The sequence below is a fragment of the Coregonus clupeaformis genome, chromosome 21 (genome assembly GCF_020615455.1).
Source record: "Coregonus clupeaformis isolate EN_2021a chromosome 21, ASM2061545v1, whole genome shotgun sequence".
Classification (NCBI taxonomy): Eukaryota; Metazoa; Chordata; class Actinopteri; order Salmoniformes; family Salmonidae; genus Coregonus; species Coregonus clupeaformis.
Window position 1 is genome coordinate 31732368 of NC_059212.1, and position 139544 is coordinate 31871911.

General features: G+C 43.2%; 2 protein-coding genes across 5 annotated transcripts; one reads left to right on the forward strand and one right to left on the reverse strand.

The window, feature by feature from the left end:
- Positions 1 to 12788: 12788 nt before the first annotated feature.
- LOC121535217 (protein patched homolog 1-like) lies at positions 12789 to 43185 on the forward strand. Of its 2 annotated transcripts, none has more exons than XM_041842058.2 (20): positions 12789 to 13328; positions 14977 to 15169; positions 24598 to 24787; positions 24889 to 24958; positions 25094 to 25185; positions 29554 to 29749; positions 29890 to 30011; positions 30951 to 31098; positions 32065 to 32196; positions 32333 to 32581; positions 32860 to 32985; positions 33722 to 34589; positions 35532 to 35674; positions 35877 to 36057; positions 36266 to 36546; positions 37740 to 37877; positions 38140 to 38282; positions 41777 to 42158; positions 42292 to 42817; positions 43004 to 43185. In XM_041842058.2, the coding sequence occupies exons 1-20, from the start codon at positions 13182 to 13184 to the stop codon at positions 43036 to 43038; spliced, it is 4362 nt and encodes a 1453-aa protein (XP_041697992.1). In that variant the 5' UTR covers positions 12789 to 13181; the 3' UTR covers positions 43039 to 43185. The 2 variants fall into 2 exon arrangements, with proteins under 2 accessions (XP_041697992.1, XP_045061806.1); XM_045205871.1 differs by having other exon boundaries at positions 24601 to 24787.
- A 12229-nt stretch (positions 43186 to 55414) lies between these two features.
- Positions 55415 to 80435, reverse strand: LOC121535218 (kinesin-like protein KIF2C). 3 transcript variants are annotated; one of them, XM_041842059.1, is made up of 22 exons: positions 80249 to 80435; positions 76839 to 76933; positions 76371 to 76454; positions 76206 to 76254; positions 76083 to 76115; positions 74077 to 74208; positions 73723 to 73836; positions 73412 to 73512; positions 72848 to 72943; positions 72708 to 72762; positions 72440 to 72602; positions 72148 to 72238; positions 71970 to 72033; positions 71438 to 71529; positions 71145 to 71287; positions 62370 to 62574; positions 59170 to 59280; positions 58813 to 58880; positions 58628 to 58721; positions 57706 to 57810; positions 55940 to 56033; positions 55415 to 55780 (listed from the first exon to the last, which is right to left on the reverse strand). In XM_041842059.1, the coding sequence occupies exons 1-22, from the start codon at positions 80307 to 80309 to the stop codon at positions 55704 to 55706; spliced, it is 2127 nt and encodes a 708-aa protein (XP_041697993.1). In that variant the 5' UTR covers positions 80310 to 80435; the 3' UTR covers positions 55415 to 55703. The 3 variants fall into 3 exon arrangements, with proteins under 3 accessions (XP_041697993.1, XP_041697995.1, XP_041697994.1); XM_041842061.1 differs by lacking the exon at positions 80249 to 80435 and adding an exon at positions 79066 to 79084; XM_041842060.1 differs by lacking the exon at positions 76083 to 76115.
- Positions 80436 to 139544: the final 59109 nt, after the last annotated feature.

Below are 139544 nucleotides of genomic sequence, written 5' to 3' on the forward strand. Positions count from 1 at the left end.
CCACCTCCAACCCCATGCCTCCCTCCAATGCCTCCCTCCAACCCCCACGCCTCCCTCCAACCCCACGCCTCCCTCCAACCCCACGCCTCCCTCCAACCCCATGCCTCCCTCCAACCCCACGACTCCCTCCAACCCCACGCCTCCCTCCAAACCTACGCCTCCCTCCAACCCCACACCCACCTCCAACCCCATGCCTCCCTCCAACTCCAAGCCTCCCTCCAGCCCCACGCCCACGTCCAACCCCATGCCTCCCACCTCCAACCCCATGCCTCCCACCAACCCCATGCCTCCCTCCAACTCCATGCCTCCCTCCAACTCCATGCCTCCCTCCAACTCTACGCCTCCCTCCAACCCCACGCCTCCCTCCAACTCTACGCCTCCCTCCAACTCCATGCCTCCCGAGAACCCCATGCCTCCCTCCAACCCTACGCCTCCCTCCAACCCCCACACCCACCTCCAACCCCACACCCACCTCCAACCCCATGCCTCCCTCCAACCCCATGCCTCCCTCCAACCCCATGCCTCCCTCCAACCCCATGCCTCCCTCCAACCCCATGCCTCCCTCCAACCCCATGCCTCCCTCCAACCCCATGCCTTCCTCCAACCCTACGCCTCCCTCCAACCCCACGCCTCCCTCCAACCCCACGCCCACCTCCAACCCCATGCCTCCCTCCAACCCCATGCCTCCCTCCAACCATACGCCTCCCTCCAACCCCATGCCTCCCTCCAACCCCATGCCTCCCTCCAACCCTACGCCTCCCTCCAACCCCATGCCTCCCTCCAACCCCATGCCTCCCTCCAACCCCATGCCTCCCTCCTACCCCATGCCTCCCTCCAGCCTCACGCCCACCTCCAACCCCATGCCTCCCTCCAACCCCATGCCTCCCTCCAACCCCTACGCCTCCCTCCCACACCCCACCTCCAACCCCATGTCTCCCTCCAACTCCATGCCTCCCTCCAGCCCCACGCCCACCTCCAACCCCATGCCTCCCTCCAACCCCATGCCTCCCTTCAATCCCATGCCTCCCTCCAACCCCATGCCTCCCTCCAACCCCATGCCTCCCTCCAACCCCATGCCTCCCTCCAACCCTATGCCTCCCTCCAACCCCACGCCTCCCTCCAACCCCACGCCCACCTCCAACCCCATGCCTCCCTCCAACCCCATGCCTCCCTCCAACCATACGCCTCCCTCCAACCCCATGCCTCCCTCCAACCCTACGCCTCCCTCCAACCCCATGCCTCCCTCCAACCCCATGCCTCCCTCCAGCCCCAAGCCCACCTCCAACCCTACGCCTCCCTCTAACCCCATGCCTCCCTCTAACCCCATGCCTCCCTCCAACCCCACGCCTCCCACCAACCCCACACCCACCTCCAACCCCATGCCTCCCTCCAACCACATGCCCACCTCCAACCCTACGCCTCCCTCCAACCCCATGCCTCCCTCCAACCCTACGCCTCCCTCCAACCCCATGCCTCCCTCCAACCCCATGCCTCCCTCCAAACCCATGCCTCCCTCCAAACCCATGCCTCCCTCCAACCCTACGCCTCCCTCCAACCCCACACCCACCTCCAACCCCATGCCTCCCTCCAACTCCATGCCTCCCTCCAGCCCCACGCCCACCTCCAACCCCATGCCTCCCTCCAACCCCATGCCTCCCTTCAATCCCATGCCTCCCTCCAACCCCCATGCCTCCCTCCAACCCCATGCCTCCCTCCAACCCCATGCCTCCCTCCAACCCTACGCCTCCCTCCAACCCCACGCCTCCCTCCAACCCCATGCCTCCCTCCAACCCCATGCCTCCCTCCAACCCCATGCCTCCCTCCAACCATACGCCTCCCTCCAACCCCATGCCTCCCTCCAACCCCTACGCCTCCTCCAACCCCCATGCCTCCCTCCAACCCCATGCCTCCTCCAACCCCATGCCTCCCTCCTACCCCATGCCTCCCTCCAGCCTCACGCCCACCTCCAACCCCATGCCTCCTCCAACCCCATGCCTCCCTCCAACCCTACGCCTCCCTCCAACCCCACACCCACCTCCAACCCCATGCCTCCCTCCAACTCCATGCCTCCCTCCAGCCCCACGCCCACCTCCAACCCCATGCCTCCCTCCAACCCCATGCCTCCCTTCAATCCCATGCCTCCCTCCAACCCCATGCCTCCCTCCAACCCCATGCCTCCCTCCAACCCCATGCCTCCCTCCAACCCTACGCCTCCCTCCAACCCCACGCCTCCCTCCAACCCCACGCCCACCTCCAACCCCATGCCTCCCTCCAACCCCATGCCTCCCTCCAACCATACGCCTCCCTCCAACCCCCATGCCTCCCTCCAACCCCCATGCCTCCTCCTCCAACCCCATGCCTCCCTCCAACCCCATGCCTCCCTCCAGCCCCACGCCCACCTCCAACCCTACGCCTCCCTCTAACCCCATGCCTCCCTCTAACCCCATGCCTCCCTCCAAGCCCATGCCTCCCTCCAACCCCACGCCTCCCACCAACCCCACACCCACCTCCAACCCCATGCCTCCCTCCAACCCCATGCCTCCCTCCAACCATATGCCTCCCTCCAACCCTACGCCTCCCTCCAACCCTACGCCTCCCTCCAACCCCATGCCTCCCTCCAACCCCATGCCTCCCTCCAACCCCATGCCTCCCTCCAGCCCCACGCCCACCTCCAGCCCCACGCCCACCTCCAACCCTACGCCCACCTCCAACCCTACGCCTCCCTCCAACCCTCGCCTCCCTCCAACCCCATGCCTCCCTCCAACCCCACGCCTCCCTCCAACCCCACGCCTCCCTCCAACCCCATGCCTCCTCCAACCCCATGCCTCCCTCCAACCCCCATGCCTCCCTCCAACCCCATGCCTCCCTCCAACCCCATGCCTCCCTCCAACCCCCATGCCTCCCTCCAACCCCATGCCTCCCTCTAACCCCATGCCTCCCTCCAACCCCATGCCTCCCTCCAACCCCACGCCTCCCTCCAACCCCCACGCCTCCCTCCAACCCCATGCCTCCCTCCAACCCCATGCCTCCCTCCAACCCCATGCCTCCCTCCAACCCCACGCCTCCCTCCAACCCCATGCCTCCCTCCAACCCCATGCCTCCCTCCAACCCCATGCCTCCCTCCAACCCCATGCCTCCCTCCAACCCCATGCCTCCCTCCAACCCCATGCCTCCCTCTAACCCCATGCCTCCCTCTAACCCCACGCCTCCCTCCAACCCCATGCCTCCCTCCAACCCCATGCCTCCCTCCAACCCCATGCCTCCCTCCAACCCCATGCCTCCCTCCAACCCCATGCCTCCCTCCAACCCCACGTCTCCCTCCAACCATACGCCTCCCTCCAACCCCATGCCTCCATCCAACCCCATGCCTCCCTCCAACCCCATGCCTCCCTCCAACCCCATGCCTCCCTCCAACCCTATGCCTCCCTCCAACCCTATGCCTCCCTCCAACCCCATTCCTCCCTCCAACTCCACGCCTCCCTCCAGCCCCACGCCACCTCCAACCCTACGCCTCCCTCCAACCCCATGCCTCCCTCCAACCCCATGCCTCCCTCCAACCTCATGCCTCCCTCCAGCCCTATGCCTCCCTCCAACCCCATGCCTCCCTCTAACCATACGCTTCCCTCCAACCCCATGCTTCCCTCCAACCCCATGCCTCCCTCCAACCCCACACCCACCTCCAACCCCATGCCTCCCTCCAACCCCATGCCTCCCTCCAACCATACGCCTCCCTCCAACCCCATGCCTCCCTCAAACACCATGCCTCCCTCCAACCCCATGCCTCCCTCCAACCCCATGCCTCCCTCCAACCATACGCCTCCCTCCAACCCTATGCCTCCCTCAAACACCATGCCTCCCTCCAACCCCATGCCCACCTACAAAACTATAGAAACATGTGAGGCACATTTACTCAGATATCGCACTAGTACACCACTGTGGCTTTCAGCTAGCTGCTAAACAAGACAGTAGGTTTGAGGTTTGATCATTATCAGCACCACAGTGCACAGCGTTTGTCACAAGTTAATGTGTTTAATTGAGTCAGACAGACAGCTAGTCTGGGGCGTTCTCTGTTTTTGTAAATTACTATTTTTATTTAGTTCTGCCAGATCAAATGCATTCCCCAATGTTTTATGTTGTTTTCTTTTATGGATGCAAAGCTCTTCTGAGTTATTTAACTGTTACTGTCTGATATATGATATATGCTCTTTGCTTAAATGTACCAGCCCTGAACTTTAGTCATTGTTACTAGCCAGCTACCACCTGGTACTCAACCCTGCAACTTAGAGACTGCTGCCCTATGTACAGAGTCATTGAACACTGGTCACTTTAATGTTTACATACTGTTTTACCCACGTCATACACTGAGTGTACAAAACATTAAGAACACCTTCCTAATATTGAGTTGCCCTCAGAACAGCCTCAATTCGTCAGGGCATGGAATCTACAAGTTGTCGAAAGCGTTCCAAAGGGATTCTTGTCCATGTTGACTCCAATGCTTTCCTCTGTTGTGTCAAGTTGGCTGGATGTCCTTTGGGTGGTGGAACATTCTTGATACACAGGAAACTTTTGAGTGTGAAAAACCCAGCAGCGTTGCAGTTCTTGTCACAAACTGGTGCACCTGGCACCTACTACCATACCCCATACAAAGGCACTCAAATATTTTGTCTTGCCCATTCACCCTCTGAATGGCACACATACACACTCCATGTCTCAATTGTCTCAAGGCTTAAAAATCCTTATTTAACCTGTCTCCTCCCCTTCATCTACACTGATTGAAGTGGATTTAACAAGTGACATCAATAAGGTATCATAGCTTTCACCTCGATTCACCTGTCATGGAAAAGAGCAGGTGTTCTTAATATTTTATACACTCAGTGTATACTGTATTCTAGTCAAGGCTCATCCTATATAACTACTGCTGTACAAACCTTTTCTATTCATATGCTGTCCATAATGTCTATACACACCATCATATACAGTGGGGAGAACAAGTATTTGATACACTGCCGATTTTGCAGGTTTTCCTACTTACAAAGCATGTAGAGGTCTGTAATTTGTATCATAGGTACACTTCAACTGTGAGAGACAGAATCAAAAAAATCCAGAAAAAAATCCAGAAAATCACATTGTATGATTTTTAAGTAATTAATTTGCATTTTATTGCATGACATAAGTATTTGATCACCTACCAACCAGTAAGAATTCCGGCTCTCACAGACCTGTTAGTTTTTCTTTAAGAAGCCCTCCTGTTCTCCACTCATTACCTGTATTAACTGCACCTGTTTGAACTCGTTACCTGTATAAAAGACACCTGTCCACACACTCAATCAAACAGACTCCAACCTCTCCACAATGGCCAAGACCAGAGAGCTGTGTAAGGACATCAGGGATAAAATTGTAGACCTGCACAAGGCTGTGATGGGCTACAGGACAATAGGCAAGCAGCTTGGTGAGAAGGCAACAACTGTTGACGCAATTATTAGAAAATGGAAGAAGTTCAAGATGATGGTCAATCACCCTCGGTCTGGGGCTCCATGCAAGATCTCACCTCGTGGGGCATCAATGTTCATGAGGAAGGTGAGGGATCAGCCCAGAACTACACGGCAGGACCTGGTCAATGACCTGAAGAGAGCTGGGACCACAGTCTCAAAGAAAACCATTAGTAACGCACTACGCCGTCATGGATTAAAATCCTGCAACGCACGCAAGGTCCCCCTGCTCAAGCCAGCGCATGTCCAGGCCCGTCTGAAGTTTGCCAATGACCATCTGGATGATCCAGAGGAGGAATGGGAGAAGGTCATGTGGTCTGATGAGACAAAAATAGAGTTTTTTGGTCTAAACTCCACTCGCCGTGTTTGGAGGAAGAAGAAGGATGAGTACAACCCCAAGAACACCATCCCAACCGTGAAGCATGGAGGTGGAAACATCATTCTTTGGGGATGCTTTTCTGCAAAGGGGACAGGACGACTGCACCGTATTGAGGGGAGGATGGATGGGGCCATGTATCGCGAGATCTTGGCCAACAACCTCCTTCCCTCAGTAAGATTATTGAAGATGGGTCGTGGCTGGGTCTTCCAGTATGACAACGACCCGAAACACACAGCCAGGGCAACTAAGGAGTGGCTCCGTAAGCAGCATCTCAAGGTCCTGGAGTGGCCTAGCCAGTCTCCAGACCTGAACCCAATAGAAAATCTTTGGAGAGAGCTGAAAGTCTGTATTGCCCAGCGACAGCCCCGAAACCTGAAGGATCTGGAGAAGGTCTGTATGGAGGAGTGGGCCAAAATCCCTGCTGCAGTGTGTGCAAACCTGGTCAAGACCTACAGGAAACGTATGATCTCTGTAATTGCAAACAAAGGTTTCTGTACTAAATATTAAGTTCTGCTTTTCTGATGTATCAAATACTTATGTCATGCAATAAAATGCAAATTAATTACTTAAAAATCATACAATGTGATTTTCTGGATTTTTGTTTTAGATTCCGCCTCTCACAGTTGAAGTGTACCTATGATAAAAATTACAGACCTCTCCATGCTTTGTAAGTAGGAAAACCTGCAAAATCGGCAGTGTATCAAATACTTGTTCTCCCCACTGTACATATATATTTATATTCCGGACTCTTGACATTGCTCGTCCTGATATTTCTTAATTATTTTCTTTGAATTTGGGGGATTTGTGTGTATTGTTGGGTATTACTGCACTGTAGGAGCTAGAAACACAAGCATTTCGCCTCTGATAACATCTGCAAAATATGCACGCGACCAATAAAAGTTGATTTGATTTATGTTTCAATTGATCATGATAGAAAGATATGTCACAGTGCACTGACAACACATGTCTAAGCATTAGATCTACATTGGCTTGCGAAAGTATTCACCCCCTTGGCATTTTTCCTATTTTGTTGCCTTACAACCTGGAATTAAAATGGATTTTTTTGGGGGTTATATCATTTGATTTACACAACATGCCTACCACTTTGAAGATGCAAAATATTTTTTTTTCTGAAACAAACTAGAAATAAGACAAAAAATCACAACACTTGAGCGTGCATAACTCTTCACCCCCCCTCCCCCAAAGTCAATACTTTGTAGAGCCACCTTTTGCAGCAATTACAGCTGCAAGTCTCTTGGGGTATGTCTCTATAAGCTTTGCACATCTAGCCACTGGGATTTTTGCCCATTCTTGAAGGCAAAACATCTCCAGCTCCTTCAAGTTGGATGGGTTCCGCTGGTGTACAGCAATCTTTAAGTCATACCACAGATTCTCAATTGGATTGAGGTCTGGGCTTTGACTAAGCCATTCCAAGACATTTAAATGTTTCCCCTTAAACCACTCAAGTGTTGCTTTAGCAGTATGCTTAGGGTCATTGTCCTGCTGGAAGGTGAACCTCCGTCCCAGTCTCAAATCTCTGGAAGACTGATACAGGTTTCCCTCAAGAATGTCCCTGTATTTAGAGCCATCCATCATTCCTTCAATTCTGACCATTTCCCAGTTCCTCCGATGAAAAACATCCCCACAGCATGATGCTGCCACCACCATGCTTCACTGTGGGGATGGTGTTCTCGGGGTGATGAGAGGTGTTGGGTTTGCGCCAGACATAGCGTTTTCCTTGATGGGCAAAAAGCTCAATTTTAGTCTCATCTGACCAGAGTACCTTCTTCCATATGTTTGGGGAGTCTCCCACATGGCCTTTGGCGAACACCAAACGTGTTTGCTTATTTTTTGACTGTTTTGTGTATGTCCATTACATGAAATCCAAATAAAAATCAATTTAAATTACAGGTTGTAATTCAACAAAATAGGAAATACGCCAAGGGGGATGAATACTTTAGCAAGGCACTGTATAGTCTGTTCTCCTTGCTTTCTCTCAGTTCAACCCACCTCACAATATAGTCACGTAATGGTTCTCAGATTCATAAGTTGATGAGACCCCCATAAACAAGCAGTCTGATTCTGCCTTAGCTGCCACCTGCCAAAGTCTGACAATACCTTTGTTAGAGAAACACAAACAAAGATGGAAAGAAAAGTGTTTGTTTTTTTCTTTAAGGAAACCATTCACTACGATTACAAAGGGAGAAAGAAATACATTATCATAATTTATCTTATCTCTGGCTGTGTGGCAGGTATCTTCTTTTATAGACTGACAGAGCCCTTACAATGCTTACATGTACACGTCATTCTGTTACAATGCAACTTTTTGCTTACGAATATTTAAGAAAGCCCTTTGTAAACATTAATTAAACATGCACTACTGAATATTGGTTTAGTTCGTCTTTTAATTTTTTTTACTTTGTCTTTTTACTTTGTCTTTTAGTTTGTCTTTTTGTTGCTCCAAACAGTAGGCCAACAGTAGAACAATGACTTAAGAGTAAATGGTAGAAGTAAACATTACTTAAGAAAATAAGATGATTTAAGAGTAAATAGGTCCCTCCATGGATTATACACATGTATATTTGTATTGTGTGCTTATTACTGTGTGTAAATATACTACTGTATATACTACTGTTATTACTGTTATACTCTTATTACTTGTTGATTCAAATACATGATTGTCATATGTTTTTGGTTCTTGATTTATTCCATCCTGAAATCAATTTAGTTAATAGTGATTATAATAGATTATGGGTTCTGTTTAGACAAGGATTGTTTGAAAATGGACAATTTGTATAATGTATCTGGTGCATAAAGGAAAATAAGTTGCCCTTATACCACGTGGAACATTGTAATTACTTTGGTTACCAAAGTGCTGTATTCACACAAACAGTCGTGGTCAAAAGTTTTGAGAATGACACAAATACAAATTTTCACAAAGTCTGCTGCCTCAGTTTTGATGATGGCAATTTGCAAATACTCCAGAATGTCATGAAGAGTGATCAGATGAATTGCAATTAATTGCAAAGTCCCTCTTTGCCATGAAAATGAAAAAACATTTCCACTGCATTTCAGCACTGCCACAAAAGGACCAGCTGCCATCATGTCAGTGATTCTCTCGTTAACACAGGTGAGAGTGTTGACGAGGACAAGGATGGAGATCACTCTGTCATGCTGATTGAGTTAGAATAACAGACTGGAAGCTTTAAAAGGAGGGTGGTGCTTGAAATCATTGTTCTTCCTCTGTTAACCATGGTTACTTGCAAGGAAACACGTGCCGTCATCATTGCTTTGCACAAAAAGGGCTTCACAGGCAAGGATATTGCTGCTAGTAAGATTGCACCTAAATCAACCATTTAGAAGACAAGGTGAGCGCTACCATCAGTCCTGTGTCATGCCAACAGCAAAGCATCCTGAGACCATTCATGTGTGGGGTTGCTTCTCAGCCAAGGGAGTGGGCTCACTCACAATTTTGCCTAAGAACACAGCCATTAATAAATAATGGGACCAACACATCCTCCGAGAGCAACTTCTCCCAAACATCCAAGAACGGTTTGGTGACGACCATTGCCTTTTCCAGCATGATGGAGCACCTTGCCATAAGGTAAAAGTGATAACTAAGTGGCTCGGGGAACAAAACATCGACATTTTGGGTCAATGGCCAGGAAACTCCCCAGACCGTAATCCCATTGAGAACTTGTGGTCGATCCTCAAGAGGCGAGTGGACAAACAAATTCTGACAAACTCCAAGCATTGATTATGCAAGAATGGGCTGCCATCAGTCATGTGGCCCAGAAGTTCATTGACAGCATGCCAGGGCGGATTGCAGAGGTCTTTAAAAATAAGGGTCAACACTGCAAATATTGACTCTTTGCATAAACTTAATGTAATTGTAAATAAAAGCCTTTGACACTTATGGAATGCTTGTAATTATACTTCAGTATACCATAGTAACATCTGACAAAAATATCTCATAACACTGAAGCAGCGAACTTTGTGAAGACCACTACTTGTGTCATTCTCAAAACTTTTGACCACGACTGTACAGTAACAGCAATGGATTTACACATAGCCCATCAGCCAACGGAAGTTACAATTAGTTGCACTATTGTTAAGAAAATGGAAAATAATCTATCTACAGAGCTTTATATTTACTTATTTTGTTGACTTTCAAATTATATACCAAAATGGCACAACATGTCAATTTGTACTCTTATGGGGTGGTTTCACGGACACAGATTAAGCCTAGTCCTGGACTACAAAGCAAGATCAATGGAGATTCTTCATTGAGGGCCAGTTTCCTATACACAGATTAAAGAGATTCTCCAGTACTTTTGTATACTTTTTAGCCAGTAGTTCTGAAAGTAGTGCTCACGAGCCAAAAGTGTTCCCCGAAAATTGCGTAGTACGTCACATATGTGCACAATGTCATTGCTCTCTCTCTCTCGCTCTGTTGTTTGTGCATCTTGCTATCTGTCACTCAAAAGGGCGAGGGGCTGTAGCTCATTGGCTAGAACTGAAATTGCTAGTGGGCTGGCCCACTTGGGGGAAAATGTAGGGAAAATGCTTTCAAACTAGGGATTTCGTGTCTAATTAAGGTAAAACAGTAATTCTGCTCATAGATTATGCATGTATGAACTACACATTGACACATCCAGCCCAAAGCGGTAGGTTTAAAAAATACTTAGTCGCCAAAGTTCCGGAGCATGTCTTTAAGCCTAGTCCTGGAATTAAAAACCTATTTGAAGGGAACATTTCCATTGAGCTTTCTTTTTAGTACAGTACTAGGCTTAATCTGTGTCCAGAAAATCAACTATTCTTAGGGTTTAAAACTTGAACTTCTCTGCATGTACTATTTCACAAATAACAACTAAAAACCCAAGAAACTGAATTGGATCCCACTTTGTATGTGATAACTTCAACTGCAAATGATTTAACCCTGTTAGTTCATGTGAACTCTAACCTAGTAGAATGTGTGCCCGTCTCCACTGGACCATATGAAAAAGAAATGCAAGCACGCCTAGGTTTACGATAAATAAACACACGGTCGACTGCAGCACAGCTCAGCTGTCATGTGATGCGTGAGTGCGAGAGTGGTTCTGTACTTTGCAATTGCACATACAGAACCGGGGCTAGGCAGGCATGGCCAGGGCCAGAGAAAGAGCGGTTTATGTTGGGAGGCCTTGTGATGGCAGATATCTGGACAGCGCATGGTCATCTCTGAAGTTTATTTATCCAAGGCCTCTAGACCTCGGACCAGACCTCCCTCAGTTTGTTAGGCTTCAAGGGGCCACACAGGGCAATTCCTCACATTCCACATTAGCTCCAATTTCCAGATGCCTTTTCCCCTCATCCAATTCAACAAATTGAGAAACTAGCTGATCATTAGTACCACCCCTGCCTGCCACCATGATATGAAATGAATATTGGGCGGAGTGGGATCCTTTCCCACTCATCTCTGTCCACGCTCACACACAGTATTCTAGGCTAGGCCTAGAGTCTGAGGTTTACATTTTATGAAAACAAAAAGCGGAGCACTTATATAAATGATATAGTTGCTATTGCACATTTGAAAAAAAGTGAATCTAAATAAAATTCACAATCAAATTGTCATCTTGAAGGGCTGGGTTGAAAGTGTTCTAGCTACATGTTATCCACAAACTTAAAGTTTGTATAAGTTGGGCAAATGATGGGTGGACTAAAAGTCAGAGTATAGGTGTGTCATGTCATGTAGGTGTGTGCTAATCTATTTCAATGTGAAGTCATTGTCTTCACAGTTTTTGAACAATGTACAAAATGAAAGTATTATAGAGCTGTGGGAAAATCCCCTTAATGGTTTCATAAAGTGGCAACTATTGCTGTTACACATCCAAAATGCAAGTAGCAAGTTTATTTCATTTATCAGCAGTTTGTTGTCTAAGCTTGATACCATATTCATTTGTCGTCATTTAACTTTCTGTAATAAAGTGTTTATAAAGACAAGTGAATAGATTTTTTCACTCCTGACTGAATTTTATTAAACCAATACAGTAGAGCACAAATATGTATTTAATGCACAAAGCTATACTGTTTATTGTTTTTGTGTAGGCCTACACCAAGCTGGTGTATAAATGTCTAATGTTCACTCTATAATAAACTATATTGCATTGAGACTCAGGTAAACAAGGTTAGAATAAAGTACTTGACAATAGGCTGTGACAGAGAGGAAACAAATAACTACCTGGTTTAATGCCTTATACCAGGCTAGTAGGCCTACAGCTGTCAATGTTAAAGACCAACCCCACACACACTCATCACAGCTGTTTGGCAAACTGCTCAGCACAGTGGAATTAAATATGTGTCAGTAAGTCCTTAGCAATTAAGTATAAATAGACAAGACAACTGCACACATAATACAGTAACAAAGGATTACATTGTTTAATGAACTAGTGAGATTGGGATAAATTAGTCCAATCAATGAGCAAAGTAAAGCAAATGAATTAACTTTCAGTGTGAAAGATTGTCAGAGAGCTAGAATTTGTTAGCTACTTTAAAAGTAGCCTTGACTGTAGTACAGTTAATAATACTGAGTTTTTTTTATGAAGTTCTTGCCAATGAATAAAGCTAGTTTATTACACAATTTAGACTATTCAGTCTTTTTTTCCTTTCATTTGTGTGAGAAACCACTCTGGATTAACTTCTAATTTTGTTTATGTCAGACTGGATTAAAAATAATATTGTGTCTGTTGTATCAATGTGTGATTGCTGCAATTGTGAATTTGCAGAGCAGGGCCGGCAGCAGTGTGCTGAGTTTATTGAAAGAGTTCCTCTCTCTGACGCCCCTTCGTTCTCCCCCCTCCCCTCGATTTGAAGGGCTGCCTGGGTGGTCTCCCTCTCTCTCCACTTTGGTGAGCTGTTGCTTAGCAGCTAATAATAGGAGATGTTTGCAAAGTAATTTGCCTCTTCCTTGGCCAATGAGAACCAGATCACTTTTCCACCAAACCACCCTTTTCACGATTTGCAGAGGGGCTAGCTTCTCCAAATGTCACTGCTACGGGATCAGAGGCAGACTTAGATATCTGCTCGATACTTTACTTCGAAACGTTGTTTTATAAGCTATCAGGACGGATGAAGACTGAAGGATCTATACGGATTTGGGCACATAATGTTGGGATGGAGTTGGAAGACTTTGGCTCAAGGAAAGACTAGAATATATTCTCCAAACTTTTACCCGGTGGATGCGCTAGTATTCTATCTTGGATTATTGTCGCTTTTGCTGAACTCGCACAGTTTCTCTCTTGCTTCGCTCTGTGCTTTGTTTTCTTGTTTGGACTATGGCCTCGGATCCCAGAGTCCCAGGGGCCGGTGTTTTTGGAGATTTACCCCCAAGTTATACGCGTTCTCCGCCGCAAGTAAACTCAGATCTTCTCCGGAGACCCAGTTACTGCCACGCTGCTTTCGCATTAAAACAGATTTCTAAGGTGACAAAATGCTTTCAATGGAATATACTTTGCTGTTTCATTCATCGTCTGTGAATGAGTGCTATGTTTTGGTACTTTTGAGGAAACTGGTGTTACTAACACTCGAAACGAGGAATATCTTAGGGAGTTTTATGTCAAAATGTGGTACAATGTGATATGCTGACGTTTTGACATAATATTTCGGTGTTACATTGTAACATTTACGAATTACTGGCACGCACTGATTTTAACCTTCCAGCCCGGATCCCGCTATGAATAAGAATAACTTTATCCATTAATTTTAGAAGCAATAGAACTCACAATAGTTATTTCTGCGTGTGTGGGATCTGTTCAACTCTATTTGTAAGCAGTTACACTCAGGGTCCCCGTTGTAGGCTAGTTTGTTTGAAAATGCGGTGGGTCTTAGAGGAATTCATTGATTAAGTTTTATCTGACAAAGCATCACTGGACCGCATGAACGCTTGGATATGTGTCAAAACTCCTAAGTGAAACCAAAACATCTGTCAAGTGTCTCTGTACTAGACCGGTGACATTATTTGTTAAGTTTGAATGGGTATAGTAGACAGTCTTCAGCCAGTGTTTGAATTTTAATTTATAGGAGTGGGGCTTTTTGATATAGGAACTACTTATTGTCAAATCATTGCATAGCCTTTTAGAAGCTATGTAGCTTGTTAAAGAAAGTATGGTAGGCTACATCACTCCTGACTCAAATGTGTGCAATCTTGTAATCTTTCAAATTCCACTTAAAACTAGGGGTTGCATTACTGCCCAACAGCATTAGGTTTCATCGTTTTTACCAGGAGGTTGTTAGGGCAGCTGGCTTAGCATTTAAACATTAAATATAGGAGAAATGTTAGTCCTAGTTCAAATGCACAGAAGTGTTGTCAAATATATAGCCCCTAGTACACCATATATACTTATTTAATCCTAGTTGTTATTGGTGTATTATATATGTGTAATAGGTTACACCAGAACAGTGTAGATTACTTGATACCCCATTTGACAACTATGCAGTTTATTTTTGTTAAATCTGAACCCATGTAACCATAGCTGTGAAGTCTTGGGTTTCGATTCCATAGCAAATCCCTATGCCTCTGGTGATGAGTGGTAGGCTGACCTGGCTTGTGCCAACTGTGAGGGCCCATTCCAATCCAAAGACTGGTCATTGCTTTACCCTCTTTGGTGTTGGGCCCTCAATTACCTACTATCAATTAGGGTATCTTCTGGCTGGTTATATTCTGATATTCACATGGTCTCTATATCTGACATCGGTTCAGGTGATCCAGTTCACATAGATATGATTTGCTTACAGGACAACTGACATGAAGACATATCACTGAAGTATCTATCTAATACAGTAGATACTGTAATGTTGAACATGCCCTTAAGTATGCCACACTATCACAATGAAAGTCATACTTAAGTTAGCTATTTTATTAGCGTTCTCTGACCTAGTAGGTAATTCTTAGTAATACTTGAAAGACCACTGTATTGATAGTTTATCTTATAGTTAGATACAATTTAGTCTTCCATTAGTGAATACTTGTACTTGTCTATGCCATATCCATACAGTCGATGTATAGCAATATGTTGTTATTAATGTGTAATAACATTTTATTCTCTATCCATGTTTCTCCTGTCTCTTTAGGGGAAGGCTGTGGGTCAGAAAGCCCCGTTGTGGATTCGGGCGCGGTTCCAGGCTCTTCTCTTTTCTTTGGGCTGTCACATCCAGCGACATTGTGGAAAAGTCCTTTTCATTGGACTGCTTGTGTTCGGTGCCTTGTCTGTGGGTTTGCGGGTCGCTGCCATTGAGACGGACATTGAGCAACTATGGGTGGAAGGTGAGTCAGGCGTTCAGTTTCGGGGTATGGTTTGAGGTGTTGTCTGGGAAGGGGAGAGAGAGGGGTATTATTTTGTCCAAATTAACTTGTTGTACACATTTTGCCATCTAGGCTACTGGAGGGGGCATAGGAAACTGTATGGGTGCTGTTTGACTGACTTGTCGCATCAGTATTTTGGGGGGAGGTCCTGCTCTTTAGTTGTTTTGGAGGTGCTGCTCTCTAGTTGTTATTCATGGTTGGGTGATGTTGGTTTTTCTTGAATTTGACCATAACTTAGTCATTTTTGTAATGAAAGTTATTTTAATATATTGTAAGCTCTGAACTTTTGTGTGTGTGTTGTTTGCTGATGGCAAAATTGCTTTTCATTGGGAATGGAGAGTAGTTCAATAAATTCCAACTTTATTGCACACAAGGAGCTAGTATTCTTGTTCCTTGCACATGCAAGCCTCTCTTGTTCATCTCATCAGCCTTGTATTGTTTGCCATGGTGCGTCCATGTTCCATTTTTTATTTGACATCCTTTCTGTGTGCAGGCTGGGTTATCTGTGCATATTCGGGCAGCTTTATTTGGTTTTCACACTGCCAAATTCCTTTTAAGCCCTCTAGGCTTTTGCCGCACTCCTGATCCCAAGAGCAGATGGGCTGTGTGAATCGTTAGCCATCTTTGAGGCGCTGACCCTCCCCCTAGCTCCCTGTGTGGTCCTTAACTATTCTTGGATTCCATTCAACAATAAAGGCACCCCCTTTCCTACAAAAAATAAGTGAATACAGCTGAAGTTTACCCACCTGTTTTGCACACTCTAAAAGAGTCCCAGCAGTTGTAGTACACTCTTAGAAAAAAAGTGTTCTGCGGCTGTCCCAATAGGATAACCCCTTTTGGTTCCATGTAGAACCCTTTTTGGTTCCAGGTAGAACTCTTTTGGGTTCCATGGAACCAAAAAGGGTTCTACCTAGAACCAAACGGGTTCTACCTGGAACCAAAAGGGGTTCTTCAAAGGTTTGTCCTATGGGGACAGCCGAAGAACCCTTTTTGGTTCTAGATAGCACCTTTTTTTCTAAGAGTGTATAAACACTCCCTTTATTCCTTCCCAAAACTGTGGCTGGGAAGGGCTCAGATGTTGTCAATGAAATGGCTGTGGCTGTGTTTGAGTTTTGGTCAAATTGGTGAAACCAAAGATTTTCAGATTTGACTCATTCACTTGTCAGATTGTAGTTGAGTGGTCTGAGTCTGACTCACAAACAAGATGTGAAATTATCGCAGTGTAATTTGTCATAATCATAGTATTTTGGTCATGTATTGGTGTGTATTTCATACACATTAAAGAAGCTAACCGTTGGTCTTCTGAAAGGAGGTTGTTAGATAGGGTTTGTTGTGCCTAATCATGGAGTCATTCTGAGAGTGAAATACCCAAATGCTGAAAAGGAATGCTGTTCCTTTAAGAGGCAGTGCCCATGTTTCTAAAGTTTCTGCCTGCGTTGTTTCCCCCAATAGCCCATTGACAAAGCTGCTCAGAGCTCAATGGAGAGTAAGTGGTTTGGTAACAAGGAGAGGTTAGTTCTCACACACACACAGACACACACACAGAAAGAGAGAGAGAAACACATGCACACATCGCTCTCTCCCTCTCACACACACTCGCACACAAACACATGCACACATAAACTCTTTCACAAAAGGGAGGAGATATATTTCCTAATAAGACAGAGAAGTTTATTACTCTCTAAGAAAATATGAGATGAGTGTCTTGAGAACATACTTTTTTTATTAGTAGCAGTCAGATCAGTATATTTTTAGTTTGAAGACAGGCAAGTTTACAGCTACTTTATTCATCAACAGCTTACAGTTGGGACTCAAACGTTCAAAATAGCAGGTGTAGCAGGCTTAGTATTTTCTCAATACAGAATGTAAGTCTATATGGTCTTCTTGTCAACACATGCAGAGGTGTATTCTGACCACATATGAAGGATGAGGGTGCTAATATAAGGCCTCATGGGCTCACACTTGGCCAGCTGTGAATGCCTGGGAGCATATGCTCCCCATCATATATTCTCAGGCCATATCTGTCCCCCACCCCCACCCAAATGTAATGTTTGCCACCTAGCTAGTGTAGATGTCCTGCTGTGTGTGACGTCAGACCACCAGGCTCTTTTTAATTGTTTCCTCTCACTTACCCTAGCCTACCCTAAACCCTACTCCACCTAGCCTACCCCATCCCACCCTAGCCTAGTTTGCCCTATCCTAGCCCAGGATAATGTTTTGGAGAGTATTTGTTTTCTCAACCTATTGCAAAGCCTCCTGTACACTGTGTCACTACAGCCATAGCTGGGACTAGCTTGTCTGTTCTGAATGTTGCTAGGATATTGGTGGTAGTTAAACCAGTAGTTGGTGCTAGTCAGAAAAATATGGGAGAAGGTGTAGTAGTTAAACACAAGGCACCTGTTGTGAAAGATGTACATACTGTATGTGGTTGTGACAGATACTAGTTAAACTGTTCTGTCTCTATGTGGACAAACTCATTCCACTGGTTGGCTAATACAGACAGTGCAGAGTGATAAAACACACTCAATTCAGCTAAATACATTTTTTTTAGTCATATGTTGTTTTCTTTTGGACATTTATTTTATGAAGTGTTGCTACTGCAGAAGCAATACAGAGCAAGAAACAACACAGGAAAAGGGCCTAGCAGTCATGGTGGGACCAGGGGAGAATGTGACCTAGAGTGTATTGTCTAGAGGAAGAAAGGGAGAATAACAAAGTGGCGAAGTGTAGGGAGATGAGGATGGGGGTGGGGGAGCATTAGGGGTGAAGGTTTTAAGGGTATACACTTCAACATTTTCCCATTCCCTAAAAACAACAGTGTGGCCTCTTTCTCAGGACACATTTCTTTCATCAGTTCAAGCAGGACTTAGACGAAAACGTCTATTTGCTGGGTAGGGAGTTGTTTTTTCTGGAAGTAATATAAGTTTAGCTTGCGTTATTACTATTGCAACAGTCATGTAGATTTCCCAAAGGGTTCTATATTTTTGTGTGGGTAAAATTATTACCACCAAAGAGCAGCACAAAGTTTTGAATAGCACATTTAGAAGGGAAAATAGAGGTTTACATGTACTGTACAAGTATGTACTTGTAGGCTAGCCCACATTAACTAAACCCATCCTTCTTGACACAGTTTTGGTGATCTTGACAGACATGTACACACAGACAAGCTGTGCAAATATTGCAAAGTGCCAGGCCGCCATATGTTTTAGAAAGAGACTGTGTAGAATGGGGGAAAAGAACATATACACAGCATGAATGACCTACTCCACATGGCGCGCAGTAGGTACCTTCGCGAGCCCTAGCAGCACAAGCCAGGCCGTTCGGGGGGCACACATGTGGACGTTTCAGTGTTTGGAACAGTTATCTAAACAAAAATGCAAGGTAAATGCTATAATTCATCAGAAAATACAGTCTTCCAGTTCAGGGCCTGCTAAAAGAGAAAGAAAGCTCTATGAGGCATTATTGGAGGTAAATGGAAAGCCACAGTGCCCCAGCTAGATAAATAAACTCCAACTGCTGAGCATCAGACCTCACCAGTAGAGAGAACAAACAAGGCCAGAGTCAACCTGGGTCAGTTGAAAATGTTTATTTCAACCCCCCCAATCCTCTCCCTCCCTCCCTCCCTTCACCCCCCAATCCTCTCCCTCCCTCCCTTCACCCCCCAACCCTCTCCCACCACTCTGCAGTCCTCCAGCCTTAGCCCTCTCCTCAAGGAGCAGACACATGAGCTGAATACTAAACTTCACCAGATCCCTCCATTACTGAAGTCGCCATTAACCGTCCACTGTGGACTGAATTAATACACTGTGCTAATATCCTTTTTGGATATTTACGGTATTAAAGCAGTGACTCATATAGTGGTGTACGTTTTCACGTTATGTAGTGTTTAGTATTCCAAGGTATATAATAGAGACAAGATTTTATGGGACATGGCTTTTTTACATTTACAGTAGTGCATTACATTTCAGCATTGTATGTAACCGTAGACCTGTTTAGCATCCTGTATTGGATGTTGCTTGAAAGTCACTGTAGACACTGGGCCACTTTTTGGGAGTGCTGAAGGACTATCTCTGTTAAAGGAAGCACTGTCTCACACATCTCCTTTACAGTCTCTGTGTTTCATGCACTTTGACAGTTTTTATATCATGCCAAAAGAGATTGTCCTCCTTGGTCCACTTTAAATACAGTGACACCAGTCACCATTTTGGGTAGAGTTTGCCTATTTTCCTCTCTTACACCATTTGCCCCCTCTGGAAAAAATAAAAATTTCTTAGTACTTGGGGGAAAATAAATGGTTCTTGGGCTCAATAAATTCATTTCTAGGCTGAATGAGACCAGCAATGTGGAAATTTTTTGCCTTTCACCGTTGGATGAATGTATGTTTCAACCACACATTAAGCTGCATTAGCAGCCAGTGGAGTGCCTAATGCATTAGCAGCCAGTGGAGTGCCTAATGTGACTATTTTTCACAGCAGCCAACACTAGGGATGATTAGCATAATTAGTACAGGCAAGGCTATACATATGGAAATTGCAAGTGCCTAACTGCCAACACCAGTGGAAATGTATGTCAATGCTGACAGAAGTATCAAGATCTGAATAGATTGTAACTGAAGCTGATTATTTTTGCCTTTTACTTTTGATGGCATTTTTACAGTTTTCCCTCTCAAATTGAACTTCATTTGACATCCTCTCACTTTTTTTTGAAGGAATACCTCAAAATGTCCTTTTCCCACCCTGTCCAATTCACACACTCTCCCCCCCAAACCCGGACACACAGACAGACAGTATTTCTATAGGTAAGGTAGAAAGCCAAGCCCCTTACTCCTGCATTGTTTTATTTGCTGGGAAAAAGTCTTGGTCCATTTGCTTTTGTTGTGAAATTTCTCTCTTTATTTTTTCCTGTTTGCTGGGAAACATCTGAAAGAAATTCAGGAGGGGAATGACAAAAGCCTGTATTCAATTTCTTCTGCCCAGCCTGGATTTTCTCTGTATAAGGACCTTCTCCATCTGCTAAGTAACACATTGGACTGGGATGGGGAGGTGCTGGTGCTGGTGCACTTGGTAAAGGATGGCCTATTGAAAATGGCAGTAGAACTGAAGCTTGATTTCAATAATGACTTGTTTCGCTATGCCAGCCAGGGCCAAATCTATCCCTCTGGTTTTATAGTGCATGCTTTTAAAAAAACATTTAAATGGATAACAAAGTGTGGGGAATGGGCAAGATGAGGGACTGACAGTCCAGTCCAGCAAAGTCTATTTTCTATGTGAGTGTATAAGTGAGGGAGTGGGTGAGTGGCGAGGCTATGGGTGCATTTGAGTTTGTGCATTTGTGAATTTGTATACTATAATCTGTGCTACAGTACAGGTAAAGCATGGTAAAGCATGTCTCTTTCAGCATGTCTCTTCCTTGTGGGACTTCCTCCAAAGCAGCATGGGTCCTTTCAGTGGCTACATAATCCAGCTAATCTGGCCCACAACACTTTGAAGGTGGTCTCTGCTAATGGAGACTGGATTTGGACCTAGAGCTAACATGTGAATGGTGCTGCTGCTGGCTCAATCCTATTAGTTAATTGTTTCAACAGTTGTGTTTTAGTGATGGCGCCTAACAGCCTCTGAGCCAAGCTGGAGATGTAGCTAGGCTACTTGTGTGGGACTTCTTCCACATTTGATTGGATACATTGTGCTGTCTGTGACCAACACTTTTGGAAGATACTGTTTGAGTTTGATGGCAACCGTTTACAATCACTAAACCTGTGCAGTAGTATAGGCAGACAACACAGCATACAGGCAGATATGGAGAGGAAATTCATTGATATAGTACAGTATGTACAGTAAGCCCCGTGTAGCTCAGTTGGTAGAGCATGGCGCTTGCAACGCCAGGGTTGTGGGTTCGATTCCCACGGGGGGCCAGTATGAAAATGTATGCACTCACTAACTGTAAGTCGCTCTGGATAAGAGCGTCTGCTAAATGACTAACATTTTTAAAAAATGTATGGCAGCGGATCCCAAACTTTTCCTTTCCGGAAATCGCAGATTTTCTTTTAATATAAAATATTTTGGTGGTAAAATTTAGTCAATTTTAGCAGTGAATGTAACAAATTAAAGGCCTATTATTATTATTATTATAAACATTTAGCGTTGTGAAAAGTTATGTTAAATTGCTTATAATACCATTAATACTCCCACCTGTTATTCATTTAGGATGTATTTTTTGGTTTTTTATGTGCGGACCACCTGCAGTACCCCCGCGGACCACCAATGGTCCTCGGACCACAGGTTGGGAACCACTGCAGTATGGTACTGGTGTCTCCTGTGGTCTCCTGAGGTCTGTGGGGCTGGGCTAGGCTGGGTGGTGGTGTGCTGGACATGAGGGAGATTAGAGCTGACAGGGTCCAACAGTGGTCTGACACCAAGGAGGAGGGGCCTCCATCTCCTTGGTTAATTACATGCCACTTTCTATACTGCCCACTGAGATGGGAGCTAGTACTCGCACATACACACACATGCACGCACGCATGTGCACACACACCCACACCAGCCTGATAGGCCTGCCTGGCCCTGTGTCCGGGCTCTGGGTGGGAGGCCTTCCTCCTGATACCTGCTACCATTGTCTGTCTGTCTCTCTGGCCTGCCCCAGCCTAGTCCCACTGAGAAGAGGTGAGAACCCCATCTGGATGGAGATTAGCTTCATCTTTACATAGGAATGGCTATGGTAGGCAGTCCTCACTCCAAAATGTCTATGCTATAAAAAGGGTTGATTGATGGATCGTATCCCTGCATATGCTTAGAAGATGAGATGGACCATAATTGTGGATAATTGGGCTGTATGGGGATGTCACCTCCGGGGGTTGATGTGAAAAATGGAAGAGAGGGAAAACAAATGGAGGTGCTTTGTTTGGAACGCAGCATCTTGAGTGGCTTTGTGAAGAAGTATGAGCTCCCTGATCTCTTCCACCATGTTACGTTGATATGATTTACTGTTATCTTATTTCCCCATCCAATATGGGATTGTTGAAGGACACTGATAACTACGTCTTAAGTTTTGACATTCTCTTCATGAAAAATGATTTGGACCTAATGCTTCACATGACCCTTCACATGTGATTTCACTCCACTTTTAATGTCAATACATCAGAGGTTCACAGGCCCCAAAATCCATACACTTCTTTCTAACTTTTCTGACTGCCTGGTGAGAAGTATTTGGGCGCTTGTCTCTTTAAGGGCTGTTGGTTGCAGGCAGAGCGGATAGGAGCAGAGCGGAGTGCCTCCATCTGGTGAGTGGCGGAGCTCTCTCTCTCGGAGCAGAACATTGACTGAGTGGCGAGGCCGGGGCCCAGCCGGGGCTCTAGTTGGGTGGTCCAGATGGGCGGAACGAGACACAAATAGCTATAATTTAGTTCAGGAGCCCTGTAATTACAGGCCCAAAGATTGAAACTCAGTTCCTGTAGATGCCCCAATGCATTGAATATGAGCACAATGTCTCAAGTGAAACAAGAGTGTCTGTTCTTAAGCGTGTTTTGATTTTAATCAGTGTTCGAGAACAAGTTAGCAGGTACTGGTGTGTATGTAACCTGGGTGTTTTCGGTTGTTGTTCATTGGATAGAATGGTTTGTTAATGAGTGGAACAAAGGCTGAATTCAAAAGTGATTGGCTTCACGAACATAAAGCACTTATGATTATGTGGTGCATAGGCACATTCTGTATTATCACAAATAACATTAGCCTACCTTCGTTTATGAATTCACAAAGTCAAAGTAGTCTATGAAGGCTAGAAGAAAGCCCTGAAAGATTTTCCAACCCAGTTAAAACCTGATCTTACACTTCGAGAGTCGGGGAGAGGATAGTTTTTTCTTCTCCCTCAATTAGAGGAGCTGGGTCTGGATTGGGTAAGGTGGTGCCAGGAAGACAGAGAGAGGAATAGAGGGAGAGGGGAGAGAGAGGGAAAGAGTGGAAGAGGGAGCCAGGGAGAGAAGCAGAGAGGGAGAGAGCGAGAGCAATGTGAGTGAGAGAGAGGGAGAGAAGCAGAGAACGAGAGCAATGTGAGTGAGAGAGAGGGAGAGAAGCAGAGAGGCGAGGTGGCTACAGCGAGAGCCAGCCTCTGCAGGATTGTCTTGTAGTGGAACACGGAGGGGCAGACGGGCCCACTCTGACCCAGAGCGGTGTGTTTCATGTGCCCTTGGCATGGCCACAGATACCCTGCTCACTCTTTTCAGGGCAGCCTCTGGTAATTAGGGGGCTGGACTCCAGAGTTTCCTCTCAGGGCTTTGATTCTTTCATCCCGGCTCTGCATACCACATCAACAGCATTTCTGCCTCGTTGTTCGCTCCCATCCAACCCTGGCACCACCTTTCTCTCTCTCTCTCTCTCTACTAGTGTCTCCCTCTCCTTCTCTGATGGGTTAGTTCTGGTATGGTGAAAGTCTGTTGTAAAAAATCGATGGTATGTTGTGCCTTCGTTTTGTACTGAAACAGTCTGTCTAGGCTAAAGGCTGTGTTTTTGACTGTTGTCAGTTTCTTACATGATCAGGCCCCAGGTGAAACAGACTGTGAAACTGGGGATGGTGGTGCTGCCATTCCATGTCGTGTTGTTAGTGATGGGGTTTTGGTTTTGGGCACCAGGGCACAGTGAGGAGGATTTCCCAACAGGACACATCTGTTTCACAGAGGGAGCCAATGAGAAGCTTTGACTAATTTCTCTTGGCTAGACGTTTTGTGTCTGAAGTGCCTTCAAAACCAACACTGGCAAGGGCGTTGGCCGATCTGTGTTCATGTGTATGTGCAGTGCATATGTTTGTACTATACTCACACCACACTCGTTTCAATACAGGGATCCGACTCGGAACCTGTGTGTGTTTGTGTGTCCGCAATGGTTGTTGCACTAGTGTGATTATAATATGAGCTTTGCATAGTCATATTCAGCAGATTTCTGTCCCTATATATCTCGGTCCCCCCCCCCCCAACCCTCTCTCTTTCTGCTGTGGGTCTCTGTATCCTTTGGACCTGTGCCAAGGACTCTGGTTTGAACTACACAGCTATTTAGAATCTAAGTCTTGGGGAGTCGGAGGAGAGGTGGATAGAAATGTGAAAATTAGAAAAGCAGTTACTTTTTTTCCAATACCCTGGTTGCTATTAAATTAAAGCTTCATTTCTATCCCCAAAGCCCCCAGAACTGTACAATCTGTGGACCTTTCTGTGCTTCATTCACTCTGTTGATTGACGTTTCAACTTGTGTCATGCTTCCTCTGCAGTGGTAATGAGGGTCAGTTGTCTTGACAAATCGCAGCACAACTAACATAAATAACCCGATAGCTCTTATAAATGTGGGAGATGAGATGAGTCTTTAACCCAATCCCCCCCTCTCCATCTCTCTTCTTCTTCTCTCTTGTAGCAGGTAGCCGAGTGAGTCGGGAGCTGCGCTACACCAAGGAGAAGCAGGGAGAGGAGTCTGTGTTCACGTCGCAGATGCTCATACAAACCCCCAAACAGGAAGGAACTAACATTCTGACCCAGGATGCTTTGCTGCTTCACCTGGAGGCAGCGCTCTCGGCCAGCAAGGTCCAGGTGTCTCTGTTTGGAAAGTAAGTAGACCCATGGGTCACTGGGGATTCCGTTACAGCTAAAGAAAAGAGGTTGTCTGTGGTCACATATATCTAACATTCTGTATGTCTTCTCTCCTCAGATCATGGGACCTTAATAAAATCTGCTACAAATCTGGAGTCCCTATCATAGAAAATGTAATGATTGAAAGGGTAAATTGAAAACATTTAATAATCCTCCCTGTTATTTTGGTCCATTGCTATCACCATGCATGTTTTTGGTTATGGATCTGTATTATGTACTTTTGATAGTGGATAATAACTGATGAATGTATCCATGTTTTGCAGATGATTGACAAGCTGTTCCCCTGTATGATTGTTACCCCACTGGACTGTTTCTGGGAAGGTGCAAAGCTCCAGGGGGGGTCAGCATACTTACCGTAAGTTCCATAATATTTGTTCTTCAAATGGTGGAAATTATTTTCTTCCATATTACTTGGAAATACAGAATGTGTTTTAGTGTTTACACGAGTCAGCTATCTTGAATCCCAGTATTAGAGTTACATTAGGACCCATGCCCAGCTAGCTTGGCCCCTTTCACCTTATTCATACCTTGGGTTTGGCAGGGGCCAGGGAATGTGGCTTGGCTACAAAATATCAATTGACCTCCTGGTTCTCACACACTCTTCTTAACAAGAGGCTTTAGTTTGGATCCAATACAGTGGCAGCAGTAATAACCTACAATGGTGGCAGTAATAACCTAACATCAAGCTGTGACTAAAGAGCCGGTTAGCCCTGTTGTTAGGAAGAGGCCTACTTCAGTTGTCACCTATGCTTCTCCTGTCGTCGTAGCTGTGAGGGGGCTAACACACACACACAGTCCCCCAGCCAAGCAGGGGAAGGCCCTCATGGAAAGGGGACAGGGAGAGGGAGGGAGAGATGGAGGGAGGAGATGGCTGCTACTGGGTGGGTTGGTAAAGGGGGGCAGAGGAGCCTTTGGGTCAGACAATGGTAAGCATTCTTTCAGTTTACGAGTGAGTGTCCATCAGTGAGGGGGCCCTGGAGGGGGGCTCAGCTTTGTCAGCAACGGGTAACACTGTGCATTCTCATGGTAATCGCCTGGGCTCCGAGCTGTAAGTTGTCCAACAAATAAAATGGGCATTATGCAAGTCTTGGTCCCCAAAGAGTGTACAAGAAATGAACAGTGGAGTTTGGTTATTTTAAGATGCTTTTTACCATATTACTTGCTATTTTTTTCCTAAAAGTAAAGTATCACACTCTAAATTTATATTTATTTATACTTATTTTTTTCACTTTCCGCATATCAAACATATTGATTATAAATTCAAGTAAAATCAATAGTTCAATTTCAGTTTTTGCAGCCACAGGCGAACAACAAACAGTGTTTTCTTCTTTCACCCGGCAGGGAGCTCTCTCTCTCTCTCTCTCTCTCTCTCTCTCACTCTCTGTCTCTCTCTCTCTGTCTCTGTCTCTCTCTCTCTCTCAATTCAATTCTAAGGGCTTTATTGGCATGGGAAACATATGTTTACATTGCCAAAGCAAGTGAAATAGATAATAAACATAAGTGAAATAGAAATTAACTAAACAAAAGAATAGAGACATACAGTACATTATGGCTATGTACAGTATTGTAACAATATGCACATAGTTGAAGTACAAAAGGGAAATTAAATAAACGTAAATATGGGTTGTAGTTACTTCTCCTCATGTAGTGTGAGAGCAGAGGGGGGAAGGGCCTTTGAAGATCACAGATCCACAAGTATTCCCCTAAATCACAGTGTTGAAATATTTTCTTTAAAAATGTCTGTGTTGTTATTTATTTGCCGTTTCTTTTTGCTGCGCTGAAGAGAGCTGGGGGTGGCCTGGCCACTGAGGCTAATGTCCCCTCTAGCTTCCGCTTCAGTTCAGCCGAGTTTTTTAATGCAAAAAGAGGGAGAGAGAGAAAAACTTGCGAGAACAAAGAGCAGCAATCTATGGAAAAACAAAAGGCCTAGGCCGGTTCACTCAAGCAAAAAATAGCAGATAAAGGAGCCTCTCTTTGCAAGCAGGAGCAAAGGCGCTTGGTATGTGGGAATGGGAGAGTAGCAGCTTTATTTGAAGCCACTCTCTTCATGAATCATTGGAGTGAGGTTGGGCCCAGAGTTAGGACACTTTGGGGATTCTTTTTTCTCTCTCTCTACTAACTAAAGTAAATGGCCTCAAAGTTTCTAGAATCGTTTAACTTTTTTTTTTTTTTACAGCATTTACTTTTTATATGATTGGTACAGCATTATGTTATGACTTGTAATGGTCTGAGTTCTTGTTTTTTGTAGATTTTTTTAATTTGTTGTTAGTTTGATTATTGGATTTTTTGGAGGTGTGAGAATGTAAAATAAGAATAAAATAATACAATCGACCAAGTGTGTTATATATATATATATATATATGGTACAATTTTAACACAGGAAGGAGGGAAAAGTAAAAAAGGTTTTGTGATTGTCAAAAACACCTGGCTGCTCCAGGAAACTGAGACATTACGACCTTCCAGAACCAAGGCCATTTCTGGTTGTGTGGTGCATTATGGGTAAGGTTGTAGAATACAGATGTCACAAGGACAATCCTGTAAAGCAGAGGCTGCTTCCTCTTGACAAGTACTCTCTTTGGAAGCCACTGAGTTAGCGCACTGTACAAAGTTGACTTGGTACAGCCAAAGCTGTCAACTGACACCAAAGCATTATCCCTCAGGCCACATAATTGCCTGCTCTTTGAAGAAAATTATAAATGTAGCATGGAGGAGGACCCAGAGGCAGCAGCAGCAGTGAAAAGCCTCAGGATTAGGCATTTTGAAAGAACATCACACCACTAAACAGCGTGAGAGGCAGGCAGGCAATCAGCCCAACAGAGAGAGCACACAGACAGACTCCCTGCTCGCCTCCCTGCTCAGCTCACCCACCAGCCAGCCAGCCCTCTCACTGCTCCACCGCAGCCTTATCAAGAGGTTTAGAAGCAGAGGTAATTGTTATGACTCGATGCACAAAGTTAAGAAATAGGCGCGAGCAGCCTGCCGGCGTGTTTTTCCCTCTGCATTGTGGCCCCGTGTAACAGGATAATAAACGCTACTTTATAAACGCAGTATCTGCAGCTCCTCACCACCAGAGAGAGCCCAGCAGAGGCAGGGCAAGACAAGAACCAGTCAATAGCATACAGGAAGGGAGATGGGGAGGTGTAGGAATGGTGGCATGGGAGGAGGAAAGGACAGGAAAAGGGAGGAGCAGAAGGTACTGCAGGTACCGCCCTAACAGATCCACAGATGATGCAATCTCTATTGCACTCCACACTGCCCTTTCCCACCTGGACAAGAGGAACACCTACGTGAGAATGCTATTCATTGACTACAGCTCAGCATTCAACACCATAGTGCCCTCAAAGCTCATCACTAAGCTAAGGATCCTGGGACTAAACACCTCCCTCTGCAACTGGATCCTGGACTTCCTGACGGGCCACCCCCAGGTGGTAAGGGTAGGTAACAACACATCTACCACACTGATCCTCAACACGGGGGCCCCTCAGGGGTGCGTGCTCAGTCCCCTCCTGTACTCCCTGTTCACCCATGACTGCATGGCCAGGCACGACTCCAACACCATCATTAAGTTTGCCGACGAAACAACAGTGGTAGGCCTGATCACCGACAATGATGAGACAGCCTATAGGGAGGAGGTCAGAGACCTGGCCGTGTGGTGCCAGGATAACAACCTCTCCCTCAACGTGACCAAGACAAAGGAGATGATTGTGGACTACAGGAAAAAAAAGAGGACTGAGCACGCCCCCATTCTCATCGACGGGGCTGTAGTGGAACAGGTTGAGAGCTTCAAGTTCCTTGGTGTTCACATGACCAACAAACTATCATGGTCCAAACACACCAAGACAGTTGTGAAGAGGGCACGACAAAGCCTATTCCCCCTCAGGAGACTGAAAAGATTTGGCATGGGTCCTCAGATCCTCAAAAAATTCTACAGCTGCACCATCGAGAGCATCCTGACTGGTTGCATCACCCCCTGGTATGGCAACTGCTTGGCCTCCGACCGCAAGGCACTACAGAGGGTAGTGCGTACGGCCCAGTACAACTCTGGGGCCAAGCTTCCTGCCATCCAGGACCTCTATACCAGGCGGTGTCAGAGGAAGGCCCTCAAAATTGTCAAAGACTCCAGCCACCCTAGTCATAGACTGTTCTCTCTGCTACCGCACGGCAAGCGGTACCGGAGTGCCAAGTCTAGGTCCAAAAGACCTCAACAACTTCTACCCCCAAGCCATAAGACTCCTGAACAGCTAATCATGGCTACCCAAACTATTTGCACTGCCCCCCCACCCCATCTTTTTAATTATTTATGCATAGTCACTTTAACTCTACCCACATGTACATATTACCTCAACTACCTCAACTAGCCGGTGCCCCCGCACATTGACTCTGCACCGGTAACCCCCTGTATATATAGCCTCCCTACTGTTATTTTATTTTACTTCTGCTCTTTTTCTCAACACTTTTTTGTTGTTTTATTTTACTTTTTTTATTTAAAAATAAATGCATTGTTGGTTAAGGGCTGTAAGTAAGCATTTCACTGTAAGTCTACACCTGTTGTATTCAGCGCATGTGGCCAATACAATTTGATTTGATTTGATTTGAAAGAGCACAGCTGAACTGGACTTAATAGGATTGTATATAAAGTGACGTAGTTTGCTATGGCCACGGCATCGCTCTACTGTGCCCTGCGACTCCCTCTGAGCCTGTATGTTGTTCTGTTCCTCTACAGGGGGATGCCTGACATCCAGTGGATGAACCTGGACCCTCTGAAGCTGATGGAGGAGCTCAGCCAGTTCACCAGTCTGGAGGGCTTCAGGGAGATGCTGGACAAGGCCCAGGTGGGCCACGCCTACATGAACCGCCCCTGCCTGGACCCCAACGACTCCGACTGCCCCCTCAGCGCCCCCAACAAGGACTTGAGAGAGGTAGGCTGGTTCCACATTCCCCCCCCCCTCTCTCTCTCTCTCTGTCTCTCCTTTTAAAGGGTATTTTTCTGAGCCCGATGTGCCTGGTTGTTAAATAAGCTAACTGTTAGATCTGCCTGTCTGTGTCCCTCCCTCCACAGAGTCCTGACATTGCTGGGCGTCTCCAAGGCGGTTGCCACGGCTTCTCCAAAAAGTTCATGCACTGGCAGGAGGAGCTGATCCTGGGCGGTCGGGTCAAGGACACCCAGAATGCTTTGCAGAGGTGAGAGCGGTAGGGGGTGTACACCGGGGCCAGGGGGAGATTGAGGGCGAGTGAAGGGAGTGAAGCGAGGGTAGTGAGGGCCTAGCTAGCAGTGAGGAATCCCTCTGACTCCTAATAACCTCACACATCTGAGGAATGCCTCACATGAAGCAGGATCAGTTTCCTCCTCTGACCCCTGCGTAGGATAGACCAATTAAACATGATGGACAGCCACATAAAATAAGGACAGATTTGTTGTGGAGAAGAGTGGGATTAAGGTAGCCTGTCCCTTTAAGTCAGAGAAAGGAAAGGGGGACACCAACAATAATTCACAACACGGGTGTACTAGGACACATTTCCAATGCTAAGGATTTGTAAAACATCTTGATATACTGCCGTATGTGTGTGATACACGATTCTTGGGCTCTTTTAAGTATTCTGAATCATTTCTTTCATTTCAATTTAATTTAAAACCACAGCACAAATATGAATGGAGTGACAGTGTGGGGCCACAACCCTGGCAAATCTGGAGGGAAGGGATACAGTCCTTTAAAGCCACAGACTTTATTCCATGATATGATTTACGATAATCTCATTCACATTTTTACCCCACATTGGTGCCAAGTCGCCTTCAGGGCCATCTGTGCTCACTGTGGGAAGGCAGCAGGACACCTGCTTTCACCCGTTCAGGCGTTAGAGCCTGAGAACACTAGCCAACAGCTGACTTCTCCACCCTTTTCTCCACTTACACTGTATACAACCACCTTTTGGTTTGTATGCCACAGATCAGAGAATGTAATATCTATGACAGCCAAGACAGGAGTCTCTTGACAAGAGAACGCCTAAGGTTCCTCTGTAGTATTTGGGGGGTCTTGAATGGGGGGAACATGACTCCTGTGTGTGGCCTGAGCTCACATGGCCGCAGACGTCTGACTGTGTCTCTCTCTCTGTCTCCTGCAGTGCGGAGGCACTCCAGACCATGTTTCTCCTGATGAGCCCCAAGCAGCTCTACGAGCACTTTAAGGATGACTATGAGATCCATGACATCAACTGGAACGAGGACAAGGCCACCGCCATCCTGGAGTCCTGGCAGAGGAAGTTTGTGGAGGTATGTATGGGTCAAAAGTAGTGCACTAAGTAAGAGCACTATACCTGGTCAATAGTAGTGGACTGAATAGGGCATAGGGTGCCATTTGGGACGGAGCCTATGTTTCTGGCCCCTAGCTCCCCCACCTCTGCCACCTGCACCTTTCACCAACCTGTCTCGACCCATTTGAGTAATATGCCGGCAAACAAGAAATCATAGAGCGTACTTTAGGTTGGCCTCAGGTTGGCTTGTTTTTCCCTTACCCTTTTAAGTATGAGTCATCCAGTTTACCTGCCACATGCGTAGAGGAGGGGCTTTGGCCCAGGGACTGCAACGTCTGCCTGAATTCCATCAATCCTCAGCTGCCTAGTAAACGGAGTCCTCCAAGGAGGCCACTGACAGACTCCCAGTTATAGGAACAAGCTGTTTTTGTGATAGCTGACACCCAGCATGCTGACTGAATGGCTGGGGGGTCATGCCTCCAGCAATACCCGCTCGCAGGAGAGGGAGAAAGAGGGAGAGGAGAGAGGGAGAGGAGAGAGAGAGGGATTGGGAGACGAGGAGAGGGGGATGGTCACTGTAAAAACAAAGTGCAGGGTGTTGGGTTCCCCTAAGGTTGTCGGCCATTCATGGTGCTGATGGAGTAGCTTGAGAGATCATGTGATCTCATTTGATCCCCCTGACCCTTGCTCTCTGGCATCTGTGGTCATTATTTCTCAGTTGTCAAGCTTCGTAGGGGCTCACCCATATATTGTTTGTGTGTTGTTGGTTCAAAATATGAAGTCATCTTTGAAGAATACACTGTTTGTATGGGAGAAGAATGTCAGGAGAGGAATTTAAGTGTTAACTGACATGACCTCAGGAGCCGCAACACAAACTAGGTCACTACTACTGGCTTATATAATATATGTTTTTTAAATAAACTGTAAATTCTCTTATTGACCCCTTACCTGTATTTTAAATAAAGTTATTTGATTTTCCCCCCAGGTGGCTCATGGCAGTATCCCCCAGAACTCCACTTCAGAGATCCACGCCTTCTCCACCACCACCCTCAACGACATCATGAAGTCCTTCTCTGATGTCAGTGTCATCCGGGTGGCTGGAGGCTACCTGCTCATGGTAAGTAGTAGTAACCTACTCTCGCTACTGTAGATTCATCATAGAATAGCGGTGGTTCTATACTGATGCCTTTTCACCTGTGCTGAGTTCAAAGTTCAAACTCTCACCCTCTCTCTTCTCTCCCGTCCTAATCTAGCTGGCCTACGCCTGTGTGACCATGCTCCGTTGGGACTGTGCCAAGTCTCAGGGGGCTGTGGGGCTGGCTGGTGTGCTCCTGGTAGCTCTGTCTGTGGCAGCTGGCCTGGGGCTGTGCTCTCTGCTGGGCCTGTCCTTTAACGCTGCCACCACACAGGTACTCCCCTTCCTGGCTCTGGGGATCGGTGTGGATGACATGTTCCTTCTGGCCCACTCCTTCACTGAGACTGGCATCAACATCCCCTTTAAGGTAAGCTAGCTACCTCCCCTCCCCAAGCCCCCTAGTTCAATCACCTGTAGATCCACTGTAACCTTGTACTTAGTCTCTGTCCCAAAAGAGAGACACCCTATTCCCTATATAGTGTACTACTTTTGACCAGCCAGGGCTCTGGTCAAAAGTAGTGCAGTGTACAGGGAATAGGGTGCCATCTGGGATGCATGCTTAGTTATATTAGTTAGAACGACAACAGTTACTTATATTCTCTTGCTTGTCTGGTATTAACTGTTGGCTGTGTTTTGTCCCTGCAGGAGAGGACAGGGGACTGCCTGAGGAGGACTGGCACCAGCGTGGCACTCACCTCCATCAACAACATGATTGCCTTCTTCATGGCAGCCCTGGTCCCCATCCCAGCACTGCGCGCCTTCTCTCTGCAGGTACCAGACTGTGCTGTATGCCCCACTGTGTTTACACTGCCTAGCTCTGCCATGGAACCAGGAGTGCCAGGCACACACACCGAGGGAAACACACACACACCAAGAAAAGTGGGCCGCAGGCCTCTGCCACAAAGAGAAAGAAAAACTTTCTCTTCCTCTTTTTATTGCTCACTGCACCTACAGTTCTCTCTCTTCTCTCTCTCTCTCTCTCTCTCTCTCTCTCTCTCGCTCTCTCTCTCTCAGGTGGGGAGGGCAGGGGGGAAATAATCAGAGGAGAAGTGGATCAGTATATCACTGGGCCGTCAGCCTCTGGCTCTGTGATCTGCCCGCCTCCCCCTGGGTGGTCCGTGGTTCCTTGAAACCATACCGACTATAATGTCAGCCCCAGGGCGGTAGAGTAGGGAGGTAGGAGGGGTCCTGCACAGACTAGCAGAGAGCAGCAGCAGCCTTGCGAGTCCCCCTTTCCTTTCCCTCAGTTCCCTGGCTTGTTGACTATTTTCGCTGGTGATTTAGGGAGCACTTTTATTTTCTTTCTGGGACTGAATCCGAGGCACTAAAACAGCAAGGGAGCTTGAATGTAGAGCCCTTTTTTGTTGAGCTCAAGGCGGCAGCTGTGGAGTCTGGTGGCGGCGTGGAGCGATGTCATGAACAGGGTTGGCCCCTCTCCTAAACAGTATTTCTCTCTCTCCTTCCTTTCTCCCCCTCCTTCCCCCTCTCTTTCTATCTCTCTCCCTAGGCGGCCATTATTGTGGTGTTCAACTTCGCCATGGTGCTTCTCATCTTCCCGGCCATCCTGAGTTTGGACCTGCACCGTCGGGAGGATAAGCGTCTGGACATCCTGTGTTGTTTCTACAGCCCCTGCTCCTCCCGGGTCATCCAAATCCAACCCCAGGAGTTCTCCGATGCCAACGACAACACCACCCACAGTCATGCGCCTGGCGCCCAGACTACTACGAGCTACACCGGCTCCACCATCACCACCAGTACCCAGATCACTACCACCGTCCAGGCCTTCACCCAGTGTGACGCGGCGGGCCAGCACATAGTCACCATCCTGCCCCCCACCTCCCAGATCTCCACCAGCCCTCCCTCTGTGGTGGTGGCCTCCTCCCCCACCGACCCCTACGGCTCCCAGCTTTTCACCCCCTCCAGCTCCACCCGGGATCTCCTGGCCCAGATGGACGAGTCCAAGGAGGCCAGGGAGTGTGTTCCTCTCCCCTTCTTCCGCTGGAACCTGTCAAGCTTCGCCCGGGACAAGTACGCTCCTCTCCTCCTAAAGCCAGAGAGCAAGGTGGTGGTTGTGGTCCTCTTCGTGACTCTGCTGGGGCTCAGCCTCTACGGAACCACCATGGTCCACGACGGACTCTACCTGACAGACATTGTGCCCCGCGACACCAAGGAGTACGACTTCATCAATGCCCAGTTCAAATACTTCTCTTTCTACAACATGTACCTGGTGACCATGGATGGCTTTGACTACCCCCGATCCCAGCATCTCCTCATCCAGCTGCACAACTCCTTCACCTCGGTCAAGTACGTGGTGAGGGACAGCGACCAGCAGCTGCCCCGGATGTGGCTGCACTATTTTCAGGACTGGCTAAGAGGTAAATGCAGGTTACCTAAAGGAGACCTTGTTTTATTTCATTCCAGAAGCCCCATAGTGATTCTGCTATTAGGCCTAATCATTTATGTATTTGAAAAGGAACTCTGTTTGTGGGTTCTTGCCCTGGGGGTATAGATTTTTAGTGATGTCAGGGTCTTTAGAGTGACAGGTTGGTTTACCTTCAGTGGAAGGACGAGGATGGGAGGTAAATAGGAGGTGAGCGAAAGCCTGTGGCGGTCAAAGTTCACCCCCATCCAGCAAGGCTGGAGGCTAGATGATGTAGTAGAAAGGCCAGAGGTTATCGCCATCACCTTTTGGCCTCTTCCCTCCGGCTAAAAGGTATTGGAGGTCCTAGACTAGTCATGAGGAAGTATTAAGCTATGAGGCGAATCGAGGGTGGGCCGTGGGTAACCAGTCCAAAACATGAGGAACTGAACTCTTCAATCGATTGAGAACTGGAGTGACATAAAAGCTCTCTCTCTCTCTCCACTCCTCCAAGGCTGTCCCTCCATGCTATTTCCTTTCTAGTCAGGTTCTCCCTGTAATTAGAGAAAGGCTGTGGAAACTGGTTTTTAACTGCTGCCAGACTTTGTCATTTAGAAAACACGAAAGGCTTTGCTGGTTAGTTTATTCAGCCCACACACATATGAGGAACAGAGATGCGTGTTTTTGGATGTGTTTTTGGATGTGTTTGTGTGTGGTTTTGTAGGAGGTTAATGTTCAGAACACTCTGTAAAACGTCTTATTTTAGTTTGATGAGTCATTCTAAACGTACCATCATGTTTTCACTACTCTAAAGTATAACTCCTAGTATAGTGCTCAAAACATCTCGGCTTATGTTGTGGCCCTGTCAATGTGGGAGCTGTATAATATAATAACTGTGAGAAAGTAGTGGTGGATCAGATCGGTCTAACCCTGTGCTCTCCTGTTCTCTCTCCTCTAGGACTGCAGGCTGCCTTCGATTCAGACTGGGAGGCAGGCAGGATCACCTGGGATAACTACCGTAACGGCACCGAGGATGGTGTTCTGGCCTACAAGCTGCTCATCCAGACCGGCTCCAAGAAGGACCCCTTCAACTACAACCAGGTGTGTATAGTCACAGTACCATGCTCCTACTGCGTTCGATAGAACTCTGTTTCCCAGGTCGCCCTTGGGAAAAAGGTATTCTGACCTCAATGGGACTTCCTGGTTAAATAAAGGTTAAATGTAGCTTCAATATATTAGATGGTATAGTCCCAGTCCTGCTACTGCGAATGCTAACCACAGTCCTTCTCTATATGTCTACTAGCTGACTTCTCGTCGTCTGGTGGATGAGGACGGTCTAATTCACCCGGAGGTCTTCTATATCTACCTGACTGTGTGGGTGAGCAACGACCCTCTGGGCTACGCTGCCTCTCAGGGTAACTTCTACCCTCACCCCCGTGAGTGGATCCACGACAAGTACGATACCACCGGAGAGAACCTGCGCAGTAAGTTTCCAACTAGGCCTCTCTTTAAATTCACATTAAAATGTACCTTTTTAATCAAGTTTCTACCATGATCCAAGGTCATATGGTCTGTCTTTTGGCTCTTTCCTCCAATGTAAAGGGAGAGTCAACACTAATTGTTTGTAAATAACAATACTGGTACTTGACTCTGTTAGGATGTGAATGTCTAACCTCTCGTGGTGTATTGCAGTCCCTGCTGCAGAGCCCCTGGAGTTTGCCCAGTTCCCCTTCTACCTGAACGGCCTGAGGCAGGCGTCCGACTTCATCGAGGGTATTGAGAGCGTGCGCGCCATCTGCGAGGAGTTCACCCGTAAAGGCGTGCGCAACTACCCCAACGGGTACCCCTTCCTGTTCTGGGAGCAGTACATCGGCCTGCGACACTGGTTCCTCCTGGCGGTCAGCGTGGTGCTAGCCTGCACCTTCCTCGTCTGTGCCATCCTCCTGCTCAACCCCTGGACCGCTGGCATCATTGTAAGTCCCATCAGCTCATCCCCCCTCTCCTCCTCCTCCTCCTCCTCCTCCTCCTCCTCCTCCTCCTCCTCCTCCTCCTCCTCCTCCTCCTCCTCCCAGGCCTCCCTCCCTCAGCACAGCTCAATAACCCTGCCACAGAGGGAGTGGAGGCCCCATCTCTGGGGAGGGCCCTTGGTGTGTTGACCAGAGGGTGCTGCTCACACCCCCCAGGCCTTTGTCATTCTAATCTGTTCTGGCCGGGTTTAGAAAAGGAAATGCAAAGGATCTCTCCTGAAGACTTTACCTCCAGCTCCCTTTGTCAAAAATTGGGGACAGGACGGATCTGCCCAGTCGCGACCTTGGCCTGCTAAACCCATCAATCAGGCCTGGGGGGAGACGGCCTGTCAACTCAGCGGCTGGGAAACATTTCACAAAGCCTGGTGGTGAGGGGAGGGTCCCTGGGCCGCCCGCCTGGTCAGACCGCACTGAAGGGTGACTCTCGTGACCGACCATTGGGGCTTTAGTGGCACAATTCAGTCAGTGTGGCACAAGTTTCAGTTGGAATTGGAATGTATTTAACTTCTCTATTAAAGTAGTCAGTCCTACTGAAAGACAGACGGCACAATCTTCCCAAACACACAGAGAGAGAGTGAGAGAGAGAGAGAGGGGGGAGAGGTCCTTTCAGGCCTACATGTGCACAGTCACATTGTCTCACTTTAAGCCGGAGCCTCTATAGTTTCACTGCCTATATGTGTCCGTGCAATAAAACAGGGTTTTATCATTTCCAATTTAACCGTGACCAAATTGGGACCCCTGCCAACATCAAAGGTTCACGAGGCTAAGGATTTTCAAAGTCCTCTCTCTCTATCTTGTTAAAAAATAGGGGAATATAACCCTGAGAGAGGGAGCAGCCCGGGAGGGTGAGAAAGAGGGCTAGGGAGAGTGGGAGTAGAGCCTGAGTGTAATTTGATGTCATGCAGTTGACAGTGAGATCCTCCCAAATGTAGGGTCAAATATTCTGTGGGGTAAAACATAACTCTTACCTAATAGAATCATGGACATAGGCACTGAAGGTTGTGTGTGCAAGACATGCTGTGAAAATGATAACTTTCTCTCTATCTCTCTAAGACTTTTACCTACTCTTCAATGGTTGTGTTTCATTGTGACTCCAGAGTTTTAGGCAGTGTCTTACCAACCCGTGTTCCTCTCCTCAGGTCTTCATCCTGGCTATGATGACGGTGGAGCTCTTCGGTATTATGGGCCTGATAGGCATCAAGCTCAGTGCCATCCCAGTGGTCATCCTCATCGCCTCTGTAGGCATCGGTGTCGAATTCACCGTCCATATCGCACTGGTAAGCATTTCGCTGCACCTGCGATAACATCTGCAAATGTGTGTACGTGACCAATAAACATTGATTTGATTTTGGTAAGGAACCTTCCTCCCTCACTCTATGGACAAACTAGGAGAAAGTCAATGAAGAAAGAAGTAGAGATACACTACTATCATGGATGGAATGATGATGTCGCCACTAGCCACCACTTTTTTCCCATGAGTCTGTTCTACTGAACAGCCTGACCCTAACCCTCTGTCTCTATACTCTCTCTTGTCCCCAGGCCTTTCTGACGGCCGTAGGGAATAGGAACAGGCGTTCTGCGGTGGCCCTGGAGCACATGTTTGCCCCTGTGATTGACGGGGCCATCTCTACTTTGCTGGGCGTCCTCATGCTGGCTGGCTCCGAGTTTGACTTCATCCTGAGGTGAGTGTGAGAGACTCCACTTCTGCCTGGGTAGATTCCCCCATTCCCCCCAATAGCCCATATGTTGCCTTACGGAGGAAGTGCTAGTGTTGTGTTTATGCTGCTGAGGGGTAGGCTGAGGGGGCGGATGCATGGAGACAGTTGTCTGTTTCCCCATGGGTGAGGGAGCCAGGGTGGGTGGGGGACCACAGGGGTGCATGCAGGTGGGAATGTGGTCCCTCCCACCTGGTCTTGTCTGTCATTCCTTCGTGCTGCTGCCTGCCTCCCCCACCGCCCAGCGGCCTAGTGGCCCCACCCTCACAGCACAACAAATGGAGAAAACATCAAGGGTGTGGAACAGCTGGTCATAAACATGGACATTATCTACTACCCACTGGGTGGTGGTAACTCGCACACACCACACATATGAGCACACACACATACATACATGCAAACATGTGCGCAAACATACACACACACCATTCTCATATGGAATCTGTCAACTTTCCAGTCATCCGGCAGAAAGGCACCACAATTTAAAAAAAGGCCTGGGTTTGAACTGGTCAGTTGTACCCCTACCAGTAGTCACCACCACCACCTCCAACCACCCCCCACCACCACCCTCACCCCCAACCAAGGCCTCTGGCTTCTGTTGGAGGGTTATTTTTTTGCTGCTAAAATGCTTCAGTGGAAAAAAGCAAATAGCAATGTTTTTCAGCTGAATCTGGCCTCAGCTGGAACCAAACCACAGCCTTGAGAGCAGACTCAAACAGGCCTTAAACAGGCCCATGACATAAAAATTGCTTACTGAGAAAGCAGGGCAGCACATTGAAAATATAAATACGTTCATGGTGGCTTTTTGGCAGAAACGCTCCAAGCATTCTCATTCTGTTTGAGTCAAGCGACATGGAGGAACTGGAAAGGATAGTTTTTCCACCAAAAAGGGAGAGAAGGAAAAAGAGAGGAGAGGAGGAAGGAACAACAGGGTGGGAAAGAAAGAGGAGTTGGGAATAGAGAGTTGTTAGGAGGAGGAGGAGGAGGAGGGGGGTAGGTGGTTCTAGGAGAGTGGTGGAGCTTGGGAGGTTGGTTGGAGAGCTGACTGTGTGTGTTGTGGTGGTGGGCTAGCAGGCAGCATGAGGAGGGCATTCACACTAGGAGGTCCTGTTTAGATGTAGCACAGCAGAGCAGAGCCGTCCCTCTCGCTGGGGAGTAGCATAAATACGTTGCTGTAAACATCTACTGGCAGTGGTACGCTGAATAAATAGCCCAGCAAGCTCAGCTGCCCCTATCCAAAGAAGCCACCCCTTCAAACCTCCGACTCCAAATGGAAAAGATTACAGTTTATATAAACAACAGAATTCCTAACACTATGTCTTCTCTGGAGGTCTAACCCAACCGGGAACTTGGATAGTTAAGGTTCTCTCTTTTTTTACCCCTTAAATAAATCATGCTCCACTTTCGGAATGTTAACTTAGTCAAATAAACAAGTAACTTTTTTTCTTGACTTTTCACGGACGCAGGATAGTTATAGTGAGTGGCTGTATCTAATGAGTTGAGTTGAACGGTAACTAGAGGTGAACACTGATGGTTGTTTCTGTTTCATCTGGTTTTCTACTCTTCCTTAGGGCATGTGTGTTTTCATTTGAAACTACTTTCAAGGGCATAAGAAGTGACCAGTCACATTTGTGTGTCTTTTTGAAGTGAGGCATGGTCATGGTTGAGAAGACTGAACTGAAATGTTTGGTGAAGTATTTTGTCATAACAAGTTAAGTCGACTTCCCAGAGTAAAACAGAGCGGCCTCCATTGGCCTTGTTAAAGAGACAGAGTACATGAGAAGGAACAAGGGGAGTATGAGGAGCAGAGAAAATAAAGGTGTGCTCCAAACCTTAAGAGTGACCTTACCTTCTGAGGTGTGACACCAACAAAGCCGGAGTGGTAGAGTCAGGCGGGGATGAAGGAAAGTTCTAGAATGCTATTATCCTTGTTCTTGTTTTTCATAATTCTCTCTATTTTTCATACCTCTTTAAGTCTGGACCGCAGTTAAAAGAACTGAGCTCTCTGTTTTCTGTTAGTGTTTAAGTGGAGTCCTCTCTAATTTTCTCATACACTCTTTCTTGTGGCAACCTCAGCCCATCCTCAGAGCACAGAGAGGCTCACAGAGACCCAGGCAACCTCACAGCTCTGTGGCCCATTACAGAGTACCCTTCACCACGCAATCATTTAGGGCAGAGCTAGGAACCACAACAGCTCCATACAACTCCAAGAAAGACAAAGAGAAGGCTCTTAACAGCACTGCGAGCATCGAAGGATGTTTTAGTTGGAGCATGTTGAGAATCTGATTTACCCCCTGCCCTTAACACACAAACACAAAACATTTTCCAGAGCAGCTTCCCATTCACTCTGGTTCCCTTCAGATACTAGACAGAGTATACAGTTTCCTCTCTGTTCTCATCACAAAGGGACACTGACTGTATATACACTACATGTATCTCTTACTACCAATTGTGGCCCACTCCACACACTGACCAACAGTAGTAACGTTCAATACAAAACAAGATAGTAGTAGAAGTAGTAGCGCTGAGTGAGACACATCCACCCAACAGGCCTTTGTGTATCTCTCTCATATAGTGTCTGTGAGGTGTGATGTGATGTGGCTGACATAGGCAGACAGGAAGAGAAGGCAGGAAGAGAAGACAGGAAGAGAAGGCAGGAAGAGAAGGCAGGAAGAGAAGACAGGAAGAGAAGACAGGAAGAGAAGGCAGGAAGAGAAGGCAGGGAGAGCAGACAGGAAGAGAAGGCAGGAAGAAAAGACAGGAAGAGAAGACAGGAAGAGAAGGCAGGAAGATAAGAAAGGAAGAGCAGGCAGGAAGAGAGGCAGGAAGAGAAGACAGGAAGAGAAGGCAGGAAGAGAAGGCAGGCTCCACTGGCCAGCCCAGTATAAACACAGAGGTGCCTTGCCCTCGCCACTATGAAATTGGAGCTCAATGACTTCGGATATTAAGTTGTTGAAGGGAAAATTACATTAGCAGCAGCAGCAGCTCGGAGGCCAGAAGGGGGACACTTCTTCTCCCCTAGCCTGCAGTGAGACAAGGAGGGGAGGGAAGGCCCTGGTGTTTCTGAAGTGTAGGATCTGCTGGCTAATGTAAACACATATTTTCAGGAAGTGGCAGTGCTGTGGTGATAGATGAGGGCTCCCAGACGGAGAAGATGAAGCCCAGGAATTTTCTTCCAACTTGTCAAGTTGCCAGTAGTAGAGAGGGACGGACAGAGGGAGAGAGGAGATGCAGGGGAAGGGGGGAAATAGAATGAAAAAGAAGGGGGAAATGGGGCCCAACATAGGGCTTGAGAGAGGGTGGTCTGATTCTACCCCCCCCCAGCTCTGCAGTGTCCTCCCTTCCAGTGTGTCCTCGTGTCGCCTGTTTACTAATGTGGCTGAGTGCTGGTGGCCCCGCTTATTCCCATTCAGAAGGAGCCTTGGTGACTGAATGTTCTCTCTGTGTTGGTTGTGTTCCAGGTACTTCTTTGCGGTGCTGGCTATCCTGACTGTGCTGGGGATCCTGAATGGACTGGTGCTGCTACCCGTGCTGCTCTCCCTCATGGGCCCACCCCCGGAGGTCACCCCGTCCGACAACGGCAGCTGCCTGCCCACCCTGTCGCCAGAGTCCCTCCCCCCTCCCATGACCCACCACGGCTACTACGCGGGACACGGCCCACTCGGCCCCCGACAACAGGCCTTCTCAGAGTCCTCCGAGTCAGAGTACTACTCTGAGACGACTACCACGTCAGGGATAGGAGAGGAGGAGTACAAGTACTGTGACCGCAGTCCTTACATCACACCTCCTACTTCCCATATACTACTGGAGGCCAGCAAGAACCCCAGCTTCCCCAAGCTCACGGTATGAAAGCGCCGCTGTATTAGTTGCTACTTCATACATAATACAGCCCAAATACAGTATGATGTGCAATACATTGTTATTAACAATGACTATCATGATTCTAATCATGCCTGTAATTGTTGTACTCTTCCAGGTGGTGAAACCGTTCAAAGGGAACCAATCTGTAACTGCTCAGAAAGAACTTTTAAATGAATCTTCTCCGAATGCGGTGAACTCCGTCAGCTCTCAACTCATGCAGTGGGATAACAAACATGATTACAATTCTGACCAGGGACCCAGGAGGCAACATTTACCCAGTGACAGGACCCACGGTCCTGGGAGGACTAATCACTGTGGTCCCAGGTCTCAGACACACAAAGGGCCTCATCAGAACAGGACTAAGATGCCGGCCTGTAATGTCGGTATCATGCCCAGTAGTGCTGTTACTACCATGGTTACGGCCACGGCCTCGGTGACTGTGGCGGTGCACCCCAGCTTGCCGGGGGCCTACCAGGGTTACATGCATGAGGGCTACGAGGACAGTGAATCAGACTGTTTTGAGGACACTAAGAGGACTTCACAATCTTGTGGGAAAGCTCCCCAATCTTCCAAGCGTGAATCCTTAGAGCTTCAAGACCTGGAATCTGTACAGAACCACTATCAGGCGAACCAGGCACAAGGTGAGTCTAACGCTGGAACTTAAACACACTTTTACATACTAGATCAACATTAGGCTATATTAGCATATTTTCACATTAACATTCGGTACATAGGCTGTCTGTGAATATGTCTCTGTGTGTGCAGTTATGACTGCTGTTCAACAATGGTTCTCACTGTTTTCTTTCTTCCTTGCTCTTGTGTTCCAGGTGGCCCATGGATCCAGGCAGCCAAAGATTGCTAGACACCCTGCTACCCCACGCTTCCCCTATGTCTGGAATCCTTCTCTGGCTGCCCCCGATACCCAGCCCTTTCTCTTTGATCTGTACATAGACCTCACACAGACAAGAGGATTTATTTGTAAAGATATTAAAAAAAGGTATTGTTTTAAGAATATATAAATGTATGAGTATATATTTTAATACTAAAAAGAGGGAAACAACTATTTAAAAGAGTACTGTATAACTTGGGTATTCTCTTGTGTAGAGTCAGATCTATAAGATGATTGGGGGGTTCCTCCCTTTTGTATAGGTTAAGAAGATGCTATATGTAAATCAGTTCAGAGTGAGGCGTTATTAAGATATTAGGTTATTGAAAATACAAGGTCAGTGTTTGTTTTTTTGCTGCTACACTTCAAAAAAATTTAATGTTTTGCCTTGGAAATATGCAGTACCCCCCTCCCCCGATCTAAGTTGATAAATAACTTTAGATGTTCTAGATGTTCTTACACTGAGGGTGGAGGGTGTCTTATTGATTAAGCTCCGTAACATACACATACACAAACACACACTATGATCTATTCAGATTATCCATTGTTGGCCATTGATTGCACTGTACAAATACAAACAAGCTCAGTAAATCTTTTTTTCTTCTAACAATAACAACCATTGTGCTTTCACAACACCTTCCCTCTTGAAATTCACAAGCACAGTATATATATTCAAAGTTGGATGTAAATATGATATCTGTCCTGTTTGTTTGAGAGCATCATTTCACAGTTTTTATTTTGCGTTTAGAATCCCCTGAAATGTACAAGACGTCTTAATTTACTGATGTGATATGATGCAAAGACTATTAGCAAAACAATAGAATATCCCCGTTTTGGTTTCTTCCATAATACACAGGCTGTTCATCCAGAATAATGCCCGTGTTCAGACAGTAAATTAATATATTATTATGTATTTGTCCATTTCAATCACCTGTAGCTCTGTAATGCTCTGTATGTCTGTATGCAGTCAGCAACTTGACTTGGTGTCACTTTGGGTTGAAGTTTCTTGAGCGTCATTCATTGTGTCCCACTGGCATGTTGCATTATGTTCGTCTCGTTGTTATTTTGCAGTCTACATGTTTTATTACTTGAAGGAGCTATGATAAGAGTTGTATTTCTTTCCTGAGATTATCTAAGCTGTACATTGGGTAAGGCCAACTTTGTCATCCCCCCTTGTCCTCCAACTCAACTGGGGCCTAGGGGGTAATATTTGACTAATGCTGGTTGTTTACCCAATTTTATTCTGAAAGGGAATTTATATCAAATGCAAAGGGAGGTATTTGTTTTCTTTTAAATGTTTTGGCTGCTTTAGGTTTGTGGTAGACATTATTTCAACCCTGTGCAATTGTTGACTAGGTAGTGCATTTTGAGCAGACAACTACTCCAAGACCCACTTACTGTGTCATGGAGGAAGTCTGTGCTTTAGTGCAGTCTCTCTCTCTCTCTCTCTCTCTCTCTCTCTCTCTCTCTCTCTCTCTCTCTCTCTCTCTCTCTCTCTCTCTCTCTCTCTCTCTCTCTCTCTCTCTCTCTCTCTCTCTCTCTCTCTCTCTCTCTCTCTCTCTCCTCTCTCTCTCTCTCTCTCTCTCTCTCTCTCTCTCTCTCTCTCTCTCTCTCTCTCTCTCTCTCTCTCTCTCTCTCTCTCTCTCTCTCTCTCTCTCTCTCTCTCTCGTCAGTGTAGCTCACATGCAAGCCAGCATTTCTGTGATTTTGTTTGTATTATGGACAAAGTTCAGTTGTTCAGTATTGGTCACATCACTGCCAATTTAAATGCAGGGAAATGTAATAGATTTAAGTGGCAGCTTGCATTTCTTTTGTACATAGAGTTATGAAAGAAAAATAAAGTAGCTACTGTGCATTCTGGAAGTAAACAAAAAAAGAATAAGAGAACAACCTACATTCATTCACTGCTTCAATACAGAAATACATGAGTGTGTAAGTTATAGGAGTGCCAGGGTGGGGGTTCTGCAAAGGGTTGTAGTTTTGTTTCAAATGTATGTCATGCCATATAAATTATTTATCTAAAAAATTTATTTTTGTAGTTTGTACAGATGTTAGTCACTAGACTGAAGTTCTATTTTTAAAGAGTAAATATATATTATATATAATTATATCTATTGTTGCGGAGTTATTTTTTGTTGTTTTCGTTTGTTTGGTTGCTATTATTTTTGTGAGGGATGGGGGGGGGTCCACAATGAGTAGAGGGGGTTTCAGACAGACCCTGTTTTGTTTTTGTTTTTTGGAGAAAAGGGTACACTTGGAAAATGAAGGAGAGGTGTGGCAGACACTGTCCACCATGTTAAGTTTCCTTACCTTTCCTTCTTCATGTAATGATTTGAAGTTGTACTCTTTTTGTCGATGTCTAAAACACTGTGACTTCCGAAAACTATGCTCAAGAAAACCCTTGTGTGACCATTGTTTTCCCTCACCTTCTATAGGAATTTAACTAACAAAATAAATTTAAAAAAAAAGAAAATCCTATCTGTTTCCATTGGTCTTTTCTCAATCAACTCTGGTGTGTTTTTTCTGTTAGCTTCTATTAGCAAAGTCAACAGCTTTATCGCCTCCCTAGGTCATCTTACAACTTGTTAGTGACAGATCTGTTTACTGGATAAATACATAGCCCTGTTTAATAGCCCTGCTGACACGACAAGTTCTCCAGGGCCTAAAGTTTGGAACCCTCATTGGTTTGAATGGTGTCACCAATTTTTATCTTGTATTCTTTTGAACTTAACAACATGAATTGGGATATTTAGAGTACTATATAGGTAGAGAACAAGGCTATGTCAATAACTCAATTTTGACAAAAATGCAGATAGAACCTTATAGTCCCAAGATCACTAAATGTCTAAGATTGTGTCTAAGAAACGCATTCCATCAACCTTATTGTGAAGCAGTGGACACAATCCTGACCTGCTGTCTTATCTTTAGTCAATCATTCTCTTTCCAGAACTACTTAACAGTCCACTCAAGGACTCTCTCCTAGATCAAGCCAATATAACACATTTTACATACAAATCATGATTTGGTCATGGAGTAACACTATTTCCCCCTTCTGTAGGGCTAACAAATGTTGAAACTTCAACTAGTTACCATCTTTGCTGCTAGCTAGCTATTGTTTGGAGGAAAAAATAACAATGTTCAGTTACTAGTACTAGAGTAGAGAAGACTAGAAGCCTCTCTGACTTCCTGCTTCATTGTTACGACTCCAACACCACTGTCCTCCACACAACAGGCCCACCTGTGTAGATGAAAGCTGTATGCTGTAAATTCCTGTGCTTCCCACAACAACATCTCAGTTGTCAGCTACCTTGGGCCTGTCTGAATCTGATATGTCTGGGACTTTTGAAGTTACTGTCGTGCCCCTAGAGCCTTGGGAGAGGGAAGGTGGGTGAGGGGATGGCTCCTTAAGTATTAGCACACCGTGCATTACCTTCCTCAACATATTATACTGTAAAAGGAAAATAGAGCTTCAAAATGCTAGGATTCAGTCAAAATGAAGGAAATAATAAGTACTATTTTATTCCAGAGAAAAGTCCAAAATTCTTACAACTGCTACTTAAAAGCATGTATTACCAATACATTATAGTAATCATTTCAAATAACAGAATCGATGTGAAAGTGGTTATTCAAAGAGAGTGTATTGTCTACTTTCTATTTCCCATAATACTTTACATAAAAAAGTAGTAGAAAAAGTAGCAGTCACTATTTACAGCTGCACAGAAGGGCTGGTGACCAGGAAGTGGCAGAAGATGTTGCTTTCTGACCTCTATTGGTCAGTGTTGTGCTTGCTGAACTCTATGGAGTGCTTAGGACTGTGTGACTGCGCCGCACCATCTGGTTTACCTCAAATCTTGGTTTACAATTCTCCTCCAAACAGTGTCCAGGCAGCCTGTAACCTACAGGGCTCTTCTGTCTCCAACCCAGGATTCACTCTCTCTCACCCTCACAAATGTAGTTTACACCTAAATGGTTGATGGGGGAACCTGGAGTTTCCCACAGGAATGATTACATTGTAACTGTGTTTGTGACGACAGTTTTAAACACGGTAGTTGAAAATTATGTTTTTGTCTTATGGGTAAATAAAGCATGAGAAGTTAATTGAGACAATGCTTACAATATGCATGGCTGGATGCATTTAGAATGAAGTGGTAACACTCCATACTAGGGGATAAAAGCAAAACATTTTCCGGTTTGGTTCAATGAAGTTAATTTAGATAAATTTTTCAAAACAACTTGAAAGCCAAGTTTTATTTATTTTTTTTGGGGGGCGACACTGGAGGTCTAGGGGACGTGTTTCACAGCTTCCGTTGGGAAGCCCAGAGAGTTTGGTCCTGACATAGCTTTAACTGCTTCTTCCTGTGGACCTCCGTGACGTAATGTATGGTTTCAACAGAAAGCATCAGGCTGATGGTGGGAGTTGATATGGCACTGCTCATTCATGCCTGCTCCCTGCCTGGCACAGCTCTGACTGCATGGGCACTGAAGCCAAGAATCAGACTGAGTGGCACTTTGGGCAGCAGCAAAATCATGGGGGAGTTCTATTCTGTGAACTGTTCTCTCTATCACACCCGCTTCTATGAACTTTATCAAGACAGATTTGTGTTGAAGTTTGAAAAGGGGGTGGAAGGGAAGGATAGCGTGGGGGAGAAGCATGTGTGTGTGTGGGGAGAGGGGAGGCGTGGGGGAGTGAGGCTGTGCGTGTGTGTGTCCATGGGGTGGGGATGTGAGGAGGCAGGGGACAGCAGCTGGCACTAGCTGAAAGACCTTATCCCCCTTAAATAGCCAGCAATATGTGGGTGAGATAACAGCTGACATCTTTAACAACAGATAACTAGATCATGAAGGCAAAAATCAGGACCAACCAGTCTCTGTAAAGAATTGGCTGAGGAGAAAAAACACATGGGGAACAAAAGAGCTAACATGATCTGCTGTGCATCTTGGGTGGTCTGAGGATGAGTGTCCATTGTTGTTAGAATTCAATAGGGCTGATTAGTAAGAAGTGTGTGTGTGTGCGTGTGTGTGTCTACATGCACTGGAATGCTCGTTTGAGTGTGTGTGAGGGGGGGTGCTGTGTTTGCAGCAACAGTGGAAAAAAGTAGGATGAATAGAATGACCAAATGTACTAGTTGAAACATATCTCCTAAATCCTATTCCTTCTGGGATGTCTTCAATTGGATTAAGACCCCTAAAGCATTGTGAAACATTTTTAACAGAGTGAATAACTTCACTTTAAAGAGGTACAACACAAATTACTAATGCTATAGTTTTCACTGGCAATCACTATCTTAAATAATGTATAATATGCTACATATTTTATTACTAACTTAGTAGTAGTAGTAAATTAGCACAATGTAAAAGTTGATGCAATGTGCATTGTGTTTGTGCAGGCAGGCACCTATGGAATGTTGCTCCTAAAGAATGTTCCTCCATTTTGTTTCTTCTAATCAGTCGTCTGACTACACTCCATCACGCAGAGATCAATATTTACAAAATGTACGTCAAGCTTACAAATGTGTTTGCAATTTATACATTCTCTCTGACTGGATGAACAATATGAATTTCCAGGCCGGCCCCTGCAGTGTAAACATGTTTTAAATAAACAGGAACCAACGTAATGCCCTTTTAATTGATTCATTCTGGCCCGCCATGTTTACAGAAGGGCCTAAATATGAGCTCGTAATGCAAACCTAATGTTTAGAAGTGGTTTGTTTGGTTAAAACAATAACAATTTGAATGCCAGCCACATTGGGGTTGGTTGCATTGTGCTGGGGCTCCGTTTGGGGATGACAGACTAGTGAATACATGCTGGCTGCACTTTTACAAATTACACACTACATCTCAGTGTGACTGTGAAATAACATAAGACTGGGTTCTAAATTCTAAATTGGAATGGAGAATAATCACAAGGTGGCATGGCATTGTAGAGCAATCTGGAGAGGGAGAGAAGCAGAGGATTATAATTAAACACATGCAAGTGGCAGTAAAAGCTAATGAATAGTGCAGACTGGCAGGCATTTAATGTGGCCAGCTCAACATGGCATATAGCTGTGGGAGCTGCACCATATGTCCCTCGCTCTGCGCAAACATCCCAGCTCTGTCCATAAAAAAGATGCTTGAAACCAATGCTAACAGCACACTGACATGTTTCTGCACTAGGCTATTTATGTTCCTTTCTATGTTCTCCCTAGGCTAACATACCTCTCTCTCTCTGTTCTGAATCCCAAATGAATAGAATAGGATACGTTATAAGCCATAAAAGCATATGTTATATCTTTATCCTAACCATGATTTCTATAGCCTAAAAACTGCCTTGACTAATAATGTTCAGGATTGAGTCCCACACTTTTGACCAGACCCCTATGGGCACGGGTCGCAAGTAGTGCACTAAATAGGGAATCGGGTGCCATTTGGGTTTCAGTCCAGGGCTTTGGCCTGCTGTTCTGTTCTGTTCCAAAACAGAAGCCTGTCTTCTCTCTGCTCTACACTGAAGTCCTTCTTCACAGGGTGGAGTATCAAATCAAAGTTTATTGGTCGCGTACACAGATTTGCAGATATCGCACGTGGAGCGAAATGCTTGTGTTTCCAGCTCCAACAGTGCAGTAATAATACCTAGCAATACAAAACAATAGCACATAATCCAAAAAGCAAAAATAAATAAATTAATAAATATCAGAATCCGGAGTATATATGTACTGTCTACTGTGTACTGTATATAATGGTGTGTATAGACAGTATGGTCAGTATATGAATAGAAAAGGTGTGTACAGCAGTAGTTACAGTATATAGTTTGAGCTTTGACTAGAAAACAGTATGTAAACATTATTGAAGTGACCAGTGTTCAATGACTCTATGTACATAGAGCAAAGCAGTCTCTGAGGTGCAGGGTAGAGTACTGGGTGGTAGCTGGCTAGAACAATGATTAATGTTCAGGGCAGGGTACTGGGCGGCTAGTGGTGACTGTTTAACAATCTGATGGCCTGGAGATAGAAGCTGTTTATCAGGTCTCTCGGTCCCAGCTTTGATGCACCTGTACTGTCTCCTCCTTCTAGATGGTAGCGGGGTGAACAGGCCGTGGCTCAGGTGGCTGAGGTCCTTGATGATCTTCTTCACCTTCCTGTGATACCGGTTGCTGTAGATGTCCTGGAGGGCAGGCAGTGTACCCCCGATGATGCGTTGGGCTGATCGCACCACCCTCTGCAATGAGACTGAGCAACAATAGGGAAATTGTAAAAGACAGAGTGGCTCTACGGACTACTTACCACATGTAGAAAGGAGGGAAACTCTGCTCAATCATAACAGCAGCTCCAAGAAAGGCCTCTGGAGAAAGACCTTTCACATGGGGACCTACACTACTAACTCTAATACTGAGTGGATCACTGATGGTCATCAAAGTCTAACGACCGTAGTTATTAGATTAGGTCATGTTATATGTCTGTTATACTTAACTCTACACTACAGTGCATAGGAAATCATAAACATAATTTCCAAAGACTGACATTGTTTTAGGTGTTAAGGCGCTAAGCACTATGAACTGTTTTCAGCTACAGCGTAATGGTTTGACTCCAAGGTGGTTGAGTATGCTAGGCTAGAAGAGGCTACAAATCCCTAACCAAATGGTTTCATCACCTAAATCCATCAGTGGTGGGGAGTAGGTCGAGCTCTTCTAGGAGCCCAGCTTATCTAGCCCCAACCCCAGTCCAATCCCACCCCAGATTGCATGCTGCCCCTGTGGGCCTTACCACATGAAACATGGGGTCTGGGCCAAAGGCCTGTTCACAAAGATACATATGTATTTGCTATTAGCCATATTTATTAAGATTCATGAAGGGAATGCCCTTTCAAATGGGGCAAGACACATTTGTTTCCCTTTTGAGCATGACAACTAACAACCCAACCTAGAAACCTTATGTAAACCCAAAGATATAGCAGAGGGAAAGGGAATCCCTAGCCAGTTGCACAGCTGAACGCATTCAACCTAAATGTGTCTTCCGCATTTAACCTCATCGTCGCCCGGGCAGTAGGAGGTCAACGGCCATGCTCTACCTTGCCGGCTCGGGGATTAGAACCAGCAACCTTTCGATTACTGGCCCAACACTCTTAACCGCTAGGCTATCTGCCGCCCCATAAAGGACTCGAGACTTCACATATCACTCCCATGCTGTAAATAGGATCTTCAGTAAACGTGTTGCTATAATTTGTGGTGTGTAGGGAAGACATATCTCCTGAATTAAGTAGTGTAGGCCTAATTCAATGTACAGTGGGGAAAAAAAGTATTTAGTCAGCCACCAATTGTGCAAGTTCTCCCACTTAAAAAGATGAGAGAGGCCTGTAATTTTCATCATAGGTACACGTCAACTATGACAGACAAAATGAGAAAAAAAAATCCAGAAAATCACATTGTAGGATTTTTAATGAATTTATTTGCAAATTATGGTGGAAAATAAGTATTTGGTCAATAACAAAAGTTTCTCAATACTTTGTTTTATACCCTTTGTTGGCAATGACACAGGTCAAACGTTTTCTGTAAGTCTTCACAAGGTTTTCACACACTGTTGCTGGTATTTTGGCCCATTCCTCCATGCAGATCTCCTCTAGAGCAGTGATGTTTTGGGGCTGTCGCTGGGCAACACAGACTTTCAACTCCCCTCCAAAGATGTTCTATGGGGTTGAGATCTGGAGACTGGCTAGGCCACTCCAGGACCTTGAAATGCTTCTTACGAAGCCACTCCTTCGTTGCCCGGGCGGTGTGTTTGGGATCATTGTCATGCTGAAAGACCCAGCCACGTTTCATCTTCAATGCCCTTGCTGATGGAAGGAGGTTTTCACTCAAAATCTCACGATACATGGCCCCATTCATTCTTTCCTTTACACGGATCAGTCGTCCTGGTCCCTTTGCAGAAAAACAGCCCCAAAGCATGATGTTTCCACCCCCATGCTTCACAGTAGGTATGGTGTTCTTTGGATGCAACACAGCATTCTTTGTCCTCCAAACACGACGAGTTGAGTTTTTACCAAAAAGTTATATTTTGGTTTCATCTGACCATATGACATTCTCCCAATCCTCTTCTGGATCATCCAAATGCACTCTAGCAAACTTCAGACGGGCCTGGACATGTACTGGCTTAAGCAGGGGGACACGTCTGGCACTGCAGGATTTGAGTCCCTGGCGGCGTAGTGTGTTACTGATGGTAGGCTTTGTTACTTTGGTCCCAGCTCTCTGCAGGTCATTCACTAGGTCCCCCCGTGTGGTTCTGGGATTTTTGCTCACCGTTCTTGTGATCATTTTGACCCCACGGGGTGAGATCTTGCGTGGAGCCCCAGATCGAGGGAGATTATCAGTGGTCTTGTATGTCTTCCATTTCCTAATAATTGCTCCCAGTTGATTTCTTCAAACCAAGCTGCTTACCTATTGCAGATTCAGTCTTCCCAGCCTGGTGCAGGTCTACAATTTTGTTTCTGGTGTCCTTTGACAGCTCTTTGGTCTTGGCCATAGTGGAGTTTGGAGTGTGACTGTTTGAGGTTGTGGACAGGTGTCTTTTATACTGATAACAAGTTCAAACAGGTGCCATTAATACAGGTAACGAGTGGAGGACAGAGGAGCCTCTTAAAGAAGAAGTTACAGGTCTGTGAGAGCCAGAAATCTTGCTTGTTTGTAGGTGACCAAATACTTATTTTCCACCATAATTTGCAAATAAATTCATTAAAAATCCTACAATGTGATTTTCTTGATTTTCTTTTCTCAATTTGTCTGTCATAGTTGACGTGTACCTATGATGAACATTACAGGCCTCTCTCATCTTTTTAAGTGGGAGAACTTGCACAATTGGTGGCTGACTAAATATTTTTTTCCCCCACTGTATGTATGACATGTGAAATCTCTATCATTGCTTTTTGTAACTACTGGTCAAACAAATAGTATGTGGTTGCACCTGTGTGTACCATGCTGACAATTTTTTTTTTTTTATAAACATAGCCACCTGGGCAAACCTACACTAAAATGGGATGTGGTTGAGCAAATGTGGATGGATGGTGGCAGTCAATTCAATAAGATGTGCATACAGTGCATCATTCTTGAGAACTGACGTATAAATAAATGAAAATAACATCTTAGCATTCATGTTTCAGGCAAAATTATACAAATGGACTTCATTGTGTAAAGAAACAGGTAATTTCAGGGTAGGCTACAAATTCCGAGTATACACAGATTTTCTGGCATGCAGTTTTCACAGATTGTCAGAAGAAACAGTCCACTCATTTTCTTTATTTAATCCCACTGAAAGATTGTATGAGTGGCCAACGTCATAACAGCCCTTGTATGGCTCCCCTGGTTGCAGTTAGACTGACCTCTACTGGTTAAACAGTAGAATACATTATGAAACTCAGCACCCATTATTTACCAAAAACAGAGCCAATATTATTTCCAGCCAGGCAATTGCAATAACAGAACAAAAAGCTCTAGAGATTTGTTTTACTAAAAGTGTTAAGAGAATGTGACTAAGGTAAACAATCTTGTGTTAATCAACCAAATAAAACATGGTTTAATTTCATTGTAGGTTAAGACAATACACATATAGGAATCAAAATGATGCTTTCAGTCCCATTTTCGGCTTATGTATCCATAACTGGGTCCATTAAAGGATCAGCTTGGTGTATAGTGCTGCAGACAGACAGGACTAATGTTGATAGACACATACAGGCTCTTGTTCAGATAACAAACACCATAGAGACAGACAGAGCAGTCCTGAGAGGATGACAAAAGGAGATAGTCAGAGGGAACAAGGGAAGGAGGCAGGAAGAAAATAAAAACAAGGGCTGGCCGGCGCTCCGCTCTCCTCCGATGGACTAACTCGCTGGGTGGTTTGTCTGTTTATTTAGTCTGTAGAGGTGATGGGAACTGAGCAGCAGCCACTGCCAATTTTCTTTGCACAGAGAAAATATTCATGTGGACAGCTGGAATCCAGGGAGCAGTCCAAATGTGCATCCCAAATGGCACCAATGGGGCACTGGTCAAAGGTAGTGCACTATAAAGTGAATGGGGTTCTATTTGGGATGCATCCAAACAGTCTCAGGGCCAAGAGATACAAGCCCCAGCTCACATGAAACACAGCTCCACATTCAAATCTCAGCATCTTTCAGAGGCAGTTGGCTTTTTTACACCCTCAAAAATTCAGGAAAATCAGGAATTTGAAAGGACACACAAGGGGATTTGGCAAAGTAATTAACAATTCAGAAGCAGAAATTATCAGTGTTGTGAAATAGTAGATAAGGGTGAATTAAGGTCTGAAACATGAGCCTATTATCACCTTTTAAAAATGACAAAGATTAAAAGATGTACTGCAACTGCTAGTCTCATATCTGATTGTGTGAAGTAAATGCAGTAGGTTGAGGTTCTCTGTTAATCCACTATACAAATGAATAAACGTGCCTTTATAAAAACTACATTGAACATCACTATAGAGAACATCAGGGCTGTTCCTGATATCGCTGTATTTTACATAACAAAAGTGAACAATATGCTATCAAATGACTGAAGCACACAGCTGAGGGGGAGCAAAAAATTCAATTAAATTCTGAAACCCTGTTCAGCACTAGATGGACATCAAGAATGAGCTATATAACTTTCAACAAGTTGATGTGGCTACGTGCGGTCTGTGTAACAAATTGTTTTCTAGCCGATAAAAAAAAATTAACTCAAAAAGGCAGAGCTGCATGTCATCACAAACAAGGAAATAATAAAAACTGTGCTCGTTAACCATTATTGAGAGTTCAAAGAAAAGTTTGCATTTGCGGTATATACAAGGCCATTGCAAAGTGTTTCACATAGCACTTGCCTGTGAGAATGGGCAGACAAGACTGCTGGTTGGGGGAGGGTTGGTTTGGGAGAAGGGAGGGGAGTACCACCCAGTGAGATGGGGGTGGGGGTTGTGCTCATAGGAAACAGTTGTGCTGCATGCAAGGCCTCACACCATGCTGTGGGGCCACCCAGTTGCCAGCAGAATGCTTATTTTTATCCTTTGGGGAAAATTGTTCAGTGTGATATGTTTATTAGGGCTTTGATATGTCATGTGTCAGCTTTTGCTTGCAGGGTATGTGTATACACAAGTTGGGCTTGTGTATAGTAGAGGTTTGGGGTCAAGGAGGAGGAAGAAAGGGAGGTAAAAAAAAGCCCCCACAGAGTGCTAGGCAGATGTGCACGGGTCATCCTCCAGTGGTCTCTCTGTTGATGTCATGGGGCTAGAATGCAGCTCCATGGTAGGGCATGTATACAAACACAGGAAACACATTTAAACTTCTTGAAGGAAATTAAACAGCATCAGGCAAATGGTTGGTTGATAAATGCAACAAAATAACATACCGGTAAAGACCTTTATTATATTCATAAATCATTTAAATGTTGGACAAATCTCCAGTTTGAATACAAATCAATTTAAAACATGAATTGTTAACATACTTTCATGGACATTTATGGTATGTAGTGAGAGGCTGTTTTCTTTCATTTACCATTAATTAAAGTTAGCGGAAGGGAATTTATGCCCAATTGAACCCTTGCACAATGGTTAATAGTTATTGCATGAGAAAACAACTCCATGAAACTTATTAGAAAAATATGTCCAAGTGAACAAGTTGAGTGGCTGTCCCTCTCAGCAATAACCTGATTTGGGTGACATCCTTGCCAGTCGCTCTCCATCAATGGCAGACTGCAATGCCAGGACTGTGTCTGTAAAAAATAAAAAATAATAATCAGCCAAGGCCAGAGTTAGAAAAGCTAGAGGATGCACTTGGGATCAACCTTGACTTCAGACCTCAGGTTAGGCTGAGAATTTTTGTTGTTGATGGAATTACAAAATGTAGCTGGTTTCTTAACACATCCACACACCCAGTAATTTTCTTGCATAGTCCACAATATCTGTCACCCCAGCCTCAATGTCATATGATGGCATCTCCATTGGCTTGAGAATATTACTGGCTCCCTGTACAACAGAAAACAAGAAAACAAAGACAGTGAACTTAGTCATTCAAAAAAAGTGTCATTACACAGTATCATTTTAACACTACGGTTATTTGTTATTTCCAGTCCAGTTGCAGTGCTTGACATGAACTTATCAGCAACTTGTTCTTTGGACAAGTAGGATAGATTTTTTACTTGTCCGAAAGCTCAAGTCACTTGCCCCCAACCAAAAAGTTGACTGAAAATTGTGTTGTATGATGCAAGGAACCACTACACAGAACAACCTTCATTATTGTCACTGGTGTTGACAATGGAAAGCTGCTGCTCTCTGATCCCATGTATTATATCTCCTGCCGTTGAGGCCTTGAGGAAGGCACTTAACCCCCCCAAAGTAAAACACTGCACTGACAGGCTACTGTATAAAACACGTGGTCCATCAACCCTCCATCTGGAGAGCTACTGGTTGTGCAGGCTTTTTATCCAACCCTGCTTAAACACAGACTCAGCTCATCTGTTGAGCAGCTGATTTGTTTTTTTAGTGGTGTGTTCAAGCAGGGCTGGAGCAAAAGCCTGCACACCCAGTAGCTCTCCTGGATTCTCCAGGAGGAGGGTTGGCCACCCTGCAACATTATTTTACAACGAAGTACTTTTTGTCTTTATAAAAGTACTTAATAAAAGTACTTTGTCTTTATAAAATAATTCCCTCATTCAATGAACTAGTGATCAAATGGCTAATGTGGACGAGGTAGCTAACAAAGACGTTTATCTATTGGTAAGGTTAAAATATTCAGTGTTCATGGGAGATCTTGACAGCATAGGAGATACTTGTCAGTTAGGCTATTCTAAGAATATTTGTTAACTTTGTCAGAATTACATGGCCAGTATTCAATAGAGGAGAACCCTAGCCAATTTTGAGTGCTTGAGAGACTGTTTTAGAACCGCAGTATGCAGCATTGGTTTCATCAACTGTGTGTTGGCCATTTGCAGTTATACACTAGTGCCGGTGAAAAGTTATTTTAAGACATCGGACATGACATTAAAGCATGCTAATAGTTATCTAGCGAGATAGTCAATTCAAAACATTGTGTAGTTTGGCTGGTAATCTAGTTAGTCTGTTGTATGTCATTATTTTACCCGCTGTGCAAAATGTCTCTCTTGCTCTCTCCTCTGGCAACGGCGCACTGGCTCACACACAGGTGATGCACACACCATGACTTTTCCAGGATTTTCATTGCTAACCAAAAATGTGCTATAACTGGGCAAATGACTCACTAGCAATTATCAACAAATGTGCAATTGCGGCTAGGCTGATTTTCATCTCAAAAACGCATCTCACAACTGCATGATTGAAAGACAGCTCATGCCTGTCAATGTAGGCCTACAATAATTACATTCCAATGCGCTCTGCAGAGATTGGGAGGACAGTGAGCAAAACATCGCATCTGGAGGACACTGATCCAATTATGATCGGAGTAGCCTAATTGTTTGATAGTGAATTTTGCATGTTACTTAAAAAAAAATATATACTTGTCCACTCAGACAACTTAAATCTATAATCTGCTTGTCCAAATATTTATTTTACTTGCCCCGGACAAGCGTTAATGTCGAGCCCTGCAGTTGCATCAAATTATATTGCAATTCTAGGTTCAGAATATGTCAGACAAGGAGTCTTTGGGACATAGATATAGGTATACCATCAACTCCTCGTGTACCCTTTCCTCCAGCTCAGAAACCTGGGATATGGCCTCGTACACCTGGGATATGGCCTCGTACACATCGGTCATGGGCACAATGGAGTCCTGCAAAGAAGATCAGAAGTCAATAACATGCCCACTTTAGCACTTGATACTACAGTGGTTCCCAAACTGGGGGGCGCGCCATCTAGGAACTCAGTCCGGCTTTAAAACGTACTCTTGAAAGTTGTAATAGTAGAATGCACAAGGAGCAATTTAGAAATTGGGTAGTGCATCATCAGTTCCTCTTGTCGTGTTAGTCATTGAATACCTTCGAGAGCTATTTATTACTTGTCAGAAATGTCCAGATCAACTAGCCCATGTCAGCTAACTGTGTTTATTTAGGTTTTTTAGCCCACATATATTGTAATGTTTTTGTCACCAAAATATCACATGAATACACATTAGACATGGCAAAATGTATAGAATTAAAAATAAAATTAGCTTTAAACCTGCAAAATTCTCTCCAGCAACAAGAGGGGTGTGAACAGTTTGTGTCATGAACAGTGCTTGTGCCCATAGAAATTGACATGGCGCATGCACGGGGGGGTTGCGGGATGTTCCTCAATGCTGGAAGGGGAGCCCCCCCCGAGTTAAAAAGTGTGGGAACATCTGCTATGACACACTGAAGAACAGGAAGTATCTGGTCTGAATTTTTTTTTTTTTAACAAATGTATGCACTCACTAACTGTAAGTCACTCTGGATAAGAGCATCTGCTAAATGACTAAAATGTAAAAATGTAAAATCTCTTTTAAAAAACTTTATTAGCACAGTCTGTCCCCTGAGGACCAATCAGTGCTAAGCAACTAAACAGGCGAGGAGCATCCTATTCCCTATATAGCACTCTACTTTTGACCAGGGCCCATGGTCTTTTGATCTCACCTCTTCTGATGAAGAGCTGTCCTCAACTTCCATCTCAATCTTCTTGGGAAGATCAGCATCATTCACCTTTGACGTCCCGTTCAGCTCCTTCACTCTATGACAACAAATTTGTTTTACATTTAGGCTTACTACTGGAAAAACAACAAAATAATAAGAATAATATCCATTGATTGTTTTGACGGTACCTGGCTGCATAGCGTAGTGTGTTTACAGTGGAATCGCATGAGGACATTCCAGGAGACACCATTGCAATCTGGAAAATAAGAAAACCAACCAACATTATACCCAATATTAGGTCTACCTTCTAGTAATGTAGAGAGAGGGAAGGTCATTGATGTCTGAAACGTCAATCTTTTAACTTTGCTTAAATAAAACAATGAGTCAAAAAAAATGGTGAGCACCTTTTCCTTTTCAAGAGAGGGGGAACAACCACAGCTTAGCCTGGTCCCAGATCTGTTGGTGCTCTTGACAACTCCATTGCTATCATTATCAAGCACATGTGCCTCTAGAGCTAAAGCCCAAAGAAAGGAGACAAGCCTTACCATGCATGTCCTGGAGTTCTCTCCGATGAAGGAGTCTCGGAGCACCTGTGTCAGCTTGCTCATCCTGAAGGGGATGTGGTGGCTGTCCATCCCCAAGGAGCGAATGCATTCCTACAGGGAGAGGAGGGAGCAAGCAGCGTTAAGACCAGGGGTGTCAAACATACAGATCCCACTAAATCCGGCACGTGGGTGGTTTGGGCCCAAAAATGTAAACATTTGTTTTTTAAATAGAGAAAAACGATCTCAATCGACACTGAAATGACTAAAACCTAGGGATGTGCATCTTTCCCTTTCAAGACAATTCGATACGTACCTAGGTACATAAGCTCCGATACGATGCAGGAACGATTGGTTTGAAATGATTCAGTGCGATTTGGTTTGATTAGAGAACTAATCGATGTGATTCGGTTCGATATGATTCGATGCAGTAACGCATTCATTTTCCATTCCAAATTCAAATCTGCTGATGGAGCTCCTAAACTGGGCCTCCCCGAGCTGGATCTGTCGGAGCTGACTTCTGGGTGTGCGTAAATGATGCATGTCTATGGTGTATATTACTCTATGTAGGCACCTGATCTGAGCCCACTACCACCAAAAAAATGTGAATAGAAGTTTTGTAACATCTTAATCTATTTTCTGACCTATGCATGCTACATTTGGATAGGTTTGGGGTCAGCGGACCGATGTAGTCATATCTTAAAACGTCTGACTCGGGAACGACGCGTATCGGTGAATCGTTACATCCAAACTAAAACCTAATTGTAACTGTGTAGAAATAAATTGACCCACATTTATATAGTATCTTCAGTCATCGAAACGAAAGCTAGACAGTCCAGGAGCATAAAATAATTCCCCAAAAGATGGATAGAGGAAAATCTTTAGCAAAATTGGACAGCAAGGAAATATACTAGAGCCAGATAATTCCACCGAGTCAATAAATGACAGAAAAGGGGAATCTCATGCTTATCTGAACACTTGTGGCCATTATCATGTGTCATTAATTTCACAATGTAAGAAATCAACATTTTAACATTATTGGACAATTGCGCTTTTAGAAGGCAATTTATGAGAATTCAGTGTAATTTTCTTTTACTTTTCCATTTCTCTGCGTAAAACAGTATATATCGGCAGATCTATTGTATCGGAAAGTTGTCCCCCCCAAAAAAAAATCGGACCCCCAAAAAAAATATTGGTCAGGCTCTACTCTGGACCTCGGGGAAGACCGAATGCGGCCTGCAAGGCAAAACGAGTTTGACACCCCTGTTTTAGAGTGAGTGAGTAATGAGCTGCAGCTCACAGCTTGGTTACATTTACAATGAGGGAAAAAATTATTTGATCCCCTGCTGATTTTGTGCGTTTGCCCACTGACAAAGAAATGGTCAGTCTATAATTTTAATGGTAGGTTTATTTGAACAGTGAGAGAAAAGAATAACAAAAAAATCCAGAAAAATGCATGTCAAAAATGTTATAAATTGATTTGCATTTTAAATGAGGGAAATAAGTATTTGACCCCCTCTCAATCAGAAAGATTTCTGGCTCCCAGGTGTCTTTTATACAGGTAACGAGCTGAGATTAGGAGCACACTCTTAAAGGGAGTCCAGCTAATCTCAGTTTGTTACCTGTATAAAAGACACCTGTCCACAGAAACAATCAATCAGATTCCAAACTCTCCACCATGGCCAAGACCAAAGAGCTCTCCAAGGATGTCAGGGACAAGATTGTACACCTAAACAAGGCTGGAATGGGCTACAAGACCATCGCCAAAGCAGCTTGGTGAGAAGGTGACAACAGTTGGTGCGATTATTCGCAAATGGAAGAAACACAAAATAACTGTCAATCTCCCTCGGCCTGGGGCTCCATGCAAGATCTCACCTCGTGGAGTTGCAATGATCATGAGAACGGTGAGGAATCAGCCCAGAACTACACAGGAGGATCTTGTCAATGATCTCAAGGCAGCTGGGACCATAGTCACCAAGAAAACAATTGGTAACACACTACGCCGTGAAGGACTGAAATCCTGCAGCGCCCGCAAGGTCCCCCTGCTCAAGAAAACACATATACATGCCCGTCTGAAGTTTGCCAATGAATATCTGAATGATTCAGAGGAGAACTGGGTAAAAGTGTTGTGGTCAGATGAGACCAAAATGGAGATCTTTGGCATCAACTCAACTCGCCGTGTTTGGAGGAGGAGGAATGCTACCTATGACCCCAAGAACACCATCCCCACCGTCAAACATGGAGGTGGAAACATTATGCTTTGGGGGTGTTTTTCTGCTAAGGGGACAGGACAATTTCACCGCATCAAAAAGACGATGGACGGGGCCATGTACTGTCAAATCTTGGGTGAGAACCTCCTTCCCTCAGCCAGGGCATTGAAAATGGGTCGTGGATGGGTATTCCAGTATGACAATGACCCAAAACACACGGCCAAGACAACAAAGGAGTGGCTCAAGAAGAAGCATATTAAGGTCCTGGAGTGGCCTAGCCAGTCTCCAGAGCTTAATCCCATAGAAAATCTGTGGAGGGAGCTGAAGGTTCGAGTTGCCAAACGTCAGCCTCGAAACCTTAATGACTTGGAGAAGATCTGCAAAGAGGAGTGGGACAAAATCCCTCCTGAGATGTGTGCAAACCTGGTGGCCAACTACAAGAAACGTCTGACCTCTGTGATTGCCAACAAGGGTTTTGCCACCACGTACTAAGTCATGTTTTGCAGAGGGGTCAAATACTTATTTCCCTCATTAAAATGCTAATCAATTTATACATTTTTTTACATGCATTTTTCTGGATTCTGATGTTGTTATTCTGTCTCTCACTGTTCAAATAAACCTACCATTAAAATTATAGACTGATCATTTCTTTGTCAGTGGGCAAACGTACAAATTCAGCAGGGGATCAAATACTCTTTTCCCTCACTGTAGAAAGAATTAGCTCCTCACTGAATATTCTCAAATCATACACATTTAAACTCTTATTTTGAGGTCAAAAGATATTGTTACATTGATACCACTGGTGACATTGCCAACACATTTCTGAAGGGTTTTGCTGTACATACAGGTGGTGTATGCCTGCTATATGATTATATTCACTAGGCACAAAATGGAGGGACTAACTGAACATGTCCAATAAACATTTTCCGTTGCAGAATGTTTTGCTACCACGTGTGCACTAAGCTAGTAGTTGTAGACAGTAGTTGTATTCACCTTGAGAGCGAGCAGGCTGCGGTTGATCTCGGCCGTCTCTACGAGGGTCTGTCTGTCACTGCTGCGAACGTCAATACCCCTCTCGTTCCCCGCCAGGTCCACCAGGGAGAACTTCCCGTGCACCTGCTTCCTCCTCCGCAGGATCACCTGCAGGATGGCGTGGGAGCGAGACGAGTTGGCGTTGGCTGATGTCTGGCCAGAAGTCCTGAGAAAGAGAGGTGTATCAGATCGTTATTCACAAGTTATTCACTACGCTAAAGTTAAGAGATATTGGCAGGGGTGAAAATAAAGTGGTCTGGTACGGCATCCCGGCAAAATAAATAGTGGGGGTACGTTGTACCAGTAAAACATGAGCCCATCAGAATAATGAAAACAAAATGTCAAGAAAACTGTAGTTTATTACACCATTATTTATCATGAAAAATGTGCGAATGGACTTGAAAGGTGGTATAGCCTACGCTCCAAATTGCGATGTGGTTAGACGAGAACATTGACATTTTGCCAAGGCAGAGATGAGTGGCGGAAACCGAACGGGGACAGCAGTGGAGGCATTAATTCTGGCCTAATGACAGTTGACAAATGTCTTTACACTTGGTGTTTTGTGTAACATTTGTCTCTTTCCATTCACCTATTTTTCGGAGGCTTGAAATATGTTGTGAGTGGAGAAACTTGCACGGGTAGCCTAGTAAAGGAGCCCTTTGAAGTGATTGACAATCAGATGAAAACGATGTGACTGGTAATACATTGGTAACACATTTTAAAAGTCAAATGACAAATCTTTATGACTAGGACCACAGAGATGCTATTGAATTAATAGGGATTCTAAATATAACTATGATTAGGCCCCACGGCAGGCCCCGCCCATTAGGCAGGATTAGGCAGCCACCTAGAGCGGCAGTTTGACGAGGGCGGCATTTTCCGAGCTAAACTGACCAAGACGCACCTTCAACAACACATAACACATCACATTATTCTGCCCAAAAACAATGCACCTCCATCAACACTCCATCAAATTAATTTAACATGGGCTAAATGATGTAGCCTACAGTTGAAAGTAGTACCGCATGTGGTTTTTCTGTAGCCCATAGACTGGAGACCACATGTATTACAATGTCATGAGACACTTTTTAAATCATTACCTTATGAGGAGCTAGTGCAGGTGAAAGTCAACTAAAAAGGCAAACATCAGCTTTGGAGCGGATGCAGAATAATCAAACCGAGGTGGACAGCAAATGGTGCTGAAAATAATTCATTTAAACAACCGTCTTCATTTTCATTTTGACTTCACTAACAAGAGGGCTTTGTTGGAGCTTATTTCTTCCTATAAAATAACAAAATGAGGCAGGCCTACCTGTTTGACAGACACAATTATGCTATCCATAAATTTGTCAGTAGCCAAAATCCGCCAATACTATCACCATGCACTCCGTATAGTCTGAGAAGGACTGGGTGTGTTTGGTTAAAACCAGGGCTCAAATTGAGTGAGGGTATACCATACCCTTTCTAAAGAAAAAGGCAAAAAGGATAGGCCTACCAATTGTTAACTTTATATTTATGTATAAATAAAAAGTATCCAGATAATATAAAGTGTATACTTTCTGGGTGATTTAAATATTGACTGGCTTTCATCAGGCTGCCCACTCAAGAGAAAGCTTCAAACCGTAACCAGTGCCTGCAACCTGGTTCAGGTTATCAGTCAACCTACCAGGGTGGTTATAAACAGTACAGTATTGATCATATCTTTACTAATGCTGCAGAGATTTGTTTGAAAGCAGTATCCAAATCCATTGGATGTAGTGATCACAATATAGTAGCCATATCTAGGAAAACCAAAGTTCCAAAGGCTGGGCTGGGCCTAATACAGTGTATAAGAGATCATACAATACGTTTTGTAGTGATTCCTATGTTGTTGATGTAAAGAATATATGTTGGTCCGTGGAGTGTAATGAGGAGCAAACAGACACTGCACTTGACACATTTATGAAATTGCTTAATCCAGTTACTAATAAGCATGCACCCATTTTTTTATTTCACCTTTATTTAACCAGGTAAGCCAGTTGAGAACAAGTTCTCATTTACAACTGCGACCTGGCCAAGATAAAGCAAAGCAGTGCGATAAAAACAACAGAGATACATATGGGGTAAACAAAACAAAGTCAAAAATACAACAGAAAATATATATATACAGTGTGTGCAAATGTAGCAAGTTATGGAGGTAAGGCAATAAATAGGCCATAGTGCAAAATAACAATTTTGTATTAACACTGGAATGATAGTGCAAATGTGCAAGAGATGTGCAAGAGATGATGTGCAAATAGAGATACTGGGGTGCAAATGAGAAAAATAAATAACAATATGGGGATGAGGTAGTTGGGTGGGCTAATTTCAGTTGGGCTGTGTACAGGTGCAGTGATCGGTAAGGTGCTCTGACAACTGATGCTTAAAGTTAGTGAGGGAGATAAGAGTCTCCAGCTTCAGAGATTTTTGCAGTTCGTTCCAGTCATTGGCAGCAGAGAACTGGAAGGCATGGTGGCCAAAGGAGGTGTAGGCTTTGGGGATGACCAGTGAGATATACCTGCTGGAGCGCATACTACGGGTGGGTGTTGCTATGGTGACCAATGAGCTAAGATAAGGCGGGGATTTGCCTAGCAGTGATTTATAGATGACCTGGAGCCAGTGGGTTTGGCGACGAATATGTAGTGAGGACCAGCCAACAAGAGCGTACAGGTCACAGTGGTGGGTAGTATATGGGGCTTTGGTGACAAAACGGATGGCACTGTGATAGACTACATCCAATTTGCTGAGTAGAGTGTTGGAAGCTATTTTGTAAATGACATCGCCAAAGTCAAGGATCGGTAGGATAGTCAGTTTAACGAGGGTATGTTTGGCAGCATGAGTGAAGGAGGCTTTGTTGCGAAATAGGAAGCAGATTCTAGATTTAACTTTGGATTGGAGATGCTTAATGTGAGTCTGGAAGGATAGTTTACGGTCTAACCAGACACCTAGGTATTTGTAGTTGTCCACATACTCTAGGTCAAACCCGCCGAGAGTAGTGATTCTAGTCGGGCGGGCGGGTGCCAGCAGCGTTCGATTGAAGAGCATGCATTTAGTTTTACTTGTGTTTAAGAGCAGTTGGAGGCTACGGAAGGAGTGTTGTATGGCATTGAAGCTCGTTTGGAGGTTTGTTAACACAGTGTCCAATGAAGGGCCAGATGTATACAAAATGGTGTCGTCTGCGTAGAGGTGGATCTGAGAGTCACCAGCAGAGAAAAGAGTCAGCCTGAGAATTGAACCCTGTGGCACCCCCATAGAGACTGCCATAGGTCCAGACAACAGGCCCTCCGATTTGACACATTGAACTCTTATCTGAAAAGTAGTTGGTGAACCAGGCGAGGCAGTCATTTGAGAAACCAAGGCTATTTAGTCTGCCAATAAGAATGCGGTGGTTGACAGAGTTGAAAGCCTTGGCCAGGTCGATGAAGACGGCTGCACAGTACTGTCTATTATCGATCGCGGTTATAATATCGTTTAGGACCTTGAGCGTGGCTGAGGTGCACCCATGACCAGCAAGTTGCAGCGGAGGGTGCAGAGCTGGTGGCCGGGGTAGTGGTAGCCAGGTGGAAAGCACGGCCAGCCGTAGCAAAATGCTTGTTGAAATACTCCATTATTGTAGATTTATCGGTAGTGACAGTGTTTCCTAGCCTCAGTGCAGTGGGCAGCTGGGAGGAGGTGCTCTTATTCTCCATGGACTTTACAGTGTCCCAAAACTTTTTGGAGTTAGTGCTACAGGATGCAAATTTCTGTTTGAAAAAGCTAGCCTTTGCTTGTGTATATTGGTTCCTAACTTCCCTGAAAAGTTGCATATCGCGGGGGCTATTCGATGCTAATGCAGTACGCCACAGGATGTTTTTGTGCTGGTCAAGGGCAGTCAAGTCTGAGGAGAACCAGGGGCTATCTCTGTTCTTAGTTCTGAATTTTTTGAAATGGGGCATGCTTATTTAAGATTGAGAGGAAAGCACTTTTAAAGAAAATGACTAAAAACTTAAATCCCTGTGGATTGATGAGGAATTGAAAGATTGTATGGTTGAGAGGGATGAGGCAAAAGGAATGGCAAATAAGTCTGGCTGCACAACCGATTGGCATGTGACTAAATTGAATAAAAAGAAGAAACACACTATGAAACAAGGATAAATGACATAAATAATGATAGTAAAAAGCTTTGGAGCGCCTTAAAATCAATTTTGGGAAAAAAGGCAAACTCGGCTCCATCATTCATTGAATCAGATTGCTCATTCAATCACAAAACCAACTGCTATTGCCAACTACTTTAATCATTTTTTCATTGGCAAGATCAGCAAACTTAGGCATAACATGCCAGCAACAATTGCTGACACTACACATCCAAGTACACTACCATTCAAAAGTTTGGGGTCACTTAGAAATGTCCTTGTTTTCCATGAAAGCATACATGAAATGAGTTAGAATAGGAAATGTAGTCATTGACAAGGTTAGAAATAATTATTTTTAATTGAAATAATAATTGTGTCCTTCAAACTTTGCTTTCGTCAAAGAATCCTCCATTTGCAGCAATTACAGCCTTGCAGACTTTGGCATTCTAGTTGTCAATTTGTTGAGGTAATCTGAAGAGATTTCACCCCATGCTTCCTGAAGCACCTCCTACAAGTTGGACTGGCTTCATGGGCACTTCTTACGTACCATACGGTCAAGCTGCTCCCACAACAGCTCAATAGGGTTGAGATCCGGTGACTGTGCTGGCCACTTCATTATAGACAGAATACCAGCTGACTACTTCTTCCCTAAATAGTTATTGCATAGTTTGGAGCTGTGCTTTGGGTCATTGTCCTGTTGTAGGAGGAAATTGGCTCCAATCAAGCGCCGTCCACAGGGTATGGGGCATGGCGTTGCAAAATGGAGTGATAGCCTTCCTTCTTCAATATCCCTTTTACCCTGTACAAATCTCCCACTTTACCACCACCAAAGCACCCCCAGACCATCACATTGCCTCCACCATGCTTGACAGATGGCATCAAGCACTCCTCCAGCATCTTTTAATTTGGTCTGCGTCTCACAAATGTTATTCTTTGTGATCCGAACACCTCAAACTTTGATTCGTCTGTCCATAACACTTTTTTCCAATCTTCCTCTGTCCAGTGTCTGTGTTCTTTTGCCCATCTTAATATTTTATTTTTATTGGCCAGTCTGAGATGGGTTTTTTTTTTTTTCAACTCTGCCTAAAAGGTCAGCATCCCGGAGTCGCCTCTTCACTGTTGACGTTGAGACTGGTGTTTTGCGGGTACTATTTAATTAAGCTGACAGTTGAGGACCTGTGAGGCGTCTGTTTCACAAACTCGACACTAATGTATTTGTCCTCTTGCTCAGTTGTGCACCGGGGCCTCCCACTCTTTCTATTCTGGTTAGAGCCAGTTTGCGCTGTTCTGTGAAGGGAGTAGTACACAGCGTTGTAGGAGATCTTCAGTTTCTTGGCAATTTCTCGCATGGAATAGCCTTCATTTCTCAGAACAAGAACAGACTGACGAGTTTCAGAAGAAAGTTCTTTGTTTCTGGCCATTTTGAGCCTGTAATCGAACCAACAATTGCTGATGCTCCAGATACTCAACTAGTCTCAAGAAGGCCAGTTTTATTTCTTCTTTAAAATCAGCACAACAGTTTTCAGCTGTGCTAACATAATTGCAAAAGGGTTTTCTAATGATCAATTAGCCTTTTAAAATGATAAATTTGGATTAGCAAACACAACGTGCCATTGGAACACAGGACTGATGGTTGCTGATGAATGGGCCTCTGTACGCCTATGTAGATATTCCATTACAATTCAGCCGTTTCCAACTACAATAGCCATTTACAACATTAACAATGTCTACACTGTATTTCTGATCAATTTTATGTTATTTTAAAAAGGACAAAAAAAATAGCTTCTCTTTCGAAAACAAGGACATTTCTAAGTGACCCCAAACTTTTGAACGGTAGTATATATCTGACCAAATTATGAAAGACAAGCATTGTAATTTGGAATTCCGTAAAGTGAGTGTGGAAGAGGTGAACAAATTGTTGTTGTCTATTAACAATGACAAGCCACCGGGGTCTGAGAACTTGGATGGAAAATTGCTGAGGATAATAGCGGACGATATTGCCACTCCTATTTGCTATATTTTCAATTTAAGCCTACTAGAATGGGTGTGCTCCCAGGCTTGGAGGGAAGCAAAAGTCATTCCACTACCTAAGAACACTAAAGCACTCTTTACTGGCTCAAACAGCCGACCAGTTAGCCTGTTACCAACCCTTAGTAAACTATCGGAAAAAACCTGTTTGACCAGATACAATGCTATTTGACTGTAAACAAATTGACAAACTTTCAGCATGCTTATAGAGAAGGACATTCAACAAGCACAGCACTTACACAAATTACTGATGATTGGCTGAGAGAAATTGATGATAAAAAAAATTGTGGGGGCTGTTTTGTTAGACTTCAGTGCAGCTTTTGACATTATCGATCAAAATCTGCTGCTGCTGGAAAAACGTATGTGTTATGGCTTTACACCCCCTGCTATATTGTGGACAAAGAGTTACTTGTCTAACAGAACACAGAGGGTGTGCTTTAATGGAAGCCTCTCAAACATAATCCAGGTAGAATCAGGAATTCCCCAGGGCAGCTGTCTAGGCCCCTTGCTTTTTTCCATCTTTACTAACGACATGCCACTGGCTTTGAGTAAAGCCAGTGTGTCTATGTATGCGGATGACTCAACACTATACACATCAGCTACTACAGCAACACTTAACAAAGAGTTGAAGTTAGTTTCGGAATGGGTGGCAAGGAATAAGTTAGTCCTGAATATTTCCAGAACTAAAAGCATTGTATTTGGGTCAAATCATTCACTAAACCCTAAACTTCAACTACATCTCGTAATGAATAATGTGGAAATTGAATAAGTTGAGGTGACTAAACTGCTGGAGTAACCCTGGATTGTAGACTGTCATGGTCAAGGCATATTGATACAACAGTAGCTAAGACGGGGAGAAGTATGTCCATAATTAAGCGCTGCTCTGCCTTCTTAACAACACTATCAACAAGGCAGGTCCTACAGGCCCTAGTTTTGTCGCACCTAGACTATTGTTCAGTAGTGTGGTCAGGTGCAACAAAGAGGGACTAGGGAAAATTGCAGTTGGCTCAGAACAGAGCAGCACGGCTGGCCCTTAAAAGTACACGGAGAGCTAACATTAATGACATGCATGTCAGTCTCTCCTGGCTCAGTGTGGAAGAGAGATTGACTTCATCACTGCTTGTTTTTGTAAGAGGTGTCGACAAGCTGAATGTACCGAGCTGTCTGTTTGGAATACTGGCACACAGCTCGGACACCCATGCATACCCCACAAGACATGCCACCAGAGGTCTCTTCACAGTCCCCAAGTCCAGAACAGACTATGGGAGGCGCACAGTACTACATAGAGCCATGACTACATGGTACTCTATACCACATCAGGTAACTGATGCAAGCAGTAGAATCAGATTGAAAAAAAAACCAGGTAAAAATACACCTTATGGAACAACGGGGACTGTGATGCAACACAAACATAGACACATGCATACAAACACACGATAACATACGCACTATACACACGTACACATGGATTGTGTTATAGATGTGGTAGTAGAGTAGAGGCCTGAGGGCATACACTTAATATGTTGTGAAATCTGTTATGAATGTATTGTAAATGTATAACTGCCTTAATTTTGCTGAACCCCAGGAAGAGTAGCTGCTGCCTTGACAGCAGCTAATGGGGATCCATAATAAAATACAAAAGTGTTCTATAACAATGCTTAAATCCGTGATGCATTATGCTAGACAGAAGCTTTAAAACCAAAGATGTGACTGATGCATATGGGGATATATTGATTAGTTTCTATGACATTCTGAAGCTGAGCTGCGGGATTCAATATTTGAGACAAAAATGTGACTTATCTTTTGTCCCTATTAATTGAGCTTTCCACTTTCTGAGAAAAGATGTTTAAATGATTTAAGATTTTATCAGTGTAATCAGATTGAAAATATTATGATATGTTATTGATATTTAAGTGATTTATATAGCCTACTAACCAGATGTGTTAAAAGTTGTTTAAATTTGTAGCACAGGCATATGAATTGGGCTACAATTATGTTGTTCTGCCAACTATTAGGTGAGAAAAAAAATAGGCCCAATGCCAAACCTACTGCCGGCCCTGCTGTAGCCTACACTATTATAGTTTAGCTAGGAGGATAGGAGGGGGGCCGCAATGCCACGATACATTTTTTGGTGCACACACAGGAGGTCCCGTACCAGGAAGAAATTACATCTACTTTCACCCTGGATATTGGTCAGTCTGGAGACAGGAAAACGCCCACCTGGGTTGGCGGAGTAGAACACTTAGAGAAAAGATGAGCAGCGCTCCAATGCCAGTGTGCTGCTTTTCTTTCCTCTTCTGAGAAAGATATTGGGCCCATATTTGTCAAAAAAAACAACCAAGAACACAACACATATGGTTGACAAAGTCAGGAGAGAAAGACAAGGGGCCTGTTCAGGAGGGTGCAATGTTACAGAACATTCAGATAGAAATGTATAATGTAGAACAGATATGATTGTCTATCAAGTAGAATAGGTAGTAATGTCAACCATATTCATTACACTTCTATCTGTAAAGTTCTGAGCGTTTCACCTCACTGAACACACCCTGGTTAGAGTAAAAAAATAAAAAATGTGTACCTGCATGCACTGCCCATCTCAATCATCTTGATGACGTCTTCAGCACACGACACGTACATCTCCTGCAGGCCGACCACCTGGACCTGTTGTTTCTCATCCTCTAGCACTCTCAGCTTGGCCTTCTTGTTCAGCAAATCAAATACCTGAGGAGAGTAAGCAAGTGTGTTAGCAAAATGTCAAATTAGTCTTCTCTAAACTTTTGTCCTATTATCATGGATTCTCCACCAACAAAACATGTCAACCATCCAAACCACCAAGCTGCTTGAGGAGCACTATGAGCGTTTCCTTCGCACCATGCTGTTGTAGATCTCAAAGAAGGTCACATAGGGACACAGGTCCAGACTGGAATATCTCCTCTGCTTCAGGAGGGCGAACACATCCTGAGCTGAAGAACAAAGAGGAACAAGGAGTTACAAGACACTGAAAGACATCATGGAAGTATGGCCTAAGTAAAGGTTATTTACATAACCTTCACGTACATAACCTTTTTCTTTGCATCTAATATGTGAGGTGGACAGATCTATTCCTTAGTACTGATCTCAGAAATATCTAGGACTATCCAAATATTTCCAAATCAAATACTTTTATTGCTCGCTTAAACAGTTTAGTAGATGTTATAGCGGGTGCAGCGAAATGCTTGTGGTTCTAGCTCCTAACAGTGCAGTAAAAAGGTAAGACAAGTACCAAAAAATAAATAAACAAAGCACTCATGTCTTAAACATTTGAACCGGAGACCGATGCGTATCGGTGAATCATTACATCCCTAATAACTTAAGCTAAAAATGTAATGTTGTTGAAGCCAATGGCAAGTAGACAATGAATTACCTGCCATGGCATAGATCCCTTTGGCGCTGTTCTGGCTCTTCCCTGAAAAATCTCCTCCCATTGTCTGAATAGGGTAAAAGATAGGTACAAACTTTACATGACATGTTAAAAAAAATCTGGTGGATTTTAAGACAAAACTGCTATAGTGTCAGCCTGTCAGGTAAAGGGAAAGACTTACGTGAGTTTTACCACTTCCAGTTTGTCCGTAAGCAAAACAAGTTGCCATCCCTCCGTCAAAGATGGTCTGGACAAGAGGCTTGGCAGTGAACCTACCAGTGAAAAATATTGGTATATAACCATCTTGCGAAAACAGTAATGATGATACAACCAACAAACGTCATACAAGAGAACATACTTGCAAAGGGTATTTGAACAGAAAGTTTTTATTTTTTTATCAGTAAATTGTAAAATAACCCTGATAGAGAAAAACTGAACACAATATTGTTTAGAAATCAATAAAATGTGAATACCTGTACACTAAGTCATTGGTGGATGACTCGTCAAAGGAGTAGTCAAAATGGAAGACCTGGTTGTCAAGGTACTTTGTCAGATCCACTTTCTGCTTGGCCTCATGAAGGAGCATCGTTCCATTACCAGGGATAGACACCACATCAATCTCTTTCTTAGTCACCTCTAAGTCAACCACACATAGAAAGTCAACATTAAAGAGGACTTGAGAAGCAGGTTGGTGGATACAGGTAAGTCAGATAAGTCTTAGTTTGGTCAGTTAAAAGTAACCTTTATTGTTGAGAGGACGCTTGCGAACGCACACACAGATTCTATGAGCTTCAACCTGTGGACCAAAAAGAACATTACATATCTGATAAACACTAGTTATGAATAGCCTTCCACATTTCAACACTTGTCCTCCATCTTACCGTATCAGATGGAGATAAAGGAAGTACTTCCAAGGTCTCTCTGAACTCTTCAATCATCTGGTAAAACTGCTTGTTCGGTCGGTTTGAGTCTTCAAACTACAGGGAACAGAAATACATGTATTGGAGAAAGTGATGGGTAGTAGTATTAAATATTGCCAATACATTAGTAAAGGCTTTTACTGTGTTCTCAGCTTCAAATGAAAATAAAAGGGGAAATTGACAGTAAGTCCGATATACCTACTAGTATGCATCTACAAAAAGATGAATTAACACAGGACATGGGCCAGTAGTACCAGGTAAACAAACAAACAGTGGCCGTGTCCGAATACCCATACTAGAGTACTACATACTTAAACTGCATACTCATTTCGGTGTTTGATCTAGTAGAATTCACTCGTCTTTTCCAACTCACGTGTTTGACAACAGCTGATAATCAGATAAATTGACGCGCTCTACCAAAATTAACAAATGGCGGGAGTCAACGCGAGATTTCACATACTATTTAGTACACTAATATGGGTATTCAGACACGACCACTGTCTCATTTGTGATCAATTCTCTTACTTTTCCTTTCTTGGGCACCATGTCAGAGCTCTTGACTGCATGGGACAATCTTTTGTACACTGGTTTGCTCATGTCTTGGGGTAGCACTGATCTCCGTCTGTCTGAAAGAGTGAAGATATCTAATGAGATGAAGATACTCAAAGATAGCAGGGCATCTCAGACTAGGATCTAGGTCTATTTAATCTTATTCATTGTGATCTATAAGGCTAAACTGATCCTAGATCAGAACTCCTCTTCCGAGGCAATTAAAAAATACAGGCCCAGGGCGATAAACATAGTGATGTGTGTGACTCAAAGTTCCTAAAGCTCACTTGAGGTGACTGAGGAGACACTCTTGGCCTCATTCTCCTTTAGGTCCTCGTTGACTGGAGGCAGGACAGCAGTCTGTCTCTGATTGTTCCTCTTCCCCTCTCGGTTGGGCACACCTGGAAAATGAAGCAGGATGACAAAGGTGAATATCAAGAGGTCTCCGAGTCACTGAGTGAAGCATTCAGTGGGTAATGGGATAAATTATGCCAGTATGTTTATGCCATCATGCCAACTCCTTCTCACGCCAAACAAAGGCTTGACAATGACTGCAATGGAGTTGCCAAGAGCACAAACAGATCTGGGACCAGGCTATAGGTGAAAGGCAATACATCAGAAATCATAGATGCACCCCCCACCTGAAGCTTTGAGGACAGAGGGAGGATACTCTGAAGACAGGGAGTCATGCTTAGTCTTAGAAGCAGGCTCAGAGACAGGAGCAGGGGTCTGGAACAAGCATGTCTGCCGTGTAGACTTTCTTGGAAGTGGAACTGAGAGGAAAGGTGTACATTTAGCACATTTACCACTATAGTTAAATGAAGTAGCTTTGGTGTGATTAATAACTCCTGTTCATCATCCTACTGATCCCAACACTAGACACCAAACCATAGAAATATAATGATTTATATGTAGTCCTACTAAACAGCTGGCCAGCTCCTTCATACCACCACTAATAATCAGTGTTCAATTTTAGTTGGGTGAATCTGGCATGCCATAATCAATGAGAATTGCAGCAAATACATTACTTTTGATTTCAACATAAGCTGTAAAACAGAGATGAAGCAGAAACAGTGCCGTGTTAAAAAGAGAAAAGCAGACAGTAGCTTTGGGAACCATTTTAGTGCTTTTAGAAGGAGTTGTGGTGTGTTTGTGGAAACAACCAAGAACACCTAACTACTAGTATGTTAAGAAATAAGATCAATTTCACTAGAAAGAGTGCTAGTACCCTTAAGCAAACTGCCTAGGGTCAATTTACCGTATAAATATGTCTATATAGTTTGAATATTTTGGAACCCATCACATAAGGAACCTTTTGTCACAAAATGGCATTCTATACTGAACAAAAATATAAACGCAATATGTAAAGTGTTGGTTTCATGAGCTGAAATAAAAGATCCCAGAAATGTTCCATATGCACATTTTATTAAAATGTTTTCATACGCACAATTTTGTGCAGAAATGTGTTTACATCCCTGTTAGTGAGCATTTCTCCTTTGCCAAGATAATCCATCTACCTGACAGGTGTGGCACATCAAGAAGCTGATTAAACAGCATGATCATTACACAGGTGCACCCTGTGCTGGGGACAATAAAAGGCCCCTCTAAAATGTGCAGTTTGTCACACAACAATGCCACAGATGTCTCAACTTGAGGGAGCGTGCATTTGGCATGCCGACTGCAGAAATGTCCACCAGAGCTGTTGCCAAATAATTGAATGTTCATTTCTCTACCATAAGCTGCCTACAGCATTTTAGAGAATTTGGCAGTACGTCCAACCGGTGTCACAACCGTAGACCACGCCAGCACATTCTGCTTCTTTGCCGAGATAAGCCACCCGGACAGCTCATGAAACTGAGGAGTATTTCGTCTGAAATAAAGGCCTTTTGTGGCAGAAAAATATTCTGATTGGCTGGGCCTGGCTCCCCAGTGGATGGGCCATGGCTGTGCCCCTGCCCAGTCATGTGAAATCAATAGATTAGGACCTAATGAATTTATTTCAATTGACTGATTTCCTAATATGAACTGTAACTCAGTAAAATCGTTGAAATTGTTGCATGTTGCGTTTATATTTTTGTTCAGTATAGTAGGAAACAGTATAGTTTACAGGTAACTGTCAAAATAGATGAAACACCAACAAATTGTCTTAATAGAGCGTTGGGCCCCCATGAGACGCCAGAACAGCTTCAATGCCCTTTGGCATAGATTCTACAAGTGTCTGGAACTATTGGAAAACTATTTGCATTCTAGTTGAAACAGTATAGTATACTCTACATTAGTTAATCAATGAGTAAAGTTATTGTGCACCAGTAAGTAAAGATAAGAGTAAAATGATTGTGCACCTGAAGATGGAGTCACATAATGGCCTGTATCTTCAAATCAAGGTATAAGGCTGCCCACAGGCAGCCCCATTCTGATATTTTGCCCAATTATTGGCAAGAAATCTGATCTGATTGGTCAAAAGACAAATTAGTGACTGAAGATCTGATTGGTCAAAAGACCAATTAGTGGCAGAAGATCAGAATTGGGTTGCCTGTGTAAACAGCCTAAGTGTGCAGGGAAATAGGCCTATATGATGTGATTCCATCTCATATAAAGTGATTTAGCATTTGATTTGCTTTGAGAAGAACATGCATTGTATGCAAACCTGTCTCCTCAGGAGGACCCGCTGGAGCAGAAGCTTATGAAGGAAATATCCATAATTAACCATCACACACACCAATGAAACACACACTTCTAAGACATACTAGAACTAGGCAAAATCACTTACGAATGGAAGGAGCAGGGATCCTGGATGAACGGAGACGGCTTTCATATTTCTGGAGAAAATAAAATCACACATGTAAACATTGCTCCTGATGTTAGGACCACAAACTTTCAAATTGAATGCACTTTGAACCTCAAGTTCCTAGGCCCATCCCTAGAGTATGCTTACCTTCTCTGGAGGAGCAGGTGTACTAGTTGGTTTCATGTGCTCAAAAAGTGCTTCGTTCAGGGGCCATAATTCATTCATTTCGAGCTAAAGAGCAGGAATAGTATGTCAACAATCACCAGTTTCAGTTGACAAGACTTACAGCGCATAGCTAGATCTATGAAAGATGCAACTATTGCCATCCGGATCACTTGAGTCCATAACAAAAACATCCATTAGTATTTTGTTAATTATTGCACTGTTGATATGGTCGCAAGAAATTGTGCATGTCAGCAGTAAAGTTCTCAAGATGGAGCACTTCTGGTACAAAGCAAAAAGTGTGACGATGCAAAATGCATAATCATGACACTTGTTGAATTGTACTCTAACATAACGGACTAAACTCCACGGTGAAGGAAGTTCACCACGGAGTGGCGTTTAGTCCAATATCTGTAACATAGATAAGGCACTTGTCTCTCTCGAGCTACTTACCTCTTTTCCCCTGCATACAGATTTCTCAAACCATTCAACCATCACAGTTCTCTTTGTGGAATCCACAGATTTGACGTTTGCAGGATGCACTCGCCCTGTAAAGACATTTAGAAGTCAGTAATATCATGTAAATTACACCCCGTTAGCTAGGCCACAGCAATGCCCTGGACCAGAGCTACAATGCCTTCAGAAAGTATTCACACCCCTTGACTTTTTCTATATTTTGTTGTGTTACAGCCTGAATTTTAAATTGATTAAATGGAGATGTTCTCTCACTGGCCTACACACAATACCCCCTAATTTCAAAGTGTAATTATGTTCTTACAATTTTTTACAAATTCCTTAAAAATGAAAGGCTGAAACATCGAGTCAATAAGTATTCAACCCCTTATGGCAAGCCTAAATAAATTCAGGAGTAATAATGTGCTTAACAAGTCACATAATAAGTTGCATGGACTCACTTTGTGGAATAGTGTTTAACGTGATTTTTGAATGACTACCTCATCTCTGTAACCCACACATACAATGATGTGTAAGGTCCCTCAGTTGAGCAGTGAATTTCAAACACAGTTTCAACCACAAAGACCAGGGAGGTTTTCTAATGCCTCTCAAAGAAGGGCACCTATTGGTAGATGGGTAAAAATAAAAAAAGCAGACATATCTCTTTGAGCCTGGTGAAGTTATTAATTACACTTTGGATGGTGTATCAATACACCCAGTCACTACAAAGATGCAGGCGTTCTTCCTAATTCAGTTGCTGGAGAGGAAGGAAACAGCTCAGGGATTTCACCATGAGGCCAATGGTGACTTTAAAGCAATTACAGAGTTTAATGGCATTAAAAACTGTAATATCTTATGTTTCGCCGAGTGTGGCTGAACGACGACATGGATAACATACAGCTGGCAGGATTTTCGGTGCATCGGCAAGATAGAACAGCTGCCTCCTGTAAGACAAGGGGTGGCAGTCTGTGTATATTGGTAAATAACAGCTGGTGCAAGAAATCTAACATTAAGGAAGTCTCAAGATTTTGCTCGCCTGAGCTAGAGTATCTCATGATAAGCTGTAGACCACACTATTTACCAAGAGAGTCAATCTATATTTTTCGTAGCTGTCTATTTACCACCACAAACCGATGCTGGCACTAAGACCGCACTCAACGAGCTGTATAAGGCCATAAGCAAACAAGAAAATGCTCATCCAGAGGTGGCGCTCCTAGTGGCCGGGGACTTTAATGCATGGGAAACTTAAACCTAATTTCTACCAGAATGTTAAATGTGCAACCAGAGGAGAGAAAAAAATTAAAACTCTAGACCACCTTTACTCCACACACAGAGACGCATACAAAACTCACCCTCCATTTGGCAAATCTAACCATAATTCTATCCTCACGATTCCTGCTTACAAGCAAAAACTAAAGCAGGAAGTACCAGTGACTCGCTCAATACGGAAGTGGTCAGATGACGCAGATGCTAAGCTCAGGACTGTTTTGCTAGCAGAGACTGGAATATGTTCCGGGATTCTTTCGATAGCATTGAGGAGTACACCACATCAGTCACTGGCTTCATGAATAAGTGCATCGATGATGTCGTCCCCACAGTGACCGTACGTACATACCCCAACCAGAAGCCATGGATTACAGGAAACATCCGCACTGAGCGAAAGGGTAGAGCTGCCGCTTTCAAGGAGCGGGACTCTAACCCGGACACCTATAAGAAATCCCGCTATGACCTCCGACAAACCATCAAACTGGCAAAGCGTCAATACAGGACCAAGATTGAATCGTACTACACCGGCTCCGCTGACATTTTCAACCTGGTTCTAATCCCAGAGCCGACTAGGTGAAAAATCTGTTGATGTGCCCTTAAGCAAGGCACTTAACACTAATTGCTCTGGATAAGAGCGTCTGCTAAATGACTAAAATATGTATATATTCTTAAATTCCATTCCTTACTTAGATTTGTGTGTATATGTGAAATTGTTAGATATTACTGCACTGTAGGAGCTAGAAGTACAAGCATTTCGCTACACTCGCAATAACATCTGCTAAACACATGCATGTGACAAATACAATTTCATTTGATATCATGTTGAAACACGAGGTGATGGCGGCGGATGAATGGCACGACAATGGGCCTCAGGATCCCGTCACAGTATCTCTGTGCATTCAAATTGCCATCGAATAAAATGCAATTGTGTTCGTTGTCCATAGCTTATGCCTGCCCATACCATAACTAAACCATGGTGCACTCTGTTCACAATGTTGACATCAGCAAACCGCTCGCCCACACAACACCATACACTTTGTCTGCCATCTGCCCGGTACAGTTGAAACCGGGATTCATCCGTGTAGAGCACACTTCTCCAGCGTGCCAGTGGCCATCGAAGGTGAGCATTTGCCCATTGAAGTCGGTTACGACACCAAACTGATGTCAGGTCAAGACCCTGGTGAGGACGACGAGGACGCAGATGAGCTTCCCTGAGACAGTTTGTGCAGAAATTCTTGTTTAGGTGGCTAGTCTTAGACGATCCCGCAGGTGAAGAAGTCGAATGTGGAGGTCCTGGGCTGGCGTGGTTACACGTGGTCTGCGGTTGTGAGGCCGGTTGGACGTATTGACAAATTCTCTGAAACGACATGGGAGGCGGCTTATGGTAGAGAAATTAACATTACATTCTCTGGCAACAGCTCTGGTGGACATTCCTGCAGTCAGCATGCCAATTGCACGCTCCCTCAAACCTTGAGACATCTGTGGCATTGTGTTGTGTGACAAAGCTGCACATTTTAGAGTGGCCTTTTATTGTCCCCAGCACAAGGTGCACCTGTGTAATGATCATGCTTTTTAAATCAGCTTCTTGATATCCCACACCTGTCAGGTGGATGGATTATCTTGGCAAAGGAGAAATGCTCACTAACATGGATGTAAACACATTTGTGCACAACATTTGAGAGAAATAAGCTTTCTGTGCACATGGAAAATGCCTGGGATCTTATTTCAGCTCATGAAACATGGGACCAACACTTTACATGTTGCAATTATTTTTGTTTAGTGTAACGTTAGGTCACCTAACTTTAGTACTACAACGGCCATAACTAGTAAAAACAAATCAAAAAATTGCTTAATTATCCTATATAGTTAGTTATGCCTACTAGCAGCTAATCAACACCACAACGTTAACCACGCATGCACCAATAACAATGCCTTTTTCGATTGTAACTTATTAACGTAGAACTTAATGACATGCGTTAAAGTTACTGTGTATTACAACAAATAAGTGCTAACGTTACATAGCTAAGTAATGTTCATATTAGCTATGTAAATAATTTGGGAGGCAAATCTGGCTAACTGTAACACTAACAAGTTAAATAAACAAAGCTAGCTAACAATTCCTTTAGCTAGCTAAATTAGCTTACCGTCGCTTCGTTGGATGTTGACTGATAGCCCAACAAGAAGATTCGACATAGTTGAATCCATGTTAATGCGTCAGCTCACTTGCCAAGTTTTTAAAAGTTATTTACATCCAACCTAGCTGGCTACAGGCAAGCACCAAACAAATCCCAATCAACCGCCAAAGGTTCGAAAGTCCTTTCTCGTCAGCGGATGAAGTAGAAAAGGGAGATGCTGATTGGTCAGAAGCAAGGGCGTTTTCAAAGGCTGTCAATCAGAAAAGGTAGCCAGATAGCTATAGCTATGTGGAATTATTTTATTTTGTAGAAAGCTTAGTGAGTATAACCAATAACGATACATTCGAACGAATATAGTTTGGACATTGTGAAACATTGTTTGCATTTTCTGTTTTAAATACGGGTATATGATGCAATGCCATACATAACCACAGTGTGGCAGTAGCTAGCTACCACTTTGGAACCTCTGTAGCTACCAATTGCATGGCAGGTTTGTTTGGAACCTCAGAAATTTGAGTCAAATCAGCTATTTGTTACTTTGACTCATTGCAAAGACACTTATTACTTTCTTATTATGTTAGTGTAATACGTGCCTAGGCCTACAGTCTTGAATGTAAAATGTAATGTAAATGAGCTTGATACTCTCCATCTTGATACTCCCAGCCCTGCTTGACCCCCCAAATGTTCTTGGGACCTGCCTTATGAGGACATCATTACCTTTTTCAGTATGAATGGAGGGTAGTTACTTTATCTGCCATTTGATCCAGTTGTTTGGGATAATACAGCCATTTTGTTGGGCAATATGGTCAAACTAAAGTGCCACAGTTTGATCTCTCCTTCATTTGTGGGTGGCTTTGAAAAAATAACTAGCCTAATCCATACCTAAAAAGTGATTATAAAAAACGATTTACCAATACAGAATGGCCAGGTTACAAACCATGAAAACATATTTCCCCTGAGATCAACTAACTGTGGATGATAACCTTATGAGTCTAGATTAGAGGTAGATTAGACAAAACCGAACCTGGCTAGAATAGACATAATGAGTTTTCTCTGTCAGACCCTCACTGACATGAGTTACAGTATTAGGAGGGTGTGTTTACTTCATTGAGCTCAATGAGCTGTGATGATTTTGTAAACAAAGTTAGTGCAGGTGATTGCAAATGTGTCTAATAAAAACATTGCATGCAACCTCCCAACTTATTAATGCATTACTTTTATTGTCAGAAATCACTGAATTCCATGTCTGCAGCTGTACCCAGATAGCCTATGATGCTCATATAACATGAACTTGATACAATGTATTTATGGCTAGTATAGCTCAGTATGACGCTCAACCGCTCTGATCATTGAAGCCCATGCTCTCTCCTGCAAACCAAATTTAATGAATACACAAAGAAATAACATGAGGGTGATGGATCTAATAATCAACAAAAGAAGCCCTGTTTTACTCCTCGCCGTTCATAAAATGAATGATTATGACTGTAAACAAAGTAAATTCCATTTATGTTACAGTAGATTAGTCTATAGATTACGTCTGAGCTGTAGATGTGTGTGTGATCTGTAACTCAGTCACAGGCAAATATTTACACTGCTTCTGTGTGTGAGAGCACAGGGAGTCTGACAGGATGTGCCAGGACTTCAGTGAAGTATGGAAAGAAAGCCTCAGTAACAGCAGTGATGTGTGGCCACATGCAGGATTTGTTGTTCCCATCATGCCATGTGAAGTAGGCGTCTACGTTGGCCTTGGCGGGGTGTTGTGTGAGTCACTCTCTCGTTGAGTCAAGTTTATAGTCTAGACATGGATGATATCCATAGAAATGACCACACCCATTGAAATGTCACCTTCAAATCTTCAAGCTACAGTAGTTATACTGTATGACCCTTTCACTTCCTCTAATAGTACTTCAAGTCAATCGAAAAATCTATTAAATTCCATTCTTAGAAGAATGACAGATACTCGAATGACTACTAGAAAATAAATATTGTTGTTTGGGGTGAAAAGTGTGTGAGGAAGTGTCTTATCCCACCTCAAGTACTGTAGGCCTATTCTGTGAGGTAGCATTGAATGGTTATTAGTGTAAAAAGTGTTGTGCAACGATATTGACCAGGGGTTAATGATTCACCACTCCTGCTGAGGAGGGAATAGGTTTTCTTGGGAAGAGCCTATGAGGAGAGAGAAAGGATGTGTCCCAAATGGCACCCTATTCCCTATGTAGTGCACTACTTTTGACCATAGCCCATGCGCTGGTCAAAAGTCAAATCAAATCAAATCCAATTTTATTGGTCACATAAATGTGTTTAGCAAATGTTATTGCGGGTGTAGCGAAATGCTTCTGTTTCTAGCTCCGATAGTGCAGTAATATCTAACAATTTCACAACATATACCCAATACACACACATCTAAGTAAAGCAATGGAATTACGAATATATAAATAAATATATGGACGAGCAATGTCAGAGCGGCATAGACTAAGATAGAGTAGAATAGTGTAGAATACAGTATATACATATGAGATGTATTTCTATGGACTGCAATAATGACTGACTCACTGAGGTTTATGAGTAGCAGTTGGACACTAGGCTATGTCACAGACTAAAAGGACAAAAACAGAGAACAATACTTTTTTGAGTGAATCTGGTGATTTCAAATGTGATTGCAAAGGTGATGGCAAATGTGTCTAATAAAAACATTGCATGCAACCTCCCAACTTATTAATGCATTACTTTTATTGTCAGCAGTCACTGAATTCCATGTCTGCAGCTGTACCCAGATAGCCTATGATGCTCATATAACATGAACTTGATACAATGTATTTATGGCTAGTATAGCTCAGCATGACGCTCAACCGCTCTGATCATTGAAGCCCATGCTCTCTCCTGCAAACCAAATTTAATGAATACACAAAGAAATAACATGAGGGTGATGGATCTAATAATCAACAAAAGAAGCCCTGTTTTACTTCTCGCCGTTCATAAAATGAATGATTATGACTGTAAACAAAGTAAATTCAATTTCTGTTACAGTAGATTAGTCTATAGATTACGTCTGAGCTGTAGACGTGTGTGTGATCTGTAACTCAGTCACAGGCAAATATTTACACTGCTTCTGTGTGTGAGAGCACAGGGAGTCTGACAGGATGTGCCAGGACTTCAGTGAAGTATGGAAATAAAGCCTCAGTAACAGCAGTGGTGTGGCCACATGCAGGATCTGTTGTTCCCATCATGCCATGCGAAGTAAGCGTCTACGTTGGCCTTGGCGGGGTGTTGTGTGAGTCACTCTCTCGTTGAGTCAAGCTTATAGTCTAGACATGGATGATATCCATAGAAATGACCACACCCATTGAAATGTCACCTTCAAATCTTCAAGCTACAGTAGTTATACTGTATGACCCTTTCACTTCCTCTAACAGTACTTCAAGTCAATCGAAAAATCTATTAAATTCCATTCTTAGAAGAATGACAGATACTCAAATGACTACTAGAAAATAAATATTGGTGTTTGGGGTGAAGTGTGTGTGAGGAAGTTGTAGGCCTATTCTGTGAGGTAGCATTGAATGGTTATTAGTGTAAAAAGTGTTGTGCAACGATATTGACCAGGGGTTAATGATTCACCACTCCTGCTGAGGAGGGAATAGGTTTTCTTGGGAAGAGCCTATGAGGAGAGAGAAAGGATGTGTCCCAAATGGCACCCTATTCCCTATGGAGTGCACTACTTTTGACCATGACCCATGCCCTGGTCAAAAGTAGTGCACTACATAGGGAACAGGATGCCATTTGGGATGCCCTGATGCCTGAAGTGGTGTGAATTAACCTTACAAAACCCTGTGAACAAAACCAGCCAGTGTAATCTGAGTACTTCTGTGTTTTATAACGGGTTTAGGCCCAGCACGCTAAACCAGTGTTTTATGACAAAATGATGCCATATAAGAGCTTCTGCACACAATACAGTAGAAACTCAAGGGGTTCTACTCAGGGTTCTTTCACTAACATAAATACAGACAAGAGGTCGATTATTTTGATTGCCCAAGCAGAGCCAGTAGCAGAGCCTGCGATGGCATGAATCTTTAATCTCATCTTTTTAGTGGATTTTGTGACCATGAAAGACAACAGTTGTTCTTCATTACAGTTCGGTCTTGTGTGAGGACTGAGGAGGGAGCTGGATTGATAGATCAAAAGAGGTTATGTCTCTATTAAATGTGCATGAGGCCTATATAGCTGCCAGACATCGAAGTATAAAGTGATGGTGGCCAACTCACTAAAACACACCATGTACTGGTAAAGTGGCTATTCTTTATTTACTTATTGTCCACTGATTTTGGAATCAATTTCAGTTGATGGTTGAGAACAGGGGCGCAACTGTCACTGGGGACATGTCCCCCCCACATTCTGAAATTGCATTTGTCCCCCCCAGTTTTATCATTGGAATGTGAACCAAAACGAGGGACGGTTTGTTTTGGGACCATGCGGACGCCTCTGAGCAGTCGGGTAGGCTGTTTGGAGTGTTAAAAAATAAAAAATAATTATGTCCCCTCCACTTTTAAAACCAAAGTTGCACCCCTGGTTGAGAACATCAGCAAAACACAATATCCATGAGGAGAATGACAAGATTCAAGTCAGTGAAAGGGGAAGTACTGTAGTTAAAAAGCAAGAGAAATTGTATCCCTATAATTTTTTGCTGTCAGTTTTATCAAACCTCAATTTTATTATATATTTTAAGAAGACTTAGGCTCAAGATTTCCATAAGCAAAACATTGGACTATGCCTTGAAGCTTGAGGCAAATGTATCGACCAAAAAAGATTGCATTAGAGGCGATGAAAATAGCATCTGTCAAGTACCAAGATCATGTTTATGTAAAGATATGTTTTAAAAGAGAAAATTCCCCCAACCAACCTCTCTTGTACACATTCCTTGTACACATTTTTCCCTGACTCCATCAGAAGATAAGCCATTGAAGACAAACCTGATCACTCAACAGAAAATATTTGTTTTCCTTTCCTGTTTCCGTTTTATCGGATTTCTCCACAGTTCAATTGATTCCTTCCAACCCCTAAAGACAAAGACAGATTGCTTCTTTATTGCTGACTAACCCATGTGCTGGTGATTGATGACTGACAAAGGGAAGAGCGAGGCCAGGGCCGATATACATAAAGTGTCTCAGAGTCGGAGTGCTGATCTAGGATCAGTTTTTCCTTTCAGATCATAATTGATAAGATTATATGGACGGGTGGGGTCCTGATCCTAGATCAGCTCTCCTACTCTGAGACGCTTTGTGGATAGAGGCCCAGATCCAACTCTGCTGCCTTATCTCAGATGACTCATAGATATAGTATTAGAATATATGTTATCTTTTTATGGACTGCCATAATGACTGACTGGCTGAGGTTAATGAGTAGCAGTTGGACACTAGGCTATTTCACAGACTAAAAGGAAGAAAACAGAGAACAATACTTTTTTGAGTGAATCTGAAAGGAAGAGCTTTTAATGCAAGTGTGTGTATGTGCATGTTCTACCTGAAATGTATGTATTTTAAAGATTATGCAACTGCCTCTTTAAAGGCACTTTAACATCTGACTAGATGTGGTTGCCTAGTGAGGATAGCTATTAGAAATAGAGATACAGAACATTGGGTTATGTTGCTACATACAGGGTTATGTTGCCATTCATACATTTCCTTTATTTTGATGTAAATGTGCAAAATACTGTTACAGAAGCTACATTTTAAAACATATGGTCTATGGTAGCCTTGGACACAGTGTTTCTCCTATATTCATTTAGCATCTAGCTAGCTAGCTTGTAATCCTGGAAGTGTAGCCAACCCTATTAATAGATGTATGTAATCATTGTCAGCTAAAATACAGTAACGTTACGCTAGCTAAATTATTATTTTATAGAATTGGCTGGTGTTGTCATTGAGATCAAGAGATCAAATTAAACTGCCCTCGATTTTCAGATGAGTTTCAAAGAACCACCCTCAGCGACCCTCAGTGTATATTAGCTGTTCATCATGGCCGGTTTCCTCCACTGCTGTAATACTTGGTGAGAAATCCATCATGTATCGGACATGAGGTAATAGCTTTGAATTGAACATGGTTCACGGTCTTGTCACAGTAAGCTATATTAACTGTTATCTTAGAGCAGTCATACAGTACATACTGTATGTGTACAGTATGTGCTAGCCCCCATCTTGCATATCATGACAACAAAGAGGCAACTGTCCCTGGTTTTTCTCAGAGTGTGAGGAGAAGATTAGGAAATGATGATCCAGTCACACGCAACCCGGCCACCTCAGAACTGACATTATGTAACTGTGCGGAGGCTAGACAGCAAAAAGAGGGCAGGCAAAGTTTTGATAAAGAAGGTTTTTATTTTAGAACTGTACAATGCCAGCAGCATACCACCCTGCATTCCACTGCTGGCTTGCCTCTGAAGCTAAGCATGGTTGGTCCTGGTCAGTGGTGTAGTGGTCCCTGGAGAAGTGGGTATACTCTAATTTTGCCAAAAGTTTTCCAAACGGCCCGTCCGGTAAAGGAAAGGTGCCCGGTGTGAACAATTCTATGAGAAACAGTGACATACATTTACATTTACATTTTAGTCATTTAGCAGACACTCTTATCCAGAGTTAGTGAGTGCATACATTATATATATATATTTTTTTCATACTGGCCCCCCGTGGGAATCGAACCCACAACCCTGGCGTTGCAAACGCCATGCTCTACCAACATCCCTACACTCTGAATGACCTAAAATGATAAATCCCATATTGGTCTTTCACAGTAAGGCCAACCCAAGCTGTACTGTGCAAGTAGGCTAATAGTAGGCCTACTATTGAAACAGATAAAAAAAAGTTTTTTTTTTACAGAAAAACAACAACATTATATGTTCTAAGTCCATTACAATGCTTAGACCACATCAGGAGACCACTTTTGAGCTCGGGGAAAAATCTAAGAAATTGTGATTTTTGAGAGTAGTTACCCTTTAATTCAAGTGTGCAGGCACCTAGCACTATTATTTGATTAGTTGTGTTTCTGTAGCACATGAGATGGAGTTTGCAAAATAAATGGCCACTGGATTAACGCAAATAATCATGATATCATTCTGACAGGTAGACATAGGCTACTTTGTAGCTAGTTAACATTTAAAAGAGAAGGTTTTTGGGAAAGCCTTTCCATCTACCAGAAGACGGTTAGGCCTATCATTATCATCGCTATATTTTTCCTGGTCCTTAATTGTTTGAAACCTGGACGTTTTACTTAATATTAGGCATGTCTTACCTTGCTTTAAAGTAGCCTATAGCCAAAATCCCACTATAGAAACATGGAGGCAATAATGTTGTATAAAGACTTACTCATTATGCGTTTGTTTTCTTTAAACTTTCTTTCATTGAATCATCCTAATCATATTAGCAACACATCACAGGAGGTTGGCGGCACCTTAATTGAGGAGAACGGGCTCGTGGTAATGACTGGAGCGGAATGGGTGGAATGGTATCAAATACATCAAACACATGGTTTCCATTTGCTCCGTTCCGGCCATTATTATGAGCCGTTCTCCCCTCAGCAGCCTCCACTGCAAACACATGATAGTTGTTGTATCTTTAAATCCCCCCTCTTTCTAATAGATATTTCCATCTCTGTCCATGAAACCGCTTGCATGTGCGTTGCACATTTTAGAAACAATGCTAATTGCATTTTGGAACATTCACATGTAGGCCTACTGCCGTGTTAATAAATAATAGTTGATCAACATTTTAAGCTAAACATTCCGATCTGTTCCATCAGCCCTGTTAATTGATACATCTTATACCTCCACTACACTACTTTGATAGTTATCAGCAGGGGCGCAACTCTGGTTTTAGAAGTGGGGGGGAGCAAATTATTATTTATTTTTATCCAGTCGGATAAACACTCCAAACAGCCTACCCGACCGCTCGGAGGTGTCCGCATGGTCCTAAAGCACACCGTTGCCTCGTTTTGTATCACATTCCAATGATAAAACTGGGGGGGACAAAAATGCAATTTCAGAATGTGGGGGGCATATCTGTCCCCTGGTTATCAGTGGGGATTAAGAAGTGAGTATATGCCATGCCCACTGAAAAATAAGTGGGTATACGGAGTATACCTGCGTGTACCCTCCACTACACCACTGGTCCTGGTCAGTCCTTGGATGAGAAACCAGATGCTGCTGGAAGTGGTGTTGGAGGGCCAGCAGAAGGCACTCGCTTCTGGTCTAAAAAAAAAAAAATATCCCAATGCCCCAGGGCAGTGACTGGGGACATTGCCCTGTGTAGGGTGTCATCTTTCAAATGGGACGTTAAACGGGTGTCCTGACTCTCTTTGGTCACTAAAGATCTCATGGAACTTATCATAAGAGTTAAATTCCCAGTCTGGCCCTCATACCATCATGGCCACCTAATCATCCCCAGCTTCCAATTGGCTCATTCATCCCTCCTCTCCCCTGTAACTATTCCCCAGGTTGTTACTGTAAATGAGAATGTGTTCTCAGTCAACTTACCTGGTCCCGTGTAGCTCAGTTGGTAGAGCATGGCGTTTGCAATGCCAGGGTTGTGGGTTCGATTCCCACGGGGGGCCAGTATGAAAATGTATGCACTCACTAGCTGTAAGTCGCTCTGGATAAGAGCATCTGCTAAATGACTAAAACAATTTAAATTAAGGGGGGAAAAAAACAATCTTGTTCTCAGACTTGTTGGTCCTTTCTCACACAGAGAAGAAACATTTCACATTGAATTGACATAGAAGTTGAGATGTAGAAAACTAGATGCTCTGGTAGAAAATACATCTGGAAAAACTCTGCTCCTATAATCTATTTAGAGGAGAAAATGACAGGAGCAGTATTCCTCCATGGGCTCCAGCTAGTGAATGACTGGGGTGAACCAACTTCTTCTCTTCTGTTTTTTGATTACGTGAAGCATAATGTTGATGTTTCATTTCTTAAATTGTTTTTAGAAGGCATAACTCCGGTTCCTGCTGAACTGAGCCAGTGCTCATTATATCGAACTGTTATCAGCTCAGTAGGCACAGGAGGTTGAGCCCCACTATTCGCAATGTTCCATTTTCACCACAGGGGGGCACACCCACAATGTGGTGGGAGTCATTGTGAACAGTCCCTTTGTCCAGATAGATACACAGCTGAGTCCATGTGAGATCTGGTGGACTAGTCATTCCAAAAACAGCAATCTTCATGATTATAATGCATACACCCACAGGGTATAATGTTTTCACAGCATGTGTATCTAAAAATGAGTCAAAATCACATTAGCACATAGTAGACCTAACTACATCATATAATAACATAATGACATTTCATTCATATTTCATTTCCTTGGAAATTACAAACGCATTGCACATGCTGAGATAAATAGGCTGTACTGAAAAATAAACCACTCGAAACACTTCACAGACACGACATGATATAAAGTGTTTATATTTCTCAAGAGCAATTTAGAACGGCTTTGACCGTACCCCTGGACTTGACCACCCTGATTGAAAATGGGAGCATTGTTCACAATTAGATTGTTAATGGTTTTCCCAATGGGAAATTTTCTGTATTTCCTTCCTGTATGAGAAGCTCGCCTGCCCCCTCAGCTCCCCCTCCTCCCTCCCTCCCTCCCGACAGTGTTTGCTTGCCCCTCCATCATGTCCAGGGTCTCACTCCACTGCTGATGAGAGAGGACCTCTGAGGAGCGGAACTTAGCCACTGTGAACATGGGCTTTCACAGATCTGTTCACAAAGCGAGCTAAGTCCTGCACCTCACGAAAGTCAGATCCAGATGTCCTCCATCTCTCTTGTATATTCACATATTTCGGTGTGCATGTTTTTATATTTTTTTATCCAGAAAGTACAAGCTTTCAAATATGGATCAGCATTGTGTTACGGTTGCTGGTGGAGATATTTGGAGAAGATGGCTTAGGGATAATATTCTGGATGTTTTATCCCTGCCTGAATAAAGTGCTAGAATATATTTGCCAGTTTAGAGCGGGTTGTTGAGACTGAACAAGGGACTGGGAAACCACAATTAGATGTTATGGAACATTTCACATTTGTAGCAAAGAATGCTTGTCTGTAGCCTTATTAAAATGCTGAAGAAAATAAGAGGCCATTAGCTACAGTGGGGGGGAAAAGTATTTAGTCAGCCACCAATTGTGCAAGTTCTCCCACTTAAAAAGATGAGAGAGGCCTGTAATATTCATCATAGGTACACGTCAACTATGACAGACAAAATGAGAAAAAAATATCCAGAAAATGACATTGCAGGATTTGTTATGAATTTATTTGCAAATTATGGTGGAAAATAAGTATTTGGTCAATAACAAAAGTTTCTCAATACTTTGTTATATACCCTTTGTTGGCAATGACACAGGTCAAACGTTTTCTGTAAGTCTTCACAAGGTTTTCACACACTGTTGCTGGTATTTTGGCCCATTCCTCCATGCAGATCTCCCCTAGAGCAGTGATGTTTTGGGGCTGTCGCTGGGCAACACAGACTTTCAACTCCCTCCAAAGATTTTCTATGGGATTGAGATCTGGAGACTGGCTAGGCCACTCCAGGACCTTGAAATGCTTCTTACGAAGCCACTCCTTCGTAGCCCGGGCGGTGTGTTTGGGATCATTGTCATGCTGAAAGACCCAGCCACGTTTCATCTTCAATGCCCTTGCTGATGGAAGGAGGCTTTCACTCAAAATCTCACGATACATGGCCCCATTCATTCTTTCCTTTACACGGATCAGTCGTCCTGGTCCCTTTGCAGAAAAACAGCCCCAAAGCATGATGTTTCCACCCCCATGCTTCACAGTAGGTATGGTGTTCTTTGGATGCAACTCACCATTTTTTGTCCTCCAAACACGACGAGTTGAGTTTTTACCAAAAAGTTATATTTTGGTTTCATCTGACCATATGACATTCTCCCAATCCTCTTCTGGATCATCCAAATGCACTCTAGCAAACTTCAGACGGGCCTGGACATGTACTGGCTTAAGCAGGGGGACACGTCTGGCACTGCAGGATTTGAGTCCCTGGTGGCGTAGTGTGTTACTGATGGTAGGCTTTGTTACTTTGGTCCCAGCTCTCTGCAGGTCATTCACTAGGTCCCCCTGTGTGGTTCTGGGATTTTTGCTCACCATTATTGTGATCATTTTGACCCCACGGGGTTAGATCTTGCGTGGAGCCCCAGATCGAGGGAGATTATCAGTGGTCTTGTATGTCTTCCATTTCCTAATAATTGCTCCCACAGTTGATTTCTTCAAACCAAGCTGCTTACCTATTGCAGATTCAGTCTTCCCAGCCTGGTGCAGGTCTACAATTTTGTTTCTGGTGTCCTTTGACAGCTCTTTGGTCTTGGCCATAGTGGAGTTTGGAGTGTGACTGTTTGAGGTTGTGGAGAGGTGTCTTTTATACTGATAACAAGTTCAAACAGGTGCCATTAATACAGGTAACGAGTGGAGGACAGAGGAGCCTCTTAAAGAAGAAGTTACAGGTCTGTGAGAGCCAGAAATCTTGCTTGTTTGTAGGTGACCAAATACTATTTCCCAGGCTGGGAAGACTGAATCTGCAATAGGTAAGCAGCTTGGTTTGAAGAAATCAACTGTGGGAGCAATTATTAGGAAATGGAAGACATACAAGACCACTGATAATCTCCCTCGAGTTTGGAGGACAAAAAATGCTGAGTTGCATCCAAAGAACACCATACCTACTGTGAAGCATGGGGGTGGAAACATCATGCTTTGGGGCTGTTTTTCTGCAAAGGGACCAGGACGACTGATCCGTGTAAAGGAAAGAATGAATGGGGCCATGTATCGTGAGATTTTGAGTGAAAGCCTCCTTCCATCAGCAAGGGCATTGAAGATGAAACGTGGCTGGGTCTTTCAGCATGACAATGATCCCAAACACACCGCCCGGGCTACGAAGGAGTGGCTTCGTAAGAAGCATTTCAAGGTCCTGGAGTGGCCTAGCCAGTCTCCAGATCTCAATCCCATAGAAAATCTTTGGAGGGAGTTGAAAGTCAGTGTTGCCCAGCGACAGCCCCAAAACATCACTGCTCTAGGGGAGATCTGCATGGAGGAATGGGCCAAAATACCAGCAACAGTGTGTGAAAACCTTGTGAAGACTTACAGAAAACGTTTGACCTGTGTCATTGCCAACAAATGGTATATAACAAAGTATTGAGAAACTTTTGTTATTGACCAAATACTTATTTTCCACCATAATTTGCAAATAAATTCATAACAAATCCTGCAATGTGATTTTCTGGATTTTTTTTTCTCATTTTGTCTGTCATAGTTGACGTGTACCTATGATGAAAATTACAGGCCTCTCTCATCTTTTTAAGTGGGAGAACTTGCACAGTTGGTGGCTGACTAAATACTTTTTTCCCCCACTGTATATCCTTACCATGAGAGCCATTGGCCTCAATAGTGATGATCATCATCCCTGGTGAGCTTCTGAAGGAACATGTAGCATGGGGACGGAGGACAAAGGTTGAGGAAGGCAACAGGCTCCAGCGGGATTGGATGGGGATGATGTTGAAGTGGGTGGCATGCAGATAGTTGGAAATCCCTGGCAATGTGATTTTATGATACAATACCAAATCACTCTGCCAGGAATCCCACTGGCTGGCCCATGTAGGATGGAGAGAGAGAGAGAGGGGGGAGAGAGGCTGATGGACGGACAGACAGACAAACAGAATACAATAGTCTAATAGTCAGGCAGATAGCAGACAGACGGCATGTGTCTGTGCAGTATGGTCGAGTCCAGCCACTCATCACCCTGTAATTACAGGTAACACACGTCCCTCACTGAGCTCACTGTTCCCCCTCCTCATCCTCTTTTGAATAGTCCTATAGAAACAGTCCTGTAGGAGGGGGGCTCACATTCACTGATGCACCTGAGCAAACACACTAAATCTCTATGCCTGTTTAGAAAACCCTCGAACGGGACTGGATGTAGTTATACTTTCCACATCCTTTGACCACATGCTTCTTCATTACCTTATGACCAGTACTATTCATGAACTTATTTTGCATTGCATTTACAGTCATACATACAGCACAAATTATGTCAATTAAATGCATGATTATGTCATTTAGTGTCACTGCACTACATCAAGTGCATTCGGAAAGTATTCAGACCCCTTGTCATTTCCACATTTTGTAACGTTACAGCCTTATTCTAAAATGTATTAAATAGTTTTTCCCCCTCATCAATCTACACACAATACCACATAATGGCAAAGCAAAAACAGGTTTCTAGATTTCTTTCTCCAATTTCTTAAAAATACAAATCGTAAATATCACATTTACATAAGTATTCAGACCCTTTACTCAGTATTTTGTTGAAGCACCTTTGGCAGTGATTACAGCCTTGAGTCTTCTTCGGTATGACAGAGAGCAATGGCTAGCTAATATGCTAATTATTCTAGCTAGCTAACTAACTGGCTGAATAAGTTGATGACGTACTCTCTCAAACTGTCAAAACTAACCCCAAAACTGTACACAACGTTAGACACTGACACAAATGATCTGTTTAGCGTGTTAACACACTATTGGTAGTTTGTTGTAACCGAGTATTGGTGCTAAACCGTGTTATTGGAAGCTAGAATGCTAGTTAGCTATGGCGTCAAAGGATACGGTGCCCTGGGCGGTTTACATGGAAGAATACTGTACCAAGTTAGCTAGCTGAATAAACTAAGTTAGAGTCTATTCCTAGAAAACATTGAACCGCTGTAGTTTACAACAATTACAATTTCTAAAGTGGAAGTTGGGAGAGTTATATTTGAGTGTTTCAGTGAAACGTAAGTGAGGGAGTCCCCGCTCTCTCGCTTTCCCAGATGTTTAGTTAATTTCATTCCGATCTCCTTTGCATTATTGTAGCCTTTTCAGTAGCCTGTCAACTATGTGTCTGTCTATCCCTGTTCTCACCTCTCTGCACAGGCCATACAAACGCTTCACACCGTGTGGCTGTTGCCACTCTAATCTGGTGGTCCCTGTGCGCACGACTCACGTGGAGTTCCAGGTCTCCGGCAGCCTCTGGAACTGCCGTTCTGCGGCCAACAAGGCAGAGTTCATCTCAGCCTATGCTACCCTCCAGTCCCTCGACTTCTTGGCGCTGACGGAAACATGGATTACCACAGAAAACACTGCTACTCCTACTGCTCTTTCCTCGTCTGATCATGTGTTCTCGCATACCCCGAGAGTATCTGGTCAGCGCGGCGGTGGCACAGGAATCCTCATCTCTCCCAAGTGGACATTCTCTCTTTTTCCCCTGACCCATCTGTCTATCTCCTCATTTGAATTCCATGCTGTCACAGTCACCAGCCCATTCAAGCTTAACATCCTTGTCATTTATCGCCCTTCAGGTTCCCTTGGAGAGTACATCAATGAGCTTGACGCCTTGATGAGTTCCTTTCCTGAGGATGGCTCATCCCTCACAGTTCTGGGTGACTTTAACCTCCCTACGTCTGTCTTTGACTCATTTCTCTCTGCCTCTTTCTTTCCACTCCTTTCCTATTTTGACCTCACCCTCTCACCGTCCCCCCCTACTCACAAGGCAGGCAATACAGATGCTGTTCTTCTACTAATCTCACTGCAACTCCCCTCCAAGTCTCCGACCACTACTTTGTATCATTTTCTCTCTCGCTCTCCTCCAACAGTACTCACTCTGCCCCTACTCAGATGGTAATGTGCCGTCGCAACCTTCGCTCTCTCTGTCCCGCTACTCTTTGCTCTTCCATCCTATCATCTCTTCCCTCTGCTAAGTCCTTCTCCCTCCGATCTCCTGATTCTGCCTCCTCAACCCTCCTCTCCTCCCTTTCTGCATCTTTTGACTCTCTATGTCCCCTATCCTCCCGGCCGGCTCGGTCCTCCCCTCCTGCTCTGTGGCTTGACGACTCATGCGAGTTCACAAAAGAGGGCTCCGGGCAGCCGAGCAGAAATGGAGGAAAACTGGACTCCCTGCGGACCTGTCATCTTTTCACTCCCTCCTCTCTACATTCTCTTCCTCTGTTTCCGCTGCTAAAGCCACTTTCTACCACTCAACATTTCAAGACTCTGCCTCTAACCCTAGGAAGCACTTTGCCACCTACTCCTCCCTGCTGAATCCTCCTCCTCCTCCCCCTCCCTCCTCCCTCTCTGTGGATGACTTCGTCAACCATTATGAAAAGAAGGTTGACGACATCCGATCCTCATTTATTAAGTCAAATGACACCGCTGGTCCTGCTCACACTGCCCTACCCTATGCTTTGACTTCTTTCTCCCCTCTCTCTCCAGATGAAATTTTGCGACTTGTGACGGCCGGCCGCCCAACAACCTGCCCGCTTGACCCTATCCCCTCCTCTCTTCTCCAGACCATTTCCGGAGACCTTCTCCCTTACCTCACCTCGCTCATCAACTCATCCTTGACCGCTGGCCATGTCCCTTCTGTCTTCAAGAGAGCGAGAGTTGCATCAACTCCTCAAGAAACCTACACTCGATCCCTCCGATGTCAACAACTACAAACCAGTATCCCTTCTTTCTTTTCTCTCCAAAACTCTTGAGCGTGCCGTCTCTAGCCAACTCTCCTGCTATCTCTCTCAGAATGACCTTCTTGATCCAAACCAGTCAGGTTTCAAGACTGGTCATTCAACTGAGACTACTCTTCTCTGTGTCACGGAGGCTCTCCGCACTGCTAAAGCTAACTCTCTCTCCTCTGCTCTTATCCTTCTAGACCTATCTGCTGCCTTTGATACTGTGAACGATCAGATCCTCCTCTCCACCCTCTCAGAGTTGGGCATCTCCGGCGCTGCTCACTCTTGGATTGCGTCCTACCTGACAGGTCGCTCCTACCAGGTGGCGTGGCGAGAATCTGTCTACGCACCACGTGCTCTCACCACTGGTGTCCCCCAGGGCTCAGTTCTAGGCCCTCTCCTATTCTCTCTATACACCAAGTCACTTGGCTCTGTCATATCCTCACATGGTCTCTCCTATCATTGCTACGCAGACAACACACAATTCATTTTCTCCTTTCCCCCTTCTGATAACCAGGTGGCGAATTGCATCTCTGCATGTCTGGCAGACATATCAGTGTGGATGTCGGATCACCACCTCAAGCTGAACCTCGGCAAGACGGAGCTGCTCTTCCTCCCGGGGAAGGACTGCCCGCTCCATGATCTCGCCATCACGGTTGACAACTCCATTGTGTCCTCCTCCCAGAGTGCAAAGAACCTTGGCGTGACCCTGGACAACACCCTGTTGTTCTCCGCTAACATCAAAGCGGTGACCCGATCCTGCAGGTTCATGCTCTACAACATTTGCAGAGTACGATCCTACCTCACACAGAAAGCGGCACAGGTCCTAATCCAGGCACTTGTCATCTCCAGTCTGGATTACTGCAACTCGCTGTTGGCTGGGCTCCCTGCCTGTGCCATTAAACCCCTACAACTTATCCAGAACGCTGCAGCCCGTCTGGTGTTCAACCTTCCCAAGTTCTCTCATGTCACCCCGCTCCTCCGCACACACCACTGGCTTCCAGTTGAGGCTCGCATCTACTTTAAGACCATGGTGCTTGCCTACGGAGCTGTGAGGGGAACGGCACCTCCTTACCTTCAGGCTCTGATCAGACCCTACACCCAAACGAGGGCACTATGTTCATCCACCTCTGGCCTGCTAGCCCCCCTACCTCTACGGAAGCACAGTTCCCGCTCAGCCCAGTCAAAGCTATTCGCTGCTCTGGCACCCCGATGGTGGAACAAGCTCCCCCACGACGTCAGGACAGCGGAGTCACTGACCACCTTCCGGAGACACTTGAAACCCTACCTCTTTAAGGAATACCTGGAATAGTACAAAAGTAATCCCCTCCCTCCCACACCCCCCCATACATTTTTTTATATTTTTTTATGTGGTTGTCCCACTGGCTATCATAAGTTGAATGCACCAATTTGTAAGTCGCTCTGGATAAGAGCGTCTGCTAAATGATGTAAATGTAAATGTAAAAATGACACTACAATCTTGGCACACCTGTATTTGGGGAGTTTCTCCCATTCTTCTCTGCAGATCCTCTCAAGCTCTGTCAGGTTGGATGGGGAGCGTTGCTGCACAGCTATTTTCAGGTCACTCCAGAGATGTTAGATCCGGTTCAAGTCCGGGCTCTGGCTGGGCCACTCAAGGACATTCAGAGACTTGTCCCGAAGCCACTCCCGCGTTGTTTTGGCAGTGTGCTTAGGGTCGTTGTCCTGTTGGAAGGTGAACCTTCGCCCCAGTCTGATTTCCTGAGCGCTCTGGAGCAGGTTTTCATCAAGGATCTCTCTGTACTTTGATCCGTTCATCTTTCCCTCGATCCTGACTAGTCTCTCAGTCTCTGCCGCTGAAAAACATCCTCACAGCATGATGCTGCCACCACCATGCTTCACCGTAGGGATGGTGCCAGGTTTCCTCCAGATGTGACGCTTGGCAGTCAGGCCAAAGAGTTCAATCTTGGTTTCATCAGACCAGAGAATCTTGTTTCTCATGGTCTGAGAGTCTTTAGGTGCCTTTTGGCAAACTCCAAGCGGGCTGTCATGTGCCTTTTACTGAGGAGTGGATTCCATCTGGCCACTCTACCATAAAGGCCTGATTGGTGGAGTGCTGCAGAGATGGTTGTCCTTCTGGAAGGTTCTCCCATCTCCACAGAGGAACTCTGGAGCTCTGTCAGAGTGACCATCGAGTTCTTGATCACCTCCCTGACCAAGGCCCTTCTCCCCCGATTGCTCAGTTTGACCGGACGGCCAGCTCTAGGAAGAGTGTTGGTGGTTCCAAACTTATTCCATTTAAAAATGATGGAGGCCACTGTGTACTTGGGGACCTTCAATGTTGCAGAAATTATTTGGTACCCTTCCCCAGATCTGTGCCTCGACACAATCCTGTCTCGGAGCTCTACGGACAATTCCTTCAACCTCATGGCTTGGTTTTTGCTCTGACGTGCACTGTCAACTGTGGGACCTTATATGTACAGGTGTGTGCCTTTCCAAATCATGTCCAATCAATTGAATTTACCACAGGTGGACTCCAATCAAGTTGTAGAAAATATCTCAAGGATAATCAATGGAAACAGGATGCACCTGAGCTCCATTTCGAGTCTCATAGCAAAGGGTCTGAATACTTATGTAAATAAGGTATTTCTCTTTTGTATTTTTATAAATGTGTGAAAAATTTAAAAAAAACAGTTTTTGCTTTGTAATTATGGTGTATTGTGTGTAGATTGATGAGGGGGGGAAAACTATTTAATCCATTTTAGAATAAGGCTGTAATGTAACAAAATGTGGAAAAAGTCAAGGGGTCTGAATACTTTCCGAATGCACTGTACATTTAAATGACCTTACATGCAATAGCTATTCACTGCCGTGCAGTGGAAGTATTATCTATTAGATACTACCTAACAAGTCATTATGGCATCAACCATAGAGATCCTATTAGTGTTCTTTATATGTCATTGAATGGCGTCAACACTTAAAAGTTAATGTCGAGCTCACTCGAGGTTGAAACATACTCACCCTTAGGATGTTGTCTATGTTGAAAATCTTCTAAAACTCTGAGATCCATAGTAATGTAAAGGTAAAGGGAGGTAAAGATAACAATTAATCCAGAGATGAAAAGAATAGCCAGAATTACAGGGTCTAAAGTCATCTACAGTACTTGGACCTCTGGACACAGAGAGAGCAGCAGTGGCTGATGGACTGAGACTAAAGGTTTGCCCTACTTCTCACACAGCTCAGAAGCAGGGGACCTCTCCTCCCTAACAGTAGACAAGCAGTCCAAAAACAGAACCAAGGGGCAAAAAGAGAGAGAGGGGGGAGAGAGGCTGACGGACAGACAAACGGAATGCAATAGTATAATAGTCAGGCAGATAGCAAACTGACGGCAGGTGTCTGTGCAGTACGGCCGAGTCCAGCCACTCATCACCCTGTAATTACAGTTAACACACGTCCCTCACTGAGCTCACTGTTCCCCCTCCTCATCCTCTTTTGAAAAGTCCTATAGAAACAGTCCTGTAGGAGGGGGGCTCACATTCACTGATGCACCTGAGCAAACACAATAAATCTCTATGCCTGTTTAGAAAACCCTCAAACTGGACTGGATGTAGTTATACTTTCCACATCCTTTGACCACATGCTTCTTCATTACCTTATGACCAGTACTATTAATTAACTTATTTTGCATTGTATTTACAGTCATACATACAGTACAAATTATGTCAATTAAATGAATGATTATGTCATTTAGTGCCACTGCACTACATAAAGTGCATTCGGAATGTATTCAGACCCCTTGTCTTTTCCACATTTTGTGACGTTACAGCCTTATTCTAAAATGTATTTAATAGTTTTTTTCCTCATCAATCTACACACAACATTGGGCAGCTCCCTTCCAAGTCTGACAGCTAAATTAATGTTAATTAAATTTGCCCAGTTCCGGGAGACAGACTACTGAATTAAAGCCCATCTTTAAAGTTAAATTACTTGTGTCCTCCGCTCACTCTCTTCTTTACATCTCTTTATAGCCTAGAGAAATACTTAATTGACTGAATAAAAGGAAAATCAAAGATAGCTTATAATGAAAGATAGGATGCCATTGAATTAAATACATTGATGTATGAGAGGTGTCAAAAGGACATGAAGAAATAACAGATTTTCAATTTAAAATACTTTCAGATGTGTTATATGAGCAAACATGTGTGAGCTGTTATGTTCATAAATTTTCAAAAAAGTTGTTTTAATCATACAGAGACGTACCCTATTCATTGCTAGTTTCTTTTCATTACAAGTAAATTATAACTGAAAACATGTCAACATTTTACATGGGACGTCATAAGCTTGTCCACAAAATTGGAGAGTCTATGGACAGACCACAAAGCCCTGTGATAATGGCCATGGTGGGATCACTCCCCTCTCCAATTACTGCTTTAATCAACTTTCCTATTATGGGAACTTCTGAGGTTTTACTCTTATGTTTGAAGATAGTTTGTACATGCCACGTCTCACTAAATCAACGCAAAGAGATGTTAACTAGATCAAAATGGATTTGTCTGCTGCCCCATCTCTTTGGGAAATGAATGCTATGTCTAGGGTGCTATCAGATTCTTAATAACAGTTATAAAGTTTGATGAAAAATGGCCTTTCCCCATAGAACCCGCCTTTAACATTGATGAACCGCCCGAGTGGCGCAGTGGTCTAAGGCTGTGCCACTAGAGATCCTGGTTTGAATCCAGGCTCTGTCGTAGCCAGCCGTGACCGGGAGACCCATGGGGCGGCGCACAATTCGTCCAGGGTAGGGGAGGGAATGGCCGGCAGGGATGTAGCTCCGTTGGTAGAGCATGGCGTTTGCAACGCCAGGGTTGTGGGTTCCATTCCCACGGGGGGCCAGTATTTAAAATAAATATATATAATAATGTATGCACTCACTAACTGTATAAGAGCGTCTGCTAAATGACTAAAATGTAATGTAAATGTAATGTCTCCAACATATTTAGAACTGCAGCAGCTTGCTCTCTCTAAGCTAAATTATTTCAGTTTGAGACCAGCATCTCACTTGCCACCATTATAATCCAGCACTGGCTGCCAGACAATCTCCCAGTCTTTATGTTGTGCCAGAAACCTTCTCCTTGATTGCCCACAGTCTCAGCTGTTGTGGCTAGACGACTACTCTGCTTTGGGGGCAGGCCAGAGGAAAGGGCAGCACGTGATTGGTCTGGCCCTCAGTCAGACGCCATACCGTGTCCTTGCCAGGGAGAAAACACTGCAGTGGACAAAGGAGGCATTGCATATTGGGAAATTGTGGGCAGGTTTCCCAGGACCCAGGCTGATGCTGCAGATAAAGTTGACTTTGTGCCCAGACAGGACATAGGGAGTGAGCAGAGCGGGACTTTGGCTATTTGGCAGGGTGGGTGGGGGTCACTCAGAGGAGCCATGACGCAGACAGACAGAAGCACACTGATAACTTCAGTTGGAGACGAGAACAGAGAGGCTCAAACAGCCACAAGGCCTCGGGCTCTGCTAGGGAGTATAGAGACCTGTCTCTGCCAGGCGAGAATCACCTGCAGCTAGATTACAACCACCCAACTAAACCACTATATACAGTATACACCACCAGTCCATCAGTAAAGATACTACGAGATACTGACAGGCACTTCTTTGCAATGACTTGAAATTATGTTAACATGGAAATACCCGTCATTCAAAGTGAACTCATGAACTGTGAGGTTCCCGTCACTGTTATGATTATAATTCAGAGCTAAACAGTAATTGGGAGCTGATTGGGAGCTGGTAAGTAATTAAGGGCGGATTGCTCACCAGCTGTGCAAGGCCCATAAAGCTGCCAGAAGGGCAGCACATGAGAGAGGACTGGGGAAAGTAAGGTAACTTCTGTGTAGTGGGAGTATTAATAAACACCCTTGAAACCGAGCTAATCATACTCTGTCCGTGTCTGATCTGTGTAAACGTCTTGACCCAACCCCCTGATCTGCCACAAGTGGTGGAGAATACGGGCACTTTGATAACGTGGTCAGATCATGGTTGACGTTTACACAGCATCAGCATGGACGAGTTGATAGCTCAGTTCGTCCGGGCCCAACAAGCACAACAGGTGGTTCAGGAACGAACGCTGGAGGAACAGCGACTACAAAACATCCGCCTCGTGGAGGAAGTCAGGAAGCTGCAAGGAGGAGCGTCTCCTGAATCCCATCCCAACCAGTTTTTAATCAAGCTAACGGAAGACGATGACATTGAAACATACCTCTGTACGTTTGAACGGACAGCACTACGGGAAGGATGGCCAAGGCCGAAGTGGGCACGTCTGCTGGCACCGTTCCTCTCTGGGAATGCCCAAAAGGCGTATTGGGACCTTAACGACAAACAGGCGGCTAACTACGACGGCCTCAAACGGGAGATTCTCAGCCGCTACGGGTACAGCCTGGCCCATCGGGCTCAACGGTACAACGACTGGAGGTTCGTACCCGACGCATCCCCCCGAACCCAGATGAGCAACCTTCTGCGCGTCACCAGGGCATGGCTCCTAACCGACGTATCCACCCTCTACCTCCTCAACAAAGTGGTCCTGGATCGCTTCGTACGGGCGCTACCCCACGACATGAAGAGTGCAGCGAGCCTATGCGTGCCCCAGACCTTGGAGGGCCTCCTGGAAGCAGTGAAGACGCATCAGAACAATCAGGCCCTACTGAGTGTTCTTCAGCTGGCCCACACACACCTGTTGGGGGCGCACCTGGGAATGGAGAAGACCCGGGAATGGGTCGCCACCCGGTTCCACTGGCCCAGGATGAGGAGGGCCGTGGAAGACTACTGTCACAGCTGCCCGGAGTGTCAACTCACTGCCCCGAAAGCACACTTCCGAAACCCTCTGGTCCCCCTGCCGATCATCGGGGTTCCCTTTGAACGCATCGCCATGGACATAGTGGGACCCCTGGTAAAGACTGCACGAGGACACAGGTACATCTTGGTAATAGTAGACTATGCCACCCGGTATCCCGAGGCCATTCCTCTACGGGCGGCGGTATCCAAGGGAATATCCCGGGAGCTGTTCCAACTCTTTAGCTGGGTGGGCATCCCGAACGAGATCCTGACAGACCAAGGTACAGAGTTTATGTCCCGCCTCATGAAAGAGTTGTGTGCCCTCATGCAGATCAAGCAGATCCGGACCTCCGTTTTTCACCCGCAGACGGATGGGCTCGTCGAGCACTTTAACAAACAGATGCTGCGGAAGGTCATCGAGCAGGACGAGAAGAACTGGGACCAGCTGCTACCCCACCGAATGTTCTCAATCCAAGAAGTACCCCAATCCTCCACTGGGTTTTCCCCGTTTGAACTTCTCTATGGGAGGAGGCCACGTGGCCTACTGGACCTCGCCAAGGAGGTGTGGGAAGCCCAACCGACCCCCTTACGCAGTGTGGTAGAGCACGTGGAGACGATGCGGGAGCGGATGACAGCCATATGGCCAGTCGTGAGGGAACATATGGAGAAGGCCCAACGCGCCCAAGCCCAGGTCTACAATCGGGGAGCCCAGCCCCGAGAATTCCAGGTGGGAGACAGGGTGTCGGTGTTGATCCCCACGGCCGAAAGTAAGTTCCTGGCAACATGGCACGGACCATATGAGGTGGTCGAGAAACTGGGACCTGTCAACTACCGCGTACGGCAACCGGGGAGACGGAAATCTTAACAGATTTACCACGTGTACCTGTTGAAGAAGTGGCACAAGAGGACAGCCTTGGCCGTGGTTACGGTCGGGACCCAGGACGCCACCGGTACCAGTGGTGGTCCCGAGCAGTGAGGACCTCGACCCGGCCCAGAAGCAAGAGCTCCGGGAGCTTGTCGATCGGAACACGGCGGTGTTCTCCAAGAAGCCGGGCTGCACGACCCTCATTGAACACCACATCCGTACCCGGCCCGGAGAAATGGTAAGAAAGAGGCTGTATCGAATTCCGGCGGCCCGACGGAAGGCCGTGAAACAAGAAGTGGAGGCTATGCTGAGGATGGGGATCGTTGAAGAGTCCCACAGTGCATGGTGCAGCCCCATCGTGTTGGTGCCCAAACCGGATGGTAGCCTCCACTTCTGTAATGATTTCCGGGGAGTGAACGACATAAGCTTATTCGACGCCTACCCCATGCCGAGGGTGGACGAGCTAATCGACCAGTTGGGAAAGGCAGGTACCATTGGCAACCTCCTCCCGGGAGAAGACGGTGTTCTCGACACCAGACGGTCTGTACCAGTACCGGGTGCTCCAGTTCGGTCTCCACGGAGCCCCGCCCACATTCCAGCGACTGATGAACAGAGTGCTTCGACCCCACCAGCAGTATGCAGCGGCCTATCTGGATGATATCATCATCCACAGACAAGGTTGGGAGGAGCATCTGACGTGCCTCCAGGCGGTGCTAGACGCGCTCAGACAAGCCGGGTTGACCACAAACCCCAAGAAATGCAAGCTAGCGTTCGAGGAGGTGGAGTACCTGGGGTATTTGAATGGATGGGGGAACGTCAAGCCCCAGGAGAGGAAGGTTCACGCGGTACGTGACTGGCCCGTTCCACGCACCAAGACACAGGTCAAGTCCTTCCTGGGACTGGCAGGATACTATAGCCGGTTTATCCCCAATAGGTCAGCCACCAGGGGGAGACTCGTCGAGGCCTGGTAACAGATGGAGTATACATCACGAGGCGGTGGCTCCATCTGTTGGACGTGCCAGGTCTCGACAGGCTCCCCGGACAGGACTAATTGGGGCTGATTGGGAGCTTGTGAGTAATTAAGGGCAGATTGCTCACCAGCTGTGCAAGGCCCATAAAGCTGCCAGAAGGGCAGCACATGAGAGAGGACTGGGGGGGAAGGACTAGGTTGATGTACACTCATGTACACTAACCACTCATAGAAGGTCTTCACACTTACTAGAATGTTCACAGAAATACCCTCAGCTACTTCAATGTAAACTTACTAACATGTCACGTCACAACCGCTACCTCCGGAGGTAGCGCACGACACCCGCCTCTAAGAAGGTCAATGTAAACAGAAATGTCGGCTCAGGGATTAGAACCTGCGACCTTTCGGTTACTGGCACAACGCTCTTAACCACTAAGCTACCTGCCGTCCCACAGTAAAAATTGTAATAGCATAGCAATGTTTTTGAAACAGCTGAAATGTAGACATTTTTCTTATTTTTGAGACTTTATTGAGTTTTTACCAGAAATTGTAGTAACAGCCTGTTATACATTCCGAAATTGTTGCTGTAGCTTTAAATCTCAAGTGTTTTTTTCTTTTTTTTTCTTGACTGCACTGAGCCACCGAGATCCAGGCAAGAAGCAACTCCCCAGGGAATTATCAATATTTTCAGTCGCAATTTGCTTTTACCTCATACAATGACTTCCATGATATTGATCAAATGAAGCCTGGTTAGTTCTAAGGTAACTTTAATACAGTAGCTAGTGTAAGCCTAAGAGCTCCTATCTAGCTATGGTTCAGCTAAACGTTAGCATTCACCTACAGCTAGCACGTTTATGTGAGAATGCTATTATTTTGCTAACTTGCTAGCGTTACCTAGCTGTGTAGCCTATATTATAACATGAATGACACTGTCTCATAACGTTACAGTACTTTTATACAGTATTCGTATGGGAGGGGTAAATGTTCATTATTGATACGCTAACGTTACTTGATTATAAAGCATGTCGTTAGTTAAAGCTACGGCTACAATTTTAGAATGTAACAGGTCGTTACTACAATTTCAGGTAAAAATTAATTTCAGCTGTTTCAAACACATTCCTATGCTACTACAATTTTTACTGTAAGAGTGTTGGCTCAACAAGACATTTCTGTTTACATTGCCCTGCTTAGAGTGCGGCAACTGTCGGGCGAGTGTCGTTCGCTACCTCCGAGATGTGACAAGTTAGTACGTTTACGTTGATGTATATGTGTAGCCGAGGGTATTTTTGTGAAAAATTTAGCTAAATATGAAGACCCTCATAGATAACGCACCTGTCTACTCAGTGTAGGGATCATCAGAAACAGTCAAAAACAACTGCAAAGTATTTATTTCAAACTCCCTAGGTTAGTTTTCGTTTGCTTGTGGAAGGAGTAAACGAAAAATAATTATATTGAGGTTAGCAGTCAAATTAACCCTCTTCCACAGAAACCTCTTCGGTCACTAAATGTCTTACAGGCCTTTAGCCCCAAGAATCTGGAAGCAAAATAACCCTTAACTTTACAACATGGAACCAGTGAGTATGTTCAGGACTTAAAGTGCACTCTGAGGACACAAACATGAATCAAACCAGGCTCAGACCAAATTAATGCTTTGGCTGCTTGAAACCAAACAGAGCCTTTAACTTCCATCGCCAAAGAAGGCAGTCAAAATGCAAAAGCTTTGAGAGAAATTACTACAGTGACTGTTCCTATCTGAGCATTAGAGAGTCATAAAAGAGATGAGGTGGGTACATGCTATTCCAATGGGTGTTGCATGACGTGACTGAACTTTCATGGCCGCCCAAACAACCCACATTAAAAAATACTATTCTATACTATGGTATAAATACTGTAGTATTACTATATTTATATACTATAGTGTTTTTGTGGACTTTACTGAAGTATTCAATGTAGTGTTTCTGCAGACATGACTGTAGTATACACAATAGTGTTTTTGTTTTATTATCTTTGACATAGAAGTGGGGGCTTTCTCCTTGAGGAACCCTACCGGACAAACACTAAAAGAGCAAATGTTTCATAACATGTAACTGGAGTCTGAACTTGGAATGTAGGTTTCTCACTCTTGGGTGGCACACATTCGGATATGTGATAGTGTTTTTGCAGACACTGTAGTGTTTTGCGGATATTACTGTAGTATTTACTACAGTGTTTTTTGTGTGGATAATACTATAGTATTTACTATAGTATTCTACAGTATACTACAAAATTATATAGTAAGCACTACACGATCGAGGGATACTACAGTATGTAGTATATAATTTTACAGTATACCTCAAAATTCTATAGTAACTAGTAAACATGATCAAGGGATATTACAGTGTGGAGTATAGTATTCTACTGTATACTACAGTTTACAACAGAATTCTATAGAATTGTATAGTAAGTACTATAGTATACTGTAGTCTTTTTTCATGTGGGAAAATAGAGAAAACTCTATGCTTATAGAAATTGCACATTTTACATCATTAATAAACTTAAAATATAAAAACGACAGTGATAGTTTGCAATTAACCTGTCACAAGTACTCACATATCACTTTCTGATTAGATGCAGTGAGACAAGTAGCAGCAACAATGCCTTTTTCCCACACATAAATGAAGGTAGGCAGAATTTGGGGACTTTATGAGGCTAGGAAAAATGCAATAAAATGTGAATGCACCCATCTGTTGGACCTTAGAGGACTTCCTGTAAACAAGCTTGGGAGAGCAAAACCTCTCACACCAGCTCCTCGTCTATAATTTCCCTTTCATCTTTATTTTCTTATTTCCATTTGCCTGCCTATTCAATTTTTTCTCTCTACTTACTTCTCTTATCTGTCTCCTTTCATTTTATTTCACTCTCCCTCTCTTTGGCGTTCCTTTCTAAAAATACCTCTAAATTATATTGTTTACTTGAAAATAGTGGTAGTAGTGGAAGCATTGTACGCTAACATTGCTTTGATCTAAAGAGGAAAGAAAGACAGTATTTTTATTGTTAACATTATTCTATATAGTTATACATGTATTGTATATAATATATACTTATATTTAATAATTGATGGGTTTGATTAGATCAATATGTGATTTGATTATTCTGTAGATTTATCATCCAGAATAAAACCTAGGATCAGATTTATGCATTATATCACAATAGCTAACCCCTGCTGACACATCCCTCATAGAGAATGATGCATTCATGCATCTATATTCCACCTGTAAACTACATGCGATTACATTTCCAAACACATAAATTCACCAAGGAAATCATTACTCAATGGAAAATGTTGAATTACATTAACAGTGACATTGTTGTTGAATGCAAGCAGACAAATTATAATGACATACATGTATTATCTCTTTCTATTTAGGACTAAATAAATAATAAATATCTAAATACATTTATTATAGAGGATATAGAATTTGTGAATCATGTATTTATTATATTCAATATATTATATTTTATATATATTTACTCATGACATCAAGGATTTTAGTTCCAAATAATGTGATATTGTATGATTTAATTTACATTGTGCCCTGATATGACGCTTTGTGTACAGTTTGTTTCCTTTCAATCAATTAATTTTCTATATTGATTTGTGTAATTTCCTGATTCTTACAATAAAATGTAAAAAGTTACTATGAGCCACATTTTTTCTCCCCATTCCAAAAAGACATGTCCAGATTTCAAGGCTTTCCGTCAATAAAAACTCATAGGAAATAAAACCAACAACATAATAGTTTGGTACAGGCCGGGTTCACTCTATGGTTCAAATATATCTCCATTAAAATAGTTACAAGTTATAATCACTGAGCCCCGCTCTGAAATCTATGATCATATACTGTAAATATATTCAATATTAATTTTGGTAGTGGTACATATAAATGCATATATTCCATTTAAATTAAGTATATGCACACCGTTGGCTAAATATGATCAATATTTCCAGTTTAAAAAGTTATTTTTGAAGAAACATTACAAAGAAACCATCCCAATTGTTTAAACATGACCCCATCGCTTTGCCATTCACATTTGTGGCAGCTATACGTATCAATGAATCAACTCTACTCAGTCCTGTCTGGACAGCCTCTCTAAAAAGATATCTATGTTGAGTAAGAGTATGAACAGTAGGTTAGCTGTTTTTCCCCCCAGTGATATACTGTTGCTGGAGAATCTCAGTAAGATTTATAATGCTAGCTGAAAAACCCCAACCCTGCTATAGTATAATGGCCAACTGGCCAGCAACTGTCTGCAAAGAGAACAACAGTGTTGATCTAATCATTCAGTGATGTCAGGTGGAAAAGACGGCTTACTTCCTCCCTCTGTGCCAACACTCAGCCCAGAGAGAAAGGGGAGAGAGAGCGAGCGGGAAGGCTAGGCAAGGCACATGGCTCGGCTTTCTTATTCATTATACAACTTCTAACTTCTGAAGACTGTGTTACAGTTGTTTATTTCTCCCTACTTCCTCCTCTCATATTTGATACATTTTTAAGGAGAGCCATATAAGCAGTGAAGCAGGGGAGGTTTACATTCACGTAAACACATCTAATTGATTCTGGCAATATTGTTAGATTGTGCTATATGCTAGAATTGTTCATTTAAAGCAATATGCCCAGGCTATAACAAAAAAGGACTCTGGTACACATACTGAAAATGAGACGTGTATGCGGCCTCTTTCTACACCACCACCAATACAAAAAGGATTGTGATCCTCTGAGTGAGGTGCACTAAAAGCACATAAGATATTTTGGTACAATTCCTTCCCAGATTTCAACCATCACAAAGCAATAGAAATGGTGGTTGTTGTGGATCCCATTTCAAGTACATCTGCAACACACTGAAACAAAATGTGGACCCCAGAATTACCAGGCCATTGCTAAAACTAAACAAAAAGCGCAGTCTTGTCCAAAGTATACAGTGAAACAACACCATGGTGTTGATTACTGACAAAAGGGTGGGAAACTATGTGGCAAATAATCTGTCATTATTACGTTTGTAAAGTATTTTCCTTTTTGGTATATCTTTTTTATTAGTAACTCAACTAACTATTGAGGATAACAAATAAGTAGAGATATCAATTGGGGGCTGGCAAGTCCTAAAGTTTCTGGCTTTGATTTCAATGTAGCATTTTTTACATGTTTGCATTCTTTCTAAGTCTAAACCAAAACACTGAATTGCTATTGAATCTTTTCGCGCCAACTGTCATTTTCGGAGGCTATCGCTTAGGTTTATCTAAAAGGTTATCTTAAGTAATGTAAAAATTGTACAAAGTCGACTGAAAGCAGATAACTTTTAATTCATTCCCTGTACGGGTGTACAGGGGAAATACAGGTGGGAACCAAATGCACATTACACATGCTGGAGACCCAAACTGCTCTGAAGGATAAAAAAGTACTCCAAGTACTTACTGGAAAGTACTATACTGTAGTATTAGATATCATACAATTACAGTTTCCATTTGCAACAAAAATCTTGAAGTTCTTGTATGTAGTTAAACCGTTGCTATAAGAATTTTTACATTAAACACAAACTTGACATTTTAACAGATTGAGGAAAAGCACTGTCTTACTCACACAAAAGTACTGCCAGCTTTCATTTGGGATTGATTTAAAGCCCAATGGTCTTTATATGACCATAGTGTGATGATCCCAAAGCCATTGGTTAAAGAGAGAATACAGCAGATCATACATGTTGCTCCTTAGCTCCAATGCAACCCCAAGCTCAAACTGTGCTCCAACTAGTACGCTCCTCCTCCCCTCTTTAAGTTAGGGACTGAGTCAAAGGCATACACATCATTCACAGAAGTTTCAAAACCACACCCAGAACTGCGTGGAGGGGAAACACTGAGTTTTCCTTAAATAACACCAGGAGAAGGGAGGAAACTCCTGTTTTCTGCACAGCCAAACTCTCAAATAGCCATGTAGTAGGTTGTGTTTTGAAAAGAAAAGTGGTTATTTTCAGGATGTTTATTTTTTTCAGCTAAGACGTAAGTACAGTTGAAGTCGTTAAAACTCGTTTTCAACCACTCCACAAATTTCTTGTTAACAAACTATAGTTTTGGCAAGTCGGTTAGGACATCTACCTTGTACATCTACCAAGACCTCAGAAAAGAAATGGTAGACCTCCACAAGTCTGGTTCATCCTTGGGAGCAATTTCCAAACGCCTGAAGGTACCACGTTCATCTGTACAAACAATAGTACGCAAGTATAAACACCATGGGACCACGCAGCCGTCATACCGCTCAGGAAGGAGACGCGTTCTGTCTCCTAGAGATGAAGGTACTTTGGTGCGAAAAGTGCAAATCAATCCCAGAACAACAGCAAAGGACCTTGTGAAGATGCTGGAGGAAACAGGTACAAAAGTATCTATATCCACAGTAAAACAAGTCCTTTGCTGTTGTTCTGGGATTGAAGTGCACCAGTCCAGGGACTGGTGCACTTCACAAAATAGATGGCATCATGGGAAGGAAAAGTATGTGGATATATTGAAGCAACATCTCAAGACATCAGTCAGGAAGTTAAAGCTTGGTCGCAAATGGGTCTTCCAAATGGACAATGCATACTTCCAAAGTTGTGGCAAAATGGCTTAAGGACAACAAAGTCAAGGTATTGGAATGGCCATCACAAAGCCCTGACCTCAATCCTATAGAAAATGTGTGGGTAGAACTGAAAAAGTGTGTGCGAGCAAGGAGGCCTACAAACCTGACTCAGTTACACCAGCTCTGTCAGGAGGAATGGGCCACAATTCACCCAACTTATTGTGGGAAGCTTGTGGAAGGCTACCCGAAACGTTTGACCCAAGTTAAACAATCTAAAGGCAATGCTACCAAATACTAATTGAGTGTATGTAAACTTCTGACCCACTGGGAATGTGATGAAAGAAATAAAAGCTGAAATAAATAATTCTCTCTACTATTATTCTGACATTTCACATTCTTAAAATGAAGTGGTGATCCTAACTGACCTAAGACAGGGAATTTTTACTAGCATTAAATGTCAGGAATTGTGAAAAACTGAGTTTAAATGTATTTGGCTAAGGTGTATGTAAACCTCCGACTTCAACTGTAGGTGTGTGGTGGGCTCTGGCTTTAAACACCATAGAGTATAGAGATATGTGGTCTCAGGTCATAGTGTGTAGTGGTAATTGACTATACACTGTGTGTGCGTGTGGTGCGTGCGTTCATGCGTGTGTGTGTGGTTGGTGTGTGCGTAGGCACATGGGCATGTAGTTGAGGGCTCTCTTCATCCTGATTCCCGTCCTTGATGACAACCAGCTGCATCTCTTTCCTCTGTGAGTGGGCAACGTGTAGCCTTCATCCCTCTTCATACATATGAATCTCTTTAGGACAAAGAAGCCCATCATTTCTATAGCACAACTTGCTCCGCCATTTTTGTTGTGTGTGCTGTGCACTCTTGGTTGATCTCATTGTTACATGCTTTTTACTTTCTGTAATTAGTGGAATCCATCATATCAAACAAGTGATTTGTAGTTTGCAAACAAATGTTGTGTTTCTTTGGGGAGATGAGTACCAAATTAACATGACATTAAAGCATTGTTTGTCAGCATGAAAAGGCTATTGCACCTATTTCAAAAATGACTTTATTTGCTTTGGATTTGTGACAATATAGTATATTGTTATGAACAGTACATCTTTTGATCTGTTATCTTTTTCCCCCAGATTAATAATTTACAAATGACAGCCCGAAACTAAAGGTGTAGTCTAGTGCTTGTGAGGGGTACCAGGGTTTGTCCACTAGTTTCTATTTACAGCATAATGTTATGTTGCTAGGGAACATCGTTACAATAAATGCTTCTCTCATTATCTGGGATGCATATTGCTTTGCATATTCTTTCCAGTATACAATACTGTGGCTGCAAAGAAAGCTTGACACAGCCAAATAATATGCAACTAGATGTTCTTTGAAAGTCAACCTGACTTCTCTGACTTAATTTAGTTGAAAGGATGTTCTGAATAGGCATTTCAAATACTGGAGGAAGAAGTTTCACAAACTTTACACTCCCATTTGTTTTTCTGAATAAATTGACTTAAATACACAATACCAAACAATGGACAACCCTTTTGAAAAGCAATGTAAAAGCAGCTTGACAAAGGAGGGGTCTAGAACCAAACTATAACATTTTGTATTTTGCCTGGCAGGTTGCCCAGTCGGCAAGTGAAAACAAAGGCTGCCTACGCACTCCCTATCTGTGACTTGAGACAGGCAGCCAGACACAGACAGGCAGACCCACAAAGGGAACACTTTCATCTGTATCTCACTGCATAGGAAACCCAGCCCACAATAAAAAATACCACAGTTTACTATAGAATACTACAGTACTTATTGATAATTATTTAGGAACTGTAGTATACTGTAGAATACTATATACTACATACTGTAGTATCCCTCGGTCATGTGTAGTACTTACTATATAATTTTGTAGTATACTGTAGAATATGGTCACGCATTAAATGATGTGCAGCTTATAAAGGCTTAATAAAGCCTTCATAAACACTACATGAATGTGTTACAAATCATCATGCTTTATAAAGGGTTAATAAATGTGGCATAACTGTGTGACATAACCACCAATGTCAAATGTGACATAACCCACTATGTCAAATATGACATAAACCAATGCTTTATAAAGGGTGGCATAAGCACCACTTAATAAAGGCCTTATAAATCATGTTAAATTGAGGCTTCACAAAGCATTTATAACCCTGTCATGGATCTTGGTACAGCATTGCAACACCAGGATATTAGGTTCGATTCCCGGGACCACCCATACGTAAAAATGTATTCACGCATGACTGTAAGTTACTTTGGATAAAAGCGTCTGCTAAATGTTATATATTATATTATATTTAATTAAACATTTATATGATGGCCCAACCTCTTTCCCTCTTGGGTGCATAGTCAATATTGGACCTGACCTCAACTTCCCCCGAAATGCTGCAGGATGACTCACACTCTAACGTGCAGTCATGCACAGCAAAAAATTTTGGTAGGGCCTTTTAAAATCAGTTTTAATTTTTTGCCAAATTCCGATATCTTGGTTTTGTTTTTCCATGTTTCGGATTTCCCCAAATTTTTTCTGGTTTACCTCAAATTTCCACACTTTTTATTAGAAAAGTAACAAAATTGGATTTTCTGTGTTCACAACCATGTTTAAATCACATCAGGGTGTGACTTTTGAGGTCTGGGAAAAATCTAAGAAACTTTGATTTTTTTGTGTATATGCCCTTTTATTCCAGTGAGCATGCCCTGCACTGTTGTTTGGTTAGTAGACTTGTGGAGGTCTACACTTTTCTGTAGTGCAGAAAGCGCACATGTGATGTGATTCGGCCGCCAATGGAATGGGTGGAGTAAAAGGCCTGCAACATTCCGTATTATTCGAAGACCTATGAAATGACACCATATACTGTACAGTATGAGACCCGTTTCAAGACAATAGGCGTATGTCGCATGTCACTACTTCACAGGAGAGGCATTTGAACGTAATCTTTTTTTATTTGATCAAAATGAGTTGTTTTTTGAAGGGGCATATATGCCTTCTGGAACATGTGAACTTTCATGTGCCTTAATAACAAACTTGTATGCCATCTGTAAATACGATTACAATTGTTAAATTACGAGCCTAGTTGGTTTAGCCACAGAAAAAGACAGGAACCTTCCCGCTAGCCATGATTGGCTGAGATAATGGATGGGCTGGACAAGCCAAGAGGTGAGTTCGGAATGATTTGCCTTGTAGAATGCTTCTGTCTATAACATGAGCTGCTCAGTATGTGTAGATAATCCTTGCTACTGCTGCTTTTATGAAAGATATAACGTTAGCCATGGAGAACTGCAAAAGTGTTGCTACTGGCCTTAATGGCCATGTACTGTTATAATCTCCACCCGGCACAGCCAGAAGGGGACTGGCCACCCCTCAGAACCTGGTTCCTCTCTAGGTTTCTTCCTAGATTTCTGCCTTTCTAAGGAGTTTTTCCTAGCCACCGTGCTTCTACATCTGCATTGCTTGCTGTTTGGGGTTTTAGGCTGGGTTTCTGTATAGCACTTTGTGACATCTGCTCATGTAAAAAGGGATTTATAAATAAAATATGATTGATTGATTGAGTTGGTAGCTTTAGCTACCTGCAGATTCACACTACAGCATTTCATGCATGGTGGCTAGCTATGACAATCCATGTGTACTGTAGCTATGGGTTGGGATTATGGTTAATTGTTTAGCTAGCTAGCTAGCTACATGTCTAAACAAAAGACTCCACTTTGTCAGATGATTACATGACCCATCAAGTTAGCCAGGTGTGTCTGGGGGTGACAACAGCCATCTATTGTATTTCATGAACATGTGTACGACTAGACAATAGTGACCCATCCACTTAGCTAGATGTGGCTGGGGGATGGTTCTAACATTTATTTCACATGACCCATCAATTATTACACTATTTTTGATATTGCTACTATGTAAATATGCAAGTAACCATTTATAATAATATAATATGCCATTTAGCAGACGCTTTTATCCAAAGCGATTTACAGTCATGCGTGCATACATTTTTGTGTATGGGTGGTCCCAGGGATCGAACCCACTACCTTGGCGTTACAAGCGCCGTGCTCTACCAGCTGAGCTACAGAGGATCACTTTACCGTTTACACCTTCTGTATCCTGTGCATGTGACAATTCGACTTATATTTTATTTGATGTAGTGTGTGTTTACCAGAGACGGTAATGTGAAGAACAACATGACCTGCACCAAAGTCAGATTACGATACAGGCCAAGGACTAAATAAAGTGAATTTTTACCTGGAGTTTTTCCTTATTGTAGGCTACTACTTCCACCACTTTTAGTTTTAAAATCTTTGGTTGTTTACTACACTACCTTACTCACTCTGTTCAGCGCATGGCCTCAACATGTGAATCCTTAAAGAGATGGGTGGGGCTAAGGCTTAAGAGGGTATGAACGATGCTGAATGGGTGTAGACAAAGAAGAGCTCTCCAGTAGGTGTACCAAATCATTCAAGGGCCATTTCCTCAAAAGTGGGGTTACAAGTTTATCAACTTTCAAAGCAGAATTACTTTCCCATTGTTCCTCAACTGCAGTGTATGATATACCATTTTGTAGCTCTGAGTCTCTACTTTTATCCAATGTAAAAACACAATTTCAAATTTTGCTACATAAGACCGAATCGAGGCGGTCGGTCACATATATACAGTACATTCTACAGAACCTACTGAGTATTCCCTACAATACTTTTACTGCAGCACCCAGAATAGTTCTTGCTCTAAGCCAATATGTATTCCATATACAGTGATTCGCATTGGGAGCATTTATTTGACCCAAATGTAATTCAAATGTCACTTAAATATAATCATGATTAATGTTTAGACAATTATTTTTCATACATCATGAATGGTTATTGACACTTTTCTACTATTACGTGTGGGACTTTTATTTGGAAAATTTCTGAAATTCTGTGACCCTAATGTACTTTTTTAGTGTTACTGACGAGACGCTGATCATGTGATGAGTTCGCAAATCAAATGCCCACTTGTGTTGCCACAGGACAGCGAAAAACATTGAAGTTAAGCTTTATTTAGTGTAATTTAAATTAGTTTGTAGTTGTTAAGTGTTGAGTTAGATTACATACTGTAGCTACCTCAATCGTTTTAAAAATAATTTAGGTGACTTCACAGCAATTTCTAGCTATCCAAAATGTTACTAGCTAGCTGGCTCAGCTAAATACAAATCCCTCCAGATACAGCCACATCTCATAGTCACGTCATGAGATTTGTAAATGAAAGAGGAATATACAGTGGGGAAAAAAAGTATTTAGTCAGCCACCAATTGTGCAAGTTCTCCCACTTAGAAAGATGAGAGAGGCCTGTAATTTTCATCATAGGTACACGTCAACTATGACAGACAAAATGAGATTTTTTTTCTCCAGAAAATCACATAGTAGGATTTTTAATGAATTTATTTGCAAATTATGGTGGAAAATAAGTATTTGGTCACCTACAAACAAGCAAGATTTCTGGCTCTCACAGACCTGTAACTTCTTCTTTAAGAGGCTCCTCTGTCCTCCACTCGTTACCTGTATTAATGGCACCTGTTTGAACTTGTTATCAGAATAAAAGACACCTGTCCACAACCTCAAACAGTCACACTCCAAACTCCACTATGGCCAAGACCAAAGAGCTGTCAAAGGACACCAGAAACAAAATTGTAGACCTGCACCAGGCTGGGAAGACTGAATCTGCAATAGGTAAGCAGCTTGGTTTGAAGAAATCAACTGTGGGAGCAATTATTAGGAAATGGAAGACATACAAGACCACTGATTATCTCCCTCGATCTGGGGCTCCACGCAAGATCTCACCCCGTGGGGTCAAAATGATCACAAGAACGGTGAGCAAAAATCCCAAAACCACACAGGGGGACCTAGTGAATGACCTGCAGAGAGCTGGGACCAAAGTAACAAAGCCTACCATCAGTAACACACTACGCCGCCAGGGACTCAAATCCTGCAGTGCAAGACGTGTCCCCCTGCTTAAGCCAGTACATGTCCAGGCCCGTCTGAAGTTTGCTAGAGTGCATTTGGATGATCCAGAAGAGGATTGGGAGAATGTCATATGGTCAGATGAAACCAAAATATAACTTTTTGGTAAAAACTCAACTCGTCGTGTTTGGAGGACAAAGAATGCTGAGTTGCATCCAAAGAACACCATACCTACTGTGAAGCATGGGGGTGGAAACATCATGCTTTGGGGCTGTTTTTCTGCAAAGGGACCAGGACGACTGATCTGTGTAAAGGAAAGAATGAATGGGGCCATGTATCGTGAGATTTTGAGTGAAAACCTCCTTCCATCAGCAAGGGCATTGAAGATGAAACGTGGCTGGGTCTTTCAGCATGACAATGATCCCAAACACACCGCCCGGGCAACGAAGGAGTGGCTTCATAAGAAGCATTTCAAGGTCCTGGAGTGGCCTAGTCAGTCTCCAGATCTCAACCCCATAGACAATCTTTGGAGGGAGTTGAAAGTCCGTGTTACCCAGCGACAGCCCCAAAACATCACTGCTCTAGAGGAGATCTGCATGGAGGAATGGGCCAAAATACCAGCAGTGTGTGAAAACCTTGTGAAGACTTATAGAAAACGTTTGACCTGTGTCATTGCCAACAAAGGGTATATAACAAAGTATTGAGAAACTTTTGTTATTGACCAAATACTTATTTTCCACCATAATTTGCAAATAAATTCATAAAAAATCCTACAATGTGATTTTCTGGAGAAAAAAAATCTCATTTTGTCTGTCATAGTTGACGTGTACCTATGATGAAAATTACAGGCCTCTCTCATCTTTCTAAGTGGGAGAACTTGCACAATTGGTGGCTGACTAAATACTTTTTTTTCCCCACTGTAATAATACGAATTGAATGGAGTTTCCCATCATCCCATTTAGGGTTTCTGGTGCAGCACAGAAATGCCCTTATCCAGACGGTGTGACAAAGGCATTTCCTAACAGACCTGCTAACTTTCTTTGTTGTTACTTTTAAGGTTTGAACCAACATGCAATACCTCCAGCAGGAACAGAGGCAAGAACCATTAATCCGGCAGCTCAAGGACAAGCTACACTATTCACAGCCGTGTGTAATGTTCAATGTAATTGCATTGCTGGACTTTTTGAAACTTTATTTATTTGTATTATTTTAAAAATGTACAAATAAAAGGAAATGTATGGTTTAAACATGTGTTTAATGTTTATTTGTTTTAGCTGTCAGTGATAATTCCCTAAGCGTTAATACATTTCTGTTTACATCATTAAGCCTTTATGTATGTGTTATGAATTACCAAAGGTGTCTGATTTTATAGTAATTACAGCTTCATATGATACAAGGTATTTATGATGATTACAACCTGTTACACTGGTGCCAACATTTTGTGGCTGATCTTTCAGCGGGGGAGTGGGTGAATGTGTCAAAGACCTGACTGGGCCCAGCACCGCTCGATATGGCTCGTTGTTGTTGTGTGCGTGTTTGTGTACTGAGGAACATGTAACTTGGTCCCAGAAGAAATACATTTCTTTAGGTTGGGGGCTTTCATCAAGGTAAGTGTTTCGTGTGTAACGGTGTCCCCAGGCTATTGTACACACAGCACATATAAACCTGGGATATCAACCATTCAAAGGTGGCCTTAGTGGGAGTGACCATATAATTCTATAGGAATTACCTTACTGGTAAAGTATTTGTCATCGTCACTACATAACACAGTCAAAAAGTCATAATTATGGCTAAACCCTGCCCATTTCCACAATTGATCTTCTTAAAATTTGATTTTAAACCTAACCCTAACTAATGACGACCAAGTTTGATGGGTTGGTCCACCGAACCTTCCGCGCATTTGGTGTCTGGGAACGAGATTATGTGTAATGTGACTAACATGACATCACTTTAGAGCGTATGCCGTCCTTCAGCACAACATGTCACCCTTTATAAAGCATATGTTTATATCATATTCGACATAGTGGGTTATGTCACATTTGACATAGGTGATTATGTCACACAGTTATGCTACATTTATGAACCCTTTATAAAGCATGACATGCGGTTATAGATGATTTGTAACACATGTATGTAGTGCTTATGAAGGCTTTATGAAGCCTTTTTAAGCTGAATGTCATTTAAAGCGGGACCTAGAATACTATAGTAAATACTACAGTATACTACAGACCACAAAAACACTACAGTCAATAATCCAGTCATGTCTGCAAAAACACTACAGTCCGCAAAAACACTACAGTAATTACTATAGTATATACTGCAGTACTTAATTTGCATATACCCTGCCCATTCCCCTCCCAATTTGTGCCACCCATAAGTGAGAAACCTGCATGCTATGTATATACCATATATTGTGTTCCCTACAGGTTATAGAAAAAGAAGAAGATTTTTATACTTATACTATTTATACTATAGTAAACTGTAAATACTACTGTATACTACAGTCTTGTCCGCAATACTACAGAAAAGTCTGCATAAACACTACAGTCAATATTCTAGTATTTATACCATAGTTTACTATAGTATTTTTTTCATGTCGGAGTGCTAAGGAAGTCGTGTGTGTGTGAGTCATAGCCCTGGACAGACCCCACCCTGCGTAGGTGGGAGATTTGGCGACTGTCAGTTAGCCTAGCCCATCCTAGAGAAGGACTACTGCTCAGACAACTGTGTTCTTTGTTCAAATGTCATTTTGAAAAAGTGAGAAAAGAGAAAACATATTTTACTGTGGCCATGATGTGATCTATCTCCCCACTGCTGTGGGATATGTAATAAACATGAAACACATGTCTCTGGTTTCAGCTGTCTTTACTCAAATAAATTATAGACTGCATTAATGCTTTATCCCCTATAGTTCAGGGACTTCTGTGATATACTTTATGCATCTCCATCAAACTTATTATGGATTATGTTATAAGGATGATTGTTGGTATTGCTGTTTTTAGTAACAGCTTGACAGCATGAAGTGTTACATTGATCAGACCAGCAGGGAGGTTCTGTTGCCACAGTGCTACTGTGACAGTTGCAATACTGATCCTATGTGATGCCCTGCGATGGGGCCCCTGCTCCCAGCAGCATCTGTTTTTTGCAAAAACAATTTCCAATGTGTCATTTGGAGGCCCTACTACTTGTGAAATGAAATCATGGTAACAGTAAAATAGAGTCAGAGCCAAAGCTCAGGCTGTTATGGGACTAGCACGGTCCCAATTGATCCTGTTCCCAATTAGAGATTAATCTGCGCTTATGCCTCCGACGTCTCTTTGAAGTTTCAAACTAAGCCCAGAGTAGCTGCTAGAAGATCAAGCAAATGTGGTTACGTGTGGCCTAATTTCACTTCAATGGGTAACATTAGGTTGCTCTGAAGTAGAATGCCAATGGGCGACTGGCTGCCTGCACCAACATCAGATATTCAGTTTTAGAGTTGTTCGATACAAATAAAGCATCCCTTCCCCCTTTCATTCAGTCTAGTCCAACATCCACATCTGCATCCCTCTGTGTCTCATTTAGTCCCACTAATTAAGAGTTTATTGGCATTCAGCTTGGCTTCACTATTTGTAAATGAATGAACTAGCTATATGGATACACAGTGACACTGCTACTCTTTATCAGAATCCCAACAGTCTCTTATGCTCAGACGTACTCAATAAACAACTTCACTGGCTGTAAACAAAATGAGGCTGCTTGAGTTTACATGGTCTGAGTGAGTGCACACACAGCACAGTAGACATTCCAATATACAGTATAATGGTATGCGAATTGTAAGGCAGAGGTCAAATGTAAAATCAAACTTCAAGGCAGGCTGTGTCACAATCGTTGAGAGATGGGTCAGACCAAGTTGCAGCGTGGTATGCGAACATGTTTATTAAACTGGATAAACACTGACAAAACAACAAAAGGCAACGAAACGTGACGTCGGAAGGCTATACACTAACAAGCCAAACACACCGAAACAAACAAGATCCCACAACCCAGGCAGGAAAACTGGCTGCCTAAGTATGATCCCCAATCAGAGACAACGAGCGACAGCTGCCTCTGATTGGGAATCACACCCGGCCAAACATAGAAATACAAATACTAGACTCTAAACAGAAAACTCACACCCTGACCCAACCAACAAGAGTTCTCTCGATCAGGGCGTGACAGTACCCCCCCCCCCAAAGGTGCGTACTCCGGCCGCACCAACCTGACTCATTAGGGGAGGGTCCGGGTGGGCATTCAGCCTCGGAGGTGGATCCGGCTCCGGGCGTGACGACCTCTCCTTCTCTGCCTCCCCGTTGCGCCCCTGGTCTGGACCTCGGTGCGATGCTTCCCCTCTCCTTCCTCCCACGATGCACCAAGCCCTGTCTGGACCCTGGTGTGGGAGACCCCGAACCTGGAGAGGGGCTGACGGCTGGGCCTGGATTGGCAATCCTCCCGCGATGCACCAAGCCCTGTCTGGACCCTGGTGTGGGAGGCCCCAATCCTGGAGAGGGGCTGACTTCTGGTTCTGGAGTGGAGCCGCTGACCGGAGCTGAACTGGACCCCGGTGGAGCGGACTGCTCTGGCTCCGGAGTGGAGCTGCTGACCGGAGCTGGACTGGGCACCGGTGGAGCGGACCGCTCTGACTCCGGAGTGGAGCAGCTGACCGGTGCTGGACCAGGCCCCGGTGGAACGGGCACGGGCCGTGCCGGACTGGGAACACGCACAACTGGCTTGGTGCGAGGAGCAGGTACGGGGCGTACCGGGCTGGCGACACGCACCACTGGCTTGGTGCGGGGAGCAGGTACGGGCCAGGCCAGACTGGGGACACGCACCACTGGTCTGGTGCGAGACGCAGGCACGAGGTGTACCGGACTGGGAACTGACGTTAGAGATCTCCGACTGTACCAGTCTTTTACTCTCCGCGCCCAGTCCTCCTCCAGTGAGGACTCCTCCTTGAACCCTTTTAGCCCCCAAATAAATTATCTTGGGGCTGTCTCTCGGGCTTCCACCTCGGCCGGCGCCTTCTGTGTTCCTCTCCTGCCTGGGCCTCCTCCTTCGCCCAGGGTCCTCCACCAGCCAATATCTCCTCCCAAGTCCAAAATGACTTCCCCACCTGTATCCAGGGTGTCTGCTCCTGGGCACGCTGCTTGGTCCATTTTTGGTGGGATCTTCTGTCACGATCGTTGAGAGACGGGTCAGACCAAGGTGCAGCGTGGTATGTGAACATGTTTATTAAACTGGATAAACACTGACAAAACAACAAATGGAAAAGAAACGTGACGTCGGAAGGCTATACACTAACAAGCCAAACACACCAAAACACAAACAAGATCCCACAACCCAGGCAGGAAAACTGGCTGCCTAAGTATGATCCCCAATCAGAGACAACGAGCGACAGCTGCCTCTGATTGGGAATCACATCCGGCCAAACATAGAAATAAAAAATACTAGACTCTAAACATAGAATCTAAACAGAAAACTCACACCCTGACCCAACCAACAAGAGTTCTCTCAATCAGGGCGTGACAGGCTGGTAATATGGAAACACTTAAACAGAGGCTTGTGTGCTCAAGCAGATGTGTACAACCGCAGTCCACAAAGCCCACTAAGACTATTGAGGGTGCAATTATCTCTGTCATCAAAATAGATTTTATATCATTTGTAAGTTGCTACAGCTGTCTATGCTAATATATTGCTAAGAATTCTGTGTAAACATTGCACAAACAAACATTCTATGGTATGTAGACACATTTTAGGGGCTTTACTTCAACATGTACTGTTACTGTGGTTGTTTTCAGGCTAATCCAGTGGACCAAATTAATACATTAATCCATGTTTAATCTGTGAGTCATTAAATCAAAAGTTGTGTTTACAATACACACCTTTCTAGTATTTGCTTCACTATCAGCCATACATTTTTTTTTTTTACTTGTTTGCCATCTACACAAAGGACACATTCTACTTTACTACTGACGTCAGGAATTAGCAGCTAAACTGAGTGGACAAGTTTCAACAATATGGTGATGATTACAATAAATAAGGTGTAATTTGTTTCAGTCACGCCCTACTGACTTATATCTTCTACTGTGGGACGAGTTATAGTTTAAAAGAAGAATGTAGGGAAAATGCAAACACCATTATTCACATGAGGGCACATGTCAAACTGAAAAGACCAGGCTGAACAAGCAATGGCATGGGTCAACGACATTACACTTGGATCCATTTACCCTTGACTCCTTGGCTGACAGAATACTACCTCCACTGTAATGCAATACTTGTTTTTGGCCTATACACGGATGTCAGGTTTCAAATGGGAATAGGTAATTATTGTAGAAGATCTTATTTTGTTAATATAATAGCTTTACTACTTGAAGATAAATTCAACTTAAGTTAACAGATGTAGCAGTCTCCTGTGTTTTATTTGCAAATGTCAAAATGGCTGATGTTCTTATTATATTGATGTTGTATCAGGCCTATATAGATGTATTGTAGTTTGTGGTGACTTTGTCAAAGCTAAAACTTAACATATTTTTAACTTGTGTATGAGCATTTTGCTGTATAACAATATTGCAAGGTTGGATCTAATGCATTACCCACACATATCTAGATCAGAAAAATGTTGTGCTTCATAAATACAATGATTTAGGCAACTCAGAAAAAGTCATGAACTGCAGGGCATAACATTTGTACATTTTAGTAGACACTCTTACCCAGAGCGACTTACAGGAGCAATTAGGGTTAAGTGCCTTGCTCAAGGACACGTTGACAGATTTTCACACAGTAAGCTCAGGGATTTGCACCTGCAACCTTTCGGTTACCAGCACAGCGCTCTTAGCCGCTAGGCTACCTGCCTACAACACTGTCTGCACTCTTCAAGGTTATGTTTGTACCCAGAGATTGACGATGCTGTAACTAACTTTTGTATAAACATAGGCTATGTATGATAATATAATGAAAATGTAGAACAATGTCATGACACAAAGTCTTCATCATATCTACTAATAATCCCCCAACACTGAGGTATATTCCCTTAAAGCTGCAATATGTAACTTTTTGGGACGACCCCACCAAATTCAAACATGAGTTATAGATCTGTCATTCTCATTGAAAGCGGTAGATCTGTTCATGTGCGCTATTTCTATGCTTCCCGTTCTTAAGTTTCATTTTTTACTTTCGTACAGCAGCTTCAAACAGCTGAAAATACAATATTACATTTTAGTCATTTAGCAGACGCTTTTATCCAGAGCGACTTAAAGTTAGTGAGTGCATACATTTTCATACTGGCCCCCCGTGGGAATACGAACCCACAACCCTGGCGTTGCAAGCGCCATGCTCTACCAACTGAGCTACACAGGACCCCATTTAACCAATATTTTTGGTTATAGGAAATATATTTCACAGTGGTTTAGATGGTACAATGATTCTCTACACAATGACTGCTTGTTTCACCACATAAACTGAAATTAGGTGAACTATTAAAATGTTAGCAAAAAGGAAAATGGTAGAGCAATTTCTGCATATTGCACCTTTAATTATGTCCACCACGGGAAGATCAATTGCTTATAGGCCTAGTCAATATAAAGTATAAAGATGAATCACTTTGTTCGCTATAATTAATGATTCATCCCTCATATCTTGTCGATTTATGTGCTTCTCTTTTTTAATAGATTCCATTGGAAAGTAATACTCTACCAAATGAATGACAAGAGATAAGTGGACATATATTTTGAAGACAACATTTATTCTATGAGTATTTATATAATACAGCCTAGCGTTGCATTTTGTTTCCTCCTCGCTGCCCCCGAGTTATACTTTGATATTTTATGGAGGCTCTCAAATCGTGCATCTACACGTACCGCGTGCGTAAAGGGTTACCTTTTCAGGTGAAGGATTTAGATTCCAGAATCCACAGTGCTCATGAAAAGTTAGATTTTTTACTCAGAAATTATCCTGGAGACTGGTTTGTGTTGCATTCGCCATGAACTTTAGAAAAATAAGTCTCATTCTGTTTTAACAAAAGGGTGCATCAATGTACACCGATGTGCCTCTGTATTGAATATGCTCTATAGATCTGAAATTGTTAATTTAATGATTGCAGTACTGTCAGTCAGTCTGTGGAAGTCTTTGTGTTGTTCAATGTCATTTTTCCAAAGATCATTGTGTACAAAGAAAGCTGGAAGATGATGATTAAAACGAAGATGAAAGTCTCACAGCACTAAGTTAATATCCAATATGACATGAAATGGACCAATTTCAAGGATGACAATGTCCAGAACCCCGAGACAGACCCAGAGTCAAGAGATCTTGTACAGATGTAGGATCTTATTTGTTCACCCTGTTGCAGGAGAACCTTCATGCAATGCAGGACATTTAACACTTGTAGTGTATTTGAGGTTGAAAAAAAATTCTGAAGTTTGTAATTTCCACTTTGACATTTCAGACATGATTTTCCCTTCCGAAAAATGTATCAACCCCTACAAAAATATCCGTTAATTGTAATCCACATAATAATTCAAATTTCCTGTTGCTGCAGGATTATTTTCCTGCTGTAGCAAACTGGCTCGAATTAAAATCCTACATCTTTAATGTGCCTGTTCTCTCTGGGATGAAACCAGCCAGAGTGTGACTAGATAAAAAACATAATTATTTGTACAGTATTGTTCCCTTGTTGGAGAGTGTTATTACGTCAATGGAGATGTATCAGGAAAAATATCTATTGTCATGACTCAGTTGGGCAATCTCTCTTCCTGGAATTGTACTGCAATTATTGTCACCAAATTAGAACGCATTCATCCCAGATCACCTCTTATAAATGCACCCAACCCAGATCAGTAGCATTTCAAAGTGGAATAAACCTCTATAATATACAGTATTAAGCAAAAAACCGAGCCAAAGGGGCATACCAAGCCTCTCAGGTGAACACTTGGGATGCACCTGAGTCCATTGTCAGTGGGGCAGATTGTTCAGTGTAGAGGAGCGGGCTGAGGGTCTGTGTGTCGTGTGAGCCGGCCACCATGTGCTTATGGATATCTGTCGGCATCTGGATCTGATTTCCTTTCGTCATGTCACAGACAGAAATGCTTAAACCATGAGTCATGGTCCTGGGGCAGGCAGACTCCTTATGGCTGGCTGGTGTAGGCTACATTGTAAGTAGACTATTGTTATGGCCACTGTCCATGCCCCGGACCATGCAGAGCAGAGGGCTGCTACAACCATGTTGTTTTCCCACACTCAGACCCTAACCTCCTCGGGTCTGCTCTGGTCTGGGTCTGGCATGGCAGGCAGCTGGGCCCTGGGGTCATCACTCTCACTGATAATGACCAGATGGTGTGTGGAGCTGTCGAGCTGTGCATCCTCTGTTCGTTAGTTAGTCATAGGCCCTACCTCAGTTGACCCCTCAGAAGCTGGCCTAATTTCATGAGGAGCACAGAGACTGACTTCAGGCTGGAACACCCTGCCCTGACTGGCTGTACAGTAGAGACTGTTCATCATAATGACCTGCTCGTTAAAGCAAATGGCAAGATTGTGATTCTCAATATGACATTATAGCTCCATTGATCAGCTACTATAGCTCCAGAGAGTCTATGGGCCATATTTGTTTAAAGTGTGTTGGTTAGTAGTATCACCTGTTAGTTCAAATGATTAATCACTTGGTCCTTTGACAAGTGTATTTTTCCCATTGTTTAACCAGCTGAATTACGTAGACTGGTCTCTGCAGCTGAACATCTCAACCTCAACCAGGCAAGGTGAACAAAGCAATGTTGTGTACATTAAAGGTATACGACATTTGACCTAAAAACTGCCTTTTGCGAATCGTCTCTCGCCTGCTTTCTTTCCTTTGTGATTCTGGTGACTTTGGTTAAGCTGGCACAAAGCCCAGTGTTGAAGGAGAACCATCTGGAGAGCCGGGCCATTCTGACTGTCTCTCTCTCCACTAATGTCCCTGGCTTTGGACATTACCCAATAATGCCTAGCTTCCCATGTTTGTGATGAATTGTGAACACATTGATTGAAAGACTGTAAGCAGGGTTTTAGGTTTACAGACTTTGGAAAATTTTGGAAAAAGATCCAACTCTCACGTAGAAAGTAAATGCTAAACATTTTAACAGAAAGTTCTTGTTATTTTGCAAATAAATGAGAGCATACATTCGGTCACGATTACAAAGAATCCATACTCTTAGAATGTAAAAATTCTGTAGATACAGTGCCTTCAGAAAATATTCACACCCATTAACCTTTTCCACATTTTGTTGTGTTACAGCCTGAATTTAAAATGGATTACATTTATATTTTGTTTCACTGGACTACACACAATACCCCATAATATCAAAGTGGAATTATGTTTTTAGAAATGTTTACAAATGAATTAAAAATGAAAAGCTAAAATGTCTTGAGTTAATAAGTGTTCAACCCCTTTCTTATGGCAAGCCTAAATAAGTTTAGGAGTAAATATTTGCTTAACAAGTCACATAACAAATTGCATGGACTTACTTTGTGTGCAATAGTAGTGTTTAACATGATTTTTGAATGACTACCCATCTCTGTACCCCACATATACAATGATCTGTAAGGTCCCTCAGTCGAGCAGTGAATTTCAAACAGATTCAACCACAAAGTCCAGGGAGGTTTTCCAATGTTTTGCAAAGAAGGGTACCTATTGGTAGATAGGTTAAAAAAAATAGCAGACATTGAATATCCCTTTGAGCATGGTGAAGTTATTAATTGCACTTTTGATGGTGTATCAATACACCCAGTTACAAAGATACAGGCGTCCTTCCTAACTCAGTTGCCGGAGAGGAAGGAAACCGCTCAGGGATTTCACGATGAGGCCAACGATGACTTTAAAACAGTTACAGTTTAATAGCTGTGATAGGAGAAAACTGAGGATCAACAACATGACAGAGTGAAAAGAAGGAAGCCTGTACAGAATAAAAAATATTCCAAAACAAGCATCCTATTTGCAATAACGCACTAAAGTAAAACTGCAAAAGAATTGGCAAAGAAATGAACTTTCTGTCCTGAATACAAAGTGTTCTGTTTGGGGCAAATCCAACACAACACATCACTGAGTACCACTCTTCATATTTTCAAGCATGGTGGTGGCTGCATCATGTAATGGTTATGCTTGTCATCAGCAAACACTAGGGAGTTTTTTTGGATAAAAATAAATGGAATAGAGCTAAGCACAGGCAAAATCCTAGAGGAAAACTTGGTTCAGTCTGCTTTCCAACAGACACTGGGAGACAAATTCACCTTTCAGCAGGATAATGACCTAAAACACACAGCCAAATCTACACTGGAGTTGCTTACCAAGACGACATTGAATGTTCCTAAGTGGCCTAGTTACAGTTATGGCAAGACTTGAGAATGGCTGTCTAGCAATGATCAACAATCAACTTGACAGAGCTTGAAAAATGTGTTTAATAATATTGTACAATCCAGGTGTGCAAAGCTCTTAGAGACTTACCCAGAAAGACTCTCAGCTGTAATCGCTGCCAAGGGTGATTCTAACATGTATTGACTCAGGTGGTTGAATACTTATGTAATCAAGATATATTAATGTTTTATTTTTCATAAATCTTTTACAAATGTTAGAATTTTTCTTCCATTTTGACATTACAGAGTATTTTGTGTAGATCATTGACAAAAAAAAGACAATTAAATAAATTTTAATCCCACCTTGTAACACAACAAAACGTTGAAAAAGTCAAGGGGTGTGAATACTTTCTGAAGGCACTGTATATTATATGTGAAAATATTATTTCTACATTGTCTACATTGAATAGACAATTTATTGAAAGCCTTAAAGTGTTATAACATGGAACCTGCAGATTCCATTGAAATAAATGTATCACATACAGTAGTAGCCTAAGTAAGTAATTATCTTATGAATAATAAATATACATGTATTTTTGCTTACAACAAAATTTGAATGAAAATAAAGCTTGTTTTAAAGGCCCACAACCAGTATTTATCATTCATAGTCCGATACCCTCACAGGATACTGGAGGTTCTCCCAAAAACCTGAGATGAATTAAAATGAGATTTTTGTCAGACCACCATGCTCATCTGACAGCTCCAGTTTATTGTTCCACTATCCTCGCTGAACCGTGCCTCCAGTACTACAGTTAATTATCTCTCTGATTCTCAGCCCCAAATCGTTCCCCTGACTGAATGTCGGTTTCTGTCCTCCGATCTCCTCTCACTCATTTCCCCCCATGAGTCATCGTGTGGTTTGGACCGGGGATCAAGTGGCGACTGACTGAGACTTCCAGAATAGACATGAATTAGAGACCGTATGGCTTTGAGGTGCATTCAGATGACAGGTTTAGATGTGTAACTCAGGGACATGTCTAATGACCTGAGATGGCCTCTCTGATCTGAGGCATGTCCACCCTTCCTCCTTATAGAGCCACATTGTTCTCTCTCACTGCATCCCAAATGGCACCATATTCCCTTTATAGTGTACACATTTTTTACTAGGGCCCATTGGGCTCTGGTCAAAAGTAGTGCACTAAATAGGAAATATAAGTGCCATTTGGGACATACACAGTGGCACTTTGAAGGCTATAATCAGAACTACATAAACTATATGCTGGGATATTTGCTACTGTATGGATTATCTTGCAGCAATCATTGCAAAACCATCTTTATAGTATCATATTTTCCACTGATTAATTGTTCTTGGTTTGAATCAACGTTTCGCAGGCAAGGAAAGCTTATTTTTCAGATTGCCAATAAACTTCTGAACAGTGACATCTCTGGCCTACTGTGTGGCAGATAGGTTAGGTTAACTAGGTTACTGGGATAGGTTATCACTTCATAATGTGTCAGTGGAGGAGCAGAGGGTGGAATAACATACTACCTGGTTTTCATTAGTGTCACGCACCTGTCTTTAGTTGGTTTGTTCAGGGCGTGAGTTTCTATGTTATATATTCTATGTTTATGTTCTAGTTAGTCTATTTCTATGTTTCAGTTCTAGGTTGTGTGTCTGTTTGGCCGGGTGTGATTCCCAATCAGAGACAGCTGTCGCTCGTTGTCTCTGATTGGGGATCATACTTAAGTAGCCTGTTTGCCTACCTTAGGATCTTGTTTCCAGTTAGGCTGGTATGTGTATAGCCCTTTGGACTTCACGTTACGTTGTTTTCTTGAATGTTTATTTGATTTAATAAACATGTACGCTTTTCACGCTGCACCTTGGTCTGACCCGTCTCTCAACGTTCGTGACAATTAGCACTACCTGGCTCCTTGTAAAATGAACCATGTCATGTTTCCTGTCTGAGTGGCTTAGGAGCCAGCTGTCGGAGTGGGTACTTATTGTCCACTTATCACAGTGAGGTAGAGTATGATACTTGTCTGTCTTCAGAATGTATCCCTGGCAAACTGTTGTATGTTCATTTTTTGCCTAATTTGGGTGTACATGAGAGTTCCAACCCTGCACAGGCAGTTAATTGTTTCATCTTTACTGTCAATGCATAATGAGTGACATAAAGTTCCTTGGGGTACTGTTAGCCAGAGCGCACTACTCCTCCTCAAGTCAGCCCTCATTACAGGGAGGTAGAGGAGACCAGCCCCAGACACACAGCCAAATGATATTCCTGGTGCCTGCCTGCACACCCTTGATGTTGGAATATTCCCACTGGGCACAGACATCAATTCGATGTCTATTCCATGTTGGTTCAACGTAATTTCGTTGAAATGGCATGGAAACAACGTTGATTCAATCAGTGTGTGCCCAGTGAGTTGGACCTGACAAGAACAATGTACCCATTAAAGTTGCATGTACAGAAATGTGTTTTTGTTTTTACTCAATCTATAAAATAACTGGGTAGAATTTAATACGTTAACGTCATATGTATTTGATTCTCATGATAATAAATCAAACCAATTTTAAAACCTCCAAAACCTGGCATGTAAATGATAAATTATGTTTGACGTTGACTCAACTGTTGCAGGTTGGTATCAAACCCTAACGTGCACCAGGTAATAGCCGTGGCCACATAGTGATTCTGGCTGGGTTTACACAGGCAGACCAATTCTGATCTTTTGCCAATAAGTGGTCTTTTGGCTAATCAGATCAGATCGGAATTAGGCTGCCTGTGTAAATGCAGCCTCCGTGTCTCAGATCTTGTGACACAAAGGTGGAACTGACTTACTTGGGAGTGCTAACTCCTCGTCCTAGCCTAACTCTGCTAGGGCTCTATAATGGTTCCCAGAATCATTAAGGTTCAGCGCATCACAGTGCAACAAAGCAGTGGAAAATGTATAGTCAGAAAACACTGCTCCTATGGAATAAATGATGTGTCGCGGTAGTTAAGTGGGTACCCAGGGCTGATGATTCACAAGCATGTGATGCTTAAATGGGAAAATATCACAAAGAACCACATTGTCCTCTATTTGTAGGGTAAATATGATGCAATATCAAAATTCCTTGTGAAATATCAAAGCCAACAGGAATCAAATGTTCTCATGCTTTACTGCTTATACATGTATCCAAATATTGTATTCAGCTTCAATGTATTGCATCTGTTAAATGGGTTTTACAAAGGTCTAGCAAATGTCTCTTGATTTATATAACAGAAGTGTCATAATTTTGTCACACAATATTGTCAGTAAAACTAAAGAGGCAAATTAATAGGAGCAACAGTTAGTGACCTAAAAACACATTTATCACCCATTGTCCACACCCTTAATCACTTCATTACATTTCTCTCCATCCTTAATTCCTCAAGGTCTGTAAAATGGAAAAGAAGCGAATGATGCCAGTCTCTTACTGGAATACCCACAGCCATCATGTGGGAAACTTCGTTCAGGACGGCATTGTTTCAATGTCTTGTGGGTCTGGTGTTCTATTGCTCCACAGGGATGTTAAAGAAAAGACTTGTTGGTGCTTTCCAAGTAAAAAAACTATCTGCCCAAATCAAAACTTAAATTCATTGTTTTATATGAAGGCACCTCGTGACCTTATGGCACCAAGCATCGTTGTGGGAAGTGCTGTAATGACTTGATGGCTGCATCTTGACAGGGACATCCAAAGAGCAATTTTGCATATTCTTGCAAAGTGCTTCAGAATTTCTTTCCTCAAAACTGTGGTTCGCCGTTAAAACTGAGTGTTTGACAGGGCGGGACACTCATGTAAAGTTTTGTGTTGTTTGCAGTATTTCTCCCTCTTTGTATATTCAGATGGAAATCATAATGTGATTCAAGACTGATATGTGTCCATACACATTGCAATGAGATATGTATTGAGTCCAAGTAATAACTGCAATTACTATAGCAAAGAAGCTCTAAAGGAAACAGCTCAGTACCTGTAGGCCTAACTGTTGGCAGCATTACAGATTGAAATGGTCAACTCAGGCAACATCAATATGCCATTTCTATTGATATCCTGAGATATAGGGGTAGTGGCAAGTGTTCATACATAATGGATTTGATTATTCAGAAACATGTTTTGCATTTGCATTACACACATGCAGTGTGTGGTGTAGTATTGCCTGGCTTTCTATTATATACACTCAGAATACAATATTGAACGATACGGTAGCTTATGATTCCATGGAAAGGCCATTCACTTTCTTCAACATGAAGTGGGGTAGTTTGGGCATGTGATTGTGAGAGAGAGGAGCCTGTTGTAGTGCACCAGTCTGTTAAAGATAGAGAACTGGTTGTGTGACTGGACTGGGGCTATGTTGGAGGGGTGTAACCAATGGTGACTCAGTGATCAGCTATTTTCCTGTTCAAGATGAATGACTCACAGCACAGGGCTGAGGGCTGCTGGGATCTTCATTCAGTGCCAACGGATATGCTTCTACCCTCCACCTCTACCACCACCTCCACCCTTCCACCATCATTCAAGCGACCCTACGTGAAAACACAAATTAAAATGAATTTGGAACATGGAAGTTAAGTTGCCATTGGCGTATTATGAAACATTTTGGAAAGTGACAGCTCTATTCCAACTGAGAGAGAGAGAGAGAGAGAAAACCTTTGTCCTGCTCCAGCTCCACTGTGGGTAGTAAAATAAAGGTCCATTTGAAGCAGGATGCACTGTCAACATGCAGCTGGTAATGAGGCACTTGAGTGTGCCACAATGCTGCCGTAAGTCACACAGGAAAACAAAGAGGAATGGTGTGACCGCCCCTGCTATTCCAGTGGGCTTGTTTGGCAATGGCCAATAAATTAAGAGTGATGCAAAGAAAGGCAGAGAGAGAGATAGATTATCTCGTTCGCCAGTGCTTCTGAAACCAGAGATGACTGATATCATGCAATTGCCCATATATTGTTTCCAAAGCTGCTCCAGGTCTCAGTCTGCGTGCAGTGAGATGCAAAGAAATGGGGAGGAATGTTTGAATGAGAAACTGCATTGCCTTCATGTCTTTTCAACAGAAAATACATCTCTGAAACTATAGTATATTGTCATATGCATGAGAAGCGCAGTGCGATTCAAGTCATTAAATGTAACCTGCTTTGCCACCTTAAAATGGAACAACTTCACTCTTTAACAATAATTATGAATAAGTGTGTTGACTGAATAAACAGGCTTTGCATTCACGTTAAAGTGGCGTGCCTGTCTCTGTTCAGCAATTAAGTTGTCTTCCTCCCACGTACTGGGTGCTCAACGTAATCCACACTCAGAAATTATGATGAATGACTCCACTGAAAGGGGATTTGCAACAAGCTGTAATCTTATTTTATCTTTGTATTAAAGAAGATAATACTTTCCATCAAACTGGAATTAATCAACCCCCACGTTATTGCACTAAGTAACCTTTTAACTTGCTTGGCTGTACACACCAGGTGTTGGAACCGAAACAAATTTCCAGTTCTGAACAGAACCATTACTTTTTTAATCCGTTGCACTGTTCCGACCTGTAAAATAAAGTTCTGAACCAGTTTGAACCAAAATAAAGTACCAGTTTATATCGTTCCTTTCTGTTCCTTTTTAAACCTTTGAAATATATTTTTTTACATTTACATTTAGCTCGACATTAAATTACTTCACCAATCAATGCGGGTATTGTTTACATGCGCGATAGACAGACAAGAGTAGGGCATGAGATGCAACTGACATTTTGCGGAAGGGAGAGAGCAAGAGAGAGTGGAGGTGGAGGCTTGGCTTGAAGCGCTGGGCATCTTGTTATGACATGCATTATCTGAATTAGGCCCACAGAATTATACCTACGGAGGAGCGGCTTCTATAGAGGAACTTTGAATGTCTTTGAACGTCTGAGAGTTGGCTTACCGTTGGACCAGAGTTAGCTTGTGTGTGTAGAGCAGCACCAGAATTAAAAACACGTCTTACATTTTTGTAGTTAATAAATCCAATGTGAAACGTGATAACTATACTATCCTTAACTATCATTGAAAAGTGTATCCATTCTTCTGTAATTAAACATTTCTGAATCCCGCTTGTAGCGACAGTAGCCTATGCTTCGGAGGGGAGGGGCAGGTAAATGCACACACATTGCACACACAAGTCCAGAAATGGACTTGCTTTGCTGTACATTTGGTGTATTTAATGATAGTTTATCCATTCTACGGATTTCAGATGCAATCAGGTTGTCTTTTCCTTGTCCACTGTTATGTTTTACAATTAGCTTTTACCTACTAAGTAAATTAACTCAGTCACTTATCACTCACTCTGTACTGTTTTTGACAGACTGCAATTGAACAACAGAATACAGCAGTGCACTTTAAGGTACACATTTAACTGGTTCCGTTCGTTCACATTAGCAGGAATTGTTTTGACAGGTAAAGCCATTTTTAGCTTGGCTCAGTCTGAACTGATTTGTTATTTCCATGAAATGACTGGGGCTGTGTTGGAACATGGCAGTAGCTTGTTTTATTACGTTATGTTCTGTGTAATGACTTCATAACACGGTGATCACAACCTGACCCCCGTCTGTATGTCAGTCTCCTGGGAGAATCATTCTGTAGATGTGTGGAAAGCCTGCTTGCTCAATGTTGGTTTAGAAACCTATCAAAATGCCTCACCATTAGCATAATTAATTCAGAACATAAAAAATGGATGATAAATTCCGAAGTAATAAGTATTGATTAAGACCTTTTAAAAAGTGTACAAATGATGGATGTTAGTTATGCTTGTCATTACACATCATTTGTAATTAATTGTCTAAAATGATTTTGATACTTTATTTCTGTTTTCGTATTCTATGTATTTGTCATGAAATTATTCAAGTTCAGTTTTATACAGTTCATTATTTTATTTTATTAGGTGAAGTACATGCTCTTTAAAGCAATTTAGAGATCTTCAATAAAAAGCAATTCATTAAAAAATGTTTAGAAAAATCAGCTGTGTTACATTGAAGCAAGAAATTAAATCCTGTTTGTCTTTATTTTATTATTTATTTTGTATACTTTAATACAGTACTGTAATACAGTAATAAAACATTGGGTTGTGGCAGATATCATACTAAAAGCATAGGGTTCCCTTTTAACATTGTTTGTGTAAGCAAGTGGAAGCTATTACGTTACAGACAGGCACACTTTCATAATTTTTTTTTTTGTTTTTTTTTTTTGGGGGATTGATCAGCTTAATATTGCAGATAGATTGTATCTTCTATCAATGTAATTGTCTGCATCACTTCCAATCCCCCATGTTTTAAAAAAATATATATATACTCCCCTTTATTACTTTTCAACCCCACCATCCTTTCCCTACTTGGAGTAAATTAGTGAACAACAATGCCCAGGCCTCTACTTCCGGTCTATACTTACTATCTACACCTTAAGGACAGAGTTAATTTTACAATAATTCTATTATATATATATGTTTTTTTTTTTTTTTCTCATGAACTTCTTCTACTCTCAACCTCTCCGATCATTTTTATGATGTCCATCCGGTTTGCTTCTATATGCCATATCTTTCTAACTGTGCTCTTTCCCAAAAGCTCCCAACATACAACCTATATACTTATTATGGACACAGTATGCTTACATTATTAGCTATCTTTGTTATTATTTGCTGTTATTTGTTATTAGTCCCATCCTTCAACTCTATTCAATACCTCCCATCTATCTCTTAACACCATCCATATAGGATTTCTATTTGCCATATATATTTCAACTGTACTGTGATGTTTTACAAAAGTTCTGAACCTTTCTATTCTCATTGCTTCTACAGATTGTGAATTAAAAATAAACATTTTTGCTAAAAGTATTATTATATTATTGATTGATTGACTATGACTTTTCAGATCACCCAGTAATGCTATCTGCAAGGTTATCTCCAGGTAAATATTGCAATCCTTTAGCCATTCCTGGACCTGTGTCCAAAAACAAGCTACAAATGGACAGAACCAAAACAAATGATCTAATGATTCTGTCTCTTCACAGCAAAATCTGCAGAGCTGGGAAGATTGTATCCCCCATATAAATAACATTCTATTGGTAGCAAGATTTTTATATAATAATTTAAATAGAAAGATTCTAATTTTTGAACCCGGTGTCGTTTTGCGTGTCAGTTCATAAACACTATGCCATGGGATCGGTACGTCAAAGATCTCTTCCCAACTATTTTGCAATCTATATGGGCCCCCTGTAAATCCTTTGGTTCTGAAGTGAAACTGATATACTTTTTTATTTATCACAGTTTTCCTTAACCAATTATGTTCTTTAATGCAAGGCCGACAGACAAGTTCCTTACTTTCTCCCCCTTCCACTTTCCTCTTCCACTTTTGCGGTAAGGCTGCAATTATTTGGTTGTAATTTTGGGTAGAGCAGACATTTCCTTATGTTTTTGTTAGCTGCATGTGCGACATAACTCCACCAGTCCTACCGATGATATAATTTACGAAGATTATACCTTTTTTAAACATTCTGTCAAAAAATAAAGGTTTTTTGTCAATTAGTATATTTGAATTTAACCACAATATTTGTTGCATTATTTGTTCTGTCGTTTCTGGAGGATTAAATTGAAATTGCAACCAATTTTCTATGGCTTGTTTTAGAAATAGTGATATTTGGGAGATGATTTCCTTTTCAAATAACTGAAAGTGAGAGGTTGTAATCTGAATAAAGGGAAAAAGGCCTTTCTTGAACATTGGGTGAGACAATCTTACTAATTTGCTTGAGAACCAGTTCGGATTTAAGTATAACTTTTGTATGACTGAAGCTTTTAGTGATAGGTCTAATGCTTTAATATTTAATAATTTCTGTCCTCCGAATTCATATTCATTATATAAATATGCCCTTTTAATTTTGTCTGGCTTGCCGTTCTAAATAAAATTGAAGTTGAATTTTTCTCATATAATTTAAAAAACTGTTTGCTAGGCGTAGGCAAGACCATAAGCAAATAGGTAAACTGGGATAATACTAAAGAGTTAATCAAGGTGATTTTTCCACAAATTGACAGGTATTTTCCTTTCCATGTTAGTAAGATCTTATCTATTTTTGCTAACTTTCTATAAAAATTTATTGAAGTGAGATAATAATAATAATATAATATGCCATTTAGCAGACACTTTTATCCAAAGCGACTTACAGTCATGTGTGCATACATTTTTACGTATGGGTGGTCCCGGGGATCGAACCCACTACCCTGGCGTTACAAGCGCCATGCTCTACCAATTGAGCTACAGAGGACCACATTGAGATCATTTATTTCCTTTGGGATATGTATTCCGAGTATATCCACATCACCATCAGACCATTTTATTGGTAAACTACATGGTAATGTAAATTTTTTATTTTTTAGTGATCCAATACGTAATATAGTACATTTGTCATAATTTGGTTGTAATCCAGAGAGGTTAGAAAATGTATCTAGATCCTCTATGAGGCTGTGGAGAGATTCTAGTTGTGGATTTAAAAGAAAACATGAATCATCAGCGTACAATGACACCTTTGTTTTTAAGACCTGTATTTCTAATCCTCTGATATTATTATTGGATCTGATTTTAATAGCTAACATCTCGATGGCCACAATAAATAGATATGCCGATAGTGGACAACCTTGTTTCACTCCTCTTGACAGTTTAAAACTTCCTGAGAAATAGCCATTATTTACTATTTTACACCTAGGGTTACTATACATGATTTTGACCCATTTTATAAGAGATTCTCCAAAATTGAAATGCTCCAGGCATTTATATATAAACCCCAGTCGAACTTTATCAAATGCCTTTTCGAAGTCTGCTATGAATAGCAGGCCTGGTTTCCCCATATTTTCCATAGTGTTCTATTGTTTCCAATACTTGCCTTATATTATCTCCAATGTATCTTCCATGTAAAAAACCTGTCTGATTAGAATGAATAATATCCGACAATACCTTTTTAATTCTATGCGCTATACATTTTGCTAGGATTTTTGCATCACAACACTGAAGTGTAAGGGGCCTCCAATTTTGTAAATGGACTGGATCTTTATATTTTCCACTTGTATCCTGTTTCAGTAATAATGAGATCAGACCTTCTTCTTGAGTGTCAGATAATCTACCATTTACATAGGAGTGGTTAAAACATGCTAATAACGGTCCTCTTAGTATATCAAAAAAGGTTTGGTATACCTCGACCTCGACACACTTTCATTACTTGCAAGATTCAATTATGTCTTGTATCTTTAATTACTTGAAAAATGTATTTACTGGCTTGAGCGATTATTTAATTGTCATTCCAATCTGTCTTGACACAAGTATAACTAAAACTCATAATCCAGCTGAAGGATCAAATCAATATACAACATGTGATGTAGGAGGGATGTGGGGAAGTATCAAATTAAACCATTGTGTCTACAATTTGCAGCATACAAATTGAAATTACATGGTATATTGAATAAACCTCAAACTTCATGTAATAACATCTTGGATCGCTACCAAATATTGAATTAGCTAATTTCCTCAACAGTGCCATGTTTTCTGTTTTAGTTCATATCTGTCCAATGTTCAGTGTTTTGTTACTGTAGACACCAGGAAGTCAAAGCCCACTGGGCACACACTGGTGGAATAAACGTTGGACTAGACCAACATGGACTAGACGTTGAATTGACATCTGTGCCCAGTGGGAAGTAGAGTCCTACAGATGTACGATCTTAATTTGATCACCCTTTTGTTGCTGAGAATTTTCCTGCAAATCAGGAAATGCAAACTTGTAGTGTATTTGAGTTTTAAAAAGGCTTCTAAAGTTTGTCATTTCCACTTTGAAATGTCAGACTTAATTTGCCATAATGAAAAATGTATCAACCCCTAAAGAAATTCCTATTAATTATAATCCACATAATAATTCACATTTCCTGTTGCTGCAGGATTATTTTCCTACTGTAGGAAAATTAAGATCCTACATCTGTAAACGGCACCCTATTCCCTATATAGTGCAAGCCCTATGCGCCCTGGTCAATAGGGTGCCATTTGGGACACAACCAAAGACTTGTACTAAACTTGAGAAATTTGAAAAATATTAACCACTGGGGGCTCAAAATGTCGTCATCTATCCAAATGAACAGTGCAACACTATGGGGCCCTTATAGTCAATTGTTTTTTTAAACAAGGGTCTGTCATTTCAGAGATAGACTCCAGAGAATTCCTGGTACAGTATAGCAGCCTCGTAATTAAATCTGACATATTTAA

Excerpts from the sequence above, each read along its gene's own strand:
- LOC121535217 (XM_041842058.2), top strand. The coding sequence starts at position 13,182 with ATGGCCTCGGATCCCAGAGTCCCAGGGGCCGGTGTTTTTGGAGATTTA. Across the intron at positions 30,012-30,950 it reads ACCCAGAATGCTTTGCAGAG|TGCGGAGGCACTCCAGACCA; the intron begins GTGAGAGCGGTA and ends TGTCTCCTGCAG. Across the intron at positions 31,099-32,064 it reads GGCAGAGGAAGTTTGTGGAG|GTGGCTCATGGCAGTATCCC; the intron begins GTATGTATGGGT and ends TTTTCCCCCCAG.
- LOC121535218 (XM_041842059.1), bottom strand. The coding sequence starts at position 80,309 with ATGGATTCAACTATGTCGAATCTTCTTGTTGGGCTATCAGTCAACATC. Across the intron at positions 73,837-74,076 it reads CTCTGTCCTCAAAGCTTCAG|GTGTGCCCAACCGAGAGGGG; the intron begins GTGGGGGGTGCA and ends TTCATTTTCCAG. Across the intron at positions 58,881-59,169 it reads AGAACTCCAGGACATGCATG|ATTGCAATGGTGTCTCCTGG; the intron begins GTAAGGCTTGTC and ends CTTATTTTCCAG.